Below are 144,179 nucleotides of genomic sequence, written 5' to 3' on the forward strand. Positions count from 1 at the left end.
CTCTGCTTACCTTCAGTGGTGTAAGAAGTATTCAGATCCTTTACTCATACCACACCATCAGTATTAGATTTCTCTCATAGTGTCTCACTTACAAAAATCTGAATGAGTGTTTGTAAACAGTAACCCACTTTCTTTTTTTTGTTTGCTGTGATCTCTCATGGCCCTGCACAATCTGATTCAGACTTGCTTCCAACAGGATTGTTTTTTATGTCATTGGTGGAACGAGCTCCCCATTGACATCAGGACAGCAGAAAGTCTCTACATCTTCCGTCGCAAACTAAAAACACATCTTTTTCGACTATACCTTGAATAGGTAGCACTTAAATGCCGTAGTAGCACTTAAATGTCCCTTACCGATAGCACTTAAGTAGCACTTAAATGGCACTTACGGATAGTACTTTGTAGTTTAACTTTATTGAAGAAATTGTACTTGCTTGATTCTTGTTGTTCTGAGTTTGGACTCATGGTTTAATGCACTTATTGTAAGTCGCTTTGTCAGCTAAATGACATGTAATGTAATGTGGAAAGTTTTTCTTTTTCTTTTCTTCGTACAAGACTGAGAAGCAGTACCATCGAGCCACATTCTAGACTGGAAGACCTTCAGACTTTTCAAGATTGAGCAACATGTGGAGAACATTGTCATGGCTAAGGCAACCCATTTAGGCCATAAATTGTCATTTTAAAAAAAGTCCTGCATAATTTTTTACACATTTAGTATAAACTAAGTGATCTTCTTTAATTGATGCTAGCCTCCTCACTGTCACTCCTACGCAGATTTCTTGCTGCACTGATAAAAGCCACAGCTACACCATTGCTTAAATATGTTTCTACAATCTGGATTACAGCGGTCCCGTGACAGCAACAATAACAACATAGGAAGAAAGATACCCGAGTCACCCATTGGCTTTTTCACAAGTCAATCAACGTGAAATCGCAGTCTGATTGGCCACTGAGTTCACGCCCCTCCCCTCTCTGTAAACTCATAAATTCCACTTCCTGGTGGGATTTGTCGGGGGAATACAACGCTGCATCAAAGATGGCTTATTATCGACCAACATTTAGTTCATTTAGGATACAGATTGTGAAATAATAAGAGATATCTTACACGAAGAGAAGGCGGGGGGTCGGTGGTAGTCGCGAGCAGTGTTATCACTCTCGTCGCACTACGCACCGCTTGCTCTCTCTCCTCGCGTTAATTTAGCTAGTTAGCTCACACTGTAAATATTAGCTCGTCTAGCTAGCGTGCTTACTCGTGATTGCTAAGATGGCCACCATGGAGAAATTGATGAAGGCCTTCGAGAGTCTGAAGACATTCCAGCAGCAACAGGGACCGCCGACCGCCGAGGAGCTCGTTCAGAGGCAGTAAGTGGATGTTTGTGTGACGAACACTGCACAGACAGGTTAGCTTAGCTTCGTGCTAACGTCGGAGCCTCTCGGATAACGTAACCAAGCTATCGTGGCTTGAAGCCGGAGACGCGAACCAGCAACCAGATGCTGGTAGTTCAACTTCTCTGCTGTTTTAGATTTGACATCGCTAGTTTTCAGATATTACACCAATGCCCCGCGGAGCTTTGTCGTCTGATATTACCATTATCTGAGTGTCAGCCCGGCACATCTTCAATGAATGGTTGCTGTTACTGGATGACCACGCACCTGCTGAAGGCACCGGGGCCGATTAAAGTGTTCAGGCTCGGCTTCAATAAGTTGCTCTCGGAAGAATACTATTTGGAAATCCGCGTTCAATCGTTTTGAGTGTCATTGTGTAGTTCATTGTTTTGTGTTTGTCCCTACTTAAGAAACCACGCTTTTGTTATCACAGGAACACATGCCAAACACTACATTCAATTAGAACAGAGTGCATGCCAGATACAATAAGAAAATAACACATATTTAAGGACCTTTGGGCTGGCAGATGAACCCGATGACTCTGCTGGTGCTGTTAGTTGTTATGACTATACACATTTAATTGAAATGATTGTCAATTGGCTGAATATTAATACATTTGAAAAGGTGGAAAGGGTAATATTGGGGTTCCTTTCAACCCGAATGGGGATCTCTTTAGTTGCTGTGTTTCAGTGATATCGACACAGTTGACCAGTGTTGATGTGTTTTCTTATGTAGCACAGACTTCTTAATTGAAATATTCCATCCATTGTGCTGTTTGGTTAGTACCTAGAAATTTACACCCAATTTTTCTATCTTATCGTTCTTTCTCTCTCTCTTTGCTTCTATATTTTTTGCTTCTTGTTGTCTGTCCCTTCTTCTCATCCTCCCCATGTTTCCTCTTTCACAGGAAAAAGGAACAGGCTACCACAAAGAAGGACAGGGTCACACACTGCCTGACAATATGTGAAAACATTGTGGCTCAGTCTCTGAGGTAGGCCTTGCTGATTGAACTTTCAATCAAGTTTACATTTAACTTTATATTTGTGAACAGTGACTCAAGATAAATACAAGTTGGATTGCATTGAGAGTGCATGGCTTTTTACCACTTCTGATTTTTTTTCTACCTTGGGTGGACAGTAAGCACTTGTTTTATTTTTTGTAAAGCATAAAAGAATCGTTGCCATATTTTTAGAATTATACATATTTTGCTGATCTATTTATCCACTGATCTGCTGTATTATGAGCCACAACAAGCTGAATTACTAGCTTCCTTACTTTGCTTTTGTCTTTATCACTGTCATGTGTTTTTTGGTGATGATTATGGTCATGTTTTTTAACCCCAAAAAACATGACCATAATCATCAATAATTCACCATAAAGTCTCATTAAATCTGATATCTAGCTACTCCAGGACGTGTGTGTCAGAAATTTAGGATAGCCTCTGAATAGCTTGTGATTGAAATATAGCTGAGTGGAAAATGGCATTTGTGTGTGTTCATGTCAGTGTTTCATTTGTGAACAGTTCAGAATAATGATCATGAGTTGCATATACAATGGCTGTTGAAAGATTAATATGTATGTGCGTAATGACATTTGCCTCACGTTTCTTCTCTATGGTCCTGGGAGCAGAACGTCTCCAGAGTTTCAGAAATTGCTGGGCATCGCCATGGAAATGTTCCTGCTCTGCAGTGATGACAGTGAATCAGATGTCCGGATGGTAGCTGATGAGTGCCTGAACAAAATCATCAAAGTGAGCACTGAGCAGCGCCCCATACTACTCTTTTCTCTCCACTTTTCAAAATTGTCCATCATTGTTTCTTTAATAATAGGTCAATAACGTTGATCATCAATTCATTTACCGTTGGTACCCACTGACGACATGATACAATTACAGAATAATGAGCCTTGATTTGGGTGTGCATGATGTAATAAAATATGTTTGCACCGTGTCAATTTTTTATATTTATTTTCAGGCTTTGATGGACTCAAACCTTCCTAGACTGCAGCTGGAACTGTACAAAGAAATTAAAAAGGTATTAGATAAGTGTCTGTGCTGTTAGTCGTCTTTTTATGCAACCGTTTTATCCTCACAAATGATGACGGTTTGACATTTGTTTCATTTTTAGTGTGAAAAAACAAACACTTGTGACGGTGTTAATGAACATTTGTGTATCTCTGTAGAACAGTGCCTCTCGGAGTCTGAGGGCAGCTTTGTGGAGGTTTGCTGAGCTTGCTCACCTCATCAGACCACAGAAATGCAGGTATGCACACGCACGCAATGCCTGAAAATGGCTTTCTACTTCATTCACATGGCATCAATATTTAAATTATGTTATGCTGAACTCATTACATGTCATTTAGCTGACGCTTTTATCCAAAGCGACTTACAATAAGTGCATTAAACCATGAGTCCAAACTCAGAACAACAAGAATCAAGCAAGTACAATTTCTTCAATAAAGTTAAACTACAAAGTGCTATCAGTAAGAGTCATTTAATTGCTACTAAAGTGCTACTACGGCGCTACCTTCCCTATTCAAGGTGTAGTCGAAAAAGATGTGTTTTTAGTTTGCGACGGAAGATGTAGAGACTTTCTGCTGTCCTGATGTCAATGGGGAGCTCGTTCCACCAATGAGGAGCCAGCACAGCAAACAGTCGTGACTTTGAGTGTTTAGCTCGAAGTGACGGAGCTACAAGCCGATTGGCAGAAGCCGAGCGAAGTGAACGGGCTGGGGTGTACGGTTTGACCATGTCCTGGATGTAGACTGGAACCAATCTGTTCGCAGCACGGTACGCAAGTACCAATGTTTTGAAGCGGATGCTGGCGGCCACCGGTAACCAGTGAAGGGGAGCGGAGTAGTGTGGGTACATTTCGGGAGGTTGAAGACCAGTCGAGCAGCTGCATTCTGGATGAGCTGTAGAGGTCGAATGGCATTAGCAGGTAGACCTGCCAGGAGGGAGTTATAGTAGTCTAGGCGTGAGATGACCAGAGCCTGGACCAGAACCTGTGCCGCCTTCTGAGTGAGAAGGGGTCGTATTCTCCTGATGTTGTACAGCATGTACCTACAGGAACGTGGAACCCGGAGGGGAAAATCACGGGATGGCAAATTAAGTTGTAGATTTTAAATGTGTTATCTACAAATCACTAGTTGGTTAATTAGAGACTCACATAGATAATTTTTTTTGTTTTTTAGGTAGTTGTTAGGGGGAGATAGCAGGTCAACCGTTTATGCAACATAAAAGTCGTATAAATCATCTGAAAGCTGGGAACCTGGAGATTCATTTGAGATACAGCTCAGCTGTGTGTGTGTTATTTAAAAATAAATTGTAGAAGTGTATCAGGCCATAGAGCATTTTGATGGAGGTATGAGCCCATTCTCATGCTCATGTTTCATAAGTTATTGCAGTAATTTTCTTGCTTCATACCATTTGTTACATAGATTTAGTGCTACATTTAACCTCTTGAGAATTTATGTATCTTTTGCATCCCTCAAATAAGACACCAAGACCTTGTTAAACCACAGAGAAAAACCAAAGCTGTGATTTTATATTAAAACTTTTGACATTTGGAGAATTTCGCAAGAATTGCATTTTTCGGCGATAGGATGGCGAGCACTTCGGTTCTGGAAACTGCTCAGAAACCATCTTGTCAATGTACCTAAGAAAGTACATCCTCTGAATCCCATACCATCATTTTATACAATAGAGTTTCAAATAATGGTCTCACTATGTAAAATGGCTACGATGAACACAATTGATCTCATTGGATTTAGCTAAATGAAATGTATACTGCATGCAGAATACCTGTATAGTTTTTGCCCCAGACTAAATGGGTTTATCATAAAGTAGGCACGTCTGTAAATGGGATACTCGTGAGTATTATAGGTGAGTGATCAAGGGACCCCGATGAATATGGCCATTCCAGTTCTTCCCTCGCCAAAATGTGTAGCCTTATTGTGCCTTCATGTGATGATGCCAAAAAGCTTTAAAACTCAGCCGGCTACAGCCTCTTGAAGACAGTAATGTCAGCCGATCGCCGGCATGCCTCACAATCAGCTATGGTTAGGGGGAGGAACATTAGTGTCTCCCTCAGTTTAAAATGTTTTTTTTACTACTTTCTTCTGTTTGCATTCTTATCCCTCTCTCCGTCTCATGTGGTCCAGACCCTACCTGGTCAATCTGTTGCCATGCCTCTCTCGAATCACCAAGCGGCAGGAGGAGACAGTCCAGGAGACTCTGGCAGCTGCAATGCCCAAGATCATGGCCGCCTTGGGGCACTTCGCCAATGATGGCGAGATCAAGGTATCCACACATCAAAAACATTGAAACTGTATAGTATGGAACATTAATTTGAGCGCAGATAACTTTTTCCTTCGAATGAAATCTTGCTGCATTATTTGTCACTGGAAATGTTGTGTTTCCTCTCCCGTTTCTTACTCTTCCACTACCAATTTATAGAAGCTTAAGTTAAGCCGTTATTAAAAAATCAAAATGCATGAATTTCCCATCTTGGATCCACAAACATTACATTTTGAAGGATTGCTCCCTTCCAGCACTGTCAAAAATCTATAATTTAAAAAGTTAAGATCCAACTAATTTAACAAAAATGATATACAGTAATTCGACAGGGCCTAGAGAAGGAAATATGCACATCTTGCTTTCATTGTAGTCCAACCATTTTTGTCCCAGGTGCTGCTAAAGTCGTTTGTGGCCAACCTGAAGTCCAGCTCCCCCACCATCCGACGGACAGCAGCCAGCTCAGCCGTCAGTGTGTGCCAACACTCCAGACGCACCAGCTACTTCTACACATGGCTCCTTAATGTGCTGCTCGGTAGGGCCACACTCGCACACATACTCTGACTTAACAGTTAAGAATATTTCAACTAACATAGTAGTGAGCTAGTTTGACATCAAGTGGCTACAGACATTCAAAGAGGACAAGTAATCACACACCCTGACCTTCAAACCGTTTCTAGGTCTGCTGGTTCCAGTGGATGAAGAGCACCCCACCCACCTAATTCTGGGGGTGCTGTTAACCCTTCGCTACCTGATGCCTCTGCTGCAGCAGCAAGTCAACACCACCAGCCTCAAAGGAAGTTTTGGAGTCACGAGGAAGGAGGCTGATGTACAGCCAACACCTGAACAACTGCTGCAGGTAGAGAGTGATTGTGTGGATACCAGTGTTTCTATGTTGATTATATAGATTTGACTAAATTTAATATGCACGTGTGTCTGAAGGTGTACGAGCTGACCCTACACTACACACAGCACTGGGATCACAACGTGGTCACTGCAGCGCTGGAGCTCCTGCAGCAGATGTTCAGGACTCCCCCACCAGAGCTTCTGCACATGCTCATCACCGCAGGCAGCATTCTTCATGGCACGGTTTTCCGCCAGGACACAGAGAGCCGCGCGCGCTCCAGCAGCATCCTCGAGCTCATTGGTAAACGCACCATTCAGTTGGGATTGTCTTCATGAAGCTTTTGTTCAATATATTGTGGGCTCTACAGGGTTTTACATAGTCACCACCTGGCAATGTATCTGCTTCAAGTAGCTTTTATTTCATTAACCCTTACTGATGGACTTTTGGTCGACCAGGCTGTTTTTTTGTTCGACTCTCGTTCCTGCTTTGGTCTGAGTTTACAGCCTCTTTCTTTGCTTGGCTTACTTCTAATACTCTATCGCTTGTAAATAATAGTGGTTTTCCTATGACTTCCTCTGAGCTTTTCCTGCTTTTCTCTTCCTTGCCTCCTGTTTCTACTTCCTGTTTCCTGCCATTTGTAGCGGGGGGAGGGTCCTCATGCAGTCCACTCCTTCTCAGGAAACAAAGAGGTGACTGGTCTATTTATCATCTCGACCCTCTAACTGATATTTCAGTCAGGGTTTGGGCAAATTATCCTCCGACTGAGTCAACTAGGGTGGTTGATTGTCTTCTAAATTCATGATAAATTTGCATCATAAAGGTTTTAGTCTCTTTCCCTCTTTTCAACTAGTGATGGTGTTATTATGTTGACACAAAATCTGTTTCAAGGTAAAATGCTTTCTGGGGAAGAGGAGGGGTTGGATGATGACGCCGAAAGAACAGAGGTCACCACTGGTGTCTTCACAGGTAAGACAACAATCACCAGGAGGCAGAATGTATTTGGCAGCTGCAAACTAGATGGTAAAGCCCCATGCAACAGTTATAAACAGGCTTTGTGTGCGTCTTTCCTCCAGCAACAGTTGTTGGTGCAGACGGCTCCTCTGCAGCCCAGGTGGACATCATCACCGAGCAACCGCGCTCCTCCCAGCATACCCTGCAGCCTGGCGAGTCTGTGGACCTCAGTGCCTCCTCAGAGCAAGGCGGAGGAGGGACATCTGCATCAGACACTCCCGAATCACCCAATGACAACGAGGAGGAAATGCTGAGTCGGAGCTCCAGCGGTGGGGCCAATATTACTCCAGAGACGGCTGACTATACCACACCAGAGACGGAGGGAGGGCCCTTGGGAGAAGGCGCGACTCTGCTAGGCACTAACGATCGCTCACTTCCACCCAGCGACTCCTCCCAGACCACCACAGAGGGACCAGACTCGGCTGTCACACCTTCAGATGTAGCAGAGCTGGTCAGTGAGACTGTGTGGGCTTGCTACGAGTGAGATTTAATTTGGTTAAAAGATGCAGCACGTTTGTGTGGGGGGGCGGCAGGCTTCCCTCGGCACTGAAAGACTTAATTACCATGCAATGCTATAATTAACTATGAACCCTAATGTCTAAAGGCATAGTTCCCAGTTATGAATGATGCTACACTTCATAGTTAGGATTCGTAGAATGGACAATGTTCAATGTATAATTTTATTATTACCATTTAAAGTGTTGGTGTTTTAGACCATTTCCTACAAATTGCATATACTGGAAATTACTGTAAAATTATCTCGTCTTTCAATTATCTCGTCTTTCAAAGTTGTAAAGTATTTAAACCAACTTTTTTGTGACAGCAAGTACTGGAGTATAAATATAGACAACAACCCTTTCATAGAGATGGTATCCTGGTTTTGTAATGTCCTTTTTCTACAGGCCTGCTGTACTGTGCCATCTAAAATATTTGGGAGCTGGTTGGCAGTTCTTTTTAATACATTCATTTATAAATAATTGGTCATCTTTCACATCTTGTATGGTGTGCATGCACTATGATATAATAAAAGTGCTCCTTAGAATAAATGGGATAAGAGGTGCTGCCGCTTGATTCAATCATTTAGGTTATGCTGCTCCTCCTCAGACTTCTTGGTGCGAGATAGTCTACTCTAACAATTCTACCTCTATGGTTTTGCCCCATCCCCCTTATCCTTCTCCTGCTTCGTCTCAGTCGCACACTCCATTGCCGCAGGTGATTGAGCCGTCTCCTCCCTCACCAACTTCCACCGAGGGTCCCGATGCCACAGACAGCGACTCTTCTGTCTACACTGCTTCCTCTTCTTCTTTCTCTTTCTCCTCCTCTTCTTCCTTCTATGCCACCTCCTCTTCCTCTAGCACTAGTGACAAGGTCAGCCAATTGGACACTTTGAACGGAGGGGGAGGGGCTTGCTTGTCTGGAAACCTTTGGCTTTCTTGATTCTTTCTCCTTTCGTTCGTCACAACCCATGCACATAATTTGCCCTGCGTATTGCTACTTTTCCCCTTCTTGTTGTCATTGACAATACATCATGCCCCTTCTTCCTCATCTCCTTGTTTCCAGTGACCCCCCCCCCTCAAAAATGAAAGACCTTTGTAAATCAAGCAACCCCAACATCCCATCTTGATGGCTTAGAGTTCTGATAGAAGCATGAAGGCCATCCGTTCCTTTTTTATTGTTCTCCTTCAGATTTGGTTCTTTCTACCTTTTTCAAGAGACAGGCTTTTGTTCCAGCCGAGGCCTAACCCAGAAAAAACCATTATCTATATACATTTTTGGATTAAGATTACTTTATACATCTTACTAGGAAAAACGTGTTCACTGTAAAATGTTGTGTGTACCTCATGCAGTCTATGTATTGAAAATACTCACTTTACTTTAATTAATTTCAAAGTTATTAGTTTGGATCAAAAGCTTGCGCTTCCTCTGGTGGACTGTGGCAACCAAAATCGTTATCGTTATCAAGCCTGTGTTTTTTTCCTGTGTGTAGTTGATTTGCTGTAAATGAAGTGACCCAAGCATGATGCAGTAGTTTTCAAACATTTGTTTGACTTTACAGTCATTGTGTGTCCTCAATCCAGCAAATCTAACTCTGTAACGAATGAGACAGAACTAACTAGGAATCCTTTGCATGCGGTAGCATTTCCAATTTGTTGCATTTTAGTGGTTTTGTAATGTAAGTTTAGTTCCTGACTGGAGGTGTTTGCGCTGTGTGTCTATGCATAAGGTGCTGGATGGCAGTGAGAGCCAGTACTCTGGGATGCAGATCGGGACATTACAGGATGAAGAAGAAGAAGGAGCAGCACCTTCCTCCCAAGAAGAACCACCGGAACCAATCCTGCAGTCAGCACTTGGTAGGTTTGTGTACACATGTTGGCACACACACAAACACAGAAACCCTGGTTTTAATCAAACAGGTTCTCCTTATTTAGTTTTACTAAGCATACTTATTATTTATGTGTGTGCTTGTGTGCAGCACTGAGCAAACCTCATCTCTTCGACGGCCGAGGTCACAACCGGCAAGGTTCAGACAGCAGTGTGGACCGCTTCATACCAAAGGACGAATCGGCTGAACCTGAACCCGATAATAAGGTAAACGCACACTAAAACAATCATGGCAGTTTTAGGTAAAGAAATCAAAATTATTATTAGTCTGTCTTAACTTTAACTCCCTGCTTCTTAGCCATCTCGGATAAAGGGTCCAATTGGACATTATACTGACCAGGGGGTGGAGCCGCTGGTGCACTGTGTACGGCTTCTTGCTGCTTCCTTCCTACTGACGGGACAAAAGAATGGTGAGTGTTATAAAAACTGCTCAAAATTAGACATGGGTGTCATTCTATTTGCCTAAGTCTAATTAAGTACCAATCACACTAGCCCAGTTTTTGAGAACTATCAATTTTCAGGTAAACAATCACAGCACATAGAGAACAGATATTAATAATACATATGAAGAGCATACAATGACAATAATAGAAGACAATGACATCAAATATAAAATCAGGAGTACAGATGATGAACATCTTCAACCGGAGGTTGCAGGGAAAATGTTTCATGATTTTCCAAAAGCGTATTACTTTGTGTTAATATACACTGAGTGATTCAGTTTTAGGTGAAAAGTTGAGAACTTAAAAAAATTCTGGTAAACAAATTGCATATAGAATGAAGAAATGGATTGAGAGCACCAACATCTTGATTATCATAGTACTATCGAATATCTCCAATGTTAAGAGTAGACAGAATTATTAGCTTCACAAAAAGTTGTGGGAAATTCACAATTTAAAAAAAATAAAAAATAGTTTCTATATGATTTTTGGTATGTTTACAAAAGGTCAGAGAAATATAAATGACTTGGCATTAGGACCATTAGCAGGGTATGTTTATTGATTAGTTTGATCAAGGCAAGGCATGTCTATGATGAAGCCCTTAATAAATAAACTTAAAAACGGCAGACGTTCAGTAGTGTACATTTGATTGACACGGCTATGATACAAAACCTATGAACTTTGTTTTTACAAAACTGTATTTTAAACTATGAACAACATTTAGAGACACAGCCTCAACTTAATGTTGTCGGTGGTTTATCTGACTTGTGTGTGTGTGTTTCCAGGTCTGACCCCTGACAAGGAGGTGCGAGTGAGCGTGAAGGCTCTGGCGGTCAGCTGTGTTGGGGCAGCAGCAGCGCTGCACCCTGAAGCCTTCTTTAACTCCCTCTACCTGGAGCCGCTGGACGGCGTTCCAGTTAAAGGTGAGGGCTTAAAGCCAGAGGACTGAGTGTAATGTTTGTGGCAGGGGTTTCTGAAAGCCTTTCTTAATATCCAGCAAAACAATTAAAATAACTTTTTTTGCACAGATATAACTAATAATATTACCTATGGCATTAGATTGATTTTATTATTTAAAATGTACTTTTTCATGTCCAAATATTAAACAATTCCTTCCATTATTTGACAACTGTATTTTCTTCAGCACTGTCTTTGACCCTGCTCTCTCTGGCTTCTTGCAGAGCAGCAGTATATCAGTGACATGCTGGGCCTCATTGACCATGGGGACCCACAGATCCGAGGGGCCACAGCCATCCTCTGTGCAGCCATCATACAAGCTGCACTCACCAAAACACGTTACAACATACACACCTGGCTGGCCAGCGTGCAGAGAGCAACAGGTTTGTGTGGGAGGCGGGGATAATTTTCTTTTATATGTTTACCTTACACTTATTGCTATTGTATTCTATTTTGCAATAGTGTCAGTATTTATTTTACACTTAATAATTGTTATTATATTGTTCATATATGTTTATATTTGTATTCTATTGTTTTTCGCTATTCTATTTTTGTAATCTTTAATGAAACTCTGGCACAAGAATTTTGGGATTGATAAAGTATCTTATCTGTACAGGTGTGTTTTGGTGCGGACATAATGAAAGTTTTGATGGTATTTAATGATCACCTGCATGACACGTTTCTCTCCAGGTAACCCTGTGTCCCTGGTGGACTTGGTGCCTTTGCTTCAGAAAACTCTGAAAGATGAATCCTCCGTCACATGCAAGATGGCTTGCTCTGCAGTGAGGGTACGTTTATCTGTATGAGTGTGCTAGTAGTCTGTGCTCTGCATGTGTGTTTGAGGCTAACCTTTTTTTATGTGTGTTTCAGCACTGCCTCATGACTGTGTGCAGCAGTACCCTGAGTGAGCTAGGCCTGCAGTTGATGATAAACCTTCTTGCTCTGAGGGACTCGTCCTATTGGCTTGTTCGCACAGAGCTCTTGGAGACCTTGGCTGAAATGGACTTCCGGTAAAATCTATTTCAATCTTTTCCTGTGTTGCTAGAGGTACTTGCTCTGGCATCTTGCTGTCCCGATTGGACTACACTCTATACATCACTATATCCTACACATTAATGATGTTTGAATGAAACACAAATATTCTGTGATTGCCCATTTAACATATTTACTCTTTCTTCTTTTAGGTTAGTTAATTTCCTCGAGAGGAAAACAGAGACTTTGCACAGAGGGGATCATCACTACACTGGGGTAAGTTCTCCTTGCTACCTTTCCTGTAGTCTTCACGTGGAATTGCCAGTCGTATTTAGACACAAACACGTGCCGTGTGTATCCTAAAAGTTTTTAACTTGAGTTGCTGACCCTAATTCCACATTCTTCTCTATGTAGCGGCTTCGGCTGCAGGACAGAGTGCTGAATGATGTGGTCATCCGTCTGTTGGGAGATGATGACCCCAGAGTCCGGCACGTGGCTGCCTCTGCTGTCAGCAGGTATACTATCTCATCGCTTCTCATATTCTGTATGTGTATATTATACTGTATTTTCTGTCTTTCTAATGTCTCCCGCTTAATGTTCCACTCATTCATCCCACATGTCTTTGTGCCTCTCTCTCAGGCTGGTTTCCAGGTTGTTCTATGACTGTGACCAGGGTCAAGTGGACCCAGTAGTGGCAATTGCCCGGGACCAGAGTTCAGTCTACCTGCAGCTGCTGATGCACGAGACACAACCCCCCTCCCAGTTCACAGTTAGCACCATCACAAGGTACATGGACACACAGACATCTAATAGGCACTCAATGTCATTCTATTGCTAAGAAATGATGACGAGAGCTTTGAAATGAAGTCTAAATGGTTCAGTGACAAAGCTAAAAATCGCAGACCACAATCAATGAGGATCTCTGATCTTTTCTCTGTCTGCTAGGACGTACCGAGGCTACAACTTGTCCAACAATGTGTCTGATGTCACAGTCGAGAACAATTTGTCCAGAGTCGTTACCGCCGTCTCCCATGCTTTCACCTCCTCTTCCTCCAAAGCCCTGACTGTGAGCTTTCAGTCACACATACCACTTCTCTGCCTGCTGTATAAAATGTATCTGTTTTTTTGTTTTTTATGATAACATGTTTCAATACAAAATAATTTCTGTTTCTCTGCAGTTTGGCTGCTGTGAAGCCTTGTGCCTCCTGGCTATACATTTTCCAGTGTGCACTTGGAGTACAGGCTGGCACTGTGGCTATGTTAGCTCCAGTAGCAGCTTTTCTTCCCGCTCTAGTCTCAGCCGCAGCAGAGGCAGAGCCCTTAGGTTTGTGTCCCCGCTCTCTTTTATTCATCCTTTGCTTGTACATGTAATCCCATCATAGTTGCATATTCTGCCAGAAAAAAACATTACTCTCTCATTTAATTTCCTTTTATTTCTTGTTCTATTACACCTGATTAACTTCTGTCCTTGTCTCTCTGTTCTGCAGTTTGCCTAGTAGTGCTCCAGCCTCTTCCACCACCTCTTCATCTGCACCAGACAATGAGCGGAGGACTCTGACAGTAGGAATGGCCAACATGGTCCTCTCTTTACTCTCCTCCGCCTGGTTTCCACTGGATCTTTCTTCACACCAGGATGCACTGATGCTTTCTGGCAATCTGCTTGCTGGTGGGTAATATATGCATACCGATCTTACCCGTAGCTTGAAATTAAATTGTATTTATAAACATACCACCATTCACTCAAACAGAACTTTAAGACAAAAGCTGTGTTCTTATATCGATTAACATGTCCCTTAATCATGTTCCCAGCTGTGGCCCCTAAATGCATGCGCAACCCCTGGGCCGGAGAGGAGGAAGGCAGCAGTGGTAGCACCAACCCTAACCCAAATAAGATGGACGAGCCATGGGCAGGTCTGTCAGAGCGCTCCCTGGTGGCCATGGTGGAGCAGCTCTTTTCTCACCTACTGAAGATCCTCAACATCTGTGCCCATGTGCTTGATGACACACCACCGGGACCAGCGGTTAAGGTAACTGTCTATAGAGTCTTTGTTTTGATCGTCTCAAAGTAATTACTTTAGTCACATTTTACTTTCTTTGATCTGCTTATGACTAAGTTGCATCCACAGGAAGGCCATTGTATTTAGTTAACTTTCTATACTGTTTACTCCTGTTTTCTTTTTTTCCTTTAGGCCACCCTCCCATCCCTGAGCAACACCCCCTCCCTCAGTCCCATTCGCAGAAAAGGCAAGGAGAAGGATGCTGCTGAGCCCAGTGCTGCGCCTATGAGCCCAAAGAAAAGCAATGAGATCAATACAGGTACATGCACACCTGACCAGGTCAACATCACTGACGTGTCTGTGAATATATTAAAAGTTTTATGTTTTGCTTTTTGTGAGCAGGTAGGCCAGCAGACGGCACTGGGTCAACGGCCATAAACAAATCCACCACCTTTGGCAACTTCTACCATCTGCCACCCTACCTCAAGCTCTATGATGTCCTCAAAGCTACACATGCCAACTACAAGGTCAGAACACTACTTCCTACTGACAGAAAGTCAGTCGCCTGAATGGAGGTTGGTGGTGGTGGTGGTCATTTTAATTTTGTATCTCCTAGGTGACGCTGGACCTCCACAGCAGCCAAGAGAAGTTTGGAGGTTTCCTGCGTGCCACTCTAGATGTTCTGTCTCAGCTCCTGGAGCTGGCCACACTACATGACATCAGTAAGGTAAAGACATGACGTCGGTGCTATTGGAGATCAGACGTATCATAATTTGTCACTACTCTTAACTGAATGAATCAATTGAATACAACCATGTTCTTTTATTTCTGTCAGTGTGTGGAGGAAATATTGGGCTACCTCAAGTCCTGTTTCTCCAGAGAACCAACCATGGCTACTGTTTGTGTACAACAGGTCAGTAATCTACTGTTCTCTGGTTGTAGATTTTGATTTATTGTATTGTCACATTCATTGTGTGTGTGTGTGTGTGTGTGTGTGTGTGTGTGTGTGTGGCAGTCTTTATGGTTACAACACTGAGCAGTGTGCTGCAACCGGTGCGACTCCACACAGAGTGAGACTGGTTCCTGCCGACAGGGCCTGTAAAGGCTTGGGTTTCCCTGTGCGATGGTACCATACATCTTTATAAACACACTCCGTTATATACTAGCTGGTTGTCATCTAGACTTAGCCTTTCAAGACGCAACACATTCCCAAAACATAACTCCTTGCATTATAGTGACTTTAATTAATTCATTACAGAATTTATTTAAAAGAAATCTGAATTATTTTATTTTTTCTCAAACAGTAGATAAGGTCCCCCCTTCAGTAATCACTAAAAAATGTAAACACTAAGAAACAAAGCTGGTCATTGGCAATATTCTACAAAACACTCTTGGAGATTAACTATGTTCAAGTGCAAAGAAAAGGTATTTACTTTGCATATAAAGAATGTTACATTTTAGACATTTGAGAATCGACATTGGAAATTGAATCCAAATGGAAGAAATGTGCCTGAATGAAATAAAGTGTACAAGCCAGTTTGTTTTAAAAATACTATTTGAAAATCTAAATAATAGTGGATTTGAAACTATTGTTTTTTTTATTCTTTAGTAACTTAAGACCTCTCTGTCTGTAGCTGTTGAAGACCCTTTTTGGTACCAACCTGGCCTCCCAGTGCGAAGGCATCTTGAGTGGACCCAGCCGCTCCCAGGGTAAGGCTCTCCGTCTCGGCTCCTCCAACCTGCGACCAGGCCTCTACCATTACTGCTTCATGGCGCCGTACACTCACTTCACTCAGGCTCTTGCTGATGCTAGTCTTCGTAACATGGTGCAGGCTGAAGAGGAGCAGGACACCTCTGGGTGAGTTGTAGCACCACACCGATTAGACACATGAGCATGAAAAACATACTTCCAGACAAATACACAGACATGCAGTTCAAACATTACAGAAACTGCCTTCTTGTTCCTCCTCTAGATGGTTTGATGTGACGCAAAAAGCTTCGAACCAGCTGAGGTACAATATTGCAAATGCAACACGCAACAGAGGAGACAAGGTAAACTGTTCTGCTCTTTTTTTAGTTAAGATTGTGAACATCTAAAAGTGAGGTGCTGCTGTTCTGAAAGCTCTGGCCTCATCTTTGCTTTTTTAGAATGCCATCCACAACCACATTCGGCTTTTTGAACCACTGGTGATCAAAGCTTTGAAGCAGTACACTACCAGCACCTCTGTGGCCCTGCAGAGGCAAGTACTAGACCTGCTCGCCCAACTTGTGCAGCTTAGGGTCAACTACTGCCTGCTTGACTCGGATCAGGTAACAAAACAAAAAATGCACACATATGCTTTTGCATTAGTTCATCTTCACTTCAGCTCACTCTGTAATATTTCTTTCTGTTTCAGGTGTTCATAGGTTTTGTCCTGAAGCAGTTTGAGTACATTGAAGTAGGACAGTTCAGGTGAGTTTTCTTTATGACTCAAATACAAGGGTAATGCAATGTGGCATTTTCAGAACCCATGTGTGCCTCAGGCTTTTCTGTAGTATCTTTTTCTTCTATGTGTTACATAAGTGGTTAAATCAGGCTTTCACTTAACTGTAAATTAGCTCAAATATTCCATTGCTGTCCTTTGACCTAAATAATACCTGTCCTTGCACAGAGACTCGGAGGCCATCATTCCCAACATCTTTTTTTTCCTGGTGCTGCTGTCTTATGAGCGTTACCACTCCAAGCAGATAATCAGCATCCCCAAAATCATCCAGCTGTGTGACGGCATCATGGCGAGTGGCAGGAAAGCTGTCACACACGGTAAGAGGAACTCAAGCAATACACACAACATGCATAACCATTTATTCTACTTGTAAACACACTTCCCTGAAATGCACTCCTTTTTTAAATTCCTCAACATTACTTTAAACAAACGCATAATCTCAAAAGCACATCCTCACTGGAGCTACATAACCGACATGTTTGTTTTTCTTATCACCATGAACAGAATCTTAAAAACAGACATGGATATAGAGTCGGAAGTTATTTTATTTTATTTTCCTCCTTCCTCCACAGCCATCCCAGCCTTGCAGCCAATAGTCCACGATCTGTTTGTGTTGAGGGGCTCAAACAAAGCAGATGCAGGCAAAGAGCTGGACACACAGAAAGAAGTGGTGGTCTCCATGCTGCTTAGACTTGTGCAATACCATCAGGTACGGTCCCAAATGGATCCAAACAGACACGGCATGCTAATGTCACGAGAGCATTCCAGCAAATGTTTTCTCTGCCTGACATTTGCTTTGACATGTAGGTGTTGGAGATGTTCATCCTTGTTCTGCAGCAGTGTCATAAAGAGAATGAGGACAAGTGGAAGAGATTGTCCAGACAGATTGCCGACGTCATACTTCCTTTGATTTCTAAGCAGCAGGTAGGAAAATGCTCTTTCAAATCAAGCTAGTTGTACTGTAAGACAAACATGTTAGCGTGCACTAACGCATTATTTGACAGTGAGACTCCAACATATATGACATTAAATGGTGTGATCATCAAAAATGTATGCAAGTCATAATGTTCCTCCCTTTTCATGCTGTGTTGAGGAATTTTATGTACACATTTCAATTGATTAAATAAATAAAAAAATAATTCTGGCCTTAACAGAGCCAACACAAGATGCTCATTTAGTGTTTTTATGTTTGGTGTGTGTGTGTGTGTGTGTGTGTGTGGCAGTCTTTATGGTTACAACACTGAGCAGTGTGCTGCAACCGGTGCGACTCCACACAGAGTGAGACTGGTTCCTGCCGACAGGGCCTGTAAAGGCTTGGGTTTCCCTGTGCGATGGTACCATACATCTTTATAAACACACTCCGTTATATACTAGCTGGTTGTCATCTAGCCTTAGCCTTTCAAGACGCAACACATTCCCAAAACATAACTTCTTGCAATATAGTCATTTTAATTCATTTATTACTATGTTCAAGTGCAAAGAAAAGGACATTGGAACAAATGTCTCTGTCTTTTAACCACTATGGACTTGTAAACTGCAATGATTTTACCTTTGTGATGGTGTCCTTGTGTTGTATTTATAACGTTGTTTTTTTTTTTATATGGACCCATGTGTCTCAAGTAATGTTTAATTTATTGCTGTCTTGTGTGCTCACAGATGCACCTGGACTCTCCGGAGGCATTAGGGGTGTTGAATACTCTGTTTGAGACTGTAGCGCCCTCCTCTCTCAGACCTGTAGACATGCTGCTCAAGAGTATGTTCACCACCCCGGTAACCATGGTGAGACTCCTCATCTGATATCGGAACATGCATTAAAACCTGGATAGACTTTAGACTATCTGTCTGATTTACCTCAAGGGATAGTTGAGATGCTTTGTAGTCGGGTTGTATGAGGTACTTATCCTCAGTCAGTAGAAAGAGGAGTATTGGGACGGAAGCAAAGTAATGTACAGTATAGGCCTCTATGCTCTCTGGAATTTTGTCAAAAATAGTCATTTCACATTGCAGAACACGGAAGTTGCTTGTCTGACGCTGCCGCAATTGCTTAATTTGTTTGTGTTTATTGTATGATTTAGATTAATCCAAACTAACTCTTTAAAAACACCTAAGTCGCGCAATATCACAAACTAACAGACGGTAGACCAGCATTACGTTTTCAGACAGGTAAAATTACTTTTTGTCAAAGGAGTTTTGTGGATTTGTAGAGCGCGTCGATTAATTTTTTAGCTGCTTCAGTTCCCTGGAAAAGCCTGTCTGACGGCAATGTAAAGCAGTGGAAATATTACAAAGACAGCGTACACTTGAACTGAAAGTTATATTTTTAGGTGGGTTTTTCCTTTTTAAGGTGGTATAAATATGTTTAGCTGCTGCTCCCGTCCACAGCAGTACATTATCTTGCTCTTTTTCTGGTTCTCCTGTCTGTCTCTCTAGCCTGGAGGCGAGCTGACCGCCATCTACTGTAGATATTACTACGGATAATTACCTCATACAACCCCATTTCAAATCATCCAAAATGTCCCTTTAACATACCGTGTCTTCTTTTTGGTAAGTGATTGGAAAATATATATTTTGGACTTAACCTCAAACCTCTGCTCCTTCAGGCGTCGGTAGCTACAGTCCAGCTGTGGGTGTCCGGTATCATGGCGGTGCTCAGGGTACTCGTCTCTCAGTCCACTGAGGACATTGTCCTGTCACGGGTCCACGAACTCTCGCTCACCCCGCATCTCCTCTCCTGCCACACAATCCGTCGCCTGCATCAGCAGAACCTCTCCCCAAGTGACCCGCCCACTGCTGACACGCTCGTCAACCAGGAACCTATTGGTGAGGCACAAAAGGCCCCACCTGAGGAAACCTTTGCCAGGTGAGTGCCTGTAGTTTTAGGGTGTTACCGACTTAAGGATTAAGGGATGTTTTTACCCTTTCCCATACTGTTGCTTTCATGCGTCTCTTATGTTTTCCTTCTCACTTCACCGATATTATTTATTAATAATAATACATTTTATTTGTATAGCGCTTTAAAAGGTACTCAAAGGCACTTTTACATGGTAAAAACAGAAACAATAAAAGCAATAACAATATAAACCTATGTCCCCTATTCCCTTCTTTCCAGGTTCCTTCTCCAGCTGGTAGGAGTGTTGCTGGATGACATTTCCTCCAGACAGGTTAAAGTGGACATTACAGAGCAGCAACACACCTTCTACTGCCAGCAGCTGGGCACACTGCTCATGTGTCTCATACATGTCTTCAAAAGTGGTGAGCTTTACATAATTTCAATATTTTAAAACCATAGATATTAAGCTTTAGATTGAAATTCATTACATTTCACCAAATCGATTGCATGATTTTTATTTAATACTGGTCTTTACTTGACCCATTTTTTTGTTTTCCTTTTGCTTTCAGGAATGTTTCGCAGGATCACAGCTGCAGCGAGCCGTCTCCTAAAGGGTGAGGGTGGAGGTGGACAAACCGGCACAGAGGCCGCTCTGTTTTACCCCTTAGAGGGGCTGAACAGCATGGTGCAGTGCCTGATCACCACCCACCCCTCTCTTGTGCTGCTTTGGTGCCAGGTCCTCCTCATCATCGACTACACCAATTACTCCTGGTGGGCTGAGGTGCACCAGACACCCAGGTAAGAACAGATGGTGTGAGTGCCTCATCAGTGTTTAGTTCCACTACAGGGTGTATCGTATCACAAACAAACATAATTCCATAACTCCATCCGTCTCTCTCAGGGGACACAGCCTCTCGAGCACAAAGCTGCTGAGCCCTCACTCCTCAGGGGAAGGAGAGGAGGAAAAGCCCGAGATGCGGTTAGCTATGGTCAACCGAGAGATCGTACGCAGGGGAGCCCTCATCCTCTTCTGTGACTATGTGGTGAGAGTCTTACGAGTGTTTCACAATAGTTTATCACCGTTGGAATCAGTCACAAAAATGAACCCCTGTAATGTAATTTTGATTTTTCTCACGGAAAAAATAGTGTCAGAACCTCCATGACTCGGAGCATCTGACCTGGCTGATTGTCAACCACGTGCGTGACCTCATCAGTCTTTCCCATGAGCCTCCAGTGCAGGATTTCATCAGCGCTGTGCACCGCAACTCAGCTGCCAGTGGCCTCTTCATCCAGGCCATCCAGTCCCGCTGTGACAACCTCAGCACTGTGAGATGACACCCATTTAGCTCCCCCCTTTCCATCATCCCTTTTAACTACTCTTTCCCTACTCTGTTAAAGTTGCCCAGTACGTCTCACTACTGAAAATGATCTTCTTCTATTTATCTATCTTTCACCTCGTGATTTGGTCGCCAAGTGCTCTCCTGTCATCCTTTTTCTGCCTTCTTAACTGACTATTCTCCTCCTTTTGCAGCCTACCATGTTGAAGAAGACTCTGCAGTGTTTGGAAGGCATCCACCTGAGTCAGTCGGGCTCCCTGCTGATACTGTATGTGGACAAGCTGCTCAGTACACCCTTCAGGGTTCTGGCTCGCATGGTGGACACACTGGCGTGTCGCAGAGTGGAGATGCTGCTGGCTGAGACACTACAGGTACAGCTTATGGATTAGTTTGCATTTTCTTTTCACAAGCTAGTTTGCTTGTAAACAAAAGATTTGATCAATTCTATTTTATCATCATGAGTCCATAACGGACAATCCCCACTGAAAGCATTTTTAAAAGCGTTTCAGACGTCTACCACTCACACACCTCATGAAACATATATATGCTTTCATTTTCTTAAATTTATAAATACACATTGAAGCTATAAGATGCTTGTCTGAAAGAAACCCCCTACATTGGTTTAGCTTCAAGTCTATTTTGGTTGCGTTAAATGTATTCTTCGTAGACTGTTTTAAATGAAACATATCTCACTGTATATGTGTTTTGAACATAACCATATTTTGTATACTATATTTATTGATCACAGTGTCCAGTCTGTCTGTGAGCTTGTTTGTTTCACTACAAGCAGATTCCCCTCACACATGGGAAATAAAATCTATGTATTGAATAGAATTATTCAATACATAGACCCATAAAACAAGGTTAATTTCTTGCCATGGAGCCAACATGAAAACTATTAGATGTTTGCTGTCAGTCAGCTTTCTAGTAAGTTGATCATGTGTTGTGTCCTTCCATCCTGTAGAACAGTATAGCTCAGGTGCCTGTGGAGGAACTGGACAGGATCCAGGAATACCTCCAGACCAGTGGCCTCGCTCAGAGGTAAAGCTCTTCTGTATTGCAGCCAATTTGAGGGAGTTTGTAACTTTTGCACTATGTTGCTCATTTTACAGTTATTAGTATCTTGTAAAAAGTAGAACAAACATCCATATGATAATAATGATAAACACACCAGTTAACTAAGCAAAAAAAGAAGATGCACAAGTCAAACTGATTTAAACATTGCATTGCCCATGAGTACGTACAGCCAAGTACATATAACTTTGAGGCGTTTTTTGTTGCTTATATTCCACAAATAATGCATGTATAAACCGCTATCAATGTACCATGTGGTGTGTCGGACCAAAGTAATTTAACATTTCAGTGGGCTATTCAGGGTGCCAAATATCTGCAGGATTTGGAAGTTATGCAACTTAGAACAGATTTATATGAAATTTGATACGACAATAACCTCTGTACATCTCTTTTGATGCAGGCATCAGAGGTTTTACTCCCTGCTGGACAGGTTCAGAGCCACTGTTGCTGGCACCAGCAGCCCCACAGCTCCTGTGACTACACACCCCTTGGATGGGGATCCACCACCTGCCCCTGAGCTGGTCTCTGCAGATAAGGTGAGTAATTGTTTTTTACTGTGTCTATGGATCCTGCGAAGTAAAGAAAGTCAGATCAGGAGGAATACATATTTTCTGTACTTTGTTTTCAGGAGTGGTACGTGGCTCTGGTGAAGTCTCAGTGTTGTCTTCGTGGAGATGTTTCCTTGTTGGAGACGACAGAACTCCTCACTAAACTACCGCCCACTGACCTCTTTGACATCATGAGCTGCAAGGTGACAAAGACTGCAGTGCCCAGATCAGACCTTGAGATAAATATTCTTGACCATATTGATTAATTCAAATTGGAATATGTTTAATCTGAACCTGACTTTTGTCTCCCCCCACCCCCAGGAGTTCAACCTAAGTCTACTGTGTCCATGTCTCAGTATGGGGATGCAGCGGTTAGCACGAGGTCAGGGGTCGCTCTTGTTGGAGACAGCTCTACAAGTGACACTAGAACGGCTTGCAGGGGTCACCGGGTCACTTCCGGTCCCCCACCAGTCCTTCCTGCCGCCCGCCCAGTCACAGCCATACTGGAACCAACTAGCTGCTGTGTATGGTGAGAGTGGGAGGGAAGGAGGGATGGGTGTATAAAAATACACAAGTTAGAAGTATATCATTTTGTATACTGTCAGATTGAGTAATTTCTCTTAAATTGTTAGCTCTTGTACAACGGGAACTTGAAGTGACTTTATTGAGCATTAATTTCTTCTTTGAACCAGTCAGTGTATAAGAAACAGGAGAATGCTTGTTCGAAACCTAAATCTGAGGAGAAGAAATGTAAGAAATGTTCTCCCTCTACAACTACAGTTTTAAATATTGTTTATATTTAAGTCTTTGCTGTCTGTCTTTCAGATGAGCCAGGTTTCTACCCCCGGGTGTTGTCGCTCTGTAGAGCTCTGTCCCAGTACCTGCTGAATGTGAGCCAGCTGCCCTCCTCACTACACATCTCCTCTGACAAGGAACACCTCATCACTACTTTCACCTGCACTGCTGCCGAGGTAAAAGACTACATATTGAAGTCCCACCGAAACAGAATATTTGAGCAGTGTACAGTTACAAGACCGATATAAATCAAATCCTTCGAATTTTATTGAACAGCATTATTTTACTATAATGGACTTGATTTCTTTGCATATATTGGTCAAAATATGACCGTAGATGTGACCTAAAAGGGCTAAAACAACTTATTTTAAAAAAAATGTAATCGACTTTAAATATGTGATTTTGTTTAGTTACTTGTTTGACGTTCTTGCTTATAGATTCATATTTAATCAAATAAGTTGAGAGAAACCTTAATTTCCCCAGTTTGGTAAGTTTTGCAGGCTTCTTTCTCCATCATAGAATAGTGGTAAAAGTGGTGTAATAATGGATCTAATAAATTAAGACCCCATAGTTTCATCTTCATCCTCCAAGTGATATTCTGATGTTGGATGTGATCACTTCATCTTGTATTTCTCTCTCCTCATCCAGGTCGTAGCGTGGCGTCTCCTCCAGGACAAGTTGCCTCTGAGTGTGGACCTGCAGTGGGCTCTGTCCTGTCTGTGTCTGGCCCTGCAGCAGCCCTGCGTCTGGAACAAGCTCTCTACCCCAGAGTACACCACACACACCTGCTCCCTCGTCTACTGCCTACACCTCATCATTGTTGCGGGTGAGGAGGCCGCCGGGACATGCTTGTGCAGCCTCTATCATTTTAGTATTAAAGTTAAAAATCGAAAGTTCTTTTTTTTTTCTCTTGCATGTAGTGCTGCTCATCAATCCAGATTGTTTTGGAGCGATGTCTGCCTTCTCACTAATATGATGGCACGAGATAAAACGTGGCTTGTGGTGATTTAAGCAAAATCAACATGTCTCTTGGCAGAAATCATGACTCATACTCAAGATAATAAGTCTGCACGGCAGTTTGTAGAAAGAAAATTGTTCCTCGATTAAAACTTTTCACAACAAGGTCTGTGGATCTTGAGTCTTCTCTAGTAGAAGAGACATTGCTGTTTTTTATTTGAATGTTTTTATTTGGCACTTTGGGCAACGAAAGCCGAATATTATATTGTCCATTACCTTCAAGAAAAAGCAGAAATGTTCACAGCCTTCTCCAAAACTCGACGACTTACACCAAAACAATCTAGATTGATAAATAATACCACAGTTAAGAGGAAAAATAAGTATTTTTGATCTCTGGCTGAACTGTCCCTGAAGATGATAAAAATGTCTGTCATTTCATTGCTTTTTTCTTGGCCTCCCAGTTGCTGTGAGTCCTGGTGACCAGCTTCTGTATCCAGAGAAGAAAAAGACGAAGTCAGAGAGAGATGATGGAGATGAAGTTGACTCTGCGCACGCTGACCGTGAGCACTTTTTTTTTTTCTGAAAAACTGCTGGTTTGTTTTATGTTATTATTTAGTATTTCAGGACTTTTCTTTGCAAGGCTGTTTTGATGTCTAGTGGCATCATTTGTGCCATCAAATATGCCCCAGAGCTTTCACCTGTATGTTACAGACATGTGCGAGTGGCAAGCGTGTGAGATTATGGCGGAGCTGGTGGAAGGCCTGCAGAGCATCCTCGCACTGGGTCACCATAGAAACAATGCGTTCCCCCCTTTCCTCACACCAACCTTGCGCAACATTGTCATTAGTCTGTCCCGACTGCCTCTGGTCAACAGCTACACCCGAGTACCTCCACTGGTCAGTGTGTGAAAAATATAATACCTTTTTAGTTTGTATACATGAATATAATGGTCTATTAAAAGTGTGTGTGTGTGTGTATAGGTTTGGAAACTGGGCTGGTCCCCTCAGCCAGGAGGAGAGTACGGCACAACACTCCCTGAGATCCCTGTGGACTTCTTGCAGGAAAAGGATGTCTTCAGAGAGTTCCTCTACCGCATCAACACACTGGGTACAGAAACACACAAACAGTCATATGATGGGCTTCTCCTTTATTGTCTCATGGTTTATCTCATCACAGGGAAATTGCCTAGTATTGATAACGTCACTCCGGATGTGCAGTATCCGATTGCCACAAGTACATCAGATTTTGGTCTGAGTAATGACTGATGCATTACTGTATTTTATGTAATGTAAATTATTTGGTTGCTTTATGTTTAGGTTGGAGCAGCAGGACTCAGTTTGAGGAGACCTGGGCGACACTGCTCGGGGTGCTGGTCACCCAACCCATCACTATGGACCAGGAGGAGGAGACTCAGCAGGAGGTACACACGCAAGAATATTGTTCAGATCCTTCACAGTACTGCTGGTTTGTGAGGTTGATACGACTACTGAACTCTTCAGTCTTGTATAAGCACTCATACAAGTTCTTACTTTAATGAGAAACGTGCCAGCATTTGTGTAAATTCCGAGTGAGCATCGGAGAAACATGACGCCTCAGTCACATTTTAATATATAGTGGGAAACTATTCTGAAACCCTCAGTTCCTTCTGTTTGTCTTTCCTATCTAACTCATTGTTTTGTTTCTCCTTTTGCCTCTAGGAGGACTTGGAGCGTACCCAGTTGAATGTGTTAGCGGTGCAGGCCATCACCAGCCTGGTGCTGAGTGCCATGACCCTGCCCACTGCTGGCAACCCTGCAGTCAGCTGTCTGGAACAGCAGCCTCGCAACAAGAGCCTGAAAGCGCTGGAAACACGGTAGCTATGCATCTGTTTGTTTTCATTTATTCTTTTAAAGTATCCAGAATATGCATGCAGTGATATTTCAATTTTTGTGTGTGTGTTCCCAGGTTCGGAAGGAAACTTGCAGTAATCAGGGGCGAGGTGGAGAGAGAGATTCAGGCTCTTGTGTCTAAGAGAGACAATGTTCATACACACCACCCGTACCACGCCTGGGACCCTGTGCCCTCTCTATCGGCAGCCTCACCTGGTAACGCATAACATTCATTCAGTCTCTAAATCTACCCACAGCGACTGCACTTACTCTTGTTTCTGATTTTATGTTGTAATTTTCTTTTGTTATCTTTTTTTTCTTCTCTTTTTAATAACTATTTACCCTACTCGGATTTCTATTTTATTTTGCACTGGTGTCATTATTACTTCTTATACTCTTAATACTTAATACGCTATCGTTTATATTTTTACTCTATTGATTTTCTTCCGTTGTAATCTTTGATCATTTAATGGCACAAACATTTCCTTCAGGATTATTAAGTTCTTATATTATCTTACATTACACCTTCTACTTCAATTTATCGTTAATTTTTGTTTCAGCGGGCACGCTGATCAGCCATGAGAAGCTGCTGCTTCAGATCAACACAGAGAGGGAATTGGGCAACATGGACTACAAACTGGGACAGGTTAGGGATGCATAACAGGAGCAAAAAGTGGATCAAATTAAGCTTGAGGCACAATGTGTTAAATGTTGTTCTTTTCTCTCGCTTTCCCCAGGTCTCCATTCACTCAGTGTGGTTAGGAAACAACATCACCCCACTGAGAGAAGAGGAATGGGGTGAGGATGAAGAAGATGAAGCAGACACTCCAGCACCCACCTCCCCGCCTCTATCTCCTATCAACTCTAGGTCAGTCAAATTAGACATTTCTTCAGTCTCAACACATGTACTGAAACAAGAATGCACATTGGGACTTATTGCTGTCTATCTGTGCTTTCAGGAAGCATCGTGCAGGTGTAGACATTCATTCATGTTCTCAGTTTCTCTTGGAGCTGTACAGCCAGTGGTTGATCCCTAGCTCCCCGAGTAACAGGAAGACCCCGACCATACTCGTCAGTGAAGTGGTCCGATCGGTGAGCTGCGTTGCACACGCTTGGTTATCATTTTACTTGTTCAGCCCTAAAAATGTATGAGGGGATCCATGAGAAATGGGCCATGACCAAGTTGGGGTCAGCTCTCCTCTCTCACTCTTCGCCGTCTTCCCACTCATATCCGTCTCTGTAGCTGCTGGCGGTGTCGGACCTGTTCACGGAGAGGAACCAGTTTGACATGATGTTCTCTACCCTGATGGAACTGCAGAAGCTCCACCCACCAGAGGATGAGATTCTCAATCAATACCTGGTACCTGCCATCTGCAAGGCAGCTGCCGTACTGGGAATGGTGAGTATAACTGTGTGGTTGATGTTGTAAGGATGTGTGATTGGTTACAATCACAAACAATTACAATTAACCCCTAATCTAACATTATATAAATGAAAGCTCAAATACAGCAATCTGATTGGGCCATATCGCTGACATAATAATCACAGACCAGCTATCACGTCTAATTACTCTGCACTTTCAGTATCACTGTGCAAAAAAAAAATTGGTCAGGGTTACAAGATCAATTCTTCTCACTGGGAACAAGTAACTTATACAAAGTAATAAGGTAAGCTGCTAAATCAAGCAGGAAGGCAGCAGAAATACACTAACCACTGCCTCCGCAACATCACGATTTAAACACTCTGATATGGATCTTGAAACAAGAGATTTTGTCTGCAAGAGTGAAACCTCTCCTAACTTGGAGAAAGTGGGGCAACATTCTCCATTCGACGCCAAGCAACACACCTCCGCCTAACGAGTAAAGACATGCCGAGTACTAGTCCTGCTGACGCTGGACAGTTTCTTTTTTTTCTTTCTTGGTTGCACAATAAATGGCAACATTCAAAATAATGTAAATAAAGAAGCCATATAATGAACTCAATATAATGCCAGCCTGTGAAGACAAGATATATAGGCTAGCTGCTAGTGTACGTTCCATAGCAAGCAACTGCCTAGGTATGTGCAGCCAGCACAGTAGGGCCTACTTTATTGTGATCATTAAAATTTATTGAAAACAAACTATTTCAATTAGAATGTATCTTTCATATTGCATACTTTTTTTTATAAAAGCAATAGCTCACTTTAATGCCATGGTGTTATTATAGCACAGCTAGGGGTTGTGTTTGGCCCTACATAAAGCGGAGGGATGACAACCCTGTTAACTATTGCTTGAGTGTATTAATAATCTAAATGTATATTTGTAGGACAAAGCAATAGCGGAGCCTGTTTGTCGCTTGTTGGAGACGACCCTGCGCAGCACCCACCTGCCCAGCCGAATGGGAGCTCTGCATGGATTGCTGTATGTGTTGGAGTGCGACCTGCTGGATGACACAACAAAACAGCTTTTCCCCACCGTCTCTGAGTACCTGCTGTCCAACCTCAGGGCTATCGCTCAGTGAGTAGCGTGCTCTATTCTCTCGGATGCAAAAACAGACACTAACCTCATTTCATCATCATATCATCTATTTTTTTTGTTTTAATCCAGTTTAGGGTGAGTGCAGATTACAATACGTCACGATTTGCCTTTGTCAGAAAAAACTTTTGATCTGAGACTAGGACCTAGAGTGCAGTGCAGCATTTGGCCACTATGTGCTGCCCATTACATTTCAAACTAACCGATTACTGGCCTTTTCTATTTTAATTTAATTTTGTTTTACTCACTCTGTACATCTCCTCTCTCTGTGCGCTGCAGCTGTGTGAACCTGCATAACCAGCAGCATGTGTTGGTAATGTGTGCTGTGTCCTTCTACATGATGGAGAACTACCCTCTGGATGTAGGAGCTGAGTTTATGGCTGGAATCATACAGGTAAACATTCCCTGTGTGTGTGAAATAACATGAACTTGACATGGTGATGTATGGCACCAATACATAATGGGATTCTTCAAATGTGTTAGTTTAATGCCTGATTGTGACAGAAATCAAATTCAAAATGATGGAGTTTTAATTTATTTTTTAAAGTGTTTTCTTTTTACAAACTCCACTTTTTATTTGATTTCTGCCACAATCAGTCTGTGCATTAAACTAACACATTTGACACTGATGATTATTAATTATGTTATATGCTTGTATTCCTCTTTACCCGTTAACTTATGCATCCTTTTCTTTTTCCTCTTTGTAAAAATGTCTACCTCTCTCCTGTTTTTGTCGCTGTCGTCCAGTTGTGTGGTGTGATGGTGTCTGCCAGCGAGGACTCCACTCCCTCCGTCATCTATCATTGTGTGCTGCGCGGTCTGGAGCGCCTCCTGCTGTCAGAGCAGTTGTCACGTGTGGACGGAGAAGCGCTGGTCAAACTCAGCGTGGACAGAGTCAACATGCCGTCGCCACACAGAGCCATGGCCGCCCTGGGCCTCATGCTCACGTGCATGTACACCGGTAAGAAGGGCTCTAACACAACTGATGCACCACAAATACAATGTAGCATCCTGCATTCTGCCTTAATCACCAGCATGTACTGTTTAAGAACTGGTGCTTGCATTACTGCTATTATAGCTATTGTTGTTCTCAATCCACTGCAAACTTATCATGGGGTTGAGCTAGCTGGCTAACTCACCTGCATGGGTACTCTAAATAGCAGTAGACTAGTTTATCATCAGTTAATCCTACTGGGGCATTGCTATTTAGTAATGGTTTAAACTTAAAGCTTTGCAAGCTTAACTCATTTATGTATTGCCTCAGCTTCAGTGAGGATGTGTCCCACTTATTTCCTGTACTCTCATCCTAGACTCATTCCTTTTATAATAGTATGTATAGTAACATGTAGTGGTGTCCCATTATCATATTTGACTATCCTCCATTCCAGTTACACTTTTGGCTTCTGCTGGTGTGTCCCTTTTACTGTGTCCCTCATAGCAAAGGGTGACTTAAGGGGAATGTTATGGGGCAGAACTGGGACTATCCTAATAATTCGGTAGGAATGTATTGCTTCTTTAAAGCCCACTGACATACTAACTATTTAGTTCACGCATGTTGTGCATGTCACCATTGCATGTAGCTTACAGTACACACTATTATTACAATTGTTAAAGTATCTGCCAGTTACAGCTACATCATGCACTTACTGGGAATCTTATTATGTAATACAAGTCTATTAAATCTCTCTTTACAGCATTCTACCAACCCTGTAATGATCCTTGTGACAGCATTAAACAACAAAACTGCTCGCTTTCTGCATGTGATGCGTGTATTCTATACCCTACCTCTAACCCCTACGTTGTCCCCTACTAACGCTAGCAATCCTTAGCGTATTGTCCATATGCTTACTGCCTAAATAACACTTTTTTGTTGCCAAGAGCTAGCCAGCAAATCCCGGCTCTTGAAAATGCAAACTGAGATATAACTTCTGTCATACCTCTCTTCATGTGCAGTACAGCAAAGCAAGCTGCAACACATTCAGGCCATGGGAGAGGGTAATCTAGGATGTAATGTACCCAGGAAACATGGCATTGAAAATCTCTCCTAATACTTTAAGCACCAGTCACTTACAGAAAACCTCCTTCTTAAGAAGGTGATTTGACTAAAGGTAACGCCCAGAATTCACCCATCTTCTGTTCGAGGTCGACTAAATTCTGATCTGAATCTTGTGATATCAGTGCCCACTCTAACGTCTCCCCCACTGGTTCAACCGGTGCCACCCCCACCCCCCCTCTCGTCCTCTCAGCGGTGCTTGCGTCGGGTTCAGACGTGACAGGGGTTAGAGGTCAGGTTGACTCTGCCGTAGCAGAGGCGGTGGGCGTCACGGCAGGTCATGTTGGTTTCTCCTCAGGAAAAGAGAAAGCCAGCCCCGCCAGTCGCCCCCACTCTGACCCTCAGGCCCCAGACAGCGAGTCGATCATTGTTGCCATGGAGAGGGTCTCTGTGCTCTTCGACAGGTAACACACACACACACACACACTCAAACTCTCCAGTGTACAAGTAATGCACATAGTTTGATTAATATTAAAACACAGACTTGCAACTTCTTTCACTCATCTTTGACCTCTGTCAGTTTGTGGTGTCCAAAACAATACGTTTGGACAACAGTAGCAACACTTGTTTTGTTTACCATCATTATTTGCTCTTCTGGGGTTTCCTGTTTGCAGGATCCGGAAAGGTTTCCCCAGTGAGGCTCGGGTGGTGTCCAGGATTCTGCCCCAGTTTCTGGACGACTTCTTCCCACCACAGGACGTCATGAACAAGGTCATCGGAGAGTTCCTGTCCAATCAGCAACCGTACCCACAATTTATGGCCGCTGTCGTCTACAAGGTCAGCAGCAGGACATGATAATGATCGCTCTATCATTATCAATGCATTTTAAGCCAAACAACAAAAAACGTAATAATATTCTGTATATGAGGTTCACCCAAATCAAATTATTCATTAACTTGTCCATTAATCCAATTCTTTGGCCACAGAAATGCTGGAAAGTTGGCTTCTTGTAAAGAGAATTACAAAGAATTTGACTGAAGTGCAGTCTCAGTAAAGTTGTTACTAGGTACCTTTTTAGTTTTGACCGCTCCAGCTTTGTTGTCCAATCAGACAATGTGTTGTCAAGACAACAAGCGGGAGCAAAGCGTGCTTTCCAGTTGTTGTTCAGGGATTTAAAATAAAGATTAAATGATATCTCTGCAATTATTAGGTTTTTCAGTAGAACAATATATGCAGGAGCATGGTTCTTATATTTACATAGAAGTTATACATAAAGAAAACAAATATTGTTCAAAAATCTAATTTGGACAGATTGTTTTGGTAGTCATCTAAATATATTTGTCTCTGTCTAAGTTCTTCCTTTTCCTCCCCCTCTCTCTGCACCCACCTCCAGGTTTTCCAGACCCTCCATGCCACAGGCCAGTCTTCTATGGTGCGAGACTGGGTGCTACTCTCCTTGTCCAACTTCACTCAGAGGACACCAGTGGCCATGGCCATGTGGAGCCTCTCCTGTTTCTTTGTCTCTGCTTCCACCTCCCAGTGGATCTCTGCCCTGTATCCTTCATGAATCCCATTAGCAGGACTGTGCCTGGGTTGTGTATATATACTGTATGTGGGGAAGTCGCAGGAAAGTGTAAATCTACAGATTATGGTGTTGTCTGTTGTCCTTAACCTGCTTTCAAACCAGACTGCCACACGTGATCAGCCGAATGGGCTCCAGTGAGGTGGTGGATGTCAACCTGTTCTGCCTGGTGGCCATGGATTTCTACCGGCACCAGATTGATGAGGAGCTGGACCGGAGGGCTTTCCAGTCTGTCTTTGAGACCGTGGCCTCGCCAGGCAGCCCCTATTACCAGCTGCTGGGCTGTCTGCAGTCAATCCACCAGGATACATCACTCTGAGGGCGATGAACTGGGAAGGACATGAATGCACAAAGAGAGGCAGGGGAATGGAGCACAGGGAGAAAAGTGGATTAGAGTGAGAAATGTAGTAGAGCGAGAAATTAGATAGCCATGTCGTACACGTCCTCGAGTTGCAATGAAGGGGAGGAACAGCATGTTTCATTAGAAAATCTACTGTAGCCTCACCCCTTTCCCTCCTTTACACTGATGTGAAATGAGTAGAACTACTGGAGGCACCGTGATGAATTCAGTGGAGTGAGCATTATGATTATTAGGGCGAATGTCTGAAGAGTGCACCTACATGAAGGACACTGGCTGCCAAACCTCCAGACTGTGGCTCTTCCACAGACTATTCCTTGAGATTAATGACAGCACCTTGAACACCTACCCAGCACCTTGATTAGAAACGTATAAAAAAATTAAAAAAACATAAATCAAACAAACATTGGATTTGTTTATTTTCCTCTGAGGACTTGCTTGAGTATTGTGATGTCAGTAAAGTAAAATAGAGAAGAAAAAAAAAAAACTAGGAAATGCAAAGTATTTACTATATATAAAGTTTCAATGCATCTATTTTTCAGTGCGTTCTGTTTAAAGATGTCTTCAGGTCTGTTTAGGACAGTGGGCTCTGAAATGCCTGCTTGTCAATAATTAGTATCTTTGAAGACCTTTTTTATATTTAAGTTACTAGTGTTCTCTCTGATGCACATAAGTTAAATAGTAAATATTTTATGTGTAAGAATGATCACTAATAGCCATAGTATTTTTTTCTTCCTTCCAATGACTGAGAACCAGAGGAAGGATGTGTGATTTGTCACTGCAGAAAGGGCAACTTGTTTGCACCATTTCAACAAGTTGTTTCTGTATCTGTGCAGTGGTCTAGACTGGATGTTATATTGAGTGGACAAAGAATTAGACGGGTATATATTTGGAGGTGTAAAAAAAAAAAGAAATCATATTCTTCTGCAAAATTAGACACTGTTTAAGGGCCCATATAACATTTAAGATGGTGAGAAATGTCGAGCAAGTAAAATACCAAAATTGCAGTGACGTCATCTTTTTTTAAAACCAGTAGCCGGGGGAGAAGCATTTCCTCTTATCGCTTATTGCTTATCTGGCTAGTCATTAATAACATTCATGTCTTGTATGCTCCCCCGTGCCCCTGAATGACTCCACGTCCATTTCTTGTATTTTTAAATTCTCAGGATGTAAAATGTGACTTTTGTTGTATGTAAATTGCAGTCATCTTTAAATGAAGTTACCTTCATACCTTTTGGGGGGGGGGGGGGGAGAGTAATTGTAAAGTTATACAAAAGCCATGGTGCATGATAAACATCCAAACTGTAAAGATGATAGACATGGACAGTAAGATCATTTTTCTTTTCTCTCTGTTTTAACACATACATGATCAGAAGACTGAAAATCTGAATCAGCAGACCGCTCTGAGAAAAGCAGAAAGCTGAGCTACGAGTATTTTATTGAAGACCTCGAGTTGCCTGGGAGTGTGCTGGGCGGCGTTACTCTGTACATACCTGCCTTAGATAAAGACTGCATATATGTATGTCCTGTACACTGAAAGCATGCTTAGCATTACTGCTATATTCTTGCATTGTCCTTAATACTGTATTTCTGTGAGTGCGGTTGCTATGACTGTTGTGTGGAAGAGATGTGACACAATCCAAAGGGAGCCTTGTAACCTTAGAGACCAACGACAGCTTTGACAAATCAACAGACGAGGAAGTGTAGAAAGGTGATGCCACGTGACAGCGGGAGTTTTCTGTTTTTGTTGCGCTTTAAATATTGTTTTGTCTCTGTTCAAGATTGGTAAATATTTAATTGTCTTTGTGCAGAATATTAAATACACCCAGCACTTAAAGATTTGGAAGTTCCTTTCATGTTGATGTTAGGCGCTTTCTTGATATGCAAAGAGTCCGACAGTGCATCAAAGTAAAAACATTAATGATTTGTATGCTTAATGTTCCCACTTTCCACCCTTCAGAGCAATGTGACTGGCTTCCTTTTGATCATGTTAAAAATAATGTCTTCACTCAATAAATGAATGACTGCAGCTGTCATTTCAATTCCATTGTGAGGCCTCCCTGTAGTAGATTAAATGGGCCGAAATGAGAGTCCTGTTTTTCCTCAGATCAACAGTGTCTTCAGTCAGTTTGAATTTGTGTTGTGAGAAAAGAAACTGAGGATGACTGAACTCGCCCCCCCACCTTTTTTGCAGTACTTACTTACAATGTTAAAGGAAATAATCCCACAACCGGATGGAGTAGACTATTCTTTTCATCCAGGCATAAGAAGAGCAAAAGACTGCCTTAGACCCCTGCAGGGGGTAATGCGATTACGCCGAATTTATTTTGTGGTTTGGGGAAATGGTCGTGGAGGTCATGTTCAACTGATTTAACATGCGTCTCTTCAAGACTTTGTTTTCTCCCCTTCAAGAACCAGCAGTTCAGAAGATAGTATGGTTATTGATTTTGGCCTACTGAAGAACCTGAGAATCGATGCAGTTTAATTTTTTCTCTTTCAATTAGTATGTTGTTGCTTGGCTTTCAAATAATACCTTTTGGCCCCTTTCTAGAAAATACAGTTTGGGAAGCACAACTGATTTATACAATGGTGGTAATAGGACATCATTATGTGATCCCCTTTAGTTTATTGTCTGGATACCCAACAGTAATACAGTAACAATATGTAGGAAAAAAAGATTGTATTTCAGTTCATGTCAATATTTTCAAGAGGTAATCACTGCATATGAGCTGTTGTTAAAAAATAAAATATTTAAAGATGTTAAAAGTGTGATGTTTGTAATATTGTATGACTTCCTTCAGGAGTTGAAAAATGCAGTTTGAACTACTATGAAGGGAAACTAGTAGAGGGTGTTTTCAGATGAAGGCGCTGCTCAGCACACAGAATCCACTGTGTCTATAACAATCAACCTGTGACGACACAGCTTTTAAAGGTTGTCCCACGCTGTGCCTCCTCTTCCTCTCTGTTAAAAAGAACAAGCTGTTGCCAGCTAACTCACCAGAAAGGCAACACATGGTCAAGCTGAGGGAACATTCTGGATTTACTAAACTGTGCATATTTTATTTGAAGCCTTTCACCAGACTTTAATCTGTAACTCTTAACAAACCTCTGACATGATTACGTTATTGCATTTTCTCCAATTTCCTTTTCTCAGCCAGGCTTTAATTTCCTTTAATAGACGCCACTGTATGATAACATATGTTGCTCTTTTTTTTTTTTTTTACAGCAACCATTAAGATGGGTCCTTCATGATTAAAAGGTATTAACAGGATTACCAGACATATGCCATATGGTTCATAAAGCACTGAGCACAGCCAGCAACTGTACAAAGGGCAACACGAACTAACACAGTGAACGTAGCAAAAAGCTGAACAGGTAACCGTTGTGAAAAGATAATCGGCTCATGTCCTGACGATGTTTAAGGATCTATATATTGCAACTTTAAATAACCTTTTGAAGCTAGAAAAGAAATGAATACATACATAACTCAACAGGTGTGGGCGCATGTGTTGTGCTGTTGTTGGTCTCCTCTCTGGTTTGAAATTACATTGCTAAAGTACATTTCTTAATGTGCTACTGGCACGAAGAAACAGCTGTTTTACTTTGAAGTGTCAGGTGCTGCTGCACCTCGCTGACTTGATGCTTTACAAGTTGTACAACTGTGTTGCTACAGTTGAAGGACTTTGACCCCCCAAAACAAGACGTGGACTCATTCCACTGTCCAGCAGTCTAGATACACCTCCCAGATAGACCACGGTGAGAGTAAATGTGCCTATATGTAGTTAAAGAACTGTAAAATACAACGTTCAAATGTATTTTCTTCATTACACTGCTTGAAGCCCCCCCCCCCCCCCCCCCCCCTGACCACCCCCCTCCGCTGCCCACTCTCCAAACACACCTCCCTCTCCTCCAGTCCTCCTCCTCTTAAGGCTACTTCGCCAGATGGTGCAGCCTTTTCTTTTGTTTACCCATCGTCTCCCAGTTTACCCAAATAGCCCTTGGTTACCAAACTATGGAAACTGCCCGAGCAGCATCGCCGCGTCGGACGCCGACACGTAAGTCGTGTTTCAATCCCCTCGAGTGAACCCCGCGGGAGCGACCATCTCTGTGGGAACATTAGAAGAGAAGCTGCATCCACCTTTTACTCGGCTATCCCCGCTTTACCACTCAGACGTAAACTGCCCAGCTGTTGCCGTTTGCCTTCTCGTTGATGGCAAAAGACAGATTTATACAATAAGACGTCCAATAATTACAACAGCGGAGCCAGGCGCCCGAGCTCGTGGCGCCGGGGTTTGACACCTGTGGAATGTGCTACTGTTGATACTTTTATTCGTGATTTCTCAAACTAACTTTTGTCAATTTATCCACATAACTGTTCGCGGTCTGACTGACAGTTCGGAAAACCAATGACTGGGTGTAGAAGTCTGTGTACACCGTCGTCACCATAGTTACAGACCGACATTCCAAAAAAACTGGATGTCGGGGGGCGGGACAAAGGGTTAAGCATGGTTGGGTGCACTCTGAACAGCGAGCCAGGGCAATACACTTTTTTTTGTAACTTTCGTGAATTGTCAGAGACAAAGCATGCACACGTCTGAATGTAGAGTGATACTACAACGTTAGTAATGTCTCTCAAAAGCGAGCATTGCAACGTAGTGCTAACGTGTCGCTCTACTAGCATGTTAAGCTAACGAAGCTAACTAACAGCTATCCTCTGCTCACGGTAACTTATTCTTTACAGTTTAGTGTTAGTGAATGTCTCAGACTATTTATGAAAAACAATAATCATTTAACTCTGACGGAAGCCACAGTCCACGTTGATAACAAGCGAAGTTAAAAGTTACCCAAAAAGTTAGCTGTTGGGTCTATCTAATTTCACCTGCATGCCTGGCAGGTACGAAAACGCCTCTTGTTTAAATAACACTCGTCCCATTGGACAGAGCGTCACTGACTCCACCCTGCATGTAAAGGAGGAAAGTGCTCTCATGACTGCCTTCTGTTGTGCTGCAGGTAACTGAGCGTGTGAATTGGAGAGAGAGAGAGAGAGTGACACCAGGATGGGAATACTACAGTAGCAAGGCTGTGCCAGAAGTGAGGAAAATCTTTCACCCCTCTGCTGCATTTAGAACCGCTACAAGTTTTTTCGTAGCAGCTTGACAGCAGAGCAGTTTGACAAGAAGACCGACCTGCCCTGCCTCCCTGCTTAAGCAGAGACCAGGAATATGTAATGACTAATTGACTCACTGAATCAATGGACAAGAGAAAGTACCTTGGTACAATGTCCAGGCAAGTGGATGCGTCATCCAAAAGACGCCCTTGTGGTGGAAGCGGGTTGCCCCAGCCTCCACCACCCTCCTCCTCTATCCAGCAGGGTCGTATCCGGGCTGTGGAGGTGGCGAGAGGAAGATCGGGGTATGGCTTTACACTGTCAGGCCAAGGTCCGTGTGTCCTCAGCTGCATCCTCAAAGGCAGCCCTGCAGACTATGTAGGTCTGCGCTCAGGAGACTACATTCTCTCCGTCAATGACATCAATGTCTCCGAGGCGTCGCATGAAGATGTGGTCAAACTGATCGGGCGCTGCTCTGGTGTCTTGAAACTGGTCATCGCTGAAGGAGAACGTCACAGGCGGCAACATCACCACCAACGCACTACCCCAAGTCGTCACCAGAGCAGCAACACAATGGCAGTATCTTACCTGGACTCATGCTCGAGTGATGATGAGTTGGATGGTTTCTATGACAACGGTGTTAATAACAACAATAACAGCAGGTCAGGCTGTGGAGCCCGTGGGGGGTGGTACAAACCCAAACTGGATTCTAAGCAGCTGGGCATCAACAGGGCAGAGAAGGTTGTGGCAGAGCTGCAGTCTGGAGGGATTTTTAACATGATCTTTGAGAACTCCAGCCAGTCCTCCAGCAGCTCAGACAAGGACAGACCAGGACCTAGCTCATCATCAAAGCCACAACCGCTGTCTGACCCAGAGTTCCCTCTGTATCAGAATGCCTCTCGTTCCCAGAGCAACCCCAACCTGCTCTCTGAGGAGGAGATGGCCCAAGTTCTGAATGACGACTCAGTCTTCCTGGAAGCAGACTTCCGTCATCTCCACCTCCAACAACACGAGCAAGAGCAAGACTTGGATGTGGGAGACTTGGGCCTAGAGCCCGGCGAGGGCATCCTCAATGTGGGCATGATTGTTGGCTATCTGGGCTCCATTGAGTTGGCTTCCATAGGGACGAGCTTAGAGAGTGACAGCCTGCAAGCCATCAGATGCAGCATGAGGCGCCTTCGGGCCGAGCAAAAGATCCACTCACTGGTTCTTATGAAGGTGAGATTGAATGTTTTGTGAACCATCTGATGATGACAAATTGTTTACTATATATTTTTAATTTAGTAAAAAGCTCAGATACGATTTGATCATACCCATTAACAGTTTGAGTGCTGGAACACTGAAAAATAAATGACAGGATTATTGTTAATAATATATATTAATATGTGTTAACTATATTCTACCAGGTCATGCATGACAGCGTGCGTCTTTGCAGTGACAGAGGTCAGGTTCTGGCCACCTATCCTGCAGAGAAACTAGCCTTCAGCGCCTGTTGTCCTGATGACCGTCGATTCTTTGGACTAGTCACAATGCAGGCCACAGATGACCACGACGACTGTCACTTCAGCAATGGAGGGGAAGAAGAGGGCAGTTTGAGGACTTCCTGTCACGTGTTCATCGTGGACCCAGATCTCTGTCACCACCAGGTACAAATAGGGAATATATTTGTAACATTACGGTGCTCTTTGGTATGGAAAAGAAAAATCACAGAAAAAAAGATGTTTAGGAAATGGGTGCAAGAACCAAAGTTATAATAAAAAGTCTCTATTTAGTATTTGTTTAAAATGCCGACCGGTTTCAACCTCTCGAGGTCTTCAATCAAGGCTGAAATAGTAGAAAAAGACTCTTTAACTTTTGGTAGTGGTGTCAACTCAACACCGTAGCTTTGCCACTGACACCAAAGCTATACTCTTTTTTTGAATACCTCCTTATAGTGGAATTTAAAAATAAAATAATTTGTTTTATTAACCAAACTAAGCAACATTTCTCAATATGCAGCAATGTAACATTTTGTCTTAACACTGAATAAACTATAAAATACCCAAATTATGATTGAAATGAGAAAATATCTTTTTATAAATAAGTAATACATTGATACAATAAATTTGATATCAAATCCTTATTGCTAATGTCTGATTATTTTGCAGAAAACCTGAAGATAATTTAATCAAGTGTCAGTGCTGCTAATCAGCCAGCCATACAGTATTAACAGCTAAATTGCATGTAATTAGAAACAGCTGGCAACAATTTTACGAGTGACGTACATTGTGGAAAATGTCGATCCCATCAGCTGACACTCCCACGGTGACTGTCGTTTCCACAGGTCCATTTAGGTGTAGCAAGGAGGTTTGGCTTTGAGTGCACCCCCGACCCAGACACAGGAGGCTGTCTGGAATTCCCTCCCAGTTCTCAGCCTCTCCTCCAGTTTGTTTCCGTCCTCTACCGGGACATGGGGGACAACATAGAGGGGGTCCGTGCCCGGGCCTTCCACGATCCAGACAACGACGCCCAGCAGAACCACAGCACCAGCAGCAACAGCGACAGCGGGATCGGCAACTTTTTACCAGAAGAGAAAAGCAACAGAGTGCTTTTAGTAGATCTCGGAGGTCCTCCAAACCACAACCACGTCTCTGGGCCACGCCACTGGGACAGCCCACCTTCATCCCAGCAGGCCTGGAGCCCCACCCTCGGAGCTGCAGCCCCTCACCCACCTCCTCCTCCTCTGCCACCTCTTAGAAATGGCCACTACCGTCACGAGCCACACCTGGCTGACCTCCCTCACCCTCACGCCGATGTCCCCAGCAGGCACTCTCGAGGAGTCCACCCACACCACTACTCACCAGGGAAGCAGGGAGGAGCTGTGGGGGGAGGAGAAAAGAGAGGGGGTGGAGGAGTAGGTACAGGGGTAGAGCCGCAACGGTGGCTTCCAGTCCATGTGCTGAGAGACTGGCGTCAGCAGCACCACCACAGCCACCTCCAAGGCCTGAGCAGCGATCAGGAGTCCTATGCCGAATCCACCGACGGATGGTCATCAGCCAACTGCAGCACCCTGCCTCCACCCATGAACAAGATCCCTGCCGACCGCTACCGGGCCCCGCTGGCCCCCGGGGACCACCTGCCACCACCTGGAGGGAGTCAACCTCTCCCTCCACAGCCCCACTCCCACACCCACCGGCTGGCTGTACAGAAAGAGGAGTGGGCAAAGAAGCTATTCGGTGCCGGGGAGAGAGCTGGAGCAGAGAGAGGAGAACGAGGGAAGAAACGAGGGAATGCAAAAGAGAGAGAGAAAAAGGTACGTTTTTGATCAAAAACATTAACATGACCTAACAAGTAATACCCTCAATGTTGTTTTTTTCATGCTGATCACGTATTTTATTCATTTGTAGTCCACATGTTCAGCCCATTCTTACAATACTGCATTCATTAATGTGTTATGCTGTGTCAGTTTGTGGGCGGTGGGCTTTTAGAAGAGTTGTGTTAAAACTGACCATGAGATGAGAAGCTCCGTCAGCTGGTAGCTTCCCCCATCACACACCCCTGCTGTGGAAATTTACTCTGACTAGAGTGTATCCAAGACTACAGTTTATTGAGGCTATAAATCCATCTGTTTTCATCCTGCTGCGCTCCATAGCATTCTCAACCTCTTCACCTCAAGACCTCGCATTTTACCCATTCGGTCCTTGAAGGAGGTTTCGCTTTCACTCGGAAAAGTACAACTTTTTAGTGGTTTTGAAAGTTGTGATGAACCTTGTTCACTCCACCAGTATAGCACTATCCCTTTACTATATTGAATAATGTGAGCACAGCTGGCTCTCTACCCAGAGTTGGTACAAGTAGATTGATAAGTTATTTATCCCCACTGCTCCAGTATCAGATCATGTATTATGCACTAGCCAGACATCTGCCTTCACCTGAAAACCACCTGTTTCCCACCGTCATGAGACTCTTGCAGCACAGCAGGCTTTCAAAGTCATCATAAAGAGTTAGTTAGTTTAGTGTTTGTTTGATTTAGTTCAATCATTTGTTTGCTTGCATATGAATATTAAATAGATTTAACCACATGGTTACATTAGTAAAGGGACAAGTAAATGAAAGCTTCCAATTAAGATTAACTTACAGTTAATGGGGGTTAATATCAGTTAAATATTGACTGATATATTGAGATATATTGGGAGAAGACATTAACAGTTCATTATTGACTGGCTGTTTATTGTTTCCAAACAATATATATATATATATATATATATATATATATATATATATATATATATATATATATATATATCTCCAGCCTGACTGGATTCCATAGACTCTTGGTTCCTTGATAGAAAAGGAGGCTGGTGCTTCCCCCCCAGTCATACTTGTGGTGGACAGGGTCCCAGGGGACAATCAGAGGAAGTGTTTACGAGGCCAGGTCCAGCGTAGAGGCTGACAGTGACAGGAAGGTGGATGTTAACCCCTCTGAACAATGTCCTCGGACTGGAGACAAAGCCATGATTACAGTCAGAATACAATGCTGATCCAGGTGTGACAAATGGAGCTTTGCTGTATTGATGTAGCAGTTCTTCTGTATATCATAAGAAACACTTAATTATTTAAGTATGAGCACTGACTTTATACTTGTAAATGGGTGATGCACAGTGTTGTGCATATAAATAGATGTTAAGTGTTTGCCACCTGGAGGCACTGTTTCACTATCTAAACCTCTATAAGCCTCCTGCACTCTCATGAATGTCCATGGGAAACTAATTTAGGTTTTCATTAAAAAAGCTATACATTAATTTTGGTACCTGAATCCCATTTGTCCACAACGCAAACATGTTTTTGATCTATTTACATGAAAGAAAACTGACATTTGACTAACTTATTGTGGAATTAAGTTAATTAAAGAACATTTGACTCCACATATTTACATGCAACAGTCCTGTCTATTATTTATTGTTATCTGTCCAGCTTTGTTGCCCTTGTCCCTAGCTATTATTTATATGTACTAAGTACATTATTCAAGTCAATACAGCTCGGCCAATAAAGCTGATTCTGAATTAAAGCCTTTGAATATGCTAATACAGACACAAACAGGCACTTGAATCCTGCCTCTTGAAATGTGATACAGTGATTGTTATGATTACATTTTTATGTATTGTGGAATTAAAGTAATCATTGTGTGACTTTAAGGCTTTGGGACATTTCAGCCAGTTATACTGCAGTTGTGTTATTTTTACAAGGAATAAGTGTTTGTTTTTTATGTTGACAGCTGTGCTGTTGTAAACAGGAAGGACGCCTCTTTTCTGTGTCATTGTGTGTGTGTGTGTGTGTGTGTGTGTGTGTGTGTGTGTTCGTTCTTGTGTGCGACTGGGGTACAAGATCATCTGCACAGATAAGAGCTGTGAGTTTTCCACTAAAATGTAGTCTTTCAGATGTTTCCCTGTCAAAGCTCTTGTGCAGCCACACTCAAAACAATCACTGAGTCAAATTAACACTTTATCATTTCCTTTTTAATCCAAATCTCATAAAACCTTTTGATGACTTTGTGCTTCATTGCGATTACAAACAAGACTTGTTTTAACAAGTTTATCTGACCAGGTGAAACAGAAGTCAAGTGAGCATGTTTGTGTCCACATACAGTATGTAAGTGTTCAAATCTGTTTTATTGAACACTCACACACAGACACACAGACACCGGGCTGCCTCCGTATCCAGGCAACGCCATTGGCCATCTCCTGATGGAACGCCGACTAGACCTGCTTCTAATCAGCCAGTCAGATTCAACATGTGTCACAGTTTGGCCTCTAGAGCCTGTCAGCATGGATTAATTACTCATTAGTCAGCTGGGGTTCACTGACATATGCACTTGGCACGGTATGAGGAGATTCACTAAATGCCATTTGAAAGAGGGAAGGAAATCTGGATTTTTCCGTTGTCTCTCAAGAAGAATGGACAACAGATGTTAAACGGCTAATTGTAGACTTGTGAAAGCAACGCAAGGCTTCGCTGCTTCTTCTCTTTGGTTTACAGCGGTACTCAGTGTGGTTACATCATTTTCAGATGGCTTTGGTCAATAAATCTTGATCACCCTGTGACTTATTTTCTCATGGGCTCATTTTATGCTGCTGTTTATGGCACCATCTAACAGCTGGCAAGTCATTACTTCACTCCAGTTAGTTACAACATTTCTGCACCATCTTGATTATTCTTTTTATATATTATTATTAAGTGGAAGTTAGTGAATACTAATAAACCCACCTAAAAACATAATGCAATCCAATTCAAGAGCACAACATACTACCTCCTCAGATACAGCTCTATAAGTGTTGTTGTCGTTACGTCCACCCTGTTTGTGTGTCGGTGTGTGTTTCTCTGTGCTTTGGCTGAGGGGGTTGACTAAAGAACTGTCTGGTAGCGCGAGCAACAGGACTGTACACGCCTGCACATAACATGTGGAATTTAACATTTAAGTGGAAAAAGAGAAACCCTTCTTGACTAGACATGCAAGTGTGACAGAAGAAAGCTTCAAGCAAACTGCACAAATCTCTTTCTGTCAGCTTCTGTGTAATACTGTCTGCATGCTGTCTTTATTTCAATTAGAAATGTCTTTTACTATAATATCTGTCCCACCATACACAAACACAGACACAGCAACCAGTGTTAGCGGTTTGATACTAAATTATTTAGTGTTTACTTTACATATTTACTATTTTAAGTTAAAGTTTCCATATTATAAGATGTTTAAGGATGATACTTATGCTAATATTAATGTGATAATAATATATTGTTCACTAGACCTTAAAAAAAAGAAGTAAACCCATAACATAATTATTTTTATTGTTAAACATAATTATTATTAAGTACAGTGACCTGGATATCTACTGAAGGGCTACAACATTTTACGATCAGAAATAAACCTTATTTGTCTGAAACTGCAATTGAGTAAATTTTCAACCCAAAATATTTCTTGGGCATTTCTGTGCTAAAGTTCCATGTTACTGATCATCAAACATATAAATCGGTTCTGATTTATCGGCTATTAGCTAATATCAGCCAATATGTTGGCTGCTTTTTAAGTCTTATATTTCTTTACTGTCATGTGATCGTTTGCTAATTAAAGTGATGAGTGACAGAAGGTTTGAGGAGAGAGAGGGTGATGGATGGCCTGCGATAGCTCAGACCAGCTAGGAAGCTTCATCCATCAGTTTTGTTTCAGTATTTCAAGTCAAATAGGTATTGTTTTCTGCTTCTTTAGACTCATTCAGTTATATACATTCACACCATTACAGCCTATCGTTTGCGGTTTCCTGGTCAAGGGATTAGGATGAGCAACCTTGTCTTGACTTCACGGCTACTGCCACCTCCGCCTGTATGTACTTTAGTGAACTGAACATTTGTATATTTTCTCTCCTCAGGGTGGTCGGTTCAGAGGTCTCACCATGGGCTTCCCTCCTCTCCCCCAACGCTCCTCAGCCAGACGCTCCTTTGGACGCTCTAAACGTCTCAGCATGGCCCGCTCTCTGGATGACCTGGAGGTAGGAGCTTAAGCACACGCACACGCACGCACGCACATGCACGCACACACACACCCATACACACACAGATACAGTATAGTACTTACATCTGCCAACAAAGTGAGTGTTATTAGTGTGTTAGCGCAAGCTCAGACCTTTGTATAATTGTCACATTTGAGCCACACCAGCACCATCCATCTCTAATAATAGCAGCTCATGCGCATCATACATCTTCACATGGCACACTGAGCCCTCTTCTCATATCACCATGGCAACATACACACAGTCATGGACAGAACCAGTGTATTGAAAGAGCCAACAGACATTTGCAGGCTGGTATTTATCTGGACTATGACTGCAGTGAGGCTTTAACAGCATTTCTTAACATTAACTGAGGTTACTATTTGATGTATCTATCAATTTAGCTGCTGAAGTATTTTATATTCTGCTCACTGGGGGCAGTATGGCTACACTACTGCAATAATCATTTTAGCTGCAATAAATGTCCTGGTATCCAGTCATTTGACAGCCATGAGTTTTGCAATTACAATATGCCTATTTAGTACAGCATTTTCTAAAGGGGAAGTCTGCTGTGGCTGCTCTAGTACTCAGGCAGGAACGATACAAAAGACTGCTGACATGCAGACATGCTGTTATGGCTACCACTGTAAATGGCCTTTAGACAAGGTTATATCCAAGGTTATATCCATATTCATTGTGTTTTAGTATACATGGCATTGCATTTTTGCTATTGTTGTCATCTTTATTTCTCTTAAAGTGAGTGAAAGACAGTTACTTTACTGGCTACTAGGTAATAATATTCTACATTTACATTCAACTAAAGTGGAACCTGCTGACCACAATTCATAACTGTAGTTTTGGTCCTATAAGATAGAGATCAGAAGAAAGCTAAATGTTTCCGCCGTTTAGTGGCTACGGAGGCTCCATGGGAGCAGATAAGCACATCCCTTACTGTCGTTTCAGTTGTATTTTTATTTTTTATATACATTTTCTGCATTTTTCCTTTTATTGGACAGCCCAGTTGAGAGAGACGTCGAAACATTTGTGAGACTGGGAGTTACATGCTCCATACATCCTTGGCTGGATTCAAATTAGAGATGTTGTTTCTTAAACTATTAAATCCTTTTTGTTTTAGTTAAAGCAGCTGTGTACGTTTTTTTAATGATAAAATCTAATAAAATTATTCGTAGGAAAAAATCAATTTGCAGGTCACTTGGCAGGAATTGGGTTTCACTTTGCATTCTGCTGTGTGAATATCCTTGTTGTACTATCAGTCACCACCCAAAAATTAATTTTCTTTTAATTATGACACAGATAAATAAAGAAAAAAAAGATTCATCATCAGGTGGTGACATCGGAAGTACCAGTGCATTCAGACATTTGAATTGCCCACCATTGTGTGTGTTTCATACAAGAGTAGATATTTCTCTGTGCCACTGCCAGACCATCTCATGCCAGGGTTCCCCCCCCCCCCCTCTATTATACCTTTTTCTTCCGGTCGTTAGGCCTTTTTTCTCTTGCTTCTTATGCGGTAATGTCCACAAACAGAAAGGGCTTTGTATATATATAGAGAGAGAGAGAGAGAGAGGGAGAGAGAAAGAGGGATAGAGAGGGATAGAGAGGGATAGAGATGTGGGGGGGTAATGGGGTTCGAAGTGTTAGCCTGAAATTCTAATGAGCTCTGATGAGCAACAAACTGACATTCCCCTCGTTAGTGAGGCTTCAACACAAAAGCACAGAGTATATAGACCACATGCACACCAAACGCACACGCCTAGGACGATTACACTATAATTCCTTAGACACACACATATACACGCACACACACGGTTCTCATCCATTCTCATTAGCTGTGCCATTGAAGCTTCTATGGTAGCTTATGCTGTGGTTGAAGTGTTTGTGTGCAGAGTACTGCATGTATGTGTGACTGCCTGAGCTTGAGGCTTGCAGCTTGTCTTGTGATGGGTCTGATTGTAACCCCTACACACACACACACACACACACACACAGACAATGTCTTATGACGGCACTGAGAGGAAGGAAGACGCTGTGTGTGTCTGGATTTCAGTTGTGATGTAAAAGCTGTTAAAAAAAATATCTGCTCAACTTTTAAAAGTACTAATGTTTAAAACCACATAAAGCTGTTTTAAACTCCACTGTCAACCCAATCAACAGCAGCCTCACACCCGGAGAACTTCATTAATCATTTCAAAGGATGCCGAAACAAGCAATTTTAAGTGGTCCTTGAGGGTTGAAATCTGAACAACAAAGTGATTGTGAGTCCCACCTCTGTATGCTGTTGAATGCACAAGTATAAGTGCCAAACAATGCACACAATATTCCATTTGCAAGGCTGATTGCTACCTATCATTATGTTGCAGCTCCACGATAGGTGGAGGAAGATTACTTTTCTCTCGAGTGCTGGTGGGAGAGATGATGAGGGCCAGTTTTAACAGTGCGGACAGTGTTGTCTTGATTGTATCTGGGCTTCTGATGTGCTGCTTCCTAATAACATAAAAAGGGTTGACTGTAGCCACTTTTTTTGCTGTCTACACATAATAGCCCCTTTCACACAGATATTTCATAATATTGCTGTCAAGAAGATCTGTCGTTCTTGCTTTTTCATTCTGCACAAAACAGCATAACTGGTGTGCTCGCCGACAACGCGGACCCAAAAGAGGCGTGGCGTTTAACACAGCAGAGTAGATGCTCCGCCGTCTTCAAGTACATTCCTTCTTAGGTTCAATATTTTAGTTTTGGGCGACATTGTTGACGTTCATTCTTGTTTTAAATGTTTTTGGACTGTTGTTGCATTTCTGACAGGATTTTGCTGGACACCCGTCTTGGTTGATACACGTGTTACTTTGAACAGGTCTGGCCTAAATCAACCTCAGAACTCAACGGCTATCTGTCTGATTAGGATTTAGCCTCTGGGGGCCACGCCTGGTAGTTCTAGGGTTCCAGTGCTCCGGATGATGGAGATCCAGGCCAAGACTTCCTCTACTGTGTGGTCTACTGGTCATTGTTTCTAGTCCGATTAGCAATTTGGGATGCGAGAATGGAGTTGAGAGGCGATGTAAACAACCTCTTTTCACAAAGCCAATTAGCCAAGCTAATAAAAAGCTAAATGGTTTTGGGATGATAGCTGATGGGTTCAGAGATTGCATTGTGGTCGACGTGCTCTCCACACGGACTGTTTACCCGCATGCAACCAAAGCCTGCTCAAAGTTGATTGGTCAAAACTACTTGGAATACAAACGGAAACCAGAACACTTCCGATACCAACATCTTGTCCCGTTGCCTACAGATTATTCATTCATATCCAGATATCTGTTTACGGAGATTAGGCCTATATTATTAAAAGCACATGCATTTAACCCCTGTGACCACGTGTGTTGCCAAATCCATCAAAATAGAAATCTTACAAACTATAAATTATATTCCTAAAAGGAGACTTCAGCCAAGTTTCTCTTGAATGCAGAGGTTTGGTTTATTTTTTGCTGGCATAACATTTGTAACACTTTTGATTTTCAAGGTTTGCATAAATTCTATACGTTGAAGCCAGGCAGATGCTACCTATCTATATATCACCAACTATATGGACCCTGTGTTTGTGTGCTTATGTTGTTATGTGTGTGTGCTTGTTTTTGCATATTGTGGTGGTTTGAATCTTTCACTGTCTGTCTATGGCTATGTTGTATATCTCGAGAACTGAATTTTGGCGGTTGAATAGCTTCGGAAGATTTCTTTAATCGATTAGTCATTTTCTATGCTTTATTGTTATTTCCAAGAAGCTCATCTTAGACACAAGATTTAAAGTGGTGCTTTTGTGTGATTCTTTGTGGAGAAACTCATTGTGGACAAAATCATATGAGCGACTCAGAAATGTCTTTGGTCGAGGTCAGCCCTAAACTAACTCTTCTCCCCTTTCCTGGATTAGACTAGGGATGAGCAGTTCTTGACAACATTGCAAGCAGCAAAACCCGGTCGCCAAGTAATCGGTCTGCTCCAAATGGAAACTCGCTCCGAGCGCCCCCACCCCAACGGGCACTGCAAACATCAAAGAGATGGGGGACAAAACAGTCCCAGTCCCTGTTCTCTGCAAAATTGCATTCTGACTTTCAGCTGAAGCTAATGTGAGACATTAGAAGTGACTCGGTTAAAACAAGTTGGTGTCTTTCCAACTCATGGTCATAGTGCAAGGTTCGTCACATGAGTCCCGTGAGTCGTTCATCAGGTAGTCGTTAATCGATCAATGTCCAATGTTCCTAAACCTAAAAATAAAGAATTAGTTTGAAATGGAGACATGAATGAACTTTGTTTGTAGTTGTCCAGAGCTCCCACAGTCTTATGTTAAAACAGGAGTACTTTAAAACACTTTCCAAAGCAGTTTTAAAGTGACATTTTGACCAGCCATAGAGCAGAAAACATAGTGTTCCTGTGGGGTCGACATTGAATGCGGTTGCCTCCTATCTGTATAATGCTCTCTTGGTTATTTATCATGGCTGAGTGTGAGTGAGGTGGTACTTCACCCGCTGTCCTCACCCCTTGGCCCAGTGGAGGACGGGTAGGAGGGGTGTGTGTGTGTGGGAGTGGGTGTTAGAGCGACTACCTCCACTGTGTGTCAAGGCATGTTGTAGGAATGCAGCTAATTCTTAGTTAAGTTGTACACAGCGCGGTCATCGCTACGGATTTCAATCAGTGCTGTCAACTTAAGGATCTGACCGTTATCCCCCCATAACTTTTTCGCTCGGGGGCACTCTTTTTTAAAATAATTAAAATGCCTTTGCGGCGGTTCGATCCCCGGCTAGCCCTAGTTGATGTGTCCTTGAGCAAGACACTTAACCCTGAATTGCTCCCCATAGCTGTGTCTACGGTGTATGATTGTAAGTCGCTTTGGATAATAGTGTCAGCTAAATTAAATGTAATGTAATGTAATGACATAAAAGAGGGTGCATTGGAGTTTTCGTTTGTTTTCTTATCCAAAAAGCACCTCAAGCACACTTTATGGTTTATAGTCCAGGAAGCACTCCTACCCAAATATGTTCAATCTCTCTGTCTTCTCTCAATCCTCGAGGATACATCATTGGTAATCACTCGGTGCATCCATTTCTCCATGTTTTGCCTATTTTGCCCCCCCACACACACTCTCCCTCCACCCGTCATGAATGTCAGTTTCCTCTGCATGCTCCAGATATGCATGTGGCATACTAATCAGATGACAGAAGAGCACCAAGGGAAACGCATTCAACTCTGTGCTGGTTTTATGTGTGGGTGTGTGTTCCTTAATCACAAGGGGTCTCCCTCTGCAGCCGTGCCTCCGCAGTTGTCTGAGTGTGTGTGTGTATGTTGGTGTCTCTTAACTCACAGCAGTGTGGGAGGAATAGAAATTATAGAAGGGTGGGTGGAAGAGCAGAGAAAAATGAGGGGAGGGAGCAGAGAGGCAGGGAGGAGGAAGAGGGGGATGACATAGAGCGAGAGGGAAGGGGAATCTAGCGACAATCTGTAGCGGTTTGAACATTTGAAAACCATAAAGCTTTGCCGCTTCGTCTCCTGCACGACACGCAGACGCACTCACGCACACACATACACGCACACACACACACACACACACACACACACACACACACACACACAGACGCAGACACACACATTTAACAGCTGATGACAATGTGTACTGAACGAAGCTTTCACATGCAGCGCTGAGGATTACTTGTCTCTTCCTTCATGGAGCAGCAAACTTTGACCGTTGATTCTGAAACGGCTGCTGATCCAGTGAGTAAATGAGCTGTGTGTGCACGTGTGTGGGAATGTGTGTGCGCGTGTGTTTGCTCTCCCTATATGTAATGCAGCCTATAATTGAGTGATGACTCCCTTGCTTCTGTCACATATAGCATGCAGGCTGTCTCACGCAATCGTGACTGTTAGACCAACATTGCTCGGGGAGTTGATGTTATATAAAGAAATAATACAAATACATTTCTTGTCAGCTTGAATTTAAATCCTTATCAAACTCTTGTTGCATATTGTGAAGCTTTATTTGGACCTTAATGTCCTATAACTGTTTAATGCCAATGTTCTCTTCATCTGTTCTTGTGGAAGTATCAATTCATGCTTATCATTCAGAAGATTCTTATTTATAAATTAAATGAAGTAAATGCTCTGAAACTTTAGTCGAAAGGCCCTATCTGTGGAATGATGGATCATGTGACCTGTGTGGGCCAATCATCTGAATTTTTTTTTTTTTCTGTTGCGTTAAAGGGAAACCTGTTGATTCTTAGGTTCAGCCCCATGGATCAGTTTAACTGCAGGAAGTGTATGAGCTTTTGTTCTATGGATCTTTTTTGAAGATGTTTGGCCGATGTGGGATCTTCTTTTGAAATGTTACCATTCCATATAGTTAGTATATGTCTAATTGCATTAAACATCTGTACTACTTAATGTATATTGTATACAATGTTAGTTCATATAGTAGTACATGCAATGAGGTCACTGTATACGAAATATTGTTTTTAAGTTTTGTAAAAGGTCACTAGTTAAGAGTGAGGGTTTTTTGACACTCTGGTGGAAAGCAGCACAGGACAGTATTGCACTAATCACAGCAGCGAGAAAAGAGCAGCCTGCAAGACCTCTGAAACACACACACACACACACACACACACACACACACACACACACACAGACATAAAAACTCATTCACATAACCAAAAAGCACACAATCAGATGTTTAAAGATAAGAACCTGACCACACATTTCTTCTACGTGTGTGTGTGTTCCTCGTGATATCCCCTAGGAGCAGAGTGTTTTAAGAAAGGAAAATCAGATGATGAGACAGCATCTATGTTGTTCCTGTACATGAAACACCTCCGGAGGTGCTTCTTTTTATCTTCATCAAGTGCCAGATGGGTGCAGTTTACCACGTCCGTACAATCAAACAGCGACATGTGATAAGTCAGTTGCAGGACTGGGTATTAAATTGATGCCAACACACAGTGTAAAAAGATTAAGAGAAAAAGCTTCCCGGTTTGAGGCTGTAGTTGTTAATTGAATACATATGCGGTCTGTCTGTTTGTCTGTCAGTCAGTTAATCAGTCTGTCGTGAAGGTCGAACACTGCTCATCTGTATAACGTGTTTCTGTTATTTTAGCCAACACATGTATGTTGACTTTTTGAATATAAAATAATGTGTGTGTGTGTGTTGTCAGTTAGATCTGCTCTCAGCTGGAGGTCTGTCCAGCACCTTTAGCTGTTGATGCTTGCATACAGTATGGATCCTTGATGGGGCTGATACGCTAACTCATCATTGATTCACTGTCTCACATTGTATAGTGAGACAATAGCAGTAAAAGAAAATGATCTGAAGAGACCATAAGCGTTGGTCTATTTAGTGCCTCACCTCCATCGTGACAGAAGAGGTCAGTGTTGAGTTTTGTTGAATTTATGTGTCTTTGTTGGCAGCAGAGAAAAAGAAACAGGGATGATAAACTCTATTCTGCAGAACAAATATGATTCTTTTGACAGAGATGGTTTGAAAGTGAGTTCACACAAGCCCTTTATTTTCACTCAATTGTTGGTTAAACCATTAAGTTGTTTTGCTCTATCTTGTTTCGACCAAGTACTTAAGTTAAGATCTTATAATTCTTTCTATTCATCATATCAAAGTTGGAACTTTTTGAATTTTCCTCAATGCAATCTCAATGTAATTTACAACAGTTCAGATCATAGAAATATATAAATTGTTTATTGCGCGGTAGCTAACCTTTTTGTGTTGTAAATCAGTGAGCAGGACTACTTTATGTCAATATTGTATGTCATTAGATTTACAGGATGGATGTGTCAATGTAATAAAGCTTGCCTTTGTCAGGTATTTAATTAACTGAATAAGCCAGGAACAGTCCTGTCAGTTTACTACAGTAGAATGTATTGTATTCCATTCATTGTTATTTATAGTTTTAAAGGCAGACCAATGGCATCTACAAAGACAAAGAGCAATCACAAGTTTGACATAACCAACAAAGATATCATGACAAATAATGTCTGTATAGCCTAATATGACCCACTGAAGGCAATACACTACAATTGAAATGTATACTTGTGCATAGTAAACCCATGTGTTTAGCTAACAATGCATATTTCAACCATGTAAATATATGTGGTTTGCTTTAAACTTTGTAGAGAGAGAGAGAAAGAGAGACATATGACAAATCTCTCCTTTTCTTTTCTTCTTCTTTCATCTCTTCCTTTTCTCATCAGGATGTGGATTTAGCCAATTTAAACTTTGTCACATCCCTCTTATCCCGTGTGATGTCCGGGCTTCTCTCTCTTCTCCTCCACTGACAGATATGTTTTGGGCTGAACTTGAGCATGGGTTCCTCATATACACTCTCGTAATTCTTCCTGGCCTGTCAAAGAGGTGTGAAACACCAGCGTGCTGCTTTGAAATGAAGCTCCCAAGGTTTACTGTCTTTTCAGGTGTATTTAAGTAGCTGAACCAGGCAAACTTTAAAGTTTTAAAAATGACTGGTCCACTAGGTGGCTTGGCAGCCTCTGGCAGCGCCTTCGGTCTGAGTGTGTTCCTGATGTTGCTATGATACAGGGATGTTAACATTAGCTTTAACAACAATACAGCACTGCTATTTGAGCTCAATACTCCTTTTTTTTTGGGAGGTGCCGCGTCCTATGAGGCAAGAAACTCTTAATAAACACAGACAAAATGCAACAAAAGACAGATTTCAATAACTGGACTGTTTTATATGCGGTTGAAAAACATTTCGATTCACTACGACTGGAGAGTCTGGCAGTCATACAAGTCCAGTTCAGAGAGGGAAGACAAGTGGAATCACAATGCTATACAAATGTTTTAGTTCCTCTCTAAAATGTGACATTTGTAGTTAAACATCCACAAACATAAAAACACAGATACTTCTTCCTTTTATTTGGAGAATCATGTGTTCTCCTATCATTGTACAGTACACACCAGTAAGTCATCACAGATAGAGACATCAAAAAGACAGACTGTAGCATTATAGGAGAAAGTGTCAAAGGAACTTTGCTAAAACAGGAATTTAGGGGGAGCTATAGGTGTAGGCTCAAGGTGTTATTATGCACAAATTCAATTGCAGCCTTTGTTTGTGTGTGCGAGAGAGGGAGCGAGAGTGTGCTACTTTGTCCTGTGAAGTGCCTTTATTTGCTCCACTTGACCTTTCAACAAACCTGCAGAAAATGTCATTGGTTTATTGAAAGCGGGTCCTAGAAAATTACCTCCCTTTTTGCTATTTTTGCATTCTCTTCTCCCTGTGTTTATAATACATGAATCAAAGACCATTCATTTACAAAATCCCTGGAAAACATCCGACGCAGTTGAGTTGGACATAAACCTGCCTAAATGTGATTCGAGGAGGGTGGAGAGGTAAGGGCTTTGCTGGAGCGCGATTGGCAGGCCAACCGTTGTTCCATCCCCCTTCTTTGTAACTGCTGCCTGATGGGGGTGTGTCACTATGGAAACGGTTCAGTGTGTGTGTGTGTGTGTGTGTGTGTGTGTGTGTGTGTCTGCGAGAGAATGTAACTACCGAGTCAGTCTGTCAGCTAAGTGTGTGGAGGAGTGTGTGAGAAAGACGAGACGTATATGATGGAGGAGGAGAGAACCATCTTGGTGACAGTGAGATACAGTATATCTACTTAACACAACTTTAACAGATAGTTAAGGCTAACTCTTAGGTGTGTGTGCGTGTGTGTGCGTGTGTGTGTGTGTGACAGATGTGCTGAGGCATGGCTCCATACAAGCCAGCTGTCTGCATGAATTTCCTGCCCTAGGTAGCTCCCGAAGAAGCTCTGTCAGCGCACATGTGTGAGTGTGACTGTTTCCACGTGTGTTTGTCAGGTTTAGACATGTAGATTGAGCAGTCAGTGGGTTTCCTCCTGTGTGAGAGGAGAGCAGCATGAGCCTGAGGAAGAGGCTCTCTTTCAAGCGAGTCTGGAACTTCAATACAGTGAGTAGTATGCACGCACACACACTGACTGAACAATGCTGTCTGTACAAGTGGTCTGCTCAGAACGAGTGCACAATTTGCCGTACTTTTTGTTTTGTTCATAGTGGAGGGAAGTGAATGGAAGAAGAGACTCACTTACTCATTTATTTATGTCCATTGACACAAACTTAAAAATATTCAAACACGCTCTGCTTTATAATAACAAACCAAAGTCTGTAATGCTGCCAAAGTGCCACGAGTAAGGGAAAAAGAAGTTTGCAATGTTCCTTCTGCACAGTTGATGACATAACAAAAATGAAATGGGAAGAGAAAAGGGGAGCAAGAATGTCATTCAGTGCATACCAGCGTGGTTCTGCTCGCTAAAGACGGGTAGAGATGGAGGGAAGAGGGGACTGTTGCCTCCAGCAAAGTACATGGAAAGAGAAATCCATTACCTTCAGACCATATGAGAGGGAAACACAGGGATGGGAGCAGATGCATATGGAAGGACAAAGTAGAGGGAGAGGACAGGAGCTCTTGGGAAAGTCAAAATGAACAAATGCTGGGAAAGTGTGTGTAAAGGTAAAGTGAGACAGAAAGACTAACTAGAGAAAGTTCTAGGCTGTTTCTTTTCCTCTCAAAGCCAGATGTGTTTCGGGCCAAAGCAGGAGATAGAGAGGAGGAGAAAGCCAAAGTTGAGACGGGACTAGCGATTGAGACAAATGGAGGCAAAGACAGAAAGAGCTTATTTTTTCTTGCCTCTGTGAGGTGGTTCGACGGCATGTGTGCATGCGTTACAGATAGTGAGGGAAAACAAACAGCTGTAAGACAATGGAAAGGTGAGCTGGGTACTTCTTGTGAATATCACTTATTTAGCATGTAGACTGCAGCTGTGAGTGTGCTCAGACAGGGTGATTTGATCAGATTGTATTGTGTTAACGTCTTGCACCCTCTTCTGTCTGTGTGCACTAAAGGCCAAGTAAAACAAACATTTATCACTGCCTCAGCCTCTGAGTCACATCCCCCGTGTGGCTCTATTGTAGGAAAACAAACATTGTCCACATTCCTTTCTTTCATAGAGACTGAATATTGATTCTTGAATGCATCGCAGGGATTTTTGGCTTTATCGCAGAATTCCAGTGCCGGCCACAGAAGATTTCACTTTTGGAATTAAAAAAAAAAAGGGTTTGAAATGTTTGTGGAGACGTTGAGATTGTGAACACATAGCTTCCATTGACCCTGAACTTTTCTGATCGCGGTACGTTGGTTTATTCATTTATTCATCCAGTTGTTTTTTTTCTTTTTCCTCAGGAAATAATTAGTTCAAATCATGGTCACACTTAAAACACCACAATCAATGCTCACACCTGCAGAGCCTCATTTGACTTTTGGATCATGAACCTAATCGGCTTGTCGGCCTCAGCCCGTCCTCTCTGAGTTAAACTGCGCTAAAGTTAAGCGGTTTCATGGATGCCAGTCCTGGCAGGGGGACTCTGATCCTCTCAATGGCAGCCACTATTCACCTCATATTCAAAAGTAAACACACAGCACGCACACATTGAGCCTGTTGGCGCAACAGCTTCCTCCTCAGCTGTGTGTGTGTCTGTGTGCGTTTACGTGTGTGCAGGGAAATCTGTGTTGTGAATTCTAACTCACCTTTTAAGGACAGCATGTGTGTGTCAGTTGTTCAGTTCTAGGTGTGGTCTCCTGTAGTGTTTACACGAGTAGAGGGAAGATATGTTCAGTGTTCGTCCATATTTCAGTCTCCATCGGCCTCGTGCACTTTCACACACGTAAAGATCTCATTCCTTTCCAAAGGTGGCAGTTGCAGCTCTAGTGTTGGAGCCAGGAAATGTTTCCTGTGGTACAAACAGTGTTGTCTTTGTGTGTGCGTGTGTGTGTCGTAACCCTGACAGATCTTCATTTACCCTGTCAAGTGTTACTGGCTGCTCTGTGTCTCATCCTGCAAAACAGAACAGTCTTTTTCCAGGAATCATCGTCCACCTTTACGCATACATCCACAGACGGAACATTTTCGGAAACATGAGATTGTTTAAGGAGACTGCTAACTTATTCATGTTATGATAGCAGGGAGAATAAACGGATGTAAATTGTAACTGGTGTTTTGCCATAGTTTGAACCCAACGTCCAGGCTTCATAACAGATGATGTAAGCCACACCTCTCCTAGTCACAGCTAATATAGCACTTGGGTCCTGTACGCACAGTGACCAACCACTCCCTACACACACACAGACACACACACACACACACACACACAAAACCAATGATGGAAAAGCCAGGCATGTAGCTACAAGGTGGCATTTTATGTTCAGGGAGGATGTTGGTGTACAAACATGTTGTGACCTGTGTACAAAATAATCTTGTTTTTGAACCGCACAAAATCCAACCGGTCATTTTAATGCTCCTGATCAACAAAGTCATAATGCAATTACAACACTACAGATCCCACTGGCACCGCTATCAGCAGCAGTGATGGGCCAGCAAGGGAAAATAGGCCAGGACATTTGATTCAGTGTGTGTTACCAGCGAGTGTTGTGAAGACATGTGATATTCAGCCGTCTTATCTTTTGTTGAAGTGGGTGTGAGAGTGTGTTTATTGCATAACTGTCCACAACACTGTATCGCTGTTCAGACCAAAGCACTTCTCAGTGCACCAAAATATTCTTATAAAGTTCTTCTTCTCAGTATCATTTTTTCTTTTATTCTTGTGAATTCCATGAATCACAGATATTTTAAGATCAGAATCGGCAGACTGACTGAAGTTCAAAAAATAAGTTAATGGACCAGTTACTAATGGGGCATTAAACAAGATTTAACATACCGAATACATTAAACAAAAAGATCTTCTAAATAGCTTCTCAAATATGAGTTTGAAGGTATCATCTTTTAGATTAAACTATTTATTGATGAATAGAAAATAATAATATTTTATACCTAAAAACTTTTTTTACTTTTGTTTGGCAGTGATGGACATCAATGATTATTCTACAACCTTTATAGGACTGCATTAATATTGTAGATCAATCAACACAAAATATTGAGTATGTGTTTCTATAAAAAATACACAGACTGAACCAAGGAAACCATCGTAGTTGGGAATTTTGATGCACAAGTCCGCCTGCTAGAGAGGTAGCACGTCGACATCTTTGCATTTGTAAATTCTCATTTCAAACTGCTATTCTACTTCATTGCTGACAAGAGTTTAAGAAAGTTAGTCCTATGTCTTTTGTTTTGTGTCTGGCCTAAAAATCAACACCAATTTAGCGAGCCTGTACACTGAAATGTAATAAAAAGTATTCCTTCAACTGACTATCTGTTTAAATGGTAACCAAATAATTGATTAGAAGAAACTGTTTGAACTCATAAAATCTATCACACCCACATTCTGAGGTTTTTGCTTGGAACCAAGTCCTCCACTTGTGTGGAAACCATAATTAGTCATGTGCTGCTGTGTCACCTTTTTTCTGCTGATCTTAACAGTGCATTTAGTGCATGATACTGTATATGGGACATAACATCCCCATTATTATCTGTGAACAATCAGCATCAGCAGGAAACAATCTCAGACAATATTGGGGCTATGATATTGGGGTTAATCCCTACTGCCAGTAACACTGAAGTAAAGCTCAGTAAGTTTGAAAGCAATAGAGGATCAAAGTAGAACGCTTGACATACTGTAGGGATATATTTCATATCATGATTCTCTATTATCAAGACATTGTTCTCTCTGGATAGGGGCTTGGAGAGAGAAGCTAAGGAGGGGAAGTCTGGAAAACCCCCAGTCATTCCCTCTGGGCTGTCAGGAATGACCTGGATCTGCCAGGAGAGGAGGAGGGAAACAAGGAGGGAGTGAAGAAGAGAATGACTTGAGTGAAGAGTGGAAGAAGAGAGGTTGTAATGGGGCACAAAGGAAGAAAGAGTGTGGAGACTGTAAAGGAGGGAAAGAACAAACAAAAGGAGGGACTTTGAAAATGGTTAGAGGTGGGGAAGGGGGGGGGGGGGGAGGACTAGGGGCCTCGATTAGGGGCCAAACCACTCCACCACGGAGTACGTCTGGAAGTGATCACATTGGAGCTGTTTGGGGGTGAACGCACACACACGCACAAATGCAGAACAACAGATGTCGACCTCATGTATACATAGCCTACACCATATAATATATGAAGCATGTCTTAACACACATGAAACACACGCACACACATCACAGACCGAATAAACGTTGTTAAAATGTGTGAGATGTTAAAATGTGTAGGAGTCTAATCAGCGAGGGGATCAGGTAACCAGTTTCCGCTGGTGAGGTTTCTGCCTCCGTCATTTTCCTCTTGTCCTGTGCGATGGTTCGACCACAATCAACTGCTATGAAGTCACATCAAATCTCTTTTCACACGCCAGTGCCAACCTCAACTCTTCCAAGGACAGTCTGAAATAGCTAATCCCAGTGATTACATTGGCTGTGCCATCTGGCCACGACAGCTTTGCTCAGCCGAGGAAAGATGCACGTGAATCAAACCTTCACATATGCTGCACCAGCGGGTCAACTCAATCACATTTGATTAGTTTAAGTGTGTACATCGACTCTTAGTTAGGGTATTGTGATCCACCAATTTTATTATGGTTCATATTTTTGAAAGTGGAATGACTAGTGAGTGACTTTGTTTACATGCACCAACAAAAACAAGGTGTTGAAAAGAATCAGGTTATGGGGACAACATCCAGGAGCACATTTACAGACACTGTGGTAACCTGGTAACTTTAAAATCTGCATATTCATGAAGCAAGGATGGATCATTCTTGGTGTGTTGGTGCCATAAGCTGCTGCTTCCTGACCAGAGAGGTTTTTTTTATTCTCACATTCTAAATATGTCTGAATTGTACAGCCTAGTCTAGCTGTAGAAACTGACTTAGTTTGATATACGTTTCTATTTTAAGTGTCAGTTTGAGTTCGAGTCATTTCATTGTTTTGAACTAGTAATGATTATTTCTTTTACCGGTAATATTCCCCCTTACTCAACTCTTCATGTATGTGTTCTTGTAAAAACTGCATTAGAAATGTACAGTATGTATATACTAAATTACAGTATACATGCACGCATTGCTGTGAAGTGAAGTTTTTCCAGCTCTGTAATGTTTTTCTTGTACACTTGATTTCTCACATATGAAGTTGAGACATTTGTAACTGATGACCTGGCGATAACCTCATAGAAACATCCCGTCAGACTCCCATGTGTCTGTACGGAGGAACCATGAGATCATTGACATTTCCAAATGAAAATGTGATTGGGATGTAAGAAAACTTATCAATGCATAGAATTTATGTCTGAGGACCATTTCAGATTTCTACGTCTAAACTAAGGAAGAGGCTGAGTTTCAAGGCATGTTGGTTTAGACAACGTCCTGTACAACTGATCCCGAATCACCAGCCAGGAAACAACTTGACCAGTTCTCCACAACCAAGCCCAAAATCAAGAGAATTCAAAATCAAGACAATTCAGATTCTAACAAGGCACAGGGACACACACAATACTTAAAAAAAATAGTTTTTTAAAACCAGTCTCCAGCTCTACAGCCCTGATTAATAGTTTACGTGCATAGATTTATGACAGTGGCTCAAATTGCACATATGGCATTGCTATGATATTGGATGTTACAGGGACTGAAAAAGTTAACATTGCTTTACTCCGATTTCATGCATAAGGCAATATGTTCTTAATACTATGACAGTTTTCCTAAAATTAGATTTAAAAAAAAAAATCACAAGCCTACATTTTTGCAAGATACTGAATATATTGAATTGTAACCCCTGTATCATGCTATTGTATCACCTATTTCTAGCCAGCACACAGCCCTATAATGTACTATATAAATCAAGCAGTAGCACGATTAGTGGACAGATTAAAAGCATCAACAGCTTCTCTCAGATTTACAGCGAGGCTGGATTATTTATCTAGAGAGCTGAGTGAGATCAGTGTTGCGTGTTTGACAAACACTCCTGCGTTTGCTTCTCCCCCTTCCTTCTGTCTCTCTTTCTCTCTCTCTTCCCCCTTTCACTCTTTTCCTCGTCCTCCACACAAAGCTATGTTCCATAGTTAGCTACTTTACTGATGTCTGTGTTGAAAGATCTCGTCACAGCTCAGCATGTCTGAAAGAAAACACACTGCATTGTGTATATAGTGTGTTTTCTGTGTGCTGTTTTGTGTCTACATTAGGAAAAATAGGATATGACTAAAGCAAGTTTGGTCTGTAAAGGTGTTTGTAGACATCTGTGTCTGTGTCTGTGATTAGATATGCAAGAAAACATCACACGTCACTGTGAAATTGGGGGCAGGTAGGCCACTCCCCCCCCCCCCCCCCCCCCCCCCCCCCCCACACACACAGAGTAAGCCTCACCTGTGAGGAGGCTTTCTTGCAGAGCAAGCACAGCCAGTTCACAGATGATTCCACCCACACACGAGACGATGAGTGTGGGTGTGCCGCAAACCTGACTGTGTCATGATTTAAAAGTGTCTGTGTGTGATAATGAGCCAGGTCCTGTGAGAAACGCAGTCAGTCTGTGTGTGTTTCTGCATGTGTCCAGTGCTGCTGCATGCTCGGACAGCTGCCTTTTGGCGCTCGTAATCTGTGTGAGCTTGTATGAACATGTGTTGTCTGCGTGATGAGGGAATTTCCTAATCCATGTCTCTCTGTGCTTCTTTACAGTCCACTGCAGTCTCTGATGGAGGTGAGTAGCTACGTCTTTGGAAAATCTGACACTCTCAATACCTGTTATAACAATCTATGACGTCTCTAATTGGCTTATATAATTGGCTTCCCTTATCCTTAAGTTGTTGTGATCTACTTTAAGGAACTTTTAATGGGATGAAGTAAACGGCATTTGTGTTGGGCCAGTTGCCCTTTTCTAAAGTGTAGGGATACAACCGTGTTCCTTGTGGACTCCTCAGTAATATCTGGCTGCTTTCTAGACAGTCTGGTTCGACCTGCTCAGCGTCTGCCCCACCTCGGCCTGCTCTGCGGCGTTTGGCAGGCTGCAACCTCAAATAGCCCCACATTTAAGAACATAAGCAGCACAACAACAACAACTTGTGGCAAATCACTGACATGATATGCAGAACATGGTGCTGTTCAGACTGCACAGTAAAAGGCTAAATTAGTGGTTTTGCATTAACCCTACTAGTTATTCTAGTCTGCTTGTGAAACAGCATTGGGAAATTGAATGTGATAGTTTAATATGTGAAAGTTCATTACCAATATTCTGTTGAATGATATAGGGTTAGTAGTTTTCGTGAGCATGTTCGGCATTGTTTATTATTCTGTATTTCCTCGTTGTTGTGTTGTATTGGACCTAGTTCGAGGTTGGTGTCATGTGCGTATTTAGCATGTGCCAACAATAACGAAATTGGTGCTTTCACGCTTCACAAATGCACATGAAAGACTCAAGTTATGGCAGATGGGAGATCAAAGAAGGAAGAGGAGGCGAGAAACAAGACTAAAGATGCATGGCCAACATGTTTACAGCCAGCTACGATGTAGAAGTGTTTATGGTCACTTGTTCACACCACGTGTCTGTTGAAGAGAGGATGTGTTGTTTGGGAGTGAAGTGGAAAGCTTGCTCTCTTTGCAAGTTATGTGCATGTGATGTAGGGAGCATGATGGTGAAGGGACCAGTGAAAATGTTTCATGGTTCCTCTCACTTATTCAAAGTAATAGTAGGAGTATAGATCAATATCACCAGCATATATAAGTGAAGTGTTACTGCATGTACTCAACAAGACACTTGCTCAGTTTTTATTGATTTATTGTGAGCTGGGAAACCTCTGTGTGTGGATTGGTCAATTTTTTGGGAAAAAAGCTGTGTATTTCTATAAATGATCTTGTTCCTTATTGTAACATCAGATAGCGTAACAAGTAAACACTAAAGAAAAGGGTTCTGATTGATAGTTTATGAATCCTTAACTCAGTGAGGGTTAAATGATGTTTTCTTAAAGGCAACACACAATTCTGAAAGATAGCAGCTATAATATGCTCAACAGTAAGACATACAATCTCATGATCAAAGACACACAGATCAACTCATTCACTGGATGAGAGGGAGACTTGTGATTTTTACAACAAATTACTTGGCCATAATCATTGAGACTTTCTCTTTACCAGCTGCAATTAGAAATGCTTATGCACCAATGCATCCCTAATTATAATCCAGCATATATATCATTTTACAATGAGCCATTCTGGATAATGAGTACTTTTACAGCTCAAGGTTATTGTGATGCTAAATATGTGTTTGCACTGTTCAGTAAGATTAGGAATGCAGGACCATTTCTTTTCTTTCTAAATACTTCCTGCCTTACAATTAAAGTGCTCTAATGGTGCTGATAATCCCTGTTCCATTTGAATTTGACCCTCTCATTTGCATGAATACGAGCTCTTCTAAAGCTTGTTTCCTATACGCTAGCAATAATAAAGCTACACACTGTATTTTTTAATACAACTAGGGATGCAACAGTCCGTCATTGATATTGGATACAGACTCACATTAATGTGTACAGTGTCGTGACAATAAGGCCAATTTATTTAATCCAATTTAATGTTTACGTCTAATTAGACGTGCACGTACTTAAGTAAGTCATGCGTCATCACACCGGTAGACCGCATAGCTGAGGGTGAACACAGCAAAGGTCAGCCAGAGGTATTTCGTATACTTGTGGGCTTGCTTTTAACAATATATAACAATTCCGTCAATGTATGTATCCATTTGTTTATTTGTTAAGAAATTAATGTTAAAGTCAAGCAGGCTGTTGCCTCACACACAAAAGAATGATGCCAGTGATTTACACACAGTGAGGCATGCAGCTTATTAATGAAGCACTGGTATTGGATCGGCACTGATGATACACAAAGCCCAGGTATTGCTATTGGGACTAAGTAAGCAAATCCAACTTTATTTAGAGTCATAGAAGTTTTTAGACACTTATGAAAACTAATGAAATAGTTTGACTGTACATTATAATTTATCCAAAGTGTTGAAACCACTTGTTGGTGTGGCTGGTGGTTCGACCCCTGACTCAACAGTCCTTGAGCAAGACACTGAACCCCAAGTTCCTCTCCGGGCGCTTCACAGCAGCTAACTGCGCCTACATCCTTAGTACTTTGTATATGACAATTGTTTTAATCTTAATGTGACACTAGAAAACTGCTCACAATAGTACAGTGTGTGTGTGTTTTCAGTGCAAAAAATATATAAATACAATATAAAACAAAACACACCCAACAAAAAAGGCATTTAGGCCTTAAGCGTTCAGCCTTTGAATTTGAATGTACATCCTCTGAACTTCCAACAATTCATACCATTTTTAGTTTTGCACTAAATGTCACTGTGTGACTGCATGCCTCATTAGTTCCAGTAGTGGCCTTCCTTTAACAAGCTCCTCATCAATACTGCAGTTTTTCTCTGTGTGTGTGTATATGAATGCTTTTGTGCTCTGGCGTTTTTAGTTCCGTCCTCCCTTGGCTCTGAATTATTCATCTCAAGTCCTGTGTGTGCTTGGATCACTTACCGACCTGGAAGCCCACAACGGTGTGTGCGTGTGTTTCTCTGTGTGTGTGTGTTTCTCTGTGTGTGTGTGTGTTTCTCTGTGTGTGTGTGTGTGTGTGTGTGTACGTACGCAAGTGCGTGTCTCTGTCGTGACCTGACTCTCTTTGTGGCCTATCAGGTTGTCAGCCAGGTTGCTCACCACCACCAACAGCCTCTCTCTCCTTCCTTCTTCTTCTCTCCCTGTTTTCCATCTCTCTCTCGCTTCCTTCCTGTGATGTCGTCAGCTGTGCATGTGTGTGTGTATGTGTGCTGCATCCTTCAACCTGTTGTGTTTGAGGTTTGGGAGGGGCCCTGATAGGGTGAGTATGGATGGAGGGGCTTGGTTCCCCCTTAGGATTCACTACCTGCCCCGCTGGCACCACACTGGCTCCTACCAGCTCTACCCGGGTGAGGATACAGCTGGTGGTTCAAGTGCTTCCTCTCCAACTAAAGAAAATGTAGATTTCATGCACGAGGAGCAAAAAAAATCAAATCATATTTGAAGCTTTGATGTTACTGACCTCTTTTTAAGGATTGCCAATCACAACGGGAACACGATGCAGATGGTTTGTGAAATTAATTGTTTTATTTAAACTACCAGCTGCAGGGTTAACCTGTCTGTGACTGTTGGATAGCGGCTGTACATTATTGTACCTTTGCTCTGCTGTTTCTTTTCTCCATAAAGGTAAAAGTGAGAGTAATAGGAGTAATACTCCTATTACTCTCACTAGTTCACTCTGTTTCTGAGCTCTGCTGAGCATTTTAACTCTAATTCACACATGGATTTAATTTTGCATGCTTAGCAAAGTATATCCTCCATGAAATGTAGATAGAAAATTGTTCGTAATAATCTTACTTAAAAGAACCCTAAAAAATGTTTTCAAATTAGTATTTCTTTATAACATTAAATATGAATGTTTTAAAGTTTCCAGGGCCTTTAAATCTTACTAAAGAATATATATACTTAATTTCAGTAATAAAGGTGGCAGAAATTGTCATCTCTTTCTGTGAAGCGCCATTTTAAATTGCATTTTCAATTCATTTTGCATACGATACTTGCATTTTAATTGTTTGCTTTCTGTTGGCTGTGAAAGGGAAATCTTTCACTAATAATAAAACAAATTATAGGAGGAAAATATAGAAATATTTCAACTCTGGGCAGTTATGGTAAATGGTGTCTTGTTGTTAATAACCAATTATGACTGTTATGAGGCACCTTTTTATAGTGTTGGCATGTGTCTGTAATAGGTGGGTGACAGGATCAGTGGTTAAAAGAACAAAGTGATTGCCCTTTTCTAAAGTGTACAGCAATAGATTACCATGAAGCAGAAGTCCAAGGAGCCGTTTACTAGCAGTTTGAAACTGAGAGTGAATGAGCCCAACAGTTGGAAAAGACGTAATTCTCAGTATGAAAACTGCCATTGATAACATCATAAAATAAGACAACTGTGCAAAAGTAGTAGGAATTATTCATTAATAGCCAAGTTTCTAAGTTTGAAATCCCACAGGACTAGCTGTGAGCAACATACTGGTCTTTCAGTTTATTTACACAATTTGCATCGGCTCGGCCACCTGACCGGTGATGCCTTCCCTCTGGCTGTTCTTGTTTTTGTTTTATCTCAACTGAGCAACCCACTTTCAGGCCTGGAGCGCTGTTATTCTGGTTATTCTCAGCTTCTCTCTGTGCTTTTGCTTTAGAAGTCCATCTAAACATGAGGAACACAGACGTACTGAGGTCTTGTGGTGGGAAAGATAATAAATTCTTCTCTGGATTAAGCATCCATGCACAAACATTTGGGAAATCAGTTTACTGTTGGAAGTTGTTGTTGTGATCAAACCAAGACTGTGACTACACATACAGTAGATAACGTGTAAAATTGAGCATGTTGTTCACGGTTCTGAACTGAAGGGTGGGAAGTTGCAGATACTTCTGTTGCATTTTGAAAAGATAGTACATTATGTTTTTGACTTTCTCTGGATTGTGATGTTGTGTAGTTTGACACTCCTCTCTTGTCCCTGACTACACTAGATTTTGTTTCAGTTTGTCTGATATAATGCAAAACAGTGGAACACAGTCCTTTTGTATTGTGAACATCAGGTTATTATCTCCGCCATGGAGGTTGGATTTTCCGTTTGGTGTTTGTTGTTCGTTTGTCAGCGGCATTATAGAAGGACGGAGCGGATACACACATACTTTTTCACTTTGCTCTCCAAGGGTCCTTTCTAGATATATCTGTGATTTTGCATGTATTTACTATATTGTGATATAATATAATATGTCAAACTGTACTGCCTTTCCTTCGACTGTCATGAAGTACATTTATTTACAACACAGGAGTTGAAAATAGTTTGGCAGATCAAATTTGTAATGTCAGTTTCGTAGGGATTGTTTGAGTGAAAGCATGCTGTCAGGTGTTGTGTTGCAAAGGGACAGAAAAAGCTACAGAAAACCACAGCAGGAACACGTGCGGATAGAGGAGGTTAAACGGGCTGCTACTCATCGGGATGGGACACACAATGCCACTGATGGTGCTGCCTTCAGGTGAAGCCCCTTCAGACAGAGTAAAACTAAACAACAAACAGGGAAAAATAAACATTCAATTTAAACCATATCACCCTTCTGAGATCAGACCAACCATAGATTGTGCTGTTGTGAATGTGCACTTACAGGAGAAAAAGGTATAGACATCTTAAACTGGAGATGCATCAAAACAAGTTTTGTAATCATTACACCGTGAATCATAATCAAATTGGGTGTCCTCAGCAACTTTTTCATGTTGTGTGTATTTGTGTTTGTTGTCCAGAACTTAACAGTGTGGAGCTGCAGGGCTGCAGCAGTGACAACAGTCTGAACAGCAATGCCAGCCTACCCAGCGTTCAGAGCCACCGGCGCCACACTGAGAGAAGAGTGGCCAGCTGGGCCGCCTGCTTCGAGAGGCTGCTGCAGGACCCTGTGGGAGTCCGCTACTTCTCGGTATTATCACAGCGCATTGCTGGTGCTGTACATTCATATAACAGATGGGCTATTTATTCTTTCAACTTTCAAAAGGACTTTTTTAAGCAAACGTTTGATCCCCATTTAATGCTTGTGATGCAGGAGTTTCTGAAAAAAGAGTTCAGTGAGGAGAACATCCTGTTCTGGCAGGCCTGTGAGTTCTTCAGCCACGTCCCTGAGAATGACAAGAAGCAGGTAACAGACATGCGGATCACACATTGATTGATCACGTGCATTCATTCATTCATTTACACCCCAATAAGGAGCAGAGATATTATGTGTTCCTCATCTTCTTTTATCACCTTGTCTTTTTGATCTAAACCTCGACCTCTCCTCCACCTCCTTCTCCAGCTCTCTCAGCGTGCCAGGGAGATCTACAACAGCTTCCTGTCCAGCAAGGCCACAACGCCGGTCAACATAGATAGTCAAGCCCAGCTCGCCGACGACATACTCAATGCCCCCCGACCTGACATGTTTAAGGAGCAGCAACAGCAGGTAGCGGATCCACCAAACACAAACTTAAGGACTTATTTATTGAAATCTCGAGGTGATTAGCAACCACTGCTCCAGGAGTTGTACTAAGATGATACTGACCTCTGACCTTCCTCTGGAAAGTGAGAAGAGGATTTCCCAGCGGGTCAAATTTATTATTACTCATAGATCTGAATGTGCTATTATTACAGCTGCTTTCAAGCATCATTCATATGAATGGCTTCTTACATGTGCACGTCGTGGAGTGAGGGAGATTTGTTGACAAGCTCTATCAATTTCAACAGCTCAGCTCCAGACGTGTACACACACACCACACACACCACACACACAAACCACACACACATACATTCATCAAAGCCAGATATGAGATTTCCCACAATATCCAGACACAAACACAATTCATTTTTGTAGCCTTGTGGATTTTATGGTTTGCCGTGAAGATGAACGACCTCAAGGGGCTGCTGATGAGATATTAGACTTAAATTTTGACATTTTGACCATGAGCTTTCAACATCCGTGATTATCGTTTTGTCATCCATTATTTCAGTCTTTGCCTCTTCCTGCATGTTTTGTAGCCCACTAATAACATATTTCCTTACTTTTCACCCCTTTAGATCTTCAACCTGATGAAGTTTGACAGCTACACACGGTTCCTCAAGTCTCTGCTGTATCAGGAGTGCATGCTGGCAGAAGTGGAGGGGAGGCCCCTGCCGGACCCTTACCATATCCCCAGCAGCCCCACCTCTAAACACAGCACCACTGGCTCCGACCGCTCCAATCTCTCCACACCCAAGAAGGTAACACAACACAAAGCCTCCACAAAGATTTGCACTTGGCTGCATCTGGTCTTAGTTTAATGTATGGATACCATGGAAATTTGGGAAATATATGGAAACATCTATAAAGTCTAGTTGTGTTAATTTAAAGGTAAACATCATTTTTTTCCTATGTGGCAGAAATCTGATCACGTCATCAGTGTTTAATCAGGATTACAATTTTTATATATATATATATATATATATGCGAAATTAAGCGTGAAAAAAGCATTCATGATTCTGGGTTCTATTCTATAGTAGAACAGATTATATATCCTAAATTACGAGGAAAGACACGTCTGTATGTATTTCTGTGTGTGTTCTCTAAAGGGGTTGCATTCATCCGTTAGTGGGTTTCTTTGTGTACATGTGTGTGTGTTCACACCTCTTCATTGACTTTGTGTGTGTCTTATAGGAGGACAAAAAGAGCAAGTCGGGCAGGTCTTTAAATGAGGATGATTCAGGAGAGCGGAGGAAAGGCATGTTCTTCTCCTGGTCCCGCAACAGGAGCTTCGGCAAAGGCCCGAAGAAACGAGAGCTGACCGACTTTAACTACAGTCAGTAGTTGAAAATGTTTTAAAATGTTGTTGATTTAAAAGTGGATGGTTTCTAGTTGGTGGCTATTTTTCATGTTGGATTTAGAGGTTTGGATTTCGTAGACACTACTAATCAGTTTATACTTTTTCAGATTTCTCTGGCAGCAATGGTCGCCGTGAATCCCAGGGTTCGCTGTCTTCAGGAGCCAGTCTGGAGCTGGGGACATCAGGGTTAGGGAGGAACGAGGTCAGTCAGGGAAGAACTTGCATGAATGGGCAGATACACATTAATTTCAGCTCGGAGCAGCTTTATCTCCTCAAACAACACTGAGAACACTGAAGAAATGTCAAACAACCTCCATTTGTCTCTATTTCTAACCCTTCTCCTACCCTCCCTGTCCGTGTCGCGTTTTTCTTGCTTCAGGGTGGTGGCTCAGTATCGGTGCCAACAGAGTGTGGAGGGGGCGGCGCCCCCTTGAGGCAGTGTAACATAAGTTTGCCGGACGGCTCATGTTGCTCTGTGCCTCTGAGGGCCGGAGTGTCTATCAGGGACCTGCTAATGGGCCTCTGTGAGAAGCTCTGCATCAACCTGGCAGCTATAGACCTCTTCCTAGTCGGAGGGGAGAAGGTATAACAAGTACTTTATTACAAGCCTCAAAGTACTTTATACAAATGATAAAAATCCCAACAAATCACACTAAACCAAAGCAAACAATCAATATCTTTATATAAGAAAGCGGTAGCCTGTAGTGATGAACCCACAGAATTACACAGACTATGCAGTTCTATGGAGTGCCTTTGTATCCTTCAGCTCATTTTTGAGAAGTTATATGGCCAACAAATGTACTGTTTTGATTCTCATTGCTCAACAGGCAATATATTCATAACATGTTATTCATATCAACTTCATATGGTCACAATAGGATAAACATGTTTTTTGATGGACTAGGCCAAAAGACATATGGAAGTTGTTTTAAACTACCCAAAGAGAAGCATTTCACAAATTCAGAGTATCTTTTGTTGTTTTATTTAACAATGAATAATCATATTTTAGCTGGACATCTTTAATGATGACTCTCTTATTCTCTGTCTCACTCTCTCAGCCACTTGTTTTAGACCAAGACTGTATGACATTGTGCTCTCGGGACCTCCGACTAGAAAAACGCACTCTCTTCAGGTACAGTAATAAACATCACAAGCTGTCAAACATTACAAGACCATGTTGGTTGTCTTGAAACCATCATTACCCTTTATGCTGCTACAGAATCATACAGAAAACAATAATTTGGTTTTCTTTCCAGACTCGACTTGGTCCCTATTAACCGCTCGGTGGGCCTAAAAGCAAAGCCCACCAAGCCAGTAACTGAGGTCCTCAGGCCTGTGGTGGCCAAATACGGCCTGCACCTCGCTAACTTGGTGGCACGCATTGTAAGTCACTCTGACTGCTTGTATATACAGAAATAAACAAGACAGACAGGCAGTGTAAGTGAAGACGTCACACTCATATTGTGTGTGTGTGTGTCTGTGTGTGTAATGCAGAGTGGAGAGTTGGAGCCATTAGATCTAGGTCTTCCTATATCTAACCTGGATGGGCTGCGAGTGGTATTAGATATTGCAGAAAACATCCCTGGAAAAGGTAAGTAACACACACACACATGCAGGTACTGTTGATACAAAATGAGTATTTGCTGTCTTTCAAAAACTGGTACATTAAGTATATCTTCGTCTCAATTGTGCATCTGTATGCTCCCTTTCCTTCATTCAGCAGACAAACAGAAAACGGCTCCCTCTAAGGGCCTCGTCCCGGCCTCGACAAGCAGAAACCAATCAACAACAGTAAGATCTCCCCCTGCGTCTTATTTCCCATTTTCTTCTTGCCTCTGGAATGTCCCATAACCCACAGAATGTCTTCACTTCCTGGTTGATGATGTCACGCTACTAAGTGTCTCTTTCGCTGTCCTCAATCACCCATGTCTGTTTGCAATGTGTTAAAAATGTGCGCGGATGTATTATGTGTGTCTCCGTCAACGTTTGTGACTGAATTTATGTGCGCTGTTGCTGTGGAGGCCCGTCACACTCTCAATGTTGCTAATGTTCCGTTATTGCGGTCTCCCTATGGCCGAGTGCATTGTCATCTTTTCTCTCTGGTTTGCTGGTTCTCTCTCTCCAATAACAAACCCAGTGGTCAGGCGATCGTAGTCTCACAACCCCAAAGACTCCCTCTGTGCACCTGCAAAGGACTTAGGTGGTGGTGGCATTAGCACTTTAGAATGGGCTTTCTTGTTATGATTGGGTCTTTAACCGGATTGATATCCATTTGTGATGGTCATTTATTGCTTTCTTGGATAATCTTTTGTTTCCCACTTAAAGGGCAGTAGTGTGGCTTTACCTAGTAGAAAGTTGGTCCCTCTGGTGTTATGGTGTGTGCTACTGCTACCCTACATGTTGGTGATGCTTAGTACACACAGTGCTAAGCATTGTGGTTGTCTGAATGGAACATCCCACCTGTCTTTAGATTAGAAGTTATCATAGATGTATGTTTTACGAGAAGTATACTTGTCATTCATTTATTAATTACACAAAACCAACAAACTCATTATCATAATTATGTTCATCCTACTTAACTGTCCTTCTTCTCAAAAGCAAAGCATCAAACTTGTGACCTCAACTCCCCCATCAAATTCTCATTTTAATTTGTCACCCTCCTCACTATCAGTATCACTGGTCGCGTTGTCGTTCCTTGTGCCCATACCCATACTTGCACCATGAATGACTCAACAGGGCTCTAATGCCCCGCTCCGCTCTCATTGTGGCCCCCAGGGGGAGAACAGGCCGTCAGGGACAGCCGGTTCAGCCCTCCCCCATGGGGATAATGGCAAGACCGGGCCCAGCCCTGACACAAGCAGCAAGCCCTTACCCAACCACTCTGTCTCTCTCCATAAGGCTCCGGAGAAAAGAAAGCAGAAAAAGATTAATATAGACGAAGCTGAAGGTAAAGACTGAACGACCTCCCTCTCTCTGTCTTTTGTTTCTGTAGCTTGGTTGCTGTGATCACACTAACCCTTTGGCCTGTCTGCAGTATTGCAGACGCAGCACCAAATGCTTTCAAAGCTAGCTAGCTAGCTACATGTAGCACAGTCACTTCTGCTCAAACTGAATGTAGCTTTGACTTGTCTAACTGATTAATACAACCCCCCTGCTGCATGTTTCTGAATTACAATGGATGTGTTTTACTTGTATTTACTCTTATTTTGGTGATTATTCATTTGTGTGTGTGTGTGTGTGTGTGTGTGTACGTGTACATGCACGTGCGTGTGCTTATGTGTGTCTGTACACCTATTTGTTGTGTGTGTGTGTGTGTGTGTGTGTGTGTGTGTGTTCCTGCAGAGTTCTTCGACCTAATATCCAAAGCTCAGAGCAACCGAGCAGATGACCAGCGAGGCCTGCTAAACAAAAGCGACCTGCAGCTCCCAGACTTTCTGCGCCTGTCGCCAGTGGCAACCAACCAGGCTGTGCCTCCTCCCTACGTCTCTGAGCCCAGTTGCTCCACCCCTTATTCCTGTAACCCCAACAATGGCAGCTTCCCTAGCAGCGGTCGCCGGGGCAATAAGGTGAACATCAACAGGGGGGGCGGCACCCACTTGCTAAACGCCAGCCATCAGTCCCAGAGCTTGGACTCTGCACTGGGAACTGAGAGTGGAGGGGTGAGGAAAGCCAGACCCCCTCCTCCGTTTCCTGGCACCATCTCCCCCATCCACCCGTCCCAGGGTGCCCAGCGTGGTCTCCTCCAGGACTCTTGCAGGGGAGAATCGGTCCAGATGCTGGAGGAAGACACGTTGTCTGATCTGACTCTTGTGGGAGAGGGGGACATTAACAGCCCCCGCCTCAACTACGTCACTCCCTCAGCCCTAGAGTGCACAACCCACCCCCACCCCCGACCCCAACAACAAGCACAGGGCAGTCAGCCTAGCTCAGGTACTTCCCCCATGTGAACTCCAAAAACTTTTGAACTTTCACCTCTTCCTTCACCTGACTGTAAGAGGGATTGGAGACCCAGTAAAGTCAGTTTGAAGTTCCTTGTTGGTCACAGTCGGCCCAGAATGCATCCAGATCTCCTCCCTTTATTTCATTATTCACTTTCTGCTGTCTAATTAATATTACGAGCACTTAATTTCAGAAGTGTAAAATACAATAAGGTAAAAGATTAAGCTCTCATTACATGCTTGAAAAATGTGTGTTAATTTAGTTAAAAAAATGGATTGCACTGCCTTCAACAGTAAACGATAGCCGTAATGTAAACTAGGTCAGACTCATAAAGAGAGGAAATGAATGGATGCATTAGGCTTGGACCTGCATGGTTTGTATCTGTGTGAACTTTTGAGCGCAGTGGATTACTTTCTAGAGACATTAGCTCGATGACCAGTGCCAACCCCCCCCCCCCCCCCCATGTACAGAATCTAACAAAGCACTTTAGCCAACAATTACAAACAAGACTTGACACATCTTTACAGATTAAAAAAACAAATTTTCTTCTTCCCTTTTTTTCACATTACTTTAACCTTTCAAAATGTCTGTTTCACGCCATAGGTGGTTGTTCCTAATCCACAGTGGGATTCAGGCTACTTTACACTTCTAAGTGACCCATATATTATTTCCTACGTATTTCATGCTTTTGAGCACACGCGGCAGGCCTAGACCCCATAAATACAAACATATGCTACAGGACCATGAACGCACACATTTGCTCAGCTGTTTCTTTGTCGATTTTAGTACAGTACATTCTGTGTTTCCATCCCTGTTCTCTCACCGCAGGCTTTTCTCGTGTCACTCCAGCGAGTGCGACCACATGCAAACTCGCTCTCCGACCGAATGATATAGAAGCGTCTGCACTGACTGTGATTGAGCAGTTTTCCTCTGTTCATCTCCATTTTTCCTCTTTGCACTACATCACATAGCAGCACCTATTTTTTTTATTTAGTTCTTTTCAGAGTCAAGCAACTCAACAGTGTTCTGAACCGTCTTTCCCTGCAAGATTTTAGCTGGAATAATTGGACTAACAAGTCAAACCGTTTAACTTTTTAAAGGTTTCACTCCTACTTTATCCTGTAGTATATTGTCAAGAAGACATTAATTTATCCCACGTCCTTTTTTTTATTTTTACAATCCATCAGTTAAAAGTATTAATTTGTATATAGTCAACTCTGTGAAATCACCGTATTGCTGTAGTTGAATACAATGCAGCCATGCTGTTTCTTCAGTTGTCACAATAGAAATACATTCTCCTCTTTTCTCATCAGTTGACTGTACTGTCTGTAAATAGATCAAATAAATGTTTTAAAGATTGAATTCTCTCTTTCTAGAGCCTCATGTGAGCAGCCTCCTTTCTTTTTATTGACTTTCAATAATATCCGGTTTGTTCTATTCCCCTCACTTCATTTGCTATGTATGTGTGTGCCTCCAATTTGTACAACTTCTCTCCTATTTATCTTACTTGATATTCCTCTCCTCTCTCTATAGCCTCTTCTCTCTGTGTGTGTGTGTGTGTCCAGGACGGGCTTTTGTTTTGGGGTACAAAGACTATTGGGGGACTTGGCTATTAGCTATGCATGGGTTCCCCTCTGCTCAACGCCTTGTTAGGCAAGCTTTTTCATGCTGGTCTCTTTGGTAGCCCACACACAAAACTAGCTTCTGTTTCTTCCTTGTGCACACACACACACATTCATCAAAGCCAGAGATGAGATCTCTGTTTGACGTTGATATACAATATATTCAAAGACAGAAAACTATAAATCTTTACTGGAATAAGTGCTGACATTTCTTCAAAATTAAGCCAATCTGTGGGTATAATTCTTGTTTTCATGCTGCTTCATTGATTTATCTGATTTATGCTGTAATTGCATGGGAACACCTTGTTCACTGAATCTGTTATATGAATACTATTGTGGCTTTGGTGCTTTAATTCCCTGACTCTGTTGGGATCATTGCCCATGTCCACTGGCCAACAACATAATGAGTGTACCAGCGCAATTTGACTTCTTATCTCAAATGGCTCCGTCTGCTGGTGAGAGAAGGAATAAAAAAAAGATGGACAGAATAATAGACAGGGAGGGGAAAGGGAAAGTTAACGGCTGAGCTCGGGCAACTGTATTACATTAAAACAAGTAATTTTACTTTCACGTGTAATATCTTGTACTCTTAGAGTGAGGAAGAAACAGTAGTATTGCATGTATCTGCACACCCGAACAGTTGATTTCAATAAAACCGACAAAGATGTAATTTTACCCTAGAATAAAGTTTCACAGGAGAGGGAGATGGCAATCAACTAGAGACACGCCCACACATGCCAGAGGAGGCGGGGCCTAACCTGGCAGTCTTTCCAGGCATTAGCTAAGTGGAAACACCTGTTTACGAAGGGTGTGTGGATTCATACCGCTATCCATATAAAGATAACACAGAAACCAACTTATCACAAGTAATCATACTTAGTTGGTAAGTAGGACGGTCTCGTGCTTTACACTGAGTTACTTCACAGTCTAAAATTCTGCTCACGGCACCGCGATGCTTTGAGTTAAATGTTAATGTTTAAGTTAGCTAATTAGCAGGTAAACAATGTTTCCTTGGATAGCTTAGAATGTTAGCATGTAGCATTTGCTAATTAGCATTAAACCGATTGGGAAGGTCAAAGTCAAAAGATCACTAAAGTTAACTATGTCCTGTCTGAAAACAAATTCATGGTAATTCATCTCTGGATATTTCAGTCTGGACCAAAGCATTGGACCAACCTCATACATGCAGCCGCACGCATAATAAATAAATAAAATCCTGGAATGAGAACAGCAGAGAGATATTTGTCATCCCTTCACTTTCACTATTCCTGTCATGTCTTTGAGAACCAATAACATGAACGGTGGCTGAGTGTCCATCATTAATTACACCAGTGCTTTTCAAATCAACTGTGCCCCAAACATGCGAGAATGCATCCCCATTTCGCTCAGCCAGTAGATGGCAGCATGCTGCATTAAGATGGAGACAAGGTCTCTTTTCACCTACAACCACACGCACACACACTCACGGCCACACTGAAGGCCATCTACCCCTCTTTCCCATGATGTCATAGCCAAGAGCCAGCATGGGAATATCGGTCTCTTCCACTGTGCGTGTGTCTCTCTCTCCATGGTGTTGCAACAGTTGGCTACAGGCTGATCATGGCTGTCACAGTGTGATAGTTCACTTAATTAGAAGGAATGTGAATAATTATCTTAATATCTCATTCTCTACTTCACATAAACATACAGCAGCATAAAGATATCCTGCTCGAGTTCAGTTATGTTTTTTTCTTCTTCATTTTACATCGTTCTACACCAGACTTTTGCCAACAAATGTGTAACATTTTGCACTTTTGTGTTATCCCTGAGTGTTTCTTGCATGTGGATGGTTTGCAGTGTCTGCGAGTGCTTTGTCATATCTTTGGTCTCCTCTGTCCGTTGCTTTTGTCGTCTCTCTTTTTAAAGCAGCTTCTTCTTCCTCAGGTAAAGACAGAAACAGATGGAGGGACAAGGAAAGAGGAGGAGGAGGAGGAGGAGGAGGAGGAGGAGGTGTCAAAATGCCCAGCAGAAGAACAACGTCTTCCAACCCCATCCCTCCTTCTCCTCCTCTTCCTCCACCACGGCCTCCTCTTCGCTCACGTCGCAAATCAAAGTCCCCTTTATCCCGCTCCAACCACTCAACCCCAAAACGAGCCTTGGATTTAGACAAAATCAGAGCCACCATTGACACAGAAGACAGAATACAAACACGGAGTAGGTCCCGAGACCCCAGGTGCTCCCAGGGTTCAGAGCTGGACAGGAAGTGGGAGGGTGTAGCCATAGAGCTGCGTTGCCGAGGCAGCAGGATGAGATCAGGAGTATACCAGACTTCAGAATTGCCCTCCATGGTCAAAGCCAAGAGACAGTCCGAGCAGAGTGAGAGCAAAGGGCAGATTGACCGGAGTAAATTGAAAGCAACCTTTGTTTGAGGAGCCACCATTTAACTGACTCACAGACTGTCTGGCCTGCTGATGTTGTCTTTGTGACTCTGACCCACTGATAATGTCTGCAGCAGCTGAAACATTGTCTAGCTTTCAAGATGAGGCAAAGGGCTCAGTGTCAACAACTGTGCAGCTGTTCCCAGACTCTACCGAAGGCTGCTATGACAGGCTGTGATTAACCAAATGATGTGTCCCAATTCTACACTACATATTCATTCTCAGTATGTACTATGTAGTGGTGGAAAGTAACCAAATATGTGCTCACTAAAGTTATTTTCTTAAGTGCAGTTTTGATAGACTTATTTGATAGACGTATTTCCATTAAATACTACCTGTACTCTCACTCTATTACATCTCAGAGGGACATTTTTACTCTTTAATTCACAGATAATATTACAAACACAACATATAACCTTTATAAAATATAATATATGTTAAGATGAAGATGCCCATCTTGTATTTTAGATGAAAAACTTGCTTATTGTGAAAAGTCAAGATAGAACTTGTAATCCAAATGTGGATAAGTTAACGTTTGATAAAGTGTATTTATTTATATATATATTTATATATAAACTGCAAAAACACTATCTACAACAATTAGTAGTTAATACTGTATACAAAGAGTAGAGCACAGAAATGGGAGATGGCTTCCTGGTCTGTTGCGCCCATGCGGGAGGATATTTCCAACACCTGTGGTTCTGTATTACATAAATCTCTAAATTAAGGGCCACTCCAGCATTGTAGTATTGCTCTCCAATAACATTGGATTACCTGATAACCAGCAAACTCAAAGCAGCAGAGGCTGAAATGTTGGCTCCATTTCGTATAATACAACTTCACAACATGTTTCTTTGGGCCCCCTCCGCATTGTTAACTTCTTTCTTACTCCACAACCCCAGTTTGCAAGGGAAACTTTCTGTTCAGAATGCGCCTTCTTCAAGCCAGAATAACCAAAATGACATCATCAGGGTTATTTTTTCAGACTTGACCAAACTCCTCCAGAGCCTCAGAAAACATTATTCAGCTGTGTTCTCAAACTGAATAGTACTAAACGTAGTACTAGTAAAATCATCTTCATGTGTAAAATCTGTAGATCGCCCTTTAAACGGGGTAGACAAAATAATGAAAACTATACCAGTATTAAACTCAGTTAAAGCTCTATTTTCATAAACCTTTTTCACACGTCAACCACCTGATTTAGAATTAATAAAAACATTTCGAAAAAAGTAACCTGAGACATTGTCAGCTGTCTTCATTTTTAGGATATTCTAGCATGAACGTGCATTGGCTTTGTAAGATAAGTGTTCCTGGCACCAGCTAGTTCAATACATTCACCTGGCTTTCCAAGAATAAATGCCCCTGAACTCACAGACCCTGGAAGTAATATCATCCCCAAACATCCAGCCCTGAGTTAAGTACCTCCGTCAAGACGGAGCAATGCAGGAAGTTACAGTATATCACACTGGAGTGTGTTGCTTAGAGACAGGGAATCAGTCAAACCAGCAGGAATGCTGTATTCCTCCCTTTTTGCCCTCAGGATGTGGGCATATGGACATGTTCACATAATAAAGTATTTTCTTGACTACTAATCTTGTATAATGTATTTGTTGTTGCAGATTTTGAGCTAATCTGCTAATTTTCCATCTCTTAATTGGCATTGCTCTCGGGCAAGGTTTCACAGATTAAACTGGCTTGAGCTGAGGCTCAACTGATTAGCACTAAGGCAACATGAATCCCTGTCTAACACCCAGCTCATAACTAGGGAGTTAAGTGAAAGGTGTGCGAGTTATGCAGTTTTAATCAAATTGGCCCATTGTAAACAATAAGCACTTGACGCAGGATGACAACTGTACTAACTTGGCAGGACCTGACAGGCTGGTGTCACTCCCCACCTCGGTGGTCTGAATGTCTGGGAGAGAGTGCTGTCTGCTGGCAGGACTCGGACTGTAAACTCTATTTTGAAAAGTGCCCTCCCCTCTCCCTCTCTGTGGACTAGGGGAGAGGCAACACACACACACACACACACACACATACATACACACACACACACACACACACACACACACACACACACACACACACACACACACACACACACACACACACACACACACACACACACACACACACACACACACACACACACACACACACACACACACACACACACACACACACACACACACACACACACACACACACACACACACACACACACACACACACACACACACACATCCACACCCACACCCACAGCTGCTCGGAACCATGACAGAAGATGACGGATACAGTTGTCGCGGAGGGACAAGTAAAGTTTAGAGATGGAAAAAAGGTTAATGCTGCCAATTCCTCTTCTTTGAGAACTTTACAATGTCTTTCCATTCTTAAGGGACAACTGCAGGAACTTACTATGTTATTTATTGATTCTTTACGAACTTCTCCACAGTGGAAGACTCGGTGTGTCGTCCTTCGGAAGCCTTCTCCGGTCGCAGGTATGTGGCAAACCACTTTTATTTTTGACTATCATCTTATTATTCCCACTCAAATGCACATTTATACAGCGACAGACAGTTCATCTGTATCATTCAGCACTAATCCCATTTGCTTTTCTCCAGTTAAACTAATCACAACTTGTCAATTGGTGTCTTGGCTGTGCGCCACAGCAGCGCATAACGCTACATATCGGTGTTAACATGTGGCGATGTCTTGCAATAATAAACCAGCTGAACTGAAAGATTGATTTCATTTAGTTCCTGTGTCCTTCAAATTAAGAGTCTGAATATTAAAACTTGTTTGTGCTTGTTGGATACCAGGTTAATCATTCTAAAGCCTTCCAGCTAAAAATGCAAACTGTGATATTTCCACACAGTATCAGAGGATTCTCTCTACGATCTTGTCAGGAAAGAAAGCAGCATGTGTCAAAACAGAATTGAGTTTCACTTGAGATGCTGTGAGGACAACATACAGGAACATGTGGCCATGCAGTAGACTACTGCTGTGCCCTTGAAGAAAGTGGGTGTAATGTAGGCTACTCTGCTGTGTGTGTGTGTCCTCATCTTCATGTGTGTGTATTTATGTATTTGCTTTCATCACCAGCTGTTCCAGTGGATCAGTTCATTGTTGTAGGGTTTGTTATGACAGCTGTGCCATAAAGACAGGCAGGCATGTAGCAGAGATTACAAAAAAAGTGACTCTGTTGTCTTTCTATATTCTGCTGTTAAGCTCACCATTGACTTTTAAACCTGTCCATCCTTAAAGCTCCTCACTCTGTGTGTTTCTGCTCCAGACTGCCTGTCTCTGCTGGTGTATAAGGAGAGGAAGAAAGGGAAGGAGAAGGGCAGCGGCCACAAGGAGAGACTCAATGTAACACTGGAGGTACGTTGAGCTGCAGCAGACCAAGGGCTCGCTGCTGCAGATGAAACTCACTGGTGGGGAAGCTTTATTACAGCTCTTTAGTGTTGGTACATCACAGGCTTTCTACTGCTGTCACGTGTACCGGGGGTAGACCAAATGTAGATGCCACACGGATAGATAAGGACTTGATAAGTCTAATTGTGACACACCTCAAGTAGACTTCTAAAAAGAATACAGAATAAAAAAGATGATCAGAAATACAATCTCAGTGTAATTTACTGTGCTCCCTCAGGGGATCTGTGGCGTGGAGCCGGGGCCTGGGTACGATGGGGTATCCTACACCCTCTCCATCCTCTGTCTGGCACACACGCTGGTCCTGGGCTTCAGCAGCCGAGATGCCCTGCTGGCCTGGGATGCTCACGTCCGCTACAGCCTGGGAGAAGGTCAGTGGTTTGGCCGAGTGTGGGTGTCACAGTCCTCGGTGCTGGTTCAAGGATGTGATGTACGAATGATTCTTGTATTTGATCCAGTGAACTGCAGTTGGATAACACACATTAACAAATTCAAGCTAGTTGTTTTGCACCAGGTTCGGTTTTGTGTTTACAATGCGTACCAGAAGAAGCAAGGAGACTCCCAAATAGTTGCATAATGCTGAAAAGGATGTTGTTTATTTGTAGATCAGCAGTTCTAACCAGCTCTTATTGAGAGTTATTTGTTTCAAGGATTGGACGGTTGATTCAGCACTAGTATCTAAAATGTTAAATCGACACTAGATGCTCCATGACATTATTATTGGCCATAACATGTTTTAAAAGACTAAACCCTGAATGTGGTCATATGCATTAGCAGTAAGAACACATAAGGTATGTATATGTAAGTGTCAGGATGTTAGGCACTGTTGCTGAAAAACACCCTCCACTGGATGTCACTCGCTAGAGGGGACCAAAGAAATGACAAGTGGAATTACACAGACAGATTAATATGTCGTACATCACTACTGTCCTGTATCTGCAAAATCTGCTCTCTCAACTTCACGTCTTTCTTTTCAAAGTGGTTAGCTGAGGGACAAAGGAGAAGGGTTAATAATGTCCAGAAGAAATGGCAAAATACACTGAATCCCATTTTATGAGGGAACTCTGTTGGATTTGCATTTATACACATTATTTGATTTACTTTATCATTTTAAGTTTAGTTTAGGGTCATTTTTAGTGTCATGTTTTGTTGTGCCCCTCTAGTTAGCCATTACAGGCTCCTCCTGCACTGAAGAAGTTTGCACAGAGAGCACAACAATCCACTTTTTTCAGTTGCCAATTACCTGCTAAATTCTGCTCTCTTACAGTCCTGGCCAAACAGCGCAAAAAAGTATTAAACACAAGCCTTTTATCTGTTGGTAAAATCTCTGGCGTTCAATTATACGTTTGCAGTAGTTGCCTAAATATTATAACTTGGAAACAACATTTAACCTCAATCCAAACTATAGTACATACTTCTGTTTATTACTGTATGTGTTTGGCTGTGAGGGAAAGACAGAGCTTTGCACTGAAAAAGGGCCATCTGTTCAAACTGAGCTATGATAGATATTAAAATAACTACTTAAACATCGTTACCACAGCTATCGTTACACTTTACGTGTTCAAGTTCTTGCGTGTGTGTGAGATATGCCCTGTTGGTGTGTTGGACCAATAATACTTCTGTTGTGTTGTCTTTAGGCCATTACAACAGCCTGTGTGAAACCCACTCTACTCTTACCAAACCTTTACTCTCTTCACCTTCAGTCCACAGGTTTAGTGTCAATGTTGAGCCAGGTACCAAACTAGAAAGCGGCCCTGCCTCCCTCCACCTGTGCAACAACCTGTTGGTCCTGACCAGAGGCGTCCCACCTGTCGTCATTGGCCACTGGAAGTTGTCTGCGTTGCGTCGATATGGTGCCGTGCCAAATGGCTTCGTGTTCGAGGGGGGGACTCGCTGCGGATTCTGTAAGTAATTCCTGGACTGAGAAGGTTTTACTGCAGTGTGAATTTAGAGAATGTAGCCTGCAACCAAGAAGGGCGAGACCTTAACACTAACAGCTGAATAACAGGTTTGGGCAATGCACAGTATCTCACATTCTCTGTTGTTGTTGTTGTTGGTGGTCTATTTATTTGTGGGTAACTGATCAAACCTAGATGCCGTAGGGTCAGTGTAATTTCTACCACAGCTACATTAGAGCTTAATGGGGGTATAATATCAATTGTTAGTATTAGTATTAAGAATCAAACAACTTCTTTCTATGTTCTCATTTTACACCAATATTCAATTCATCATTGGCAGCACCAGTGAGTTGCATAATCAGTGTGACTCGTACCTCCTCAACACTGCTCCTCCTACAATATTATTCATCTTGCAAAGCAGACAAATGTAAAGTTATTTTCTTACTCAATAAACATTAAGATTTGAGTTGCTCTTTTCCCGTATAAATGAACAATTTAACCTTTTTAAGATTTTAATAGTTGCTTGTAACTCCCGAAACCAGTAACTTTCTCAATGTGATATACAACCAAAGCAGCACAGTTGTCAAATTCCACTTTTTAAGGGGCTTCCCTTAGATACATACACACTGCTTTTAATTTCTCTCGAGCACTTACAGGTTGATAAGTACGTGTGTGTGTGCATGCGTGCGCATGCGCAAACCACCTCATGGCTCCTACAGGAATAACCCTGAGGGCCAAAGGGTCTGGTTTCAGTGTTTTGATGACCAACATCTATAAATATCAGCCTCCCCTGTAGTGGTCACTCAGCCAATCACATAGCACCTGTTAGCTGGACTGCTAATCACCGTTTTATCCTTCCCCTCATCTACAGTATGTATTTCCCAGCAGGCCCAGAGGCAGTAGAGAGAGGCCCTCTTGGCATGATGCAGAGACAGAGAGAGAAAGATGTGACGGTCAAATCGAGAAGTGACATTATTTGCACGAGCGCTGAGTGTTATTTTACATCTTTACATGTTTATTTGTATTTGGGGAGTACATGGGAGACATACCAGTGCTCTGCAGGCATTGTATAGCACCTTTTTTTAAGCACCAACTTGCCTGGTTACAGTAGGATTTCTGACTTTCTACAATTTGTACATTACCCAAATGTTACTATGCACTTCACTTGAAGCAAATGCAGTCTTAGCAAGCTAATGTCTGTCTTAGCATGCTAATGTCTGTCTTAGCTGTACTGGAGTTATGTTGGAAAATGTACAGCTGCTTTGTGTGCAAATGTATTAAGTATTTACTTGAGATAGTCAGATGATAGTCAGTGCAAAGATGTGCACATGGTTCAGTGCAATTACTGTTAATATTAGGTTCCACTAATAAACTTTAAACTTTAAACCAAATTACTTACTTAAAAAAAAGCTCCTTTAAACTCTCAGTTCCCTAATTTTCCTTAAGAGCTTGAGCAAATCAGAAAGCCGGTTCATTGGTCATCTAATGCTGCTGTATAAAAATATTCTACCCTTGACGGCCACCGTGCTCTCTGCTGCAGCTGCACTTTGAAAGTCAGCTGTGCCTCGGACGATACAATTTTCATCTGCAGAGTTGTAGACGTACACCACAGTAACGCAACAAGCCTTGCTACTGCCATGGACACGCACACACACTTCCTGACAGACAACCAGTCCTGCGGGACAGTGGGCAGTCATGCTGGGCAAAGACTTTTACGAGGCACTAATCAGTTGAGCCTGTGTACCTTTGGTTGCACAGTCGCATGCCCATACTGTACCAGTGTGAATTGTATGTAGTGACATCTGTACTTCAGCTCCCATCCAATGCGATAATGAGGCCACGGTGTTCTGTAATCTATGATAACTGGAGTTGAGCGCCGTTCAGCTAGACGGATATCCTGGATTATCCACATGTGTTCCTGTTGACCCTGTGTGTGCCCCCCCCCCCTCACACACACACACACACACACACACACACCAACACACACACACCTACACACACACACCTACACACACTTACCTACACACAAACACACGGTTTGAGAGTGCCCATGCATACACAGTAATAACTAATCCTTTGAAGAGGCTGGATCGCTGTCTTGTGATCTAGATAAAAGCAATTTTAAACTGTCTTGCAATGTCAGTAGGTAGGTAAGGTAAGGATGTTTATTGTCATTGTAAAAAACATACAATGAAATTAAGTTTCCAACTCAGCAGTAACAGGTAAAAACATGTATAAAAACATCTAAGACAGGACATTCTAATTTAAACAAGACATTTAAAAATAAATAAAACATAAAACACAGTCAACAATGGCTTAAAAGTGAAAAAGTGTTGTGTTATTGTCTATTTTTGTCCCCCCGCAACACTGTCCGGTGTGAGCTGGGTGGGGTGGTGGGGGTGATGGAGGAAACCGCTCTGGGGAAAAAGCTGTTCCTCAGCCTGTAAGTCCGGGTTTTAATAGTCCTGAATCTTCTTCCTGATGGCAGTGGAACAAACAGAGAGTGCCCCGGGTGTGTAATGTCTGTGTAGATGTTTCTGGCTTTCTTCTGGAGGCGGCCCGCATACACGGTGTCCAGGTCAGGGAGGGTCACTCCCACAATCCTCTGTGCGGTTCTAACCAGCCGGGCCAGGTCCCGCCTGTTCTCTGCTGTGCAGCTGGAGTACCACACAGTAAAGCACTGGCAGATGATGCTTTCTATTACACTTCTGTAAAAGTTAACCTGAAGTGTAGGGGGCAGGCCACCTTGTTTCAGCTTCCTCAGGAAGAAGAGCCTCTGCTGGGCTTTCTTCACTAGGTGTGATGTGTTCAGGGCCCAAGTGAGGTCTTTGGTGATGTGGAGTCCCAGGAATCTGATGCTGTCCACCCTCTCCACCTCCTCCCCACGTATGTAGAGTGGAGAGGGTGTGGTCTACCTGGATCTCCTGAAGTCCACTATGACTTCCTTGGCCAGGTTGTTGTCCGAGCACCACTCAGCCAGATGTTGGACCTCCCGTCTGTAGTGTGTCTCATCATTGTTGGAGATGAGTCCCACCACAGTGGTGTCGTCGGCAAACTTCACTATTTTGTTGGAGGAATAGATGGGCGAGTAATCTTTCCATGTCCCTCAGCAGGCACAAACACACACCTCATATTGTAGTACAGTATCAAATCAATGCATGGGGAGGTGTATAGATTATTATGTTATAAAGTATTACGGAAGCATTGTCCATATTCATCCAGATTAGATGATTTCTAGAAGTACAAAGTCAAAGGAAACTTCATCTACTCTAATGTCATCAGACATTAATATCGAGGCGTGAATAATCCAAAGAGGTTCAAATGTCTCTGGCTCGACACCTGTTATTAGAAGTGTTTAAGCCTCTTGGATGAGAAACGTTAAGCCAAAACAGCTGTCCTCCTGCCTTTGGCTCATTACTCTCCTACAGTATTCAGTATATGTCATTATCAGTACTGTAGAAAGTTGCCTATGTGGACAGATATGATGCACATTGGTCCCAAGCAGGCAGAGTTTTGGTTTGCCAACAAAAAAAAGAAAAAGCTGCTTCTTTCTCTATTTAGTATGATTTATTACTGCAATATAAAGAAAAGACCTACTTCTTTCAAGATGAGCTGCCATGCGGCTGAACTCAGCATGTTTGTGAGAAATAAACGAGGACCAGGTCCAACAAGGCCTTTTGGTGTTCGTAATAAATACAACATAATCTTTGCCCTGCGGTGAAATGATTTTCTTTGTTGAAATCATTTATTTCATGCCTACAACTCTGAATGATTCTCTTTCTAATGATAGAGTACATCTCCTTTTGTTCAAAAGGTTATATTGACTTTGCCCTATAAAGGTTCAAAAAATGCTTTTCAAGGCCTTTTTTCCCACCTGAAATGCTGACTAGAAAGAGCGACTTTTCTGACTTCACTATGCTGTGTACTAACCGAAATATTGGTAAACTATGCAGAGAAACATTTTTTAGAAAAGAAAAGTAGGATTTATTAAGTTGAATTATACCTAACGATGCATGTACATTTACACATGTCAAAAAGCTTTGACCTATAATTTTTAAACTGATACAATCATGACCAGTTATCAATATTCTGGCATAAACAATGGATTATATGGACATATGGAAATGTATTGTGCATTGTCCCTGTTCACTAAACAACAATATTAAGAATATTGTATAATAAATGACCTTGTCACTATGAGGGGCCGCTTTCAGATTACACAAAGTGACGGATAGCTGCTGAACACGGGGATCATCCCCTCTTGAGCCAGCAGCTTTTGGTGCTGTAGTTTAATTGATGGTAAGACGTTACGTTGTTTAGTAAACACCTTAGAATTGTCCACAGAGTATTTTTTTATACATATGAACTCTTTTGTTGTCGTGAAGTGGTTCCGTGCAAGGCCAGAGTTTGTGTTTACCTTTTGTCTGAATGGCTGAAGCTGTACAGTCTGTGGCTCATAACCGTGAAACTTAAACACCTTTCTGACATACTTTACAAAACTAGATTCACTAAGGCCAGCTTCTCAAAAGTTTCTCTCAGTTCAGATGAATCATTTGGATTAAAAAAGCAGAGCATCTTTTTATTAGTAATAGCTATTGTGAGTTCTATAGTTCACTAGGTAAATTCCTGGCTTTCATAAAGTTTAGAGCCTGAAAGTGATATCCTGCATGGCGATATTTTCATACTGCATCTGCTCCCGCTGGGAAAGGCTGAGAGAGCTGGTAATAAGCAGCTCAAGCATTTCCACTGACTCGAGAAAATACTATAAGATACACAACAGCTAATGAAGCTAACAGGTTTCCATTACATTTAGTGCTCAGTGATGTTTCAAAAGAGAAACTCTTCATTGATTCAGCTTGAATAACTAAATGGTGCTCTGAAAGCATATTTAAGTAACATTGAACACATACTTATTACAAGTAAGTAGAGTATATCAAATGAAACCTTTAATGGAGGAGATGGATAGATGCCTTCACTCGAGTATTGGATGCTGTTTTGTGATCTTTGAAATTGTCTTTAAAATCATGAATGCAAACTTAATTTTCAGCTCTGTAATAAAACAGCAGCCGTTTTTTTTCAAATGTGTAAATTATATTTAAAGCAAAGAAACTTAACACTGACTTAAATGTTCTTTTATTAACTGCAAACTCAGTACAGAACAGATGCAACATACAACAGATGTAAGGGATACTTTGTGGCTGTCTCAGCAATGTGAGATTGTGATGATCATGATTTTTATTTTATTTTGCTTGTCTTGTGCTTTCACAGACTCGTACCTCTGAGTGAGTTTGATAGCAGAGTGGGGGCTGAATTGAGAGTTTTATGTAACCCTCAGAAGAAAGGCTTGCCTAGGTTGACAAAGTCTTAACAAAAGCTTTCTGGACCTAACTGAATATTGTCAGCCATTGCTCAAGGATGATTTTAATCTATATGTCATCATTTACTTCAACTTTTTTTCTTAACTCTGCGATATTCCCCCAGCTCGATAAAACTACTTCTTGCTGTTTGCTGATGTATTCTTTTCTCATCCATCATAGGCGTACGTCTCTCATTGATGATGTTGTTCGTCTCTCTCCCCATCCATCTTTCAGGGGCTGGTGTTTTCTTCCTGTCCTGTCCCGAAGGAGAGCAGATCAGTTTCCTGTTTGACTGCGTTGTCAGGGGCGTCACCTCCAGCAGGACGCCGCATGGCCTGCGACCGGCCCTGCCAGGTGGGCATGCGCTCACAAAAGCATGCAGCATGCACGCTCACATTCATGCATGCACGTAAGCGTAAAAAAAAAGAAAATACAGACACAATATGCCTTCAAACATAAACACCTACAGTAATATTAACAAAAGTGTCACACTGTTCTGAACTAAAACAATCCATCACATTGGTATGTGACTTTATGACCTCCATTAAAAAGGTTTACCGCCACATGCCTAAAGCCCCGAGGGTTACCGTGTAGACTAAGGGGGTCATGCCTTTTGTGTGTGCTTTTGTAACGGACTGCTAATTTCACAAATATGTAGACAGAGGCTTTAATGACAGTTGGAAAGAGAAAAGGACACAAGGCAACCTCGCTGTGATACAGTAAACACACACACATCTAAGGATCTGGTTTTTGACATATACCCCTTCTTTGTAAAGAAACTTTGATAATCATTTAGGAGGAAAAGTGACACGTGACCCTTTATTCTCTATTATTCAGACATTAGCTACTGCCAATATCAAACAGCGCTTAACACTTAAAAGTCATCATTTAAAAGTATAAAACTGGCTATTTTGACCTGGTATATATATGCCGATGTCCTGGTCGCTAATTTTATTGAACATTGGCGGATAACGATGTCAGTAAAACTTTATTTCACACCGTGATGTGTTATAGGGTAAATTGTGAAGTCAATCCGTGGTTCACATGTGTGCAGAACCATTAGGGAGGTGGGGGGATCCGTACGACTCACGGATTGACAACGACCCATTGCAACACTAATAATTCTATAAATGTATATGGTATGTTTTGTACATGTTGCATCGTTAGCATTTAAAATGTATAACTTCCGCTTCCCTACAACATTTACTCTAGTGTCAGCAGCCTGCTCTGAGGCCCACTGTAAGCCCACGACATTCAGTGCTGAGAAGCAGCTATAATTAGTGTAGACCAGCGGCGTTAGAAATGTTAGCTGACACCTCACATAGCGTAGTGAAATGCACGTTAGCTGCTGCACTCCAGAGGCAGAGATCCAGGGGTTAGGTTGTTCACACCTATACACACACACACACACACACACCCACACATATATGGCAGCATTAAGTGTGTGTGGCAGGGCACACTAACTTGATGTTCGAATAGATAGCCGAGCAGTGTTTGACCTCTTGGGAGAGGTTCCTTTTACAAGTTGCACACGTCAAACCTCTTAAAGAGGAGGCTGATGCACACAGTAGCACATGTACTACTTCTGCCTTAATATTTCCACTTCTATTAAGATACAGAACTGTGTTTGGCATTTTAGGCCACTAAGGTATATTTTCACAACATGATTTAATCTTGAATTATTTCTATTCAGGTTTTTATCTACATATGCACCATCAAAATGACAGTGGATTCATCCATACCAAAGCCTATTTGGACCAGCATCAAAGGAACACTTTTACTTTGAAATGTGACAAATTGACAATTTTAATTAACACAGCGACGTGATAACCTGGTAACCTGTCTAGGCTCTCCCTGTGACCATGTAAATGATAAGTGGTTAAATAAGGGCTGGATAGAAAAGTTTTAAGATAAATACATTTTTTTCTCAAGACTCAACTTGAAGTCACCTCTTTTACTTTGAGATTACAAAAAGATGATGGACAGTGGAAACTGGTTTCAATGTCATCAGCTGTGTGCATACAACTGGGTCATCTTGTCTTTATTCTCTTTGCTCACACACTCTGAAGGATGTGCTTTTTTTGTGCTCTTTTTGTGTTTGTGCATGCCTGTATGTACTGCAGATCCCAACGCTGATCCAGTGTCAGCAGAGCAACGCATCAGCCAAGAGGCATCAGAGCTGGAGAAGAGACTCAGCATGTTGTCTCAAAGCAGCCTCGCAAGCAGCACAGGTACATTACACTGGCACCTATGTTCAATGTGTAACTCACTGGCACTCTGTAGTGTATCAGATGGATAGTATGCATCATCAGGGCCTTTGGGGATTTCTTACTCATCATTGCTGTTGTATGTGTCTGTCCACGCAAATACTTAATCCCCGGTCTTTATTTAAGGACATTCTGTCATAATAACTTTTGTATGAGTCAGAAATGGGAGCTGCAGTGGGTTAGAGGTCCTGTGATTCATTTTTGCTGACCAACTTCAAAGCTCAGAAAGAGTTTGGGAATAAACTAGATGTCTGACTTCACTGCATAGAAAACCCTCCAAAAGACTTGAGCAAATGAGAACCATTAATTATAAACTGATTTCACAGGGTCATAGTATTTTGTATCTCGAGCCTAATTAAAGTCATGCTTTAGTAATCATTACATGTTCTGTGTATATACAAGTTTAACTTTGTGGTTGGTGTGTTTGTGTGCAGATTGGTTAATAAATCACTTCGCCAGGATCTAATAACTTTCTTGCCCTCTTCAGCTTCCACTTACAGCTGTAGCACATCTGTTGCCGGGGACGACCAAAGCAGCATCTCCAGCTCCTCCTCCAGTCAATCGGAGGCAAGCTATGGAAGCAGACTTCCGTTTTGGGTGGAGCCGTTGGCTAAACTGCACCTCCCCAACGAGACAGCCTCGAGCTCCTCCACACTGAAGGCTTTGACCAGTTCAGATGACCTGCTCTATGCTGCTGTGATGGGAAGCTCGGGGACTCGTCCGTCCTCCGCCCAGCTGCATCCTCGTGGTCTCCATGACAGCGGGCGGCAGAGCTCTTTAGACAGTGGGATTGGGATAGCGACAGGCAGTCAGTCGTCTTACTCAGGGAGCTTCTCCTCATATACTGGGAGTCTGGATATGGCCAGCCAGGGAGGGGAGGGGGAGTTTGGCTCTGTGGCCAGCCTACCTGCTCTGCAAACTCCTCCTTCTTCACCTCCTGCTGTTCCTCCTCCTCCTCCTCCTCCTTTTCAGTCAACACTAACCCCAGATCACAGTTCTGGTACCTCCTCCACCTGCCCTTGTGTTTCCAGATCTTGCTCTCGTGCGTCACAGAGGCACAGTGGAGAGTATCAAATTCCCAGCCTGCTAAGACTGCAGTACGACACCCCTAGGAGTCTGCTCAAGACCCTGTCCCTAGGGGAACCATCCAACCATGAAGACCCCCCCGAGCTGGGCAGGTACAGCAGGGTCAGTGGGGATGGAAGGGGTAGTCATGGACAAAGATTAAGCAACATCCCCACAGGACCCAGGACTCAGCATCAGGCCACGATGCGCTGCTCGAACTCCCGGGGCAGTGAGAGGGCGCCCTCTGTGGACAGTGAGGGGGGGTCCGCACCTCGACCACTTTTGGTCCCTGGAGGCTTGGTTGGTGGAGAAACACAGGTAATGGTATTCTCACACTCCGTCAAAACAAAGCAGATGTATCTATGTGATGTATGAAATTGAAACCCCTCTTCATAAATTGGAATACAAACCAGTTATATATCACATATATATTTTACACAGTGGGACCAGAGAAAACTTGCTTTTTAAAACTTTTCATAACACTAGAGGCTAACATAATTTGGTTTATCACATGTTAAGAAAGTACAATCCAAGAAAATGGATTGTCTTTAGCTCTAGCAGTGCTCAACACAATATAGATTCTTAAGTTCTCTTTGGGAGTTTTGCTTCTTTGCTAACATTTGCATTAAGTGGAATCTTAATGAAATAAAAGAAAAATGTTCATGCTAATCACCTACTCCAGCCTTTGGGTTTACTTTCAAAGATCCTAATTTCTCCTTTATGTCTCTGCTTCCCCACAGTGGTATTTTTTTAAATCTTTGCATTAATAAATGGGATCTTATAATCATTGTGCTATTAAGATGGGATTAGTTTCTCTGTAGAATTGTGGTTTGGATGTAGAATGAGGAAAGAATCGGGGTGAGTACCAGTGATGTCGCCGGGGATACCAAGTCGACACCCGCTGTCCAAGATGCTGTTCGTCTAGTACCTGCGAGAAAGTGTGTGTGTCTGCACTCTTGACGTCTGCAGACCTGTGGTACTCTGTTGTTTTAGTATGTGACATCCGTTTGATCCTGGGAAAATGTTTTACTTTTAATATGGAACCCAGAGGCTCTGCACATTTTGGGTACACATATTTGATTATGAAGTCAACCTTTAGGCCACTAGACCTTTTATCGGGGCAAAAGATTCCACCACAAATTAACTATCATATATGACCAAACACAGAGGTGATGTGATAATATTAGTCCCGTGCAAATCAGTATGTGATTTGGGGTTGTTAAAAAAAAGTTTTTAGTTGCTAGTTTTTTGCCTTTCTCCACCTCTTTCCTGCTTCAGAATTGCTTTGGCAATCATGAAGGAAAGTCTTGACTGTATTCTATTCACCTCACACAGTGGTTCAACTTGAGAGTCTCTTCACTTGTCCAATGCTCGTTTTTCTTTTAGCAGCCTGGGGGAGGAGAGGATTTCTAAATCACATGTAGTAGTCCCCTGGTAATACTAGTCCTTGTGCAAATAAGGCTTAAGTGTCTTTTAATCAGTCTTGGTGAGCTTCTACTTTTCTCCGTTGTTTTACTTTTGCAATTTCAACCTTTGCCCTATTACATCAGTTTGCAGTATTTGTGACTAATGCAGCAAGAGTTCAAGCAGCAATTATCTGCTCTCTTCACATACACACTGCTCCTTGTAAAGACTTGGGTGTCTGCCTTTGTAATGTTAAAGATGGAAACACCTCAAACTTTTGATCAGTGCTTGCCACTGGTGCAGAAAAGCAGGGGAAAAAAAGTTACATAAACATAATTACTGGATGGAATATACCTGCTATTCTGTAACTCAAACTGGGGGTCACTAGCATCATAAACCATAACTTTTGAAGACCAGACAGCGGCTCATACTGTAGGCTACTAAAGCCGAATATGGTCGCTGCCATCCCCCATCACACGCCTCCTCAGTGTCTTCCCTAGGGGCAGTTAGGCCTCCAGTCCAATAGCTTGGCGTGTCTTCGGTCGAACCGCCTCAGAGTGTGGAAACATGGTGAGAGGATTCAAATGAGAGGATTCAAATACCAAACAGCAGTGACTGTGAATCAAAGCAGGTCCTTCTCATTGTGAGACGACGATACCACCCGCTGAGGCACTGAGCCGCCAATATAAAAAACTAAACTGTAACAAATTAGCTGAGTTTCCATCTCAAACCCGTCTAAACCTCAAAAGCCCTCAGAGACCTCTCCACATTATGTCTAATCAATTTTCTGTTGGGTTGTGAAAAGCACTTCCCCTTCTAGCGAGTAAATTATCATCAGAGCAGGAGATGAAGCAGCATGTCTTGTGATTCCTGACAGCTTGTGTAGGCGTGTGTGTGTTCATTGTACATGTTTATATTGGAGAGAAAGCGCGAAAGGGGCCAAAGAAAATTAACAAGTAGTGGTGATACCCGGCAGAATCCTTGGAGCGGAGAATCCTGTTCTATGAAACAGAAATTACTTTTCTTTTTTCGTCATTCCTCAACTCTGAAGTGTCAGCGGTTCAATGTGGTAAAAAACGACACATCCTTCATGTCGGATAATAAGTCGATGTGTCCTTGGGCGAGACACTTAAACCCAAAATTGCTCCTGTAGCTGCGCCTACTGTGTGAATGTGAGTTACTGTTGATGTGCAGGTGGAATCTTAGCCCCTCCCATCAGGGGGTGAATGGGTGAATGATGTCATGTGGTGTTAAAGCGCTTTGAGTGGTCGGAAGACTAGAAAAGCGCTCTACAAGTACAGGGCCATTTACAAGTTGTGTTCTGTTGAGCCTGCTGCGTTATTAGCTGCTGTTGGTGAGGGAATAGTAAACTGGGAGAGCCAGCCACCAGTCTCTTGTCCACCACTATTAAAAATGTCAGCTCTGTATCAACATGTTTTCTTCATCTCATGCCCTCACTGTTCCCCTACTTCCTTCTTTCTCCCGATCCTTCCTTTTCTAAGCCTCTCAGTTTGAGCAGTTGTAGCTTTCTCCCTTGTTGCAGTAAAAACACTGAACCCTTCCTCAACAACAACTTCTCTTGTGCTTCCAGTGCAGTTATGGTTTGGACAACTACGTTACACCAGAGCAGTGGCGGTCAGCGAGGAACAGATGCTTGACTCAGGTACAATTGTATTTATCTATTAGTTCCAGGTCTGGAGCCATAAAAAAAGCTTTTGTTTGCTTAAAGCTTAATTAACTATGTAACATTTGAAAGAAGAAACAGCCTCTTTCCACTTTATAAAATAAAAAATAAATTCATAAGCAATAAAACACACCCTCGCTCACTGAAATAATCTCAGAGGTTTTACGATTATAGTCCTGTATGATCAGTAGTTGCTGCTAAATTTGAAAATCAAAGGATATCTATGGGATTGCATTCACACGAGTCTCAACATGGCTCCGGGTGAGCTTTTGACCAGTTTAAACTGCCATCAACTGGCTGCTTGCTCCTCACTGCCTCGTCTTAACCGGCCCCCGCACAACGGTACTTTACCGCTGTTTTCCTGAGCTTTAAGGAAGTCCGTTTGACAATAATTTACAGCAACGGTGTTCGTCTATTCACACAGTACAGCCGAGGTTGCAGACGCATTTTGCCGAGATTGGCACTCAAAGTGCATCTTTCTAGTTTCCACACGTGTCTTAGTTCAGAGGTTACATAATATAACATGAAATAAGTTCTTCAAGACAAAATCTGAAATAATGCACTTGTCTTGTTTTGTAGGTTGCCAACTCTCCATCAGGCCGGCCACCTTCTGCAGATTCACAACGTGTGTTTGTATATGCAATTAGTGAAGTTAGGTCATGCTCAGACTATGGGAAGTAACGGTACATTTACTCAAGTACTGTTCTTAAAGGAGAAATATGTCATACGTTTGCAAAGTCGTGTTTTTCTTTGTTCAACCTGCCAACATATAATGTATATTCTATGACTAATGGCTATACTATGACTTTGTATTCTATACTATATAGTTAGTTTTAAAAATGACTTTACTATGTCTCTATTAACGGACTGCTATACTATGACTTGTGAGACTTTTCTTTTGACACTATAGTATGACTTTAATTATAATATTATATTGTGACCTCTTTTATATGACATAATTTTTTTCAAGGTGTATATTATGACTCGAGTATTACTGCTTACATACTGACAATTGGCTGGTGAGGAATCAAATGGGCAACCAGCGAACCTTTTTGGATTTCTCTTCAGGTATTTTCCCATCTGCAGCCCTGGACACTCGGCTCCATAACGACCGCCTGATTAATTATGTTAACATACCCATTAGCGCCCTACCAGCTACAACTCAGGGAGAGCTCCTCTACACAGAGCCCATCTCAGCTTCCAGTCTGTACAGTGCTGTCAGAGGTATGCAGCTCTGCAGACACAGCAAGAACACATTCTTAAATAGCCATTTCAGACATCTGATTTGTTTGCCAACCATAGGCATTATTAGCATTTGTTTCATCGGAAAAGTTGAAAGACACAACTACAATATGGCATCTGTCTTTTATTTTTTATTCACTGACTAAGAAATAGATGACATGACACCTACATTTGATTGAGAGCATTCTGCTTTGCAGCTTATCTGCTTACATGGCGTTTTATTTGCAGATTTGAAGGAGGGACAGACCATTAAACTGAAAAAATGGGGAGAAACTATTTATTCATGAAAAACAAACATCAATGATCTTTTTAGACTATGAAAATGGACCAATTTATAATAGGCTAAAACATATACAATTCTATGTTGTGAATTGGCAAAGCACCGCAGTTTCAGTAGTTTAATGAATGGGTTAAAGTTATACTCCAGCTCTACCAATAAAGTTAATACAGGGTCAAAGTAACTGAACAATGCATGCGACAATTTTAGGTTCCAGATGACATAATGCAAATGTCTTCCCTTCTCTCGTCCTTCACTGACCAGAAGCGGGCTCCATCAAGTACGCCCACCTCGACATCACTGCCATGGAAACAGCTCGGAGAGTGGGGGCGGAGCATGTTCAGGGCAGAGAGCACAGGCTGACTCAGCTGGAGAGCAGGCGGTGAGGGCCACCAAACTGACTCTGCAATACTCAACTGACACTCCAAAATAGTTTTCATTGCTGATTCTTTCCATCTCCGTAAATAAGATTAAGTGCTTAATTGTAGTTGGTCATAGCAATCATTGTTGTACTTAAAAACACGCCCACAAAGAATCACTTGAATGGTTATACATAGCCTTAATTGTGAGGTAATTGCACTAAATATGCATTTCAGTTATAGTTTAGATTTAAATGACATTAATCCAGGCCCATGTGGCCCAGGCAGGACATTACTGAGTAACCAGCCAGCCAGGAACATTATTCATCAGAATAATCAATCAATTTCAATGTCCCTGGTCAGTATTGATGAATAGGGAACCACATTGTGTTCGTTCTAAATTCTCACCTCCCTTTTGATATACGATCAGGACATATTGTCCAACATTTGGCACTAATTTTATGGAGCTTGAGAGTCTGGGAGATGAGTAGAAACAACATAGGAATGAGTTAGAAAAACTTCACCACAAATAGCCTGTTAATGGCTCTACAGGATTTGTAAATAGTAACTGTTTTTATCCATGCCAAGACAGAGCGATGTTAAACTATGTTTTTTTAAATATTACTGTATGTTGTTGACACCTGTATCTTGCACATTAAAGATTGCTGTTATCTTTTCAGGTTTCCTTGCTAATCTGCAACGCATGCTTCATTTAAAATTAGACAATAACACCACAATATTTCAGCAGACTAATTAGATAAGAGACACGACAGTAGCAACAGCCAATATTGCATTTGTGACGAGCGTGGACAAGTTGGTCAACAACATGAAGTACTAGTGCAGTCGGTTGGCTGTTCTCCAGGACCTGAACCATCCCACACCTGCCTGCCATTAGTTGTATCAGACTAGTATGTAAGTGGTTTCCATATGTATATTATGTACAAACAACCCACGATTCATCGGTTACTAAAATATTTTTTTTTTTTAAATAACACTGGAAAAGTAGAAAACTGATTTCTTTTCTCTGGGGAGCGTTGTGGGGGGAATGATTTCAGTTCATGATCCGAGCCTCTCAGAGCTCAATATGCCCGAGTCCCTCACGGGAGATCTTGTTAGACAAGTCCTGCATATGTTTCTTCATCTGAAATCAAACAAATACATAATGTGAGCTTTTGGATGTAAATGTCTTGGCAACCTCACAAACATGCTCTACATTTGCACATTTATCAGAATAAATTTAAATAGAAACTACCTGCTATACCAATAAATAAATGGTCCCAATGTTTAGAAATAAGACTTTGATCTGCTTCATCCTAGTTATTTTGGTTATAAGCATTTTTCTTTCATCTGATGACCACAATAATATAACAGGGTAATCACATTTTTCTTTTGTTTTCTACCAAAACAGTTGAGTTGCAAGTCTATACATAAATCTCTGCTTTTCTACAACAGGAACAACAATAAGTGTTCTTAACCTGTGTCTCCTATTTCTTTGTCACTGCATTTTGCCAGCACTATAGCAATGTTTTATTCATGCTCATTTTGCAACATGTTTCGTTTCTACAGCAGTTGGACAGTAGCTTTGTGGTGTTTGATGGCAACATATATAGTTAAGAGCTACAACTTTTTACTATTCTTCCTTACCTTGTACCCCATCTCCCTGGTTTTCTCAGCAAGTGTTTCATACTTTTCCTGGTTCCTCTTTATGTGCTCTTTGTCTCCTAAAGACTCCACATGTCGCAACTTCTGGTGGGAAAGCTCCAGCTGCTCCTGGTAATGGCTGTGCTTCTCCACCTTGGTCTCAAAATGACGCAGCTCCTCCTAATTGAACAAGGAAAGGAGGGCGGTGAACAAAGAGAGGGGCTTCAAGTTCAGTTGCATGCACTATGGAGCCGATTTGTATCTCAAGTACTGACGAGAGGAAATGTTACTCTTATACACAACTTATATTAGCTTATACAAAGCTAGATATACTTAAATAGAGTGGAAATTCTAATGGAGTTATTCACAGTGGATTTGGGACAAAGGGTGAAAAGAGCACAATGAGAGATGGGTGAGTGAAAATGTGATCAGAACGATGTGCACCATGTACAAGTAGTACATAGCTCCAAAATACATTACAAAAGTGTATATAGTTGTGCAATACGTTTTAGACTGTAGCAGTGTGATAAAACAAAAAGTGTCCAAAAGCCCGTCAGCAGCAATGTATGAGCTACCTTGAGAGAGTCCAACTCGTCGGAGCTGAGGTTCGCTCTCTTGGCAGCCTCCCACAGTTCAATCACACGGGGCTCCCGAAACTCTACAGAGGAAGAACCAACACGCACCAAGATTAAGAGATAAACACTCCAAGGAGACAGTTTGGAGCCTCACTCAACATGCACATTCACGAGGGAGCTTTGAAACAGCAGCAGATGTTTTATAAGAAGCATATTGGACAAAGATCTGTTGCTTTGTCTCGCAGTGAGATGGTTTTTAATGTGTGCAATTGGTCGGTGACTTTCCTGGATCGCTGAATGAGCGCTGTAAAGGCTAGAAAAGCTGCACTGGTGAAAATATATATCAATTATCTATCAAGTTATAGGTCCAGGGTCCAGAGACAACGGCGTCTGGGTCCGCCTATTAGTCACCCTATACTATGACTTCCTCCGACACCACATTTTTATGACTTTTTTTTAATAACATAATATACTGCTTTATGACATTTTCATGACATTTATTTTCTTTTTATACATGATGAATGTTTTCCCTAAGTTAAAAAGCACAATTACTGGCTGGTTTACATACCCAAATAGATGCAGTGATGTGGGCTAAAAACTAAAAGCACAAAACTATGAGATAAATGCAGAGGAAGACTGAGATGCACAGAGAGACACGCTGTGTGGTGTGTGTGGTGTGTGTGTTTTCTCTCTCTCACCGCTGTCTTCAGTGAAGCCCTCATGGCTGAGTTTACTGAGGCGCTCAAAGCCCTGGTTGAGGTCTCTCATTTTCTGCTTCAGGTCTGTGTGCTTCTGGTGTAGCACATGCTCTTTGGTGTCACCCTCCAGGGAAGATATCACATTCTTGTGTATTTCTATTGAGGCAAACAAAAATCAAAAATCCATTAAGAATAGAGAGAAGAAAGGAAGAAGAAATAAGGAATAGGAAGAATTAAATTGAAGTAATAAATGAGACAAAGAAGAACAGCATTTAATAAGGTGAGGATAGTGGTAGCAATAACATTTTTTTTTAAACTCAACTTTTTCTAACATTTCACAGGACTGTCTTTCTTCATATATCACATATATTTCTCCATACGAAACCATGAGTAGTTAATGAGTTGAATCATCTAATCTTTCCTTTCTGCGTGCATCCGTCGGTCCCGTCAGCTCAGCTTAAAACTCACAGCTTGATGTGATGTGCCACACACTGATAGAGCACAGAGCGGTCGGGGGCAGAATCTGATAGCTTCCACGTATGTACACGACCTATTGGATGACTGACCTGATAGCATATAGCATAATTGATCATTAAATGTGTCTAAAAGAGGGTGAAATGTGTTAATCTTTGCACTAATTTACTTTGGCAACTTCTAGAAAATATAAATGTGGCCTTATTGCTCAGCAACATTCTCCAAGTTTTATTTTATTATGTTAAATGTAATCTTGGAAGTTATTTTGGTATGGGCTTTGGAGCAAAACTGGGCTCAGAACCATAATTATGCCTGTATACTTCACATATAGTGGATAGCAAAGGGGAAGAGGGGGCTTAAAGGCTCATCAACTTGACCTACGAAAATAGTGTCATAACAAAGCGGAAGTGGTGCCACGCCTCAGCAGCAGAGTGATGGCCGTAGCTCACCTTCAGTCCTGCTGACAGTGTCCATGAGGATGTTGTACTCGTAGGTCTTGTCCTTGTGATGCTGGAACTCCCTCTTCAGACTCAGCAACTCCTCGTTGGAGAACTTCCCTGAGCTCTTGGCCTGATCGGGGAACAGTCATCGTAGAAGGAAGTCAGTCTCAAAAGCGTGACAGTAACAGACGTATGAGATGGAGAAGAATGACAGGTGCTGTTCCAAATAGGATCACCGCTTGGTACAAATACTTCACTGGATGTTTCAGAAGGTTTAGGTGGCATAAATTACAGCAATGTCTCTGGAATATACGCATCAAATCTAAACACTCAATGGCCTCAAATCGCAAGATGACCAGAACACATTGTACACAGAATAAACTAAATATATTGTATCTGCAAACAATATCTAAAGATTACAGCTGTTATTGTTGGCAAGTGCAATAAACAAAGATGTTCACTCTCTAACTAGCTTCATACTTCCTCTCACAAAGAGGACATTGCCCCCACTAAGGCCTTACACTCTGAACCCTCAGGGACTTACTGACATCACCTGGTAGGTAGTTAAGTGTGAGAGACTGCGAGGGCTAGAAATGGTGTCAATACGGATGTGACAGCACTTTGCTGCAACATATCACGTTACCATGACAACGTCAGGAAAATGTGTGCGTTTTTACTCCCTGATTTAATCGTCTTCCAGGCTTTTGCCCTTACGAGATGAGGGAATTGTCGAATCATCCATTTACTCGTTTTTGTCAAAGCAGCTTCAATAACAAAATGTAATGTTTGATGAATAAATCTGTGTCGAGAAATGCGGACTTACGGAAAGTGTTCATAAAGAGCCCTCAAACAATCGACGATTTGACAGTGGGACAAACCGTCACTTTCAGGAAGCGGCGTGTGAAGATTTGGAGCTTTTGAAAATAATGTTTTAGGCACTCGAGTGCAGCTCCTGTGCCAAATAAAAGGCTACTGGGTAAGAACCTTTTTTGTGCATTTGGTTCAACTGATTTTGAGCTGATTTGAGGATGTCGTCTTTATTTTATCTAATATCCGCGGTATATTTTCTTTAAACCAGCAGTAACGGAGAGCAAAAGGTCCCACAATGCCACTAAAAAAAAACATTTCCAAAAATCTTTACATTTATTTTCCTTCTTCCTACACACACACACCTTGTTCCATAGTTTGTCCAGCCTTGGATCTTCAAACGTGTCTCCCTCTTTGGTGTCGTGGTCCTTCAGGTGGTTGCTCTCCAGTGGTCGAGTGTCTCTTTTCCCATCCATTCCATATTTGGCCAGGATCACTACATAACATAACACAATACATAGACATTTTGCTAAAAAAGCTTCAACTGCTGTGATAAATGATCCTAACATGAGCCTGTAAGGAGTAACAACTGAGTCATGAGAGGAAACTGTTTGAGGACATCTAAAAGTGACACACATATTCATCATTTAAGAAAGGCTCTCAAACATTTCACATTAAATATTACCCAGAGGCCCAGAACCCTTGACAGCAACTCATTAATTTCAAAGCCACAGTTAAAAACAGCAGAGAGCGCAGCATCTCCAATGAGTCACCTGCTAAAAAGAAGAACCAAAAAACAAGCTTTTAGAGTCACGGAATCTAACAAGAGCGTACCTAAACAAACTAACGGCACTTTATTCTGGACACAAGGGACAAAAGGAAAACAAAAGATGACAAAATATAAAAGGATGGATTTGAAATACATCCAAGCAGACAGATAAGTGATGCTGTTGCCACATGTTTGGTATGTCTGTAACTAATTAGTTTGAAATTCTCAGTTATGTGCAAAATATACTGAGCAGCTACTGAACATATAAGCAGTTTCATCCTCTCATGTCAGACTGCTACAGTACAGCACATTGTTGGACTTCGCTCTGAAGAAGCTCTGTCCTCATTATTCTGCTGTCGGAAACTGTTATTGCAGCCGCTGATTCAGCACCATCTCAAACTGTTGGTAACCCATCAGTGTCACTTATTAACTACTGCAGTTTCATTAGGTCAGTGTCCACATGCAGACGGCTCATTTAACATCCTCATAAACAGGATGTAAGAACCGGAGACAACCTCTACGGAACTGTTACTTCACATTTTATGGGCTCAGCAGATGCTCTTGACCCGAGTGATCAGTAAAACAAGCTCACATTCCCAGACCGACCAATTTACAACAAGCAAAGTGTCCGACTTTGTCTCTAGGCATATCAACCACAGGATCAAGAATTGGGCTCATTACTTATGAGCCCAATTAGAATGACTCAAGGACAAGGACTTGATTCAGTGGGGGTAAGGTGACTTGGGGTCCTCCTTGAAAGTGTTTGCATTAAGCTACAAAGGAGAGTGACTCTGCTGCTCTGCCTAGAGTTGGAAGGTCACTTCACCACTAGGGAATGAGGAAAGAGAGGAGGGAGGTGCAGCCGAGCTGCCAAAAGGGCGAAATCCTTCTTCCTCCTGTATCTGGCTGGTTCATTGCCTTTCACACATTTATACAGCAGCTCTGGATTCAATCAGGACTGGATTTAGTTTGATTGTCAAACTATGCCAGTCCTGCATGCAATTTAGTATAATAATGCACCATGCACAGCATATTCTCACACCTGTACGTACCAATTAAAATGTAGGTGGTTTGCCAAACTTTTCATCCTCCAATGACCACGAGTTCCATAATCACATGAATACATCTTTGACAATATGTATAGTTATACCTTGTGTATGCTAAATTGATAGGCTAAGAGCTTTAGTATGGATAAGTCTTAATTTCAAAAGGTGATTTTGCCAAAAGACGTTGGCAACAGTCCTTGATAGGAATGAATACTTATATTTATTCTTGACTGATGCAGTACAAAGTATCACATGAGTTATTTTACCAGCCAAAGGGAAGAGTTTATTACATAAACTATAATATTGAGAACTATGTATTTCATGGTCTGTGTTCCAGTATTATTTACCCTGGACCTTGAAAGGCCCAGTGACACAATTTTAGTAGATAAACTCTAAAGAAAAGTGCTTCATCATTAGTTATATCATCCGTTTCTTGATTTGGGTGAAGATTCACACACGCTGTATTCTTAAACAAAGCTCATCTCAATCTGCGGACTCAGGGGATCTATTCAAACCACTGGATTTGAATGAAAACTCCAACGATATTTCACACTCATCAAAATCTACAGTTTTAACCTTCAATCTGTTAGGGAAGGTGCCATTTGCCCACAAACTACAATATCCAAGATACAAGGTTATTCATCTCCTTAGGGAGACATCGGCACCATTTTATCAGTTTGAACTAATATTTGTATTCCTAAAAAGTAGGAGCTGACCAATGCTTTTTATTTAAGTCAATTATGTAATTTATTAAAGCACTTTGAGTAACAGTTATGAACAACAACACTAAGAATTTGAATCAACATTCTGTTGATGAAACACACAAAAAGAAATTAAGTGTCTGGGATATACTTTAATAATACAATTGTGTTCAGCTTGGGAGTTGCTTGATATTTAAGCCATTTTTACTAGTTGGTGAATACCAAAATGTTTCTGTTGAACTCAACTCAGGCCAACATTGGAAGCATAATTAATTGAGGAAAACAGAAGACTTCAGCACAGAGCGACACTGTGGCTAACTGCATATTTAGGGCAGACTGACTACAGTGAATTCAGGATAAAGAGTGAAAACAGTTCAACTTATGCCTGACTGCACCAGTGAACATAGCTGTCTCACCATTGAAGTTACGTCGGAGCTGGGCCTCTTTCTCCCCATTTTCATCCAACCCCTGCACTTTCACCTTCTTCCACTGCAGCTCATCTTTCTCCTGGATCTTTATGTCACTGTGCAGTTCAGCCTGCCGCACTGGGGACAACTGCATCTACCAAAACAGGAGACAATGAGACGTTAGTTAGACAGAAGGGGTGCATATATATATATATATATATATATATATATATATATATATATATATATATATATATATATATACACACACACACACACACATATTTAGGGACAGAGAAGTGGAGGGAGTGAGGAAACCAGACTACAAATGGAGTGACAGCACACACTGTATGGCAAAATATGCTTTTGGAAGTAGTGATCATTTTATTAATATAAGTCTGTCTCAAAACGTTTATCTAGGTGGAGCTGGAAACAGGCTACACGGTTTAAAGCCAAACTATAATCCCCATTTGACCTTGATGGCAGATTTCCAATCAAATGTGTGTCCAGTGTTCGGGAAAATAGTGCAAATCACCACGGAGAGAAGGCAGGATAGCTGGATAGGTTTGGTGAATAAAGCACACACTGCAGAGTAGTTGTGCAACTGGACACACTGGTCTGCACCTTGGTGCGCGTGCGGTCTTAAACCAGGAAACAGTCAGACAAGCAACAACACTTTCTAATAAACTCATTTAATCTCTTTACTTTTGCAGTGTATGCATTATTATAACTTTAGTTAGCATACTGCACATTCTATCAACACACAGCGCCATGCTTTACTCTTCAGCTTCTTGGAGTAAAAGAGCGCATCAACTGCTCCCGTCTATCGAGCTAATTAACCTGCATCTTTAATTAGGCTCATGAATATTCCAACCGTAGGCAACTGAGAACGCTGCTGTAGCCACACTAAGACTGCAACGTGCACGTTGGCTGACGTCTCTTCACTGACCCACGTTCGTGCTGCTGCTGCCGACTGTCTCCTGAAGCCACGCGGGGCGGACAGAGAACACAGAGCCTCTTGCACCTACCCGTTTCGCCTTCTCCCACACCTGGTTCAATTTAGCGATCCTGAACTCCATCGTCTGCCCATCACCGCCGCTCGGCTCGGGCTCGTTAAATTCACGGGAGTATTTCCCGGCCATTGCGCCCACACCGACGCACAGAGCGACGACTAAACACCGCAGCTTCATTCTCAAAACAACTCTTCACAGCCAAAAAGACGCGTTTGGGGGGGGGGGGGACAAAACTACCGAGACAAGGCTACAAATGTTTTGTTGTGGCACACTGGAGCACCACAAGTCATGTGCTCAAAATGGGAGCGCACTTCCTTAAATCGTGCATTCTGGGATGTGTAGTTTATTGCCTCGGCCCAAGCGCTAATACTAAAGCGGATGCGACCTTTCTGAACTACAATTCCTGAAATGTCGCCCTTCGCGGTTACCTGGCAACGAAGGCTGCACATACTCTGAGCAAATAGAAAGCCTCCACGGGCAGCACTCAGTCGGACTGTCCAGTGCACAGCAGTGAAAGGGACGTTGTCCTCGGGAGGTGGGACTTTATATCGACACATTTAAGGCCCAACTGCACAGTATTATTTTGAGTTCCTTTTTCCTCTCTTAATAGATTCCGACAATTTTTTACAGTTTTTCTAACAAAGGAAGTTCATATTAACTTCTAAACAGACATTCTTGTAAGTCTCAATCAGCAAAATGTTCCGACAGAAAAGTAGAAAAAGAGGATATCAATTTGTGAGATATTGTCACCACCTATATAAATGGTCAAATTAAATGTATGTACAAATTCACAACAACAACACTTTAAAAAGTGTTCTGAAGTTTCTTTCGAAATCCCACTAACTGAATGTTGACATATTTTTACTGAAGGAACCCTGCATTGCTGTTTATTTTTTCTCATAATTTATTCTCCATTAAGATGAAAAAGAAAATTGGCTGTCCAGTGTGGGAACTTTTACATTTCTATGTATCTGTTTTTTTGTTTTACTATATTATTATAAATACATGAGATGCAAAACAAAGGGAATAAATCATAGAGTCTCAATTGTTAGCTGTTGTAAGAAAGTCTGAACATTTGTTATGTTTGATACACACTACAACAAAATAATATAAATGAGTTGAAGACACGCACGCACACATGCACACGCATATAAATTCAATTGAAGTGAGAGAGAGCAATAATTAACATCTGCCCAACAAAAGACCAAAACAAATCAGATTTTAAAACAGGAAAGAGTCACAAAAATCATGAATTATTTACCTGACAAAATAAATACTATTAGGATTTGTCCATATATATAATTGTTTGAAAATTAGCAATCATAAGTCAATTTAATCATCTGAACATTAATGGATTTTAATTTGGATACTATGAAATTTGGAGGATATATTTTAGTCTAGAGACATCCAGATGCCAGGCTTGAGGAGATACAATGCTTATCAAGTGTGAGACAGGAGAGAGGCGTCTGGCTACTTCCTGCTCCTCGGGGTCACTAATTTCAGACATTTCTAATTTAATAATACACAGGAGTTTATGTCACAAATTAGGTTAGCATTCATTCAGGATGGACGACTTCTGATGTAAAGTAAGTAAACACAACTTGATATAACATTGGCGGTAGTTTGATTCTTCAGTTAGCATGACTTATAATGACTGTAGCAATAGCCTAAACTTGGATTAATAAAATCACAGGAAACATAACTTATAAATAAAAGCAGGGGATAAGAGGCGTCATTGTGTCCTCATTGAATGGTGAATATAGAAAATAGTGCTTGAAAAATAAATTCCAGAAAATAGTGGATTCCTGGAAATTAATCCTGAACTTTAATGCTACTATCAAAAATCAGAAAACAGGCAGAAGGTAAATTAACAGTATTGGTAGAAAGTAACTGCATATACTCGAGTACTGTACTTAGTAAATTTCTTTAGGAATTCTTGTACTTTACTTGAGTATTTCCGATTTCTAAAAAAAGTCTTTCAGAGAGCCGCTATTGTTAGAGCCACATCATAATGAATGTGTCTGCCTTTAAGGACGGCAGATGGCTTTAGTTGAAAAGGTTAATGCCAACTTCAAAGGGGCTGATATTGTCAGGAATCAATTGAATTTGTCACATCTGTCTCAGCATCTCTGTATGCATGCATGCACACAAACAGCAATGAATAAACCGTGTTGAGATGTGAATGAGTGACCTCATGAAACAATTAATAAATATATGGGGAATTCAATTATCTGAACCGCTTATCCTTTTTAGGGTTGCTTATCCTTTTTAGGGTTGACATTGGGAAAAGGCGGGGTTCACCCTGGACAGGTCGCCAGTCCATCTCAGGGCACATATACAACCATTCACAACTACGGGCAATTTGGAGTTCAATTATCCCGCATGTCTTTGGACTGTGGGAGGAAGCCGGAGAACCCAGAGGGAACCCACGCTTTTATCCAGAGCGACTTTCAAACACATCACCCCAGATACAAATATGTGTTCTACATACCATCATTGCTACGATGAATAAGTAAAAACTCTTTTAATGCCGAAGTGAGTTGAAAACATTTCTGCCTCTCTGGAAACTTGACATTTTTTGTACTTTGTACTTAAAATAGCTGGAATTCAATTGTATGATTATAGATCACAAAGACATAGAATAGAGAGTGTCGGTTTGGGTGTGAGCCGGCACAAATATGTGCCTGCCAGCAAGAGTATCTGGAGTCAAGAAGGAGAGACATGTCGAGCCAGTGGGAGACTGCGGCACAGCAAACAGCCCACAGTACCACGACTGTTACAAACTACGTTTGATGACAGCGTCATTTTGTCTGCCTTTGGCTTCCATTAGGAAAGAGAGAAGTGGACTGTTATGAGAGCAGTGAGACACAGAACAAAGACACGGTGAAAGAAAGCAAGAAAGTGCAAAGGAAATAAAGCAATAAGGGAAAAGAAATGAAGAAACACAGAGATTAAAGTAGCAGGTTTTCTGTGAGTAGGTTCTGTTGTCCTGTGGGTGTTAAAGAGAGTCGTAATGAAATAAAAGATATATGCAATCACTGACTATGAAAAAACACAGTTATTAAGACCAAGTGATTGCAAAAAGTAGGCTTTGATAATCGTATTACTTGTGCTAATTTAACTGCAGGGAACAACAGAAGCAGACTGCACATCAACTTAGAGTCTAGCTTGGCACGAAGGAGTTCCTTACGAATACAATTTTCAGCATTTTCAAATCTTCTCACAACTATTTTATTTTCCTTTCAACAGTGCTGGGAATAGTTTCCGCATGTGTTATTCAAATAGCATATGCCTACATTTTGCAGTAGCTCAGTAAAAACAATGCATATTTAATGACTGCAGATATACCAAAATGTTTGATGATGAAGGACTGCGTATTCTGGCAAAGTGTACGAGAGGTGGATATTATATACAATATAAAAGAAACTGCATTCAATGACTGCAGTGGTGGAACAAGATCTTTACAATGTAAATATACTTAATTACAAGTAAAAGTCTTGCATTCAAAATCCAACTGGGGTAAAAGTACAGAAGTAAGAAGCTAAATGTACTTTTTTTACAATGTGCAATGTGCTATTAGGATTATTATAATGTCATGTAGACTGGACTCTTTAATAATATATCCTTTATTGATTCTTCTCTGCATTTGACCCATCATTAATTATTAAGAAGCAATTGGCTGCAGTGAAGCGCCCAGGGAGCAACTGGGGGTTCAGTGTCTTGCTCAAGGACACTTTGACATGCAACTAAAGGGAGAGCGGGGATCGAACCGGGTACCTTGTGGTTACGGGACGACCACTCATCGTCACGAGCTACAGCCAACTGCAAAATACTTTTGTTCTTTTAAAGTTGGCGATCTAGCTTTAAGTGAGTATTTAGTTTACTTTTCCATTATCCATTATTTGATTTAGTTTGAGTAACATTTTATGGACTTTATGTCGGTTACAATAGTAACAAAAAGTAAGTGATAGTTTTTGCAGGTATATGGTGTTATAGCCATATGCAGATTTATTGAATATGCATTTTAATGTCAGCTCATTTGATGTAGTTCCCAGAGCCATAGCATATCCCTATCACGGGGATTCTGTGCACCTGTAACATTTTATACTTCTGACCAAAATATTTGTACCTTTTTCAATTAGTTTTTCAAATATTGTTCCATCGCCCTCCTTGTGGTTCTATTACTCTCAAGATCACAACATACAAATGTTTAAGTTTTGTTTATTAAGTGCTTTGGACAACAATCTATCTATAGGTGATAACACACTGTGTACATCTGACATAAAGATTCAACACATAATACATAACTTTACTATTCTCATGCAATGTGTCATTGCAAACAATGGGATGGTATTTCAGTTATGATGGACAACTGGTTACTTCTATTCACCAGCAAGTAGTTTTGTTCTTTTAAAGTTGGTGACTTATGATTTCCTGTCTTTCAGCTATACAATATCCATTCTAAACCTTTACTGGCATGTAAAGGCAAAGGATTTGAATAGGAAATGAATATGGTTGATGTGTCCCTTATAGCATGAGCAATATCATGTGCACTGCTGCCAGTAATGCGTCCTTCTGGGAAATACTCAATTTCCCCCTGTGGATGAATAAAGTCAAATCTAATCTAATCTAAATTAAGTGATTGGGAAAGAATGGGCTGTGAAATGAAACCATTGATCCATCAGGCAAATATTTGGTTCTATGTACACTATGTTCACCCGCCAGTTGTTAACTTTGTCTGTCTGCTGTTTGGTGCTGAGTAGGAAGTGAACAGGGAGAGCTATCAATGCTAGCAATGACTTTTAATGTTTGAACTTCAACAAGAGTTGTAATTATACAACTTTTTAGGCTTTTTTTATCCATCCAGTGGAATAATTGTGTAAGTACATATCTTTATGGATATGCCTATTTTATGTATACAGACTATCTATAGAGACCTACCCATGGCATACAGAGAACATTTCTTGTGATTAATACATCTGCCATCTGCCTGTGTTTGTGTGTGTGTGTGTGTGTGTGTGTGTGTGTGTGTGGGAAACGAAGAAAGAGAGTGGTGTTGGATTCAATATTCATTAAATGTTCTCAGTCTACTGACCTTTTTCCTCCTTCCTCCCGAGTCCTAGCTCCATTTAATTCAATAAGAAGCGTTCATTTTCAAAAGCAAACCTTCACACAGAGATCAGTTCCCTGTAGGTATTGCATTGTCTATAGAGAGGAGAGGAAAGAAGGCACAGCATAGATTAGTTGAGATTAGACAGATATCAGATGAATGGGGAAATAGAGACAAAAGGGGCGGCTAAATAACCTGTTTATTGCAGCAGGACCATCTTAAACCTGCCATTTGAGAGCAGGAGAAGGAAGAACAGCAGTCATTAAGCCATGACCCTATGCAGGTGTACTCCATTTATTTCCTCAACTCCACTGAAGAAGATATTCATAGCTGAGCTGGAAAGTAATAATTGGAAGAATATTCTTAAATTACAAGACGATAAAGGATGAAAAACAGGATAAAGTCGTTTGATTGAGTGGGTAGAAATGAAATGGCAGTGTGCAGTCAGACTGGTTTTTACTGGCAGGAATGATTCACTATGCCGACAGGTGTTTTACTTCATTTCCATATATCAATATGAGATTTCAATTCACTCATCCACTAAGCAACTTGTCATGAAATGCTTGACTAACTGAGCCATCCAAATGTTCTAATGGTGGGAGACCTTTATGGACAAACTGACAAAGACTATATTTAAGGCATTTAACACGTGTTCATTTTGGTCCAAGAGTGTGTTAAGCTTTCGAAGTAGAAAATGAGGCTTTGTGCTGTGTGTTAGTTTGTGTGTGTACTTTGTTCATAACGAAAGGCTGAGATACCCACTGACCAGAGCCAACTGTCTGAGCTGCCGTGGGTAGCGGGCTGTATTCAGAGCTGCCACAACAAATGAAGCAGGAACAAACTAGGTGTGACTGTTTCCCCAAAAGAGCATCTTTGTCCACAAAGATCTATTTCTCAAAGGCCAGCTGAGGCCCGGGGCTGACTCCACAGACAATAGTACAAATCTCTCTTTCTCTTGTTACCTCGCAGATCCTGCTGCTCGTGCTGACCTGAACCCAGCAGGGACTGCTCCTGTTGATCAGCGTGTCCCTGTTGCAGACACACCACACAGTATTTAGTGTTTCATACAGATAAACATGGGATGACAATCAAAAATATTCATGTAATTCATGTAATCTAATACAACAGATGTACTATAAACAACATAAATACTGCATTTGTCAGGCTCTGCACAGAAACAGAATATACTGTATGTATATGTATATATATATAAATATATATAAAACTAAAACCCCTGAGGTTTAAAAGGCCGGTTTTTGCAACATTAGTTATTCATTTACAATTGGCCTTTAGAGATTTTCCCAGGACTTCTCAGCATGTCTGAATAATTCATAATTACTCATGAAATATCTTTTGTCTCATAATGTTTAAATGTTAGCTTTCACTATTTAAAGCGTGCTATTTGAAGAATTAAATAGATTAGCCAAAAAAGCCAAGTATGACAATAATAATGATGAAACAATGAACGTGCTCTTCTTAAGCCTCCTTCCAAGCACTTGAGGCACCCATGAGATGTTTTTTCTAAAAACATAATCAGCATCAACAGGAGCCTTGTAGAATATAAACATATTGATTTGATGTGAAATATAGTGACACAAATTGAAATCAGCCTGATCTTTGGACTCTATAGTCTTCTGTCAGATAAATGATGAGGCTAGAAAAATATATATGCAGCAGCACTCACTTAATCACAGCTGTGATCCCAGCAGGGTGCCACCACAACAACACTTTACCTTTTTCATCTTTCTGACAGTAAATGCCTCGGGTATCATGTTAAACCACAGATATCAAGTGCAGAGAATACAACTCTATTTACCTCAGTAACACTTGTGAAGGAATACAGCCTTGCCATACACCTGCCCTTAGCATTAAAATGAGGAGAATAGAGAATGAAAGCCCCTCGGTCATGGAGAGCAGCCTGGTACCAGATAAAAAGAGGATAGAAGTTGCGAAGTGTTTCTCTGGGGAGTCTGTTACTGAGAACGAAAGTCGGCAGCTATTCTAGCCGCAAAGTCTTTCAACACACATTTGGGGAAATAATGCTAAAAAAATGAAAGAAACCAGCTCTAAACTAGCTCACAAAACATACTTCCATACAGCTGCAGGACATGGAATATTCAGGTATGAAGAAGGAATGGTATTTTATTTTAAATCAATCTCTTGATAGAGGACTATGGGGAGGAGATTGTACGAGACCATTCGCCTTTCTTTTTGCACTTTAATCATAAAACGTGAAGAGGGAGAGAGCAAAGGCAAAGTTGAAAGAGATGGAAACAGCAGGACAGACAGAGAGAGAGAGAGAGAGAGAGAGAGAGAGAGAGGGAGAGAGAGTTGTTTGTTTGGAAATAATCCAGTTTGTTCATAGGCCTCAGCCTGAACACAGATCTTATCTAAAAACTCACCACTTATTCAATTTTGAGTATTAAGAAGTCGGCATCCAATGGCACACTAGCAATAAGTGTGCAAGAGAGTTTCTTTAAAAATGCTGAAGTATCCTCTCATTTAGTTTTTCATGTAGCTCTGCTAAATTAACTCTATCGATGGTATAAAATTAGAGATCAGATAGAGATCTACATTTGACTTACCCAATTCATCTGCTCTACAGAGTTCGTATGCACATTCCTGTTTGGAGAATAAAAACAGCTCTTTCAAATGCCCACACTATTCAATTTCATTCTTGAGAATGTCATCTCGATGAACATTCAATGCTATTTCAGTTACCCATCTACTGCCAGTGGAGGGGGAAGTTATCATTTCAATGCCACGGTGTGGAGAGAATGACATCTTTATGGAATGTTTGTGAGAAAGTTTTCGTAAAAGTTTGTGATGTCAAAGAGCGAGCGAAGTACAGTTTGAGTGAAGGGATGCAGTTATCTATAATTCATAAGGAGCAGGACCATAAATAAACATAATGGTTCAAAGAGACACAGACTGGGATGGACAAACAACGAGGGGAAAGGGAACTTAAAGACGAGACAAGGAAAACGCTCAGCAGCAGTGCATGACCTTGCTCGGAGAGAGGTCAGGTAGACCTGTCATGTTCGATACGGGACTTCCTCCTGCAGTAGTTTACCCAACTTTCTTTCCTTTTACATCTGAATATAAGTTTTCATGGCTTAAAGGGGCACTCTGCTGAATTTATACATACAGATTAGTTTACTCATATGTGCTCTCACACTGTGAAAACAGTTGTATAATGTCTTATATGGCTCTTTGTCAAGCCTGACCTAAAGAAGTTATCTCTACTTCTACAACGTTGATCCTCGAGACGACATACAAGCATAACAGAACGCCTGCATTACATCACGTTGAGAGAAACACATGAGCATTTGCCAGGCAGGCAAGTTCTAAACACAGAGCTGCATTATGGGAGGTGTGTCATCTTTAAAGCTGGACTCATCCTAGCTAGTTAAGTCAGAATAGCTCAGCCTCTGCTCAACCAATTTTGACCATTGTTTTCTAAATGTGTCTTTATGGAAGTGCAATGCAAAAAGTAACGTGAACACACTTTATTTTTGTTTTTCAGAGTGCAAAACACAACAGTGGCATAAGGTGGTCATGATCATATAGTGATATAGTTTATTTATATTTTTATAGTTTATGATAAACATAAAGTTTTATAAAAAATTGCTACCACTGGGTTCTACCTCATTGCATCAGCAAACTGATATGTTCAACAATAAACGCAGACAAAGCACAACAATTTGTTCTCTTTCAGTTTCCCCTGTAATGTCTTGGCAGGTGACTGAATTCCCAATATGTTCCCTCAACATTAATCCCTTGGAAAAACACATTAAAGCTTATTGTGTGTATACTACACACACTGCTATCTGCTTTGTGAGAGATGACTGAACCCTGGAGGGGATTTATGATCATTAAACTTCTGCCATTGAGCAAAACGTTAATGGGACATCAAGTCACTTACAGACATTTATATTTATATCTTTATTTAATATATGTTGTATTTATGACAATTGGAAGACACTCAACTTTCAATACTGATCAGTATTTATGAGTTGGGCAATAACATCAGACCAGCTGAGAATGTCTGGCAGCCATCAAATCATTCAGGTCGGAGATCCAGACACAAAGGAAGTGACTACAGAAATGATCTCTTTGTATATACACTCTGCATTCTTGCAATGAAGAGCATATACTTTCTGGATTCCTGTCTTGGGATTGGTTATTATTTCATTAGCAGCCACCTGGTTCGTGTTGGTCTGACATGTTTTCTTTCTAACGCAAATATTTTCTAATATTGAGGAGAGAAGCAACAAAACAGAATCAACCCTTCTCATCTTTGAAAAAGAATCATGCAGGTCTTTGTTTAATGAACCAGACACACTATTAAGATCTGGATTTGACTCACACAATTTACATGATTTATCTGTGTTGATGTAAGTTATTATTTTAAGTAACTGAATTCTGACAAAACAGAAGTTATCATTATTATGATCAGTTATATCTTGTGCCGTTATCCAACCATACGGTAAAACCATATGTGCTTTTTGTTTAAATCAACAGAAGGTTAACAGTCGGACTTTTGGGAGAAGGTAGAGTTCATCTGCCATCGGTTCCTCGGATAGTTCTCTAGCTCTTGCATTTTTGAGTGTTCTGTTTATAGTTTTTTTACAGCAGTCTTTTAGTAACTAAATCTGCAAAGCGACTAAGAGCTGACAAACACAAAATGCTACAGTGACTCCATCCATGGCCAATTTAATTGAATCTACCGGAGCAGAACAGCCCAGGTGTGCTACATGTGGAGGTCAGTGAGGAGTCACATGGTTCACTTTATTGTTAGATAGTGAACTGCAGTGTTGCTGTTTTGCTACTGAACCCAGTGACTGTTTATATGAACACAAAATCTGGGTTATTATTTTCAATATATTATGAAGTACAGCTGAGGTTCAACAGTATTAATCTTCACACCGTATGTCAGACTGTGATCTTGTCTTTTGGATAAATTCCAGTTGTATTCACAGAGAAACAGAAATACTACTTCATCAATATGTTGCTTCATGAGATGCATATTTCTGTTATATCTATCGTGCAAAGATACAGACTCTCATACTGCATCTTTGAAACCTCTCGCATCCAAATTTGAAACTCCTCAAATAGTTTTGGCCCTGAAGGCACAGTCGTGCAGAAAACAGCTGACTGTTTTGCACAATTGATGTTGCATGTGTGTTAGTATATGTATGTGTATAATTGGGTTTGTGAAAGTTGAATATACAGTGAAATGTGGGTCTATGTGTGTTTGGGTGACCTTGTGTGATGATTGACAGATGTTTTATTTATTCTATATGCACATGTAGGGATTGTATAATTGCCCTTTTCTATATTGGTCATGTTACTCATCATCCCTCAGAAACACATACATTTAATTGCATCTTTATGATGGTTTGCTGCAAGAGGTTTACGAATTATGTATCTCCAGTAAAAGCAAAGATTTGGCTCAACATCAACCCATACCTTAGGCATATACACTTTTCAGATGGAAAATCCTGAGTGAAATTCCTTGTATGCGTATATATTCTCAATAAAGCTGATTCTTATTCAGAAGATGCATTGTGCTATTTTTTCATATTGTGCAAAGTGTAATATTTTCATCCGTACCATGTTTTCTCACTTGGTTACTACACAAAAGAAGAAACATTCACTGGCTCCAACTTATATCTAATTTCAATTATCCCCCTTTTCCAACTTTCTCAAATTAACAGCGACAAATTAGAAATTGTCATCATCGGGCCCAAATTGATTTTAAAGCGCTATACAAATCAAATGTATTATTATTATTATTATTATTATTACTTCTATAAACGGGCATCTTCATTACCTACATTGCAACTTGACTGCCAACAGTGAGGTTGGAGAGTCATGCTGGTAGCTAATGTCGTTTTGAGCCTCTAGCTTCAGACAGAGACGATGAGTTGGCTACAGAGGCTCGATCAATTTCACACTATCAATGGAAGAACGTCAGATTTACATAATTTCTTGGCGAGTGTGGCTTGATAGTGCCATCCTCTGTGATGACTCCTGAAAAATTCACTTGACTCGAGTGAAATTAAGAAGATATATGTGGGTGGGCAGAGACAGCCTGCGTGTCAAGGCTCAGGGTTTAAGAGGAATCAGATCATTATCATTCTCTTTTAACATGAAGTAATATGCATTACGGGTCAGAATGTGGAATGTGTACAATCTTATAAATATGTTGGCACAATTATCGACTCCAAACTGAACTTCGAAGCAAACTGTGAAGCCGTGTGCAAGAAGGGGCACCAGCATTTGTTTTGTTTAAGGAATTGAATAAATTGTATCTTTTTCTTTGGTGTCATGGTTTGGAAACCTGTCTTTAAAGAACAGAAACTCTCTGCATCAGATTGTGAAATGGTCCAGCAAGCTGATTGGTGAGACACAACTTAGTCCAGAGTCCCTGTACACCAGACACTTAATTTAGAACGGATAGCTGGCTCCATTTTAAGGGACGACTCCCACCCTTTGCACAGGGAGTTTCAGCTCCTCCCCTCCAGACGGAGGTATTTAGTACCACGGTGCAGCCCAAAGCAGGTATAAAACCAGCTTTGTTCCAGCAGCCATCACGCAGGTGAACAAATTATTATTATAATTATAACAGCACTTATCTGTAGCTTTGAGTACTTTTATCATGTTTGTCCGGTTGTCTGTGTTTGTTGTAATGTATGTCGAGATGGATGCCTCGTTTTCTACTGTTTCCTACTGTTCTCTACTACTGCAAAACCAAGTCTACCTACGGGTACTAATAAAGTAACCAAACCAAACTAAAACATTCATGTAATGTCAATGACACCCAGTATTATGTTATAAGTCATGTGACTCAACAGTTGGAATCTTACTGGGTATGCACACATTAAAGGGTGCTTTGTCACTTATTAGTATATTTCTCGTTTTACACCAAGAGATTGAAGTTGTGCAGCATATTGTTCGATGCGGGGCACTTGAACACATGAGCACACTGGCTTCTGCTGTCACATAGGTAGGTGGACACAAGTGATATCAACGTAGACACACCATGATTCACATGAGTATTACTTCTAGCTCCATGCATCCCTGTGTGTAATTTGATTATACTTTAGAGATGGAACTGGAGGATTAATTGAGAAATATTATTGTCTGGAGCAAAACGCCTGAATCTGGCTATATGGTTTGTGTGCATGTTTGCATGTGTGTGTATCTGCAACATGGTGCCATGTACTCCCACCCACCATCTGCACCTGCTGTTCTTTTTCTCTGGGCAATAACAGGTAGAACACGGCAACCAACTGCTGCTGGCGAAACCAACATGGTAACCTGGCTGCGTTGTGGTACAGACACGTTTAAGAACTTCATCAACAACAAATGCTGTTTTCTGAAAGTGCCTTTCATGGCCTGACTGTATTTCTGTCACACAAAGCCAGCTTATAATTGACCCTTTACTTTTTGGGGTCTGCAAGTGCTCTGTTGGTTTCTGCTTGAGGCAGGTGTCATGTGATGTCAGGTCAGGTAGAGGATAGCTGCAGTCCTTCAGTGATGAACAGCTCCTGTAGGGACATATCTGACTCTTCAACTGCTAAATGCTCCACTTTGCTCACCAGCAAGTTCCTAAATCACAATAAATGTCTGATACTGATAACTACAACAACCATAATATGATGGAAAGATTATAGCTATACATTTGGATATACATTTACCCACTTCTGTGCATTTTAATGTTACTCCTACATTGTAATATTAAGTTTCTCAGTGTGCCTGACTTATTTCTCAGCTGTAGGTTCTCTTCTACTCTCGCTGGTTTCTCCTGAACTTTATGTGTGCTTGATACACAGAAAGTATATGCTGATCCAGTACAGTTATGTGGTGTGTGTGGGTAATTGTGTCTTTGTGAGTGATGGATAAAGGATGTGCGACAATGAGATCAAGAAGCGTGAAAACAGAAATAACTTCACAATTGGATGAAGTCTTGAGAGATGGAGGAGTGAAGTCAGAATGAAAGATGAGAATAAGAGGCAAGAGAAACAAAGAAACCCAAAGGGCGTTAGAAGGAGCAGCTCTCAAAATATTCTGCTGTTACCTACTTTCTCATTCAATTCGCCTGCCTGTGGATGATGTTAAATTAATTTAACGCTCTTCATTCTCAGCTCATCATTCTCAGCAATCAACCCTGGCTTGTTTTGTCAACTCTCAGCTGAATTTAACTCAATTCATTATGTATTCACATTTGTGCGAGTGTATTCCCTGTGATATTCAAGTCACTTCATTTTCCTTTTTTTCCTTTTTCATTTTGTGTAACGCCTGCATTAGTTATGTGTGTATGTGAATCTGTAAAGAAATTTGGGAGTGCAGCATATTAAACATTTTCCTCTGTGTAGTGTACATTTCTATCCACACTATTCCCTGTCCAAATTATGTAATCATATGCATCAGAGACTTGCAATGAAAGCATCTTAACATATTTATATCACAGGGCTGAATATTGGTCTTCAAATAAAGACATTACTAGAAAAAGGATAGATCAACCAAAAGCCATTTTTCATCTTGAAATGTACTTTTTTCTAACCAGTTAAATGGCCAAATAGTAGTAGGAAATGGTGATGTGTCAGAGGAAATGCTTGGTGAGAGGAATGCATGCGCAAGGGTGGCTTCTTCATCAAAGACACCTGTATTTTTTTTCTTTTTCTCAGCACCAGTGCCCTCCATGAGGTTATATAGTGAGAACAAAAAGAAATGGTTTGCAGACTGTGATTTTCAAAAAAATTCCATGCTGTAAAATATTCATCCCCGAACACAGGTTTATTCTGGCAGTTTCTGGAGTGCCACTCTAGATTTGAATGTTCCTGCAAAAGGAAGAGGAAGTCGAGAGGATAATGGAGGAGGGAGAGCTTTGATTGAGAGAAAAGGTCAATGTGTGGTACTGTGCAGAAATAGAAGGTCACTGATGGGTTAGTGAGTCTCACTGAAACACTTTGACACACATACTGTAAAAAAAGTATCTTTGGTCATTTGCAATACATTCTATGCATATATCTCTCTACTCTCCATTTGCTTAACTTGCTATGTTAATGGAGACTGGAAGTTAGGCAGAGCTACGTGTGTTTAGCCACACATTTCCTTTCTACTGTCATATAACATGGATTATGTAGCGAATGGTGATTATTTGCAACTACAAGCTACACTAAACTGATGGGTTTCACTTAAAATAAAGATCCACCGTAACTCATACACGTATAATATCACATTGCTTATTCTAAAATGCTTTGTGTAATTAATGTTGTTCATTTCATCTGTGATGCCTCACTTGAGCGACAGGCTCCTATTACTTAGGAACTTCTGTTCGGAAGTTGCCTTTTACAACTTCAGAAAACAGCCTTATTAACTATTTACGATTTTCCAACTATGGTGTTGAAAAAAAGATGCATCTTTAAATTACTTGTCAGATTGTCATATTTATCTGTTTTGCATGGTCTGCTATTTTTCTCCATTTTGTATTAGTAAACTGAACCAATAGGTTAAGTAGGGAAACGTGGGATGGAAAGGGTCACAAATGTACAAAGCAATGCAATGGGGTTTTCTATTCAAAAAGATCATTACATGTACAAAAAAAAAGAAAAATCTTACTTTGAATAAAAAATAAAAGGTGACAGCACAGAGAAGTTATGCAACACACAGTGCCTTTTCTATGGTTAAAGGAATGGTTCATCATGTCGGAAATATTTGCTTTCTTGCTGAGAGTTACATAAGAAGACCCATCTGTATGACACTACAGTGAGAAGACAGTTAGGCAAACCAGAATTTCTGCTGGACTATTTCTTGGCTGAGCAAAGTAACTCCCTGTCAAACACACAGGACTTTTCTTCAAGGTACTGCTGTTCGTACCCTGTGGGAAATTTAAAGTACATCGACATGTTTTCATGTCAGTCATTAGTGTCAATTTACCATCAACAGCTAAAACTGAAACTGCACATGTTGTCCAGCTCCAAATGTGGCCCAACAGTGTGCAAACAGGAGTAACTGTCTGATTCAGTATCACTGTTGTCAGCATTCACATATTCTGCTGACAAGAAATAAAAATAGATCTCAGCCATTTTTCAAGGACTGCTGCCAATCAAACACGGTAGGGAGTGAGGAGAGAGGTTTAGATTGTCAGGTTGACTAGTGTCTGGAGGGATCTGTTATGCATCAGTGAGGTCATATGCAAGACTTCTGTAACAGTCAATGGCCCTTGTGCATCAAATGTTGGAAAATATAGCGCAGAATCTACCACAGAATCTTTAAATACTGATAAAAACTTTATCATGTCACCAAAGTAAGCTGAAATACATTTAACATTAGTAAACCAGAAGACACAAATGAATGTAGAATCAATATATCCTTATGCACATGTTGGATATCTACATGCAAACTAGAGAATGTAACAGAGATTGAAGACACGGGTACCTGGTCATGTTATGATTCCAACAGTTGTACCTTTCGATGCAATGACACATTCAGATGAGATATGATTGATTTTACAGCAACCATACAAATGAAATGAATGAGTTTGACAGGAAGTCAAACAAATGAAGTTATCCCTGCTCTTCTGTAATGCTGTTAAATCTACTGTCCTGGGTTTCTGAATCTGAATCTCTCTTTCTTGTTTTTCAAAAGGTTCTCTTGAAGCTTGTGTTTGACCAGTCACGAATGTTCGGGCTAAAAAAGTCCCGAGTCTGCTTCTGTGAGAGGACATTATTTGTGCGAGCACAAGAGGTCCATTGTAAGGTGACATTTTTTTGTTTTTCAAGTGTTTGAACAAATGACTAATGCAGTTATTTCTCTGGTGTCCTAATATACTTTTCTTTGTGGCATTGACTTGTTTGGAGGAATTTCAAGTGAAGTTGATCAGTTCTTGATAAAGTTAATCAGTTGCTAGATTAAAATAGTCCGAAAACACGTATTTCTGTACAATCTGGATAAGTATTACATAAAACCATCACACGTACATGTGACAGGAGGAGGATTATTAAAAAGAGCCTGGTGGAGATTTTTTATATCTGTTGAAGGGGATTTAAATCATTTTTCACTGATTGAACTGCAGACTAAATTGTCACGGCTCTGCTGTTACTCATGTCCTTTTTTTTGTAATTTCCCTGTGTCTCTTATGTCCCCTGTGCGTGGCTTCCGGCACCTGGCCTCATCTCCACACCTGCATCTCATCTCGAGCACCTGTCTTCAATCATATCATCAGATCCTTCCTGTTAAAACACCCCGGCATCCCACTCTCCAGTTGCCAGGTTATTTCACCATTTACACTGGCACCTAGACACTCAAGGAGTTTGGTTACTCTCCTACTTTACATTGTGTTTGACTTCTTACTAACTACTGTTCTCTCTGCGCAGGATTACCATGCCTGCACTCCTGCTCACGCCACCTCACCGCCCTGCCTGCACTCGCCTCCTGTCCTACCATCTCATCAGTATTCTGTCAATAAAACCCATGACCCTTGCCGTCTGCGCTTGGGTCCGGCCAAGACCGAACCCTTACACTAGATCCATCCATCCATCCATCCATCCATCCATCCATCCATCCATCCATCCATCCATCCATCCATCCATCCATCCATCCATCCATCCATCCATCCATCCATCCATCCATCCATCCATCCATCCATCCATCCATTTTCAATAGCCTATCCCAGCTGACATAGGGCGAAGGCAGGGGACACCCTGGACAGGCCGCCAGTCCATCGAGGGCACATGTAGGGACGCTCTCTCACTCTCTCATTCACACCTATGGGCAATTTAGAGATCAATTAACCTGCAGCATGTCTTTGGACTGTAGGAGGAAGCCGGAGAGCCCGGAGAGAACCCACGCTGCCACGGGGAGAACATGCAAACTCCACACAGAAGGACCGCTCCGACCGGGAATTGAACCCGCAGCCTTCTTGCTGTGAGGCGACAGTGCTAGCCACTACACCACCGTGCAGCCCCCCTTACACTAGATGTTTTTTTAAATACTATATAATAAAACACTATGTACTGTATCTCTCCACTGGCAGTTCTCTTCACTAGTGCTGTCAATTTGAAGCAAGGGCGTCTGTGTTCCTCAGAGAAGCACATCTGTTTTACGTCTACTTATGCCAAGTAATAGAAGAGACATTTTTAAATGTCTAAGTTTGTTCCATCATGTCATATTAATAACATTACCATGTGATTGCCAGTGTCATTTCTGTTGAATAATTTATCTCCACAAAACATCTTGCTCACAAACTTTACACGTATATCACTGTCTCTCTATAACACAGATGCGCACGCACAGACACATGTTGAAAAAACACATGTTGAGAATGTGTTTGTTCTTGAATTTTATGACACGCCATTTGTTTTGTTCAACCCACCTAGAAGTACTAAATCAGTGCAAGCGTTTTTTTCTGTTAAAGGACATCCACACAAGCCCATGTTTGTGTCAATGCATGCATGCACACTCATGTGGTCAGGCTTGTATGCGTGTGTTTTCCTTGTTTTATTCCTGTCTAATGTCTGGCCTCCGGACATACAGTGCCGTGTATAGGATACACTTTTAAAAATCTGACAGGTGAGGGAGGAGATACTTGTCTTGTCATTTACGGTGCAGTTTCTTCAACACGCATCCAATTAGCCAATTGTCGACTGCTCGCATCTTCATGATTTTTTGAGTGTGTGTGATAACAGGGATTCAGAATGTCAAGCGAAGGTCGACTATTTACCTATAAATCCAATAATTTTGAAATAGTACATTAATAAAGAAAGAAGAGGAGTATAAGAGCTTTCCAAACATCATCAGTGTCATCAACTGCCTGGAAAGCAGACCCCATTACTGTTAGGGTCTTGGGTTTAAAACTAGTTATTTCATTTTGTAGACAAATCTCTGGCCTTCCATGTGAAGACTCAAGGTCCTTCCCTTAATTATCATAATTATTACTTATTTCCTATTATTTCCTTGTGTGACCCTTACATTGTTTAATCAAAGCGTGATCCTTTAAATGAACTTAATGAATTACTAGGGGTTGGTGAACTAATTTGACATGGCTGTTTTGCTGTGTGACCTGCCGTTTGATACATTTCGAATATTCAGCCCTAATAAGATGTTAATGAGGTCTTCTGTTGTCTGATCTTCAGAACAAGCTGCTTTAATCAGTTTTAGTTTGCTTGCTGAGAGAGAATCTGAATCAATTCAGGCACAGCACTTATACAGGGGTCTCATCGACACTGATGCAGGTCCTCGGCCTTAAATTGATCTTTACCTTTTGTCGCTGGAGGTTTAAGTCAGTGGACTGAAGGTTCGAATGTAGGGGCACATCGGATGTGACTGAGCGATTGGTTCAATTCCTTCCAGGATATAAACCTTAATGCTCCATTAATTATTGTTAAAGGGGGAGCTGAGAGCACTGTAAGCTGTGCTCAACAGGAGAACTGTTTCTCCCATTACACATTGTTGTAAGTTGTGTTTTCATGCAGTATGTTACTCCCTTCGAAAGGCTAGCGGACCTTAGTCGGCTACAACAAGACTAACACTCGACAGACAGGCTAGCAGCTCTATAAGGCGGTCCTTAACACTGGTCTCAGTCAGGGGATCTTCACAGTTATTACAATTCATCTTGAGGGGGATATGAACGTGTGTACCATTTTTCAGGTCAGACGTATGGTAAAATGCTCTTGAGTGGTGGACTGTCAAACACAAACAAATAGATTGTTGACCCATTTGAATGTGCACAGGTGTGAATTGACAACACTAATGGTGCTTCAATTAATTAATTGGCCACTTAAACGGTATGATAACACCTATGCTGTGGTAGTCTGTCTGAGATAATAAATTGAATAAGCTACTGTCAGCTATTGTGTTTTCCTTTAGTGAAATGCTCTGAGTGAATTTTCATCTAATTCATTTTTGCTGTGGAAATGTCTAGAGATTTTAGTGTGAAAGGTAAGAACGAAAGGGGTGGATCTAGCATGCGCCGCTTGGGCAAGGTTGTAACTGTTTTTAATCAAGGCAGAAGGTCCTCTTTTTGTGTGTTTTCAAGAATCATCTCTGTCAGTGTGCACTTGTGTGTGTACAAGAAACACACACAAGTGCACACTGACGAGATGCATGTGCCTGTCAATGGTTTCTGTCATGGTCTCTGCTGTGGCTCTCACCCATCCTCGTATCCTGCCAGTTTTCCCTTCATTGTTTTTGCTGCTGGTCCCCCGTTTGTCCTGTGTGTGTGTGTGTGTGTGTGTGTGTGTGTGTGTGTGTCTGCCTGCCTGGCGCGGCCTCCCTTTCCCTCCTGCTGCCAATTAACCGCCCCCCATGCAACCCATCCCCTTATCAAGCCCCACAGTATGTCTCTTCACCGCAGACCTCGCCTGATTGTCAGTCTTCACACATTGAACTACTGCTACGGCCTGAACTTGATTCCCGGCAATTGTTTGTTGTTCCAGATTCTCCCCGACCTACTCGACGCCTCACCCGCCTGCCACTCTGCTCCCACGGCCTGTCCAGCCCGCATACAACAGCAAACTCTGACCCTTACCAGTTCAACCTAATAAAACTATGAACTACCCCCTGCTGCGTTGTACTTTGCTCTTGGGTCCATCCCCACACAATCATGACAGTTTCGCACTATTCCACTCAGCAATGTGTCAGAAAAAGACAGCAAACAAGTAAATATCAAATATTTCATGGCTATTGCGCTGCATTGCAACACTGCAGAGGAACAGCACTTTGAATCAGTTTTTGATTTAATTTAGACAAAACTGATATAACAATTTATTAGGCTATGTTTTTCAAAACTTTGATTTATAATTTATAATGTCTGTCTCCAATATCCCTTCAGTAAAAGCAGGGAAGATATTTCTAGAAATTTGGAAAATAAGAACTTTTTTAATGCCTTTAAGGAGTTAAAGAGAATAATGCATTATGACTTGAATGAGCTCAAGGCCATTTATATTTGGCAATACTGTGCGACGGTCTGTAAATGTGACTCCCACCTCTGAAAACACTCTACCCGATTATACCTATGGGTGATTGAGAAGCAGAGGTAGGAAGGGAGATTGTACGGGCAGCCACAGGAGAGAGAATAGGAGAAGTTGATAGACAGAAAATAGCCTTCATAAATACTATAAAGTGTTAAATGATTGACAGCCCCATTCAAAATAGGTACTGCTTATTCTGTTCTCATCATACAATACATACATCTTATCTCCAGCCGTTCTGTCCAAAAAATAAATAAAATTAATATTATTCTGAATGCACACATCAGCACAATCAACATGCTCACAATTTAAAATAATTTGAATAATAATGTGTTTCTAAATGAGGTGCTTTCTATCTTACAGCCTACAGAAATGTCCATTTACAAAAAATGTTGCAATAATTAAATTGTAATGCTGCTTTGCATACTAATTCCAATAATGAGCAGTGCCTTTGCTTTTATTTAAATTGTTAAATAGAATGTAAATACTATTAATGCCATAGACATGTCGCTTTGCATACATGAACACAAACTCATCTTGTCCCAGTGGTAGTTGTGTTCTTATCTTTCCACATCTCTCTTGTTTATGTAGTCATTACACTTCTCCTACGGGCGACTTTCTCTCGTCTGTGTTGCTGTTTTCTTATTATTTACACCGATGCTTGTTATTACTGTGTCTGTCAAACAGACAAGGGGGACGCCGCCACATCTGCCTCCCTGCTGTTGACTCGGTAGTTGGCGGTGCTGCGTTCTCATTTTGTTAAGCTGTTGTGCTCGAGTCGAGAGCGCTCTCAGAGAAATGACCCACTGAACCGAGACTCAAACTAAACAGATTGTTTGTTTCTCTTGTTTGGGCTGTTGAGCACGGACGTCCTCGCAGACAGCAGCAATGATGATATAACTCGAGTACATCAAATATATTTTCCTGTGTTTATACATTTTATAATAAAAAAAACATTGAGATAGTAATCGATTAGTGTATGCTGAGAGGTGGGTTTGTTAGAGCAGGGGCATCTTCCAGTTTAACTCCTACTGGCAGCAACATGGGAAACAGCTCAGTCTTTGTAAACAATGTTTCTGTAGATAGGAAAAAGGAAAAGAACACAGTCTTTGAGAATTTCCAGTGTCATCCTTAAAGATATTTATTCTGTTAAGTGGGTATCCATCGCTAATGAGGTAACACACTAATCCCGTAGCCTATAGCCCACTGAGGAAAGTATTGTAATATAGAGCAGTATTCCGAACTGGGTGTCTGTGGGAATTGTGGGTAAAAAAAGATGCATTAAGTTACTAATAATTTCAACCGAACATTTCCTACTGCTGCAGCTCCACATTAAAAACATTCAACTGGACTAACACAAGTTATAGCATCGTTGTGTCTTTGTGTCTACAAAACAAGTCAACGGCCATTTGGGATATTTACTGACAGCAAATCAGTTTGAAAGACTGCAGGATGTAATGGAAAAGAAGGATCAGCCAACGTGGGTCGTTAAATGAAGAGCTGCCGGCGACAGGCTGCACACCTCCAACCTCTCAACAAGGAAACTACTTTCACTTTAGCTGTTTGCAGACTCATGCCGTGTGCAGCATAAAATCGGATCACGGTTGGTCACGGAATGAAGGAAAAAGGCCAATTATTGACTGACTTCTTTATTGAGTCAGATAACGTTTGTTTTGCTGCCCTCAGTAGTTTGGAACCTGTAGTATCAAGTGTCAGAATACACATGTGCTTTATTCTGTTCTCATCAGATCAGGAACATTTTAATGTCAGATTACAATTCTTCTGATAATAAGTCAATTTCATTGAGTTTGGTTAGATATCGGGCCAGAAACAAAATGTCTTTACAGTGCATTTTACAAATCAATAAAAGTATCTGAGCTCCATTAACTATTTAGAAGCTGTTTTGGTGGCACTTGGATTTTGACGTAAAATAAGTATTGTCGAGGCACATTTAGTTTGTTTGTACATTACTATAGCCTGGGGCTCTGCTGCCAAGACATAGCTGCAAGTTTTCTTTTGTATTGTCCAAGCCCATTACATCACCCGTCACATACAGATTTATGGAATATGTACATTTTCAGTTTGTCACTACACAGCATGACCAAATGTGATCATAATAACACCAGGCACACAACATATGATGTGTTCAGTGCTGAAGCAATGAATGTTGAATTACTTGCATCTTTGCTCTCTTTGTATTTTTTAGGTTTTATTATTGATTATTAGGGCCCGAGCACCGACAGCGTCATGCCAGCGAAGGTCCTATTGAAACTACTGTTTCTTCTTTTTCTTATTCTGCCAAATTAATTGACCTTATGGAGGCTTTATCACAGCCCAAAACTCCCCAAAGTTGACATTCATATCAGGACTAGTAAAACATTTAATATTTTAGGGGTCTCGCATTTGGATATAAAGAGCGTTGTTTTTAAGTTAGAAAGGCCACACCCAACGGAACCGATCTATGACCGATTGACTTGAAATTCAACACACATTGATGTTCAGGGTTATGTGACAAACGGCATCCAATTCACATGACATTTACATTATGTTGTCTTCAGTTGATATTGAGCAACATAAAGCATGTTGACGCATGTTGTCTAGCGCCACGCAATGGATACAGGAAGTGGTGGACTGTTTGCAAAGCAATATTTCCAGCGTCACTCCATGCAGGACCAAAACGTCTAACTCGTGTGCGTGTTGTTCGATAGTGTGATGTGTCAGTGTTGTGTGTTAGCCAGGCCTAGTTTGGTTATCTTGATTTATTTTGTTTGGCACAACCACAACTGTTGTTTGTTAAACCGAGTCATAATAAATGTTATTTTGAAACCGTTACTCCTCCTTTTGACTTCTTTTCACTTATTATTTGACTGCTATGTGTTCGTCCCCCCCACGTATCCCCTAGACCGAGAAGGGGACGTAACAGATGGTCACGGACATTCTCGGCTGCGTGAGCCAGCATCCCGCCACTATACCCCCGATGTTGGTTCTCTGGAATCGGTTAAATTAAATGGACACCATTTAGGCAGATGTTATGAAACAAACTTAAACACATAAGATTACATTTACAATGTACAAACAAGCAATCGCCATTGGAAGTCAAAATATAATGTGTATAAAAAGTTAATATTGATATTCTGAACCTCTCCATCAAACTGCTTTCATTTCATCATTTGGGTATTATGTCATTCATCTTGTTCATCGGAATTAGCAACTTGTATGCATCAAAATGAAACAGTAGTGGAAATAAAGAAGCAGCTGGGAATTTAGTCAACTCTGGAGCATCACCAAATGATGTATAATGTACTCCATTAGCCATTACAACCACTATGTGTGAGAAAAGCAAATAGGGGATTGCATAAAATAAACAAATGGACTACAAAAAACGAAACCTCAATTCAGTGCCATATGGGTCAAGAGTTATTGCCAAAAGCAGTACATGTTGCATTACCACCGCCTGGCTGATCAGTGCAGTTGTGTTTGGTGAGTTGTGAAATGTGAAATCTATCAACTACATCTGGCGGCTCGAAGTCTCTGATGGCCCCAGATGGTTTTGGAGAAAACCTGTAAAAGCAAAACAAAACAATAGCAGGAGTATTTGGGACTTTTAATGAACATCTGTGAAACATTTAAAAGAAAAACTGAGTTTGCCTGCTTGGTACATCAAAGCAGCCATATATTCATAGTTTGGATGTGTGGTATCATTAGGGTGCCCGAGCTTAGATCTGTATGTATGCATCCGAGCAAGCAGCAGGCAGTGTGGGTGCACGCTATAATGGCGTGAGGCCGTGATCAGAGGTGTGAGGAGACACACATTGCACCACCTTCACAGTAAACATCTAATAATTCTTTATCAGCAGCTTAATTCTTTGCATTTGTAAAAATAGAATAAAATGTTGGCTTCAAAGTAAACTTCATGTATTGTGTTTTGGACTCAACACAGGCTCCTGATAATCTTGTAAAGCAGCCGACTTTGACTTCCTCTTCTCGGTCTTTCTCCTCCAACTATTCACAGCCACACTGTCAATGTGGGTGCATTAAAGCCTGATTATGGTTATGCAGTCTGGTGCGTAAAAGTGAATAGTTGTTATGCTTTTCTGTAGCAAGTTACATATCATTTGGCAGGGGAAGAGGTGTTAAGGGTTAGCAAATGTTTGATAGTGTTTATCAGACCTCATGGCATCACCTGCCAATCCTGAGAGGGCTTTTTTGACCCAGATCTTAGCACCCGGCCTCCCTCAACTGTTCCAGTTATTAGCCTGTATCATCACCATGGGCTGTTTAAGCCAAACTGGCTGTGTGCAAGAAGCCACCTGAGAGCAGAGGGACAGCTGTTGGTTGCAGGTTTTTGTCTGCTGCCTCCTCTACACTTTGATGCCTCAACTCAGTTTTTATGTTGTATATCCAACTAATTGGCCAACACACATTACTGTGTATTTTATGATTGGCTTCATTAAGCTTATGGAACATGTAGCCTTGGTTTATCTTATTATGCAATCCCCTATGTGCTTTTCTCCTATTATTCATTAACGACTACATTTGAGACTCTGATGAAAATAAGTTAAATATATATATTTATTATATTGTGTAGAATGTATGTGTTGACCCTAGTCTGTTTGTAACATGCCCCATTTCAACTGCACCGTGTCCTTTTTTTGACAGGCTTTACTTCATAAATATTGTAAACTTGTAACGATGTGCTATCTTGGCTTGGACTCTTTCAAAAAAGATTTTATGATGTCCAGGGACTTCTTAATTAAATACAAATACATCATATATATGTATATAAATATATATAATATTGTTTGATCACAGTGAGTGATTGACTTGGACTGAGGATGTATTTTTTGTGTTTTTTACAAAAGTTTTGCAATACGTGCCATAATTGAGCACTCTGAGGAAAGATTGGCAGAGGAGGTTTGCCATTGTAAACAATTGTGCACTTCATCTAAATGTCACAAGAATTACATTATGAGTCAGTGAAACCCTGTGACAGCATTGTAATGATTATCTTCAAGAGCATAAAATAGAAACTCAGCAGCTATAAATGTCAATAAAGCGCACTGCCAGTAGGTCATCGTGCATTATTGTCTCTTTTTTATGGTATGTTTATTAACATAAGTTGGAGTGTTGGATAGTGTGCTTGTAGCACAAAATCACATGCGAGCAATTTTATAAAAGCAGGATATTGTTTTACCATTACTGATAAAGAGGAGATTGTTTTAAGTTTCAGAATTAAAAGTTATTTTATATAATTCCTTCCCCTCTGACTTGCTCCATCTACATCAATGTAATGCAAATATGAAGCTTTTTAATTTCCTCTGCTTGGTTAAGGGTTTTCAGCATTACAAATTTGGGCTGTTGTTGACTTTAGACTTTGTTTTAGTTTAAAGATAAGACAAAGTACAGGTAAAGGGTTTTCAACAAGTCCTCCGAAGTCAATGTTGGGGCCTATTCAATGAACTATTTCATTGCAATTACTGCAAAAATGACCCCATAAGAAAATGTTCTGGGCAGATTTCCTTATTGGTAGTACAACATAATTTGTCAGTTCCTATTGCAATACTTGTAGGTTATGGAGAACAGGATCAAAGAAAGACATTTTATGGGTACTGTGTGATGTGATTAGTGTCCCCTCCATCAATCAACAGCTTAACGTGTTGGAGGGATTTGTGTGCCCCAATAAACTAGGAGCTATGTTGTCGGGGGCAACAGCTCCAGACCAAGAGCAATTCTCTGAATCAATATGAATTGGCCAAAAGAGAGTTGTTGCACCTCGGCTGGAAAACGGGCGAGGGAATAAAATAAAGCGGTAACTCCACCCACGGGTAGAGGTAGGTGCTGGTTTTAGTGGTCAAAGTATGTGGGTTTGTTCGTGCCGATTGAAAAATCGTTCTCAAAGACTAAGAATTTATATAGTCGAAACTGATTGATCAAGTCTTGCCAATCAACGCTCATTGATCTTGCTCTGTTTACGCTTTACATAGAAACATAGTAAAAACAACAACATGAGTGGCAGAGATACATTTGATTGTTTAGCTGTTGTAGATGTATTTGTGAAAACCTTTCTGTCTGCAATTGAGCTTTATTATGCAGCCAGTCTGCTGAGATTATTCTTTGAATAATTAGCAGTTTCCCTCTATTTATTCCAGGAAGTCATTTTTATGCGGATTTGATTTAAAGTTTTATGAGTTTTTGTAAGAAGACACGGCCACATTCCACTTTGGCTATTGGTGGGAAAAATGTACAGTAGTAGTTCCCCAAAACAAGTTTTGATATGAATTTAACTTTTAAAATGTTCCATTAAAAGACAAACTACACAGAGGGAGAGAGAAAAAAGGCACTAACCTCATGGCTGACAGTCATGCTGTAACTTGACATTGCACCGACAGCATGATAAGAGGAAAATTGAAACTCAGTTGAATGACATACACTCAGCAAAATAATAAGCGTTTTGGATATTGTTGCGCAGGACCTATGACATATATAATGTTTACTCGATGATATTCACCTACGCATTTTCAATACTTCTTTTCTACTTCACATTTGAGCCAAAGGTGAGATCTTTAAATTGTTTGTTTGGTTTGACAACATTAAGAAAAAAATGTATAACAATAAAATGATAAAAGATTGAGAAAAAGTTAACAGAAATACATTATCTGTTGATCAACTTGTTAATAATCCAATAATTATACCGGCGCTAATTGATATTTACCTTCATCTATCCTCTCTGACCAGCGTGAACCCTGTGAGTTGTGCTCGCTGTGGTAAAATTCTGCTGCGTTAGCGAGGAATACAGTTTAACTGAAATGCTTCTTCTGAATCCCCTCCAAGCTTATTTAGGGTGAGCTTACTGGCAGCAGACACACACACACACACACACACACACACACACACACACACACAGATAGATTGAGAAACCCTGTTGACAGGTGATCCCTCACAATGGAGGAGAGGGTGCTTTTTTCCTGAAAGGACATATCCATCATGGACTGGGAAGTAAAGAATCTGTAAGAAAGAGGGAAGGCTGAGAATAGACGCATGTTTGGGAAGTTGGCGTAGAGGTAATCAAAGGGGCTGAGCTGGATTAGTGAGGCTGTTAGAGTTCAACAAATTATTATTGCTCACAACATTAAAAAGTGCACCTTCCAGAGCCTGTTCAGTGTAGTCAATCTGCATAGCTTCAGTTTTGTGTCCGCTTCCACGGTGTCTGCACAATCTTAAATCACCTAAACATCTTTTCTGTTACGTTATCTGGGTTCAGAAAGGCACCGCTTCAACTGCTATGCGATCCAGCAGAGTGAACTAATTACGGTAAGTCAAATCAAAGCATTTTCAGTCAGAGTGTGTGTGTGTGTGTGTGTATGTGGTCAGTGAGCCATGACAAATGAGTACCGAGAGGGGATTTCTTTCTTCTCTTTTCCAAGCACCAGCTACAGTATTGAGACTGTATATATTCTCTCATATATAATTACAATGTCCTTTGAACATTTTGTAAATGTCACTATGCATGTTGTCAATATGGATGGAATAAAATTACAGATCTTTTGGAGATAAAAATGTTGATGTGGCATCCTAAATAAACTTAATATTAAACCTACATTTTGATATGGCTTAATGAGAACATTTTACACATTTTAAAATGGCACCTAATAATAATAATAATAATGATAATGTATCCTTTATTTTAATTTTATTTTATTAGCCTTTATTTAACCAGGTCGGTCCCGTTGAGATACAATGAACTCTTTTTCAAGGGAAGCCTGGCCAAGACAGCAGCATAGAAAAATTGCAACAGTCACAAGACACAACAGAAATCACATAACACAGATAAAATACATTAAAAAAGATAAGGCAACAGGACTAAAGCTCCGGATTCACACCAAAACAAGAACAAGTGCGGTATGAAGCCGCTCCAATTTCTCTCACACAAGTCTTTAAAGTTTCAAGGTTGATGATCTCCTTTAACTTTAGAGTTTTTTGCAGTGCATTCCAAGCATCAGGTGCAGCGAACTTAAAACAGTGCTTACCAAATTCAGAGTGAACTTTGGGCATTAATTAATAAATAAAGCTCATTGGAACATAAGCAATAATTGCTCTGGGATTTAAAGATGTAGTTACATAAGTAGTGGGGGAGCAGACCCAAGATAGCTTTATAAATAAAAATATGCCAATGTATAAGGCGGCGTGCTGCCAGAGATGGCCACTCAACTCGAGCATATAAGATGCAGCGGTGAGTGAGGGCTTTGCAACCAGTGACAAACCTTAAGGCACCATGATACACAGTGTCTAGAGAACGCAGACAGTTTGCTGGGGCATTCATATATAAGAGATCACTGTAATCAAGTACAGGGAGGAAAGTGGTAGCAATCAACTTTTTTTCTGGTAAAAAAAGAAAAACAAGATTTGTGACGGAAAAAGAATCCCAGATTTTCTACATGTGGTTTAAAAGAAAGTCGATCATCAATTAAAATTCAGAGATACTTGTAACAGTTCACAAGTTAAATTTCATACCCTTGCAATGACAAAATGCTGGGTGGAGACACAGGCACTTTCCTGCCATTGGAAAATATCAACAGTTTGGTTTTGGAGGCACTTTGAACCCACACTGGGGAAAATTCTTCTCTGCATTTGACCCACCCTCAGTTATTAAGAAGCAGTGGGCAGTGAAGCACCCGGGGAGCAACTGGAGGGTTCAATGTCTTGCTCAAGGACACTTCAGTGTCTTGCTCAAGGACACTCAGTAGGGAGAGTGGATGACCACTCTCCCCATTGAGCTACAGTCGCCCCAAACTTCATTTAAAAAGTGGTGCAGACCTCTGTTCTACTGTATCAGGAGCATTTACTGTAGAGACATATTCAGGGAGTAAACCTATTCTCCAAGTACGAACAGTGTGTGTTTGAACTATCTCAATCGATTTAACGATCTTTAAACCGACAAGCACCCAGGCACATTGTTTGAGAAACACTGACATGGAAAGCTCCTGAAACCCAAGAATCAATGAGCTCTGTACCATCGCAGCCAATTACACACTTGAACTACAGTATATGCTGTTGCTCACAGGGTGATGCAGAGAAGAGATATTACATGTAAGCCCTTGTGTAGGTAAAGGTCTGTCTGGAGCGATACAAATATCATTAAAAGCATTGCTTCAATATGATTGTGTGTCACGCTGAGTAATGCTTTGAGTCCACAAAAAGAATTCACATTCATCAGATAATTGTCAATGTCATTCACAGCTGCCAAATTAAGTTAAAGGATAAGAGTAATCAACATTCTTCACAGCTTCAAGTTGTGATATAATTCTGAGTCAAGCACACAGCTGAATTATAGCTCAGTTGTTGATAAACACACACATGCATTCACACACAATCTGTGATGCAAGTACAATGCAATCACGCAGCCTCTTTCCTGTTTACGGTTAGCTGTACGTTGTACACAAACCAACCAGTCAATAGTTTGCAAATGGAGATGGATGGATTCCTTGAAGAAAAGCCCACATTTGTGGTTGGAAAGAGAAACACACCTGCTTTTACTGAAGGAGTCGATTATCAATAAGCTTTTGGATATGAACAAATATAACGCCAACCTTTTCAAGAAAGTGGTTGAAGAAAGAAAAACCTTTTGACATGAAGAAGCAAAATGGACCGATAGCGGCTCCTGCTGTTTCCCTTTTCCATATTTTGATAAAGGACATGTTAGGCCATTGAACTCTGTCAAACACAGCTGTGAATGGCATCGACGTGGGATTCACTGGCCCCACAGTGAGGAGGATGCGACATGGGGTTGTTTTACGTTGATCAAAATATGCACGGCTGCCTGTAATCGGGAATATTAGTGGAATACTCCTTTTCATTAGCCATCTAAACAGGAATGTTGTCTTTTTTAAGAACACAAGCAGACCTGGAATATTTGCTGTATGTAAACGTAGTCAGAGTCTATGTCATTCTGCACTGCCGCAATACCTGCCTGTCAATTTAGATATTATATCCAAAAGCATTCATCCATAGCACTTGATAATCTTACGTTGGTTTACCTTTTTATCAAGGTTGGTGTGCTGCCTGCATGTTTTTGTAGTTTGTCTCAGGTGTTTTGTTGCTGCTTCTTGTCTAAATCTCAGATGATTGTTAATTAATTTAGTCTATAAATCAGCGTTTTCCAAGAGCCATGCATGTCAAATATACTGACCGAGCCAGAATGTTACTAAATTAAGCATCTTATCAACAGGATAAGTGGTTAAATAAAATTGAATTGTTGGGCGGCTGATGATAACATATTACAAATAGGGAGCTGTTATTCCTCAATATAATCTGTCGGAGATTATCTTTCTAAATATTTTGTGTTGATGAAATTGACACTGTCTACATGTGCACAAAAATGCTTTCAGATCAAGTTTCTGGTCTGGTGTCAACACGTTTTCAGTGTATAATGATGAATAATTTTATTTGGAATAATCCCCCCTGTAGCAATGTTTGTGAAAACGTCACGTCACAAGGTTGCCATTGTCCTATTTGATTGGTTGCCAAATGTCGAGAAGGCAGGTCTAATCTAAAATAAGACAGTAAGAGATAAATGTAAAGAAGAAGAAGGAGGGAAACATCAACACAGGAAATTGAAGAGCTCCTTGACAATGAATCATAATCCTCATTCCTGATGTATGTTAGTTTAGGTTCTGTCTGTTTGTTTGTTAAACCTAAATTAACTAAAACTAATGTTCAGTGGTTATGTTCATGTAAAAAATTAGATTTAAACTATCTCTAAATGTGACCCAGTTTTACAACAGGAAAACGTATCAACATTTGCACAGAAACTTCTAAATATCACTTCTGCAACATAATTCAATTCTCCAACATTCCTCCCTACGCTCAACTCAATCTCATGAGAAGGCATTGAAAAAGCAGGCCATTTCCAACATTTCTATGTGTCGTTATTACGCATTTTAGGCTTTTTGCGCGTCATTTAACAACACGTTGTTCCTGTGAACCGGCAACAACAACACTTATTTAGGTCTAGGAAAAAATCATGGTTGGTCCTGAAATAACTATGTAAACTATGTAACAAGAAAACACGTCACATAAAAGTCACTTAAAAAAATAACCGGTTAAATATGACATCGACATCGCTTGACAAGTTGAGTGTCCATGAAATGACCTATTTCTCTCCACTAATGATGTTAAGACTACTATTCTGCAGTCAAAAAAATAGTCAAAGCTTTTAGGCCCTCCCTGTTGTCTCTCTCTGGAAATGTTAAATGCTTCTATAAGTAACATGAAAGAACAATGATGTTAAATTATTTTAGTCCCACCCCTGACTAGACAAATGGAGTGAACTACACAGAATACATGTTGTGGGGCTCGTTTTTCAAAGACCTGAAAGTCATAGTTTCACTTCAGATTGGATTTGGAGGAGGCCTTATTCATACAAGACATACAAGGACAGGATAATGAGATCACAGCTCAATTTAGATGTAATGCAACTACAAAAATGAGATGCCTTAGTTCGGCTCACACCAAACAAGCAACAACAAAACAAAACATTTTCAGAGAACAATTCTCCTTAGTCTAGAGGGTAAATGTAAAAGAGAAAGACGAGCTATACATATTGATATTATTTCTAAAAGCTTTCCATCCACATAATGTATTATTCAAAACATTGCAGATAAGATCCTTGTCATTTTAATGTCAATGCTTATCCGGGTACTAACCCACTGCACCTGGGAAATGGTACATCCGAGATAGAATCAACTAAATCCCAAAACTCAAGTTACCCAATTTTTCATTTGCAAAAGACACTACCACTAGTACCATGTAGTCTGATTGAAAAAAAATAAAAATAATTATATAACACCCTTTTTAAACCCAAGATTAGTGTGTATATGCTGGTAATTTTAAATGCTGGAAAAACCTCAAAAATGTGTCGATGGACTCCTTTCCCATTGCCAGTAGACCCGTATGCCTTTCTGTTTTTCTCACAAACACACCAGGAAAACAGGGTTACTAAACCGTAGACAGCAGCATGGAGGCCAGTGAAATAGCACCAGTGGTTAATTTTTTATAATGTTGTATACATGTTTCTTATTCAGTGTCTTAAAACTCGGTGCTGACTAATTTGAAATATTATTCGAGCTCTGCTCGGATGGAGATTTGTGGCTGAAAACGACAATGAAAGCGTTGGAAAAGGGACAAAACGTAGCATTTCTGGCCGGGTGTCATGTTTCCATCACTCAAATTGGAGCTGGAGCTCATAAATATCTGTGACTGCAGAGTAATTTATCCTGGGGATGAATGTCGATTGTAACCTTTCCCACTGAAGACAAAAGCCAGATGTTAATGGGTGTTCGGGTTTTTTCCCCCATCCAGTGAGAAAGGGGCTTAACTGCATTATCAAGATAAAATATATTGTAGGACTTTAACTTTTAAACATTTTAAATGGATTGATTTTTACTTCAAAATGCTATCTGTGATTACTGTAAGGTTGCAGAGACCAAATGTAAACTTCTCAAATTGTTTCTTTCTTCTTTTTAGGAGAGAAAGAGTATAATTAATTTCCTAATGATGAGGGTGCTGCTGACATCTGTCTGCCCTTACACATTACGTCTGTCTGTCTTCCACACGCACACACACACACACACACACACACACACACACACACACACACACACACACACACACACACACACACACACACACACACACACACACAGGAGCCTTTGTCTCCCAGAGGAGACAGAACACTTAGGGAGGTCAGAGGTCATCCATGAACGATTTAACGAAGCTAACACTTTGAATAATAAACAGCCTCTTTGACTCGGCAGAGTGGGAAGTAAAAAAACAAAAACTTTTGACTTTGAATTTGAATGTTCGACCAGACATAGAAAAACAGATTAGTCTGCAGACTGAGGACCAGATCATTAAGCACTTCTAGTTCCTTCTAGTGTCACATGTATTCTCTGCAAAGACAAATGCACGTTATTTATTTCAATTTGTCATCCGAGGCCCAGTTTAGGAGTATTCAGTGATACAAGATCAAACATCAACCGTAGCATAATCTAGCACTTTTATATGTTGATATCATTTATTTTAAGGTTTCTGAAAGACCAATCCTTCATTAACTTCTTCAAGCCCCCATTCATTTGCAGCACGTCTAGATATCAGTCAGTCAGTGGATAGAGAACCAGTAGCTGCTGCTTTAATAAATCAGACAACAAACATGTGAGAGTGTGAGCACAAAGACAATAAGCACATATTTTCTTTTGTGTACTTATGTACTATGTAAATCTGACCATATATTTGTATTGTCTGATATGTACCACATCGTATGTCACTGGGGAAACACATTGCATTGTGTTATACACTTGGACTCAGGGAAGATTGCTTTACAATGATCAAAACGTAATATTTACCATTTGCATCACTGAATGAAGAAATTATTAGTCTTATATTTACTATTTTTAAACAAATAGTCTTATCCAACTGTGGACTTGTGGTAAGACCTTTAGGACACACATATGACACATATGGAGCTGTCACCTACATAGGAAATTGGCCATAACTACCAAAGTAGTTGCAAGATTGATGAATGTTTCACTCCAACACGTATTTATTAAAAGTACAGCCTTCCCTTATTTATTAAATAATGGCTGTAAATAAATTATATCACTTATTGCACAGGCTAGAGTTAAGAGTACACCTATATTTTTATACTTGTAGACCTATTTATTATCACACACAGGGACACACACATGCACTTACAAACACACACAGAGACACACACACACACACACACACACACACACACACACACACACACACACACACACTTAGACAGTAGCTTATTATAGCAGTCATGTCAGTTAATCAATATGCTGTAATTGGAGGATTGTAGGCTGGATTGATGCGACGTGGTAGAGAGGACAGTGGAAGCACTAATGAGTCAGAGAACAACCTCGATCGACTGCTTGAGCCTCATTTACAACGCATCGTAGTGTTGTTGACACATACCTGTACATCCTCATTACAAAGGGCTCTTTGTTCTGAACGATTGTGCTCGAAGATACAAAAGGTAACTACAATCTCTAAAAGGTAAAACATCTCTAATTAATATATACTTGTATTTGCTTTACTCCATTCAAATTGCAAGGTTGGTATCACATGTTAGCAGGAATAATCACAACTGCAAACACACCCAGAGGCATCTCATGATGTCATTGTGGCCACAGAGGTGAAGTGCTGTACCCTCAAATACTTTAAATAAATCCCAGTGATAGAAACCCCTTGGCGACATCAGTCTCTGGCATTTCAGGGTTTAATTTTCCACCAGAAAAGTTGACATAGCAACCACTTATTATGGCATGGTTGAATGTGCCTTAACCTATCAAATGGCTAAATGGGTAAACCTTTATGGGGTTTAGAAATACAAATAACTTTCGTACATATTCCAATACAATACACAAGCATTTCTTCCTGAGGTACAATGCAGAACCTTCTGTGCACAGAACCAGAGATAATCCTGTGATCCTATCAGAGCGCCCTTGTATAGCTGCCTATTATGTTAACAAGGAGTCACCTAACATCAAAGAATACTTATATCAGGGCTTGGCAATTAGTTTGAGCTATTGGACAGTTTTCGTTCCTCACTGTTAATTAGCAGGCCAACAGTCTTTTCCAGGATCAGTGGCGACACATGCCTATGACTTTAAGTCATTTCCTCATTTGATTATTTTGTGATTAGTCATCCGGAACTAACACCTACTTAAAACCTTACTGACCTGAAAATGAGATGACAAAAATGGTGTGTTGGTATTTTATTCGAATACCAGGCACAATTGTTACCTTTTAATGGAACACTTGTTTAATCTTAGGGATTTGTTTAAATTCACAAGAAAGACATTAGCTTTTTTTTTATAGAGCTAGTAAGTGTTTACCTGCAACATATACTGTACACAAAGGCAATACTTGTGTTATGAGTGGAGAGGAGTGCAAAGCTTCTCTTAATGTCATAGATACAGACCAGGGATAGAGTCATCTGTCAAGAAATTAAGATCCTTAAAAATCCAATTTCTCATAGAAAATCTTTCCAACTTCTACGCAGAAATTGACCGATGAGTGTTTGAGTCTGATAGTGAGAAACAGGATGAAGGAATGCCTATTATTAGCTGCTTGAACACACAAAGGTCAGATTCATGACATATTTATTACCAGAGTTTTGATCTCTGGGGAATCTAGTCTAACCTTTGGGAACCTAACCTCAAGCCTATTGTGAGAACCATTATATAGCTAAAACCTTTGTGAAATACCAAACAGCTGAATCCACTGGTTATGGCTGTTGGTTTTGAAACGGTCCATCAAGACAGAGAACCAATCCAATTGCTTAATTTTAAAGACATTTGCATAAAGTAATATTGTCATTCTACGGTATAACAACTAGATGATCTTCTTATTATCTAACTTCACCAGGAAGAGATGCACTGCTCATGTTTGCAGACTAGAAAGCTAATTCGTTGGGCACTACAACACATTAAACAACAACACAGGTCCATGTAAATGCTGGTGTGATACTTTGCCTTCAATACCACTGCTAACAACACACTGTCTGCCCATGGCTAGTAAGCTTCAACGCAAGGGTGTTTCCTTGACCTCTCATCACCTTGTCAGTGGAGTTCAGCCTGCCAGCTGCTATGCATCAAACACAGAGCAACACACCACCCCATCCATTGGGAAGGATACTAAAACTCATGTTCCTCTAACTAAAATGTTGTTGTAACACGCTCCTGTCACATTCCCCGGGTTTCTCCGGGTTTCCCCCCCCAGCACCAAGGAATGAGCACACTCAGGGTATCGTTAGCAATATTCTTTATTGTCTCTGGCAGACAGTCCCGCCTCCATCCCTATTGCACCTAATATAGTGAAGAGACACACAACCTCTGATCCCCTGCAGCTGAGGCCAATTAGGGCTCTTCCTGGCACCTGTTCCCTGAGCAGCTGAGCCTAACCACCAGCCACCACAGTTGTATTTCTTTAAAAAAAAAAAACTATTGCAATAAAAAAAAAAAAAATATATATATATATATATATATATATATATATATATATATATATATATATATATATATAACTATTATTATTCTTGACAGAAAATCAGGCTGGGAAAATGTGATTTCAGCTAGACTTTAAACTGGTGCAGCTAATACTGTCTTTTCATCATGTCCTGCTGTTATCAGTTGTCTTATCTCATTATAAGCTGCACAAGATTGGATGTAGATCTCATCTGATGAATGACGGAACAACTCCCGCCTGTGGAAAAGAAATACAAATCAGTTCTATGAGGTGTTTCGCATAAAAAAATGAAAGAAATCATGCTGACGTTGCTTCCTAAATAAGCATATGACAAAGCTACCTCCTCCGGCCTGAATATAGTGTGCATCACTGTTGTTCGTGCATGTGTGGCTTACACCATGCTGCTGTACATGAGAAACACGTATTTCTCACCCAAAGGGCAGCATTAAAATGTTGTAACATAATTTCCCTAAGCACTGCACATTGCAAAAAAGTGCTACGCGTGCACACACAAGGCAACCACGGAAATAATCACACACGATCAAGTGTGCAACTCATCAAAGCTTGATGTTGCAGGAAGATTGTTGTAGTGGTGCTGGCCATGGAACTGAAAAGCAGTGCGGAGATGAATGTAACAGACTGGGTGCCACATGAATTGTTGAAATGTTATTTCATGTTTGTTGGATATTCCCTGTAGTTGTTCAGAACACATTAAATAGTTAGATTATTATTTTATCTACTTAACTAAATATACAGTACATATAGTTGTGCATAGCGTGTGTGAGTAAGAATGTTGCACGTGTGTGTCTGCAGGGCGTTGTCATAAATGGTCTGAGAGAGACAGAGGACTCCAGTCTATCTGCTCGGATGACACAGTAACCAGAGGCTCCTGCTCTCTTATCGCTTTCTTCATGGAAACAAATCTATTGTATTACATTTTCTCTCTCTCAGACACACACACCCGCACACGCATAAGCACACACACGCACGCACACACACGCGCGCGCGCGCACACACAGACGTTGAATCAGGTAAATATAATTTCTGACTGCCTTATTTTCCCCTCTCCACACTGCCATTAACTCAGTAGAAATGGTGGTTCCCCAATGTGTTAGTGTGTGTGTGTGTCAGCGTTTGCGGGTGTAAAATAATAGGATCTCCTAAAACCTTGTTACTACATTTGTGTGTGTGTGTGTGTGTGTAAGCAACCTTAAATCTCTGATACACCATGGACAAATGTTTTTTTAGCATGCATGTCACCTGTCTGATAAAGTACTAGAGCTGTCAATCTATATATGCAGTCAGCAGTTTAAACATCAAAGACAAGTTGCTGATCCATCCTTTGTTCCCGTCTCATGTCTACTCAAGGTTGTCATGTCCAAAAGCAGGGGCTGCAAGTTGAATTGCCAAGGTCTGGATTTACACCATATTTATATCAGAGTTTTCATCTGGTGAACAATACGACACAATCTAAGAAAGACATCTGAAGAGTGCATAGTCCCTCCCATACATATAATCAGTGTATACATATACTGTGAATGCAGAATAAAGAACATACAAAAAAAGACAGGTGAACAACTGTGTGCACACGCGCACGCATGCATACATGCATACACACACACACACACACACACACACAAACAAACACACACACACACACACACACACACACACACACACACACACACACACACACACACACACACACACACACACACACACACACACACACACACACACACACACAGTGGGAGGGTTTCCTTTCAGACTGTGCGGTCTGGCACAGCCACTGCCAGTCAGTCTCTCTCAGCTCTTTATTGGGTTAAAGCTATCACAGAGAACCAGGTGGCCAACGAGCTGCAGGCAGTCCATTTCTTGGAAGGACACACGCACACAGATTTACAATAAAAAATTCATGCAGACATCCACACAAATGGGATAAAAACGGCATACATTCATGCACAGATACACAGTCACTTGACTTTAGTGCCCTTTTGAATAGTGGGCAATCTGGGGACAGATCTTGCTTCGGTCGCCTTCTGTGAACATCGGAATATATCAGAGACACAGGTATGGAAATGAGAAAGAGCAAGCATCAATTTAGTGGAATGACGACAGCTCTGGCGAATTATTCTCCCTTCTCCCATACAGCTTTGTTTGATTAAACTAATATGTCACCAAGGCAATCTTTCCTCCCTTGTAATCAGAAGCACACTCTCTGTCTTTGTGTGTCTCACTCTCTGGTGTTATTTGGTATATTTGATGTCTTCTTCCACATTTCATGACCTGCTTTCTTGTGCCTGTCATTACCTCTTTTTCTTGATTGCTTCCTCTCTACACTCCTCACTTCCTTTCTGCTGTACCCTGTGTGCTTCTCTCTCTTAGTGTATTTAACTATCAACAGTCTTAACTAGTGTAATTCAGTTAATTTATGTCATTATTCCCACTCCTCTCTAAACTCACAGGTAAATAAGATTATTTTTCTGTACTTGAAAAGATTCGTTCTTACAGTTGGAATATAAAAAAAACTCAAGAAGTTGTATTTGGGCATACATACACATGCTGACGTGCATATTTATAGTACATACATGTGTATAGAGAGTATTACATTTTCACTGACACACATGCATAATATACCCACTTTATATTCATGCCGACAGCATTCATATTTCTGTTTTGCTCTCCCTCTCTCTTCTCCTCAGCGCCGTAAATTATAAGCTGAATTGAGTAATTTATCATAGGATACTGTCTTGATTGGCCAGGGACTATCTATTTCCAGATCAACCAATGGCCTCAGTTGGAGAACATAAGG

The 144,179-nt window shown here is 41.3% G+C and overlaps 4 protein-coding genes and 2 non-coding genes across 17 annotated transcripts; 5 read left to right on the top strand and 1 right to left on the bottom strand.

Annotated features, from left to right (window-relative positions):
- Window positions 1–997: 997 nt before the first annotated feature.
- htt (huntingtin) lies at window positions 998–34,671 on the top strand. 7 transcript variants are annotated; one of them, XM_034546109.1, is made up of 66 exons: window positions 998–1,362; window positions 2,294–2,377; window positions 3,004–3,136; window positions 3,360–3,419; window positions 3,568–3,647; window positions 5,548–5,686; window positions 6,074–6,215; window positions 6,361–6,539; window positions 6,623–6,827; window positions 7,416–7,493; window positions 7,601–7,989; window positions 9,763–9,889; window positions 10,012–10,127; window positions 10,219–10,330; window positions 11,146–11,283; window positions 11,542–11,700; window positions 12,008–12,105; window positions 12,188–12,327; window positions 12,502–12,565; window positions 12,704–12,804; window positions 12,929–13,075; window positions 13,235–13,355; window positions 13,468–13,613; window positions 13,777–13,955; window positions 14,099–14,316; window positions 14,479–14,605; window positions 14,689–14,813; window positions 14,903–15,013; window positions 15,122–15,199; window positions 15,921–16,144; window positions 16,260–16,338; window positions 16,435–16,596; window positions 16,683–16,738; window positions 16,938–17,086; window positions 17,342–17,478; window positions 17,577–17,693; window positions 18,426–18,548; window positions 19,370–19,629; window positions 19,879–20,021; window positions 20,169–20,397; window positions 20,501–20,642; window positions 20,746–20,925; window positions 21,131–21,307; window positions 21,901–21,977; window positions 22,411–22,546; window positions 22,639–22,761; window positions 22,880–23,087; window positions 23,384–23,529; window positions 24,002–24,179; window positions 24,772–24,870; window positions 25,022–25,206; window positions 25,291–25,417; window positions 25,627–25,730; window positions 26,008–26,162; window positions 26,255–26,394; window positions 26,739–26,824; window positions 26,916–27,046; window positions 27,138–27,270; window positions 27,422–27,577; window positions 28,483–28,673; window positions 28,971–29,085; window positions 29,439–29,652; window positions 30,938–31,148; window positions 31,359–31,521; window positions 32,078–32,238; window positions 32,372–34,671. In XM_034546109.1, the coding sequence occupies exons 1-66, from the start codon at window positions 1,265–1,267 to the stop codon at window positions 32,583–32,585; spliced, it is 9,525 nt and encodes a 3,174-aa protein (XP_034402000.1). In that variant the 5' UTR covers window positions 998–1,264; the 3' UTR covers window positions 32,586–34,671. The 7 variants fall into 7 exon arrangements, 6 of the variants coding, with proteins under 6 accessions (XP_034402000.1, XP_034402018.1, XP_034402008.1 ...); XM_034546127.1 differs by having other exon boundaries at window positions 31,043–31,148; XM_034546117.1 differs by having other exon boundaries at window positions 3,016–3,136.
- On the top strand, window positions 15,295–15,424 carry LOC117739970. Its single transcript, XR_004610514.1, has one exon.
- On the top strand, window positions 17,986–18,115 carry LOC117739981. Its single transcript, XR_004610515.1, has one exon.
- Window positions 34,672–36,558: 1,887 nt separating the features above from the next.
- rgs12b (regulator of G protein signaling 12b) lies at window positions 36,559–74,993 on the top strand. 5 transcript variants are annotated; one of them, XM_034534446.1, is made up of 19 exons: window positions 36,559–36,679; window positions 37,635–38,949; window positions 39,138–39,377; window positions 40,055–41,023; window positions 45,132–45,251; window positions 61,938–61,959; window positions 67,614–67,783; window positions 67,907–67,999; window positions 68,156–68,299; window positions 68,911–69,093; window positions 69,527–69,668; window positions 69,800–69,894; window positions 70,072–70,275; window positions 70,751–70,824; window positions 70,949–71,075; window positions 71,187–71,283; window positions 71,413–71,483; window positions 72,468–72,639; window positions 73,035–74,993. In XM_034534446.1, the coding sequence occupies exons 2-19, from the start codon at window positions 37,876–37,878 to the stop codon at window positions 73,637–73,639; spliced, it is 4,602 nt and encodes a 1,533-aa protein (XP_034390337.1). In that variant the 5' UTR covers window positions 36,559–36,679; window positions 37,635–37,875; the 3' UTR covers window positions 73,640–74,993. The 5 variants fall into 5 exon arrangements, with proteins under 5 accessions (XP_034390337.1, XP_034390352.1, XP_034390360.1 ...); XM_034534461.1 differs by having other exon boundaries at window positions 71,416–71,483; XM_034534453.1 differs by lacking the exon at window positions 36,559–36,679 and adding an exon at window positions 37,123–37,347.
- Window positions 74,994–79,951: 4,958 nt separating this feature from the next.
- Window positions 79,952–96,705, top strand: dok7 (docking protein 7). The gene is made up of 12 exons (XM_034532758.1): window positions 79,952–80,005; window positions 80,120–80,165; window positions 80,960–81,048; window positions 81,320–81,470; window positions 82,803–83,003; window positions 88,589–88,708; window positions 90,478–90,585; window positions 91,109–91,563; window positions 91,675–91,939; window positions 94,682–94,753; window positions 95,861–95,998; window positions 96,555–96,705. Exons 1-12 carry the CDS (start codon window positions 79,952–79,954, stop codon window positions 96,677–96,679), a joined length of 1,824 nt encoding a protein of 607 aa, XP_034388649.1. The 3' UTR covers window positions 96,680–96,705.
- On the bottom strand, window positions 96,135–110,383 carry lrpap1 (low density lipoprotein receptor-related protein associated protein 1). Of its 2 annotated transcripts, none has more exons than XM_034540300.1 (8): window positions 105,239–105,540; window positions 104,220–104,364; window positions 101,653–101,783; window positions 100,490–100,610; window positions 99,567–99,722; window positions 98,869–98,951; window positions 98,297–98,473; window positions 96,135–97,793 (listed from the first exon to the last, which is right to left on the bottom strand). In XM_034540300.1, exons 1-8 carry the CDS (start codon window positions 105,398–105,400, stop codon window positions 97,725–97,727), a joined length of 1,044 nt encoding a protein of 347 aa, XP_034396191.1. In that variant the 5' UTR covers window positions 105,401–105,540; the 3' UTR covers window positions 96,135–97,724. The 2 variants fall into 2 exon arrangements, with proteins under 2 accessions (XP_034396191.1, XP_034396199.1); XM_034540308.1 differs by lacking the exon at window positions 105,239–105,540 and adding an exon at window positions 110,319–110,383 and having other exon boundaries at window positions 96,187–97,793.
- Window positions 110,384–144,179: the final 33,796 nt, after the last annotated feature.

Source organism: Cyclopterus lumpus, chromosome 1 (assembly GCF_009769545.1).
Source record: "Cyclopterus lumpus isolate fCycLum1 chromosome 1, fCycLum1.pri, whole genome shotgun sequence".
NCBI classification, from domain to species: Eukaryota; Metazoa; Chordata; class Actinopteri; order Perciformes; family Cyclopteridae; genus Cyclopterus; species Cyclopterus lumpus.

Coding starts and splice junctions, on each gene's coding strand:
- htt (XM_034546109.1), top strand. CDS start 1,265: ATGGCCACCATGGAGAAATTGATGAAGGCCTTCGAGAGTCTGAAGACA. Junction 22,762..22,879: donor TTGACATCATGAGCTGCAAG/GTGACAAAGACT, acceptor CCCCACCCCCAG/GAGTTCAACCTAAGTCTACT. Junction 26,825..26,915: donor TGGACTACAAACTGGGACAG/GTTAGGGATGCA, acceptor CGCTTTCCCCAG/GTCTCCATTCACTCAGTGTG.
- rgs12b (XM_034534446.1), top strand. CDS start 37,876: ATGGACAAGAGAAAGTACCTTGGTACAATGTCCAGGCAAGTGGATGCG. Junction 68,000..68,155: donor CTGAGAATGACAAGAAGCAG/GTAACAGACATG, acceptor CTCCTTCTCCAG/CTCTCTCAGCGTGCCAGGGA. Junction 71,284..71,412: donor AGAAAACATCCCTGGAAAAG/GTAAGTAACACA, acceptor TCCTTCATTCAG/CAGACAAACAGAAAACGGCT.
- dok7 (XM_034532758.1), top strand. CDS start 79,952: ATGACGGATACAGTTGTCGCGGAGGGACAAGTAAAGTTTAGAGATGGA. Junction 80,166..80,959: donor GAAGCCTTCTCCGGTCGCAG/GTATGTGGCAAA, acceptor TTTCTGCTCCAG/ACTGCCTGTCTCTGCTGGTG. Junction 83,004..88,588: donor GGGGACTCGCTGCGGATTCT/GTAAGTAATTCC, acceptor TCCATCTTTCAG/GGGCTGGTGTTTTCTTCCTG.
- lrpap1 (XM_034540300.1), bottom strand. CDS start 105,400: ATGAAGCTGCGGTGTTTAGTCGTCGCTCTGTGCGTCGGTGTGGGCGCA. Junction 104,365..105,238: donor TGTGGGAGAAGGCGAAACGG/GTAGGTGCAAGA, acceptor CTGTTTTGGTAG/ATGCAGTTGTCCCCAGTGCG. Junction 101,784..104,219: donor GCTCCGACGTAACTTCAATG/GTGAGACAGCTA, acceptor TATGTTATGTAG/TGATCCTGGCCAAATATGGA.